The following is a 144,179-nucleotide window of genomic DNA, read 5'->3' as shown; positions in this document are numbered from 1 at the left end:
AACAAAAGCCCACATCTCCTAGTGCTCTTGGTACTCCAAGTGTTGTGGAAGAGTCAACAGATATGCCTACTTCACCAGATTCCAAATCTCATGATGGAAAAGGACCTTCCTTCAGGACCAAATTATATCATCCTCCAGAAGTTATTGTGGGAAACATGAATGAACTCACATTAAGAAAACGTACAGTTGATAAATGCGTTGCTAACTTTGTGTCTTATTCTTGTTATTTGTCACAAGTTGAACCCACTAAAGTTGAGGAAGCCCTTCAGGATGAAAGTTAGGTTGAAGCTATGCATGATGAACTACTTCAGTTTTAGAGGAATGATGTCTGGACTTTAGTTCCTAGATCGGAGGGTGAGCATGTTATTGGCACAAAGTGGATATTCCGCAATAAGACTGATGAGGAGGGCAATGTGATCTGCAACAAGGCTCGACTAGTTGCTCAAGGATATTCTTAAATGGAGGGAATAGACTATGATGAAACGTTTGCCCTGATTGCTTGCATGGAACCCATTAGAATTCTCCTTGCCTTAGCCTGTCACTTAAAGTTCAAGTTTTACCAAATGGATGTGAAGACTGCTTTCTTAAATAGACTTCTCAAAGAAGATGTCTATATGGCTCAACCAAAAGGATTCATTAATCCACACTTTCCCGATCATGTGTTGTACCTCAAAAAGGCACTGTATGGATTGAAGCAAGCACCTAGAGCTTGGTATGATCAATTAACCCAATACTTGGTGTCACATGGGTTCACAAGAGGAAAGGCTGATCAGACTCTCTTCATCAAGAGGGAAGTTGGCGAGCTGATAGTTGCTCAAGTCTATATTGATGACATCATCTTTGGATCAACTAAGGATGAACTTGCTCATGACTTCTCAAAACTCATGTAGGCAGAGTTTGAGATGAGCATGATTGGAGAATTGTCTCACTTCCTTGGATTGTAGATTCGTCAACATGATTCAGGTATATTCATCTCTCAATCTAAATATGCTAAGAATCTTGTGAAAAAGTTTGGTTTAGAATCTGCTAGTTCTGTTAGAACCCCTATGAGCCCAAATGTTAAACTCACTGTTGACATGTTAGGTAAAAGTGTAGACTCATCTCTTTATAGAAGCATGATGGGTAGTCTTCTTTACCTTACTGCTAGTAGACCTGACATCAGTTATAGTGTAGGAGTGTATGCTAGATATCAGGCCAATCCCAAAGAGTCACATATGATTGCTTTGAAAAGAATTATAAAGTATGTCAAAACTAGAATCAACTTTGGTGTGTGGTACAACAAGAACACAAATGATGTCTTAGTTGGATATTCTGACGCTGATTGGGCTGGGAATGCTGATGATAGAAAAAGTACATCGGGGGGTTGTTTTTATATGGGTAATAATCTTGTCTCCTGGATGAGCAAAAAGCAAACCTCCATCTCTTTATCCACTGCTGAAGCTAAGTACATTGCTGCTGGTAGCTGTTGCACCCAACTCCTATGGATGCAAAAAGTCCTTCATAATTATGGTATTTGTCAAGAGCACCTTACCATCTACTGTGATAATACTAGTGCCATCAACATCTCCAAGAATCCGGTTCAACATTCTCGAACTAAACATATAGAGATTCGACATCACTTCATTCAGGAGCTTGTCGAAGATGGTACTATCACCCTTGAGTTTATTCACACTGATGACCAGAAGGTTGACTTGTTTACCAAACCTCTGGATAGTAAACGTTTTGAATTCCTTCGTCAAAACATCGGTGTCATCTCCATGGATTAATATCCTTCTCTCTCCCTTCTCCTCATGCATTTGCATCTAGTTTTATGCATTGTTTGCTTTGACATGTTTTTGTTTGTGTGTTTTCAGTTTTTTTTTTGTTTAAAAAAATTGAAAAATTGGAAAAAAAAATTACAAAAACAGTGTGTGTTTGTGTACATTGGTTCTTGTGAACCTTAAAATGGCCTTTGAAATAGAGTTTTCTAAGCTTTGTATCTCTTGTAGCTTAGATGAGCATCTCTATGAACAACTAAGCTAGTGAGCTTTGTGGCTCTTTATTTGTGATGAGTAAGGTTAAGTGATCTCTTGAACTTAACACTTGTATCACTCTTTTTGACGAGTAGGACTAAAAAATCCTAAGAGAAAGACATAAATAACCATCTCACCACTATTACCCGCTAATCATGATATGACATTTGTATGCCTCGGCATAGCAAAAGTGGAATGTCAATGACATCTGTATGCTTCGGCATAGCAAAAGTGCAATGTCAAAAGCTTAACATAATTGGGTATTTCTTCTCTCTCTTTTATATACCCATGCATGATTTGCTTAATAAAAAGAAAATATGCAAAGAAATTAAAAGCAAAAAGATAAAAAATGCTTTAAATATGATTGCAAGCGTGTTTTCTAGGAGATGTGGGAGTTATAGGATGTACCTCAAAGGTGATAGTCCCTATCAAACAGTTATGATTGTGTGTGAGTTAAAGTGATTTTCTCATATCTCAAATCGTTATAACATAGAGACACTTATGCGATCTTGCGATGTTTTCAAATACAACACGCAATATTCTTTTCTACTTTTGATACATGTGCAAGTACAATGTGATTTGGCCATCACAAGGTTTACATGTGTTGATGTATACTCTCTAAATTGTCTTGACTTGTTTTTGAAATATAAAATCGGTTAGACTTGTTTAGTGTGTGAGTGTTTTTTTTTTTTTTTTTTTTTTTTATCCAAGGGCTTAAGATTGTTGTTGGGAGATGATTTGAGAGTCTAACATGTTGATTGGATCATTGGTTGAGTTGCATACGTGATTGCATTTATGTTTTTGTTTTTCCCTTCTTGAAAAACTGTTTTGAAAAGTTGGCTCGACACCTCCTCGATACCTGGATGTCTGTTGAGCTTCTCAACTTTTTCTTATCGCAATCTCGATAGTTTCTCAACACCTTCTGGATCGATTGAGAAACCTCCTGTCCTCTCGATAGCTTCTCGACACCTGGTGGATCGATCGAGCATCTATTCTCGTGTCCTGTCTTGTTCCTTAACACCTTCTCGATAGCTGTATCTATCGACGTTGTATTCCTTGACACCTACCTCAATAGATGTCTCAACACCTCTCGATACTTGTATCTATCGGGATTTACTGATCTTCTATTTAAAGGTTCTGTGCGATCTGCTTCTCATTTCTCTCAATCTCTCTCTCGACAGATTTGTCTTTTCACCTTCCCAATCTCTCTCTCTCTCACTCCAAATCCTTTTCTCAAGGTTTCCTCAAGCTTCTTCAAGTTTTTCTTCACTTGGTAAGCTTCTTATCCCTCATTCTACATGCATTTCATGTTTTTGAAACCTAGGTTTTGGGGTCTTTGAAAAATTTTGGGGTTTTTCAAAATTGATGAGTTTGTGTTGAAATTTTTGGGACAGGTTTTGTAGTTTTGATCTTAAAAAACTCCATGCATTGCATCACATTAGCATTCTAACTATTTTCTCATGCATTTAGATGTGTGCAAAATGTTTGTGTGCTGGTAGGATTGGATTGGGCTAAGCCCATGATGTTTTTCATATTGCATGTCACATGTTCATGCAATCTCCATGCATACGTTCTATCTTTTCAATATACTTGTTATATTTGAATTGTGTTGGAACTTTTCTGAGTGTTTCTTTCTTCCCCTTATCTTTCTGTTTGAGTTAGTCGTGTCTATGACACCAAAACATAAGTCTATTCCGACCCAGAACCCTTTTCGTTCTAGGGCCTCTTCATCTTCTGATCCTACTTCTCTTTCTATTCGGTTCCGTGATGAGAAAGCCCATGAGGACTACTCGGAGAACTTCTCTGAATGAGGTGTTCATTTGGAACGCCAAGTTGTTTTGGCAGACTCTGCCGACACTGACCTTCTCGACATCTTTCATAAATGGGAATGGGAGTCACTGTGTGATGTCTTGGTCACTTGTCCCTCCGTGCTGATCCAGGAGTTTTACTCCAACATGCATGGATTCGATTATTCAGTACCTCTCTTTCTCACTCGCGTTCGAGGTACGCGTATAGTCGTCACACCGGAGTTGGTATTCGATATGCTCCGTGTTCCAAGGGTTACGCATCCTGACTACCCTGGTTGTGAGCATCTGCGGACTGTGTCCAAAGATGAGATGATCACTGCTTTCTGTGAGCGCCCTTTTGATTGGGGTGAGCACTAGTTTACGTCATGTCAACCTTTTGCTAAAGGTCCTCATTTCTTAAACATGGTGATGACTTTTGTCTTATATCCTCTCTCTCATTATAACTCTATCACAGAGCCTCGTGCTCACTTTCTGTTGTCTCTTATTGAGGATCTTACCATTGACTTTCCTTCACATTTCATCTTTTCTATCATCGATGTGTATAAGGATATGGCTACCCGTGATAAGCTCATCTTTTCTTCTGCTATCATGAGGATTTTACGCCATCTTTCTATCCCTTTTCCTGTCTCCAACCTTTTTTCTGTCATGGTTTCCATAGACGCCGCTACCGTAAAACGTAGTGAGGCACAACTTAGGTTGCGTCAGACAGGTTCAGCATCTCCTTCCTCCTGTTCCGCTCCATCTAGATCTGCTCGTGCTTCATCCGCTCCCTCCTCTTCTACCAGCGATGTGTCACTAGGAAACATCATGGCGCAGCTTCAGCGCATGGATGCTCGCCTAGATACACTCTCTACAGAGTTGTATCAGGTGAATGTTTGTGTTGGTCGCATTGCTAGGTGACAGGCGATCATGGGTGGTTTTGCTCCCAAGGTTTCTCCTCCACCACCTCCTGTGGCTTCTGTGTCTGGGGATGATGATGGTGATGATGATGATGCTTTGAATGATGATGATGGAGATGCTAGCTCTATCGATGAGATGTCTACTTGATACTCTACCCTTTGTCACTCGTGACAAAAAGGGGGAGTAGTTTTGGGTTATGAGAGTAGTCATACTTAGGGGGAGAGCTTGTATAGGACATTTTTGTTAGGGGGAGTGTTGAGTGTTGAGAGATGTAGTGAGGATTACTTGTATCTTTTTCTTTTCTCCACTTTAGATACATATTCTTCTTGTACCTAGGTCTTGTAACCATTATTACATACATTGTGCTCATTTTTGTTATATATGTGATGTTGTATGTTTTTCTTTCACCTATCTTTACATGTGTTGTTTCTTTATACACAAGATGCCTTGATGAGTTTTGTTTAAAGTGTTTCAGAAATATAGGTTGTCAAAGTCTACTTGTCATAAACTCTCTTCTTGCAAAGTTTTTCAAGAGTTTGTGTTAGGATAGATTTTATTATATTCAACAAGTGAATATGAGTTGAGTGATTTATGACTTCTCTCATATGTTCTTTTGTTTGTTGTGGTTTTGTCACGGATTGCCAAAGGGGGAGATTGTTAGGACGTACGTGTTTCACTTGTTTAGAGCATATGTCATTCATTATTTATGTAATTGGTTAATTCTTTGTCAAAACGCACTTTAATTGTAATTGGGTAGATTTAGGATGAGGTTAATGCTTCAAGAAATAAGGTTTCAAGATCGAGTGTTAAAGCCATGCAAGTTTGTTCAAGAAACAAGCTTAGAAGTGCTCTTCATTAAAGCTCGACAGCTGCATCTATCGAGTTTTAAGAAGCTGTTCTAGCCCCGAGGCTCAACAGCTGCTTGACAGCACCTCGACACCTTTAGTTGTCGAGATTTAAGAAAAACATATTCTGAGTTCTGTTTTGATTCCAATCTGTGGATGTGTCTTTTGGCCTTCTTTTCTTCTAACCTTAGACATATAAAATGATTATTTTAAGGGCCATTAAAGGGTGGCAAGTTGCACAAGCATTGAGAAATCCTTGTTCATGCAAATTGTAACTTGAGACAAAGTTCTTGCCCTGATTCATATTTCTTGTGAAAAAGTTGCTGTATCTTTGTACCTATAACCAAGCATCTTCTTGATCTTCATCATGTGGATGAATTGAAAAACTTTGCAGCCAACAATTTTCTCTAGTTGGTGATTGAGGTCGTGTACTGGGATCCGCACAAATTGGTTAGTCACGTACTTGGGAGTCGTGCATCAAAAGGAGAAACTGTCACTACAGAATAGGTCCAATTGGATATTGGGGTAAGGGTTCAACTGTAGGTTGGTAAGGTACTTGGGATTTCTTTACTTGTAACTGCTTGTTGTGATGATAGTGGAGTTTCGGGAATGGTGACCTTAAAATCACCCGGTGGGGTTTTTGCCGTATATGTTTTCTCCATTCGTAAATAAATCACTGTGTCTTTTCTTTTCCGCTGCATACTTTAGTTTATTGGTGATTTGTTTGTGCTACCACACGGTTTGCATGTTAATTTGATTAATTAATAACTTGGCTAATTAATCAACTTAATTCATCACAACGGGTCATTACGTTTTTGGCCTATCAAAAGTAGAGCTAAAATTTCTACAAAATAAATAATAAGAAAAAAAACTTAAAGAAGAAGAGGTAGAGGCAAAGAAACCTTAGAGGGGGAGAGAGAGAGAGAGTACGAAAAATGTTGCTTCAATTTAACAGTCATTTGCTTCAATTGGACTAGTCGGCTGTCTTGTAGAACAAAAAATGTTTCCTTGATAAAGTCAGTTCCAAAAAAGACAAAGTTTTAGAAAGAAATTATGGCCTCTTTTCTTCAGGCCAAAAAAAAAAAAAAAAAAGGAATTTTGGCCAAAACAAAGGGTCTAACTGCAGGGAAAAAATGTTCATAATTAATTGTAGGAAATTATATTTGATTCTCCAATATTTCTTATTTTTCTAAACAATCAAAATATAAAAAGTCAACAAGTAAAACGTGTTGGGTATTTGCAAAGGCAGTATCTAATACCCAATTATCAAAGTGTAACACTAAGTTGTGAATTATATATTGATAGTTGACTTTGTACTTCGGGGACATTTCATATGTTGAAACATAACTGTTAATGTGTGTATATTATTGTGGGCTTGGCCCAACTAGGTTACTTACTTATATAGCACACATTGTACTACACTCTTACTTGTACTGCACTCATATTTACGTGTACTGCACTCATATGCCTCCTATATAAAGGCACTCATGTATATTGTTTCAATGAGAAATATAATACTATTGAATTTAGTATTTCTAACATGGTATCAGAGCCACTGTTTTGACCTTTTTTTTTTTTGGCAATCTTGTCTTTTATTGGTGTTACTCCATTCTCAACATCGCTTCCGTTGTCACAACAACTGCTGCAGTCTTTCGCCGTTGAACCTTCGACGTCTTCCAGACATCATCCTTGGGTTCCGAACCTGTCGCAGTCATCGCTGAGGAGTTTTACACTGCAAAGACCACTACCTCTTTCTGCACCGCCATGACACCTGCTCTGATAAGTTTTCTGAAGGTACCACTGAGATCGTCTTGCACCGATCTACAACTTGGTGGAAGCCGTGAAGCCATCAGAGCCCGCACGCACCCTCACGTGCTGCTCGAAGATCCTGCGTTGCATCCCACGCGCCTCACACGCCGTCTTCAGTTCAAGCTGACGTCATCCCGTGACGTCATCAGTGCCACATCAACCCTAGCTTACGTCAGCATCCAGCCACCTGCTGATGTCAGCGACACATCATCTTGCTAACGTCATCATCTCGGACCGTTGACCGTTGAGCTCTGACCATTGGCTTTTTCGGAGTTAACTTTTTGCTGTCCAGGTTCTCCTTACTCAGTTTTTCGCGTAGATTTCATTTTTACAGTCTGTTTTTGCATATTGTGTCTCTAAATGGATAAAAAGGATGTTTTTCTTCCTCGCCCCATCAATACTGTATTGGAGGGGACTAGGAATTACTTATCTTGGTCTCAAGCTATGCGCAGTTTTCTTAAGGGTCGCATGCTCTGGCATTATTGTACTGGTGCAATCACTATTCCTGTGAAGGGGGCAAGTGAAGAAGATAATGCCTTCCTCAGTCGCATGATTGAATGGGATAGTCACAATCACATGATCCTCACATGGATTCGAAACACTTCCATTCCTTCCATCTCTAATCTGCTGGGCAGCTTTGATGATGCAAAATCAGCATGGGATATGTTGGCCAAAAGATACTCTACTACTCACTTATCCATGAAATATCAATTAGTGGTTGAATTGCATCGACTCAGGCAAGAACTGGGGCAGTCCATCAATGACTACTATGATCAGCTTCGCTTCATTTGGGACCAAATTGACCTTTCTGATCCAACTTGGGCATGCTCAAAAGATGCTCAACAATATGCTGCTATTAGATATGAATTTCGTCTCTATGAGTTTCTGATGTCACTCCATAAGGACTATGAGCCCATTCGAGGTTAGCTTCTTAATCGTAGTCCTTCTCCCTCTCTTGATACTGTTGTGAACAAGTTAGTAAGAGAAGAATCTCGCCTTGCAACTCTTCACGCCTAGGATAAGTTTAATGTTCTGGCCCTTACTCCTTCTGCTCCACCCATAGAGCAACCTTAGCCCTCAGGTAATCCTTCTGGCTCTAGCAATCGTCGCAGACAGACCAACAAAAAGTTTTACAACTATTGCAAGCATCTTGGCCACACTATTGAGACTTGTTACCGTCGCAACAAATCTACTGCTTCAGTTGCTAATACTGAGTCTACTCCGTCAATGCCTCCCATTTCAGCTGAGTCCTAGTCTTCTGGATCCACTATCAACCTCTCACCCACTGACCTACAGGAGATCATAGCTCAGGCTGTTCGTATGGCTGGTAATGCATCTCTTTCCACTGCTCTCTCAGTTTTACCCGGTAAGTCTCAAACTTGGCTTTTTGATTCTACCTGTTGCAATCACATGACACTTAACTCGTCCTTATTCTCCAAACTTGACCCTGCACCACATCCCCTAAATATTCACATAGCTGATGGTTCCACCATGCATGGGAATAGTCTAGGTTCTGTTTCGACATCCAACCTCTCTGTTCCTGGGGTCTTCTATGTCCCTGACCTATCCTATAATTTGTGTTCTGTGGGACAATTAGCTGAACTAGGTTATCGCCTTATTTTTTACTATTCTGGGTGTATTGTGTAGGATTCGAGGACGGGACAAGAGCTTGGAATTGGCCCTAGAGTTGGGCGTATGTTTCCCGTGGACAATCTTCATCTTCCACCTGTTGTTGTGATGTCTGTTGCTGCTGCCGCCGCTGCGGTGTCTTCCTTACCCTCTCTCTCACTTTGGCACTCTCGTCTTGGTTATGCACCCTCTTCTCGGGTACAACAGTTAGCTTCTAAGGGTCTGTTAGGTTCTGTGTCCAAAGACAATTTTGATTGTACTTCATGCCAGTTAGGAAAACACCCGGTTTTACCTTTTAATAATAGTGATTCTATTTCTAATAGTATTTTTGAGTTAATTCATTCTAATGTTTTGGGACCTTCTCCTGTTGCTAGTATTGGTGGATCTCGATATTTTGTTGTTTTTATCGATGATTATTCTCGTTACAGTTGGATCTTTCCTATGAAATCTCGTTCTAAAATTTTGCCAATATACAGTAACTTTGCAAAAATGGTTGAAACCCAATTCTCCAAACGAATCAAATTTTTTCGTTCTGATAATGCTCTTGAATATACTCAATATGCTTTTCAAGCTCTGTTACACTCCTATGGCACTGTACATCATCTAACCTGTCCAGGTACCTCTCAGCAAAATGGTCGAGCTGAACGAAAACTTTGTCATATTCTTGACACTGTTCGTGCTCTTCTTCTTTCTGCCAAAGTTCCTCCCCCATTTTAGGGTGAAACTGCTCTTCATGCTGTTCACACTATTAACTGCATTCCAAGCATTGTCATCCATAATCAAACTCTATATAAGCGCCTCTTTGGGTCACCCTTTGACTATCATCACCTTCGCTCCTTTGGATCTGCTTGTTTCGCTCTTCTTCAGCCTCATGAGCACAACAAACTTGAGCCTCGATCTAGACTTTGTTGTTTCCTTGGTTATGGCGAAACACAAAAGGGTTATCGATGTTATGATCCTGTCTCTCACGTCTTCGTGTTTCTCGTAATGTTGTCTTCTGGGAACACCGCTTGTTTATTGAACTCTCTTATTTTCGTTCTTCCCTAACTACCTCATCTGTACTCGAAGTCTTTCCAAAGGAGTCTCATGTTCCTTCTCCAAATCCTCTTGATCCTCCTTTGGACTTCTCTATTTAACCTCCAGATCTTTTTTATGCTTATTCTGGACAGGTTGAAGATGATCAGGTTGATGATGAGCTACCCCAACTTGAGCCTGGGTCCCCTGCTCTTGCTCCTGCTGAAGATCCTCCACAAGACCTTTCACCTCCACAAGACATTCCACCTCGTCACTCAACCCGGGTAAGATCCATTCCTACACATTTACTTGATTATCATTGTTACACAGCCCTTGCTACACTCCACAAGCCTCAAACCTATCGTGAGGCCTCCACTGACCCTTTATGGCAGATTGCAATGAAAGAAGAACTTGATACATTAACCAAAAACCATACTTGGGACCTGGTTACTCTCCCTCCTGGACAGTCTGTGGTTGGTTGTAAGTGGATCTACAAGATTAAGACTCGCTCTGATGGGTCCATTGAGCGCTACAAGGCTCGTCTTTTTGCAAAAGGTTTTACACAGGAGTATGGGATTGATTATGAAGAGACCTTTGCTCCAGTTGCTTGTATCTCATCTGTTCGTGCCCTCCTAGCTGTTGCTGCTGCTAGAAAATGGGATCTTTGTCAGATGGATGTTAAAAATGCATTCCTTAATGGGGATTTGAGTGAAGAAGTTTATATGCAACCTCCTCTAGGTCTCTCTATTGAATCCAACAGGGTTTTTCGCCTTCGACGTGCATTGTATGGTCTTAAAAAAGCTCCATGAGCTTGGTTTGCAAAATTTAGCTCTACCATCTTTTGCTTGGGTTACACTGCCAGTCCTTATGATGCTGCCTTATTCCTTCGTCGCACTGATAAAGGCATCATTTTACTTCTCCTTTATGTGGATGATATGATCATAACTGGTGATGACCTTAGTGGCATATAAGAACTCAAGGATTTTCTCAGTCAACAGTTTGAGATGAAAGATCTTGGACACCTTAGCTATTTCTTGGGTATTGAAATCACTCATTTCTCTGATGGTCTTTATATTACTCAAGTCAAGTATGCCTCTGACCTTTTGTCTCGTGCTGGACTTACTGACAGCAAGACTGTTGACACCCTAGTTGAGCTTAATGCGCATCTGACTCCCTCAGGGGGAAACCATTGTCTAATCCTTCTCTTTACAGACGATTGGTTGGCAGCCTAGTCTATCTCACAGTTACTCGTCCAGACATTTTCTATGCTGTCCATCAAGTCAGCCAGTATTTGTCTGCTCCACAGTCGACTCACTATGCTGCTGTTCTGCGCATTCTTCGATACTTGAAGGGCACTCTCTTCCATGGCCTTTTCTACTCAGCTCAGTCTCCTCTTGTACTCCGTGCATTCTCTGATGCTGATTGGGCAGGAGATCCCACTAATCGTAGGTCCACCACTGGCTATTTTTTTCTCCTTGGCTCTTCCTTGATTTCCTGGCGAAGTAAGAAACAAACCTTTGTGGCCCACTCCAGTACTGAAGCAGAATATCGTGCTCTTACTGATACCACATCTGAGCTCCTTTGGCTATGATGGCTTCTCAAGGACTTAGGTGTGTCTACGTCCTCTGCTACTCCTCTTTATTGTGATAATCAAAGTGCCATTCACATTGCTCACAATGATGTCTTCCATAAACGGACTAAACATATCGAGATTGATTGTCATTTTATCCATTATCATCTTGTTCATGGTGCTCTCAAGCTCTTCTCCGTCTCCTCCAAAGATCAACTTGTGGACATCTTCACCAAGTCTCATCCTAAGGGACATCTTCACCAAGTCCCATCCTAAGGGACACCTTCATGATTTAGTTGACAACCTCAAGCTGGTCTCACATCCACCTTGAGGTTGAGGGGGGCTGTTAACGTGTGTATAGTATTGTGGGCTTGGCCCAACTAGGTTACTTACTTGTATAGCATACATTGTATTACACTCTTACTTGTACTGGACTCATATTTACTTGTATTGCACTCATATGCTTCCTATATAAAGGCACTCATGTATATTGTTTCAGTGAGAAATACAATACTATTGAATTCAGTATTTCTAACAATAACCAAAGATTATATATAGGGTGGGTTCCAGTTAGCTCAATTAGAAAAATCTCTGATAGTTAAATAAAAGATTTGGGGTTCAATTCCTGCCAACACCAAAAACCGATTGATGTTTTGGTCTGATAATAAAGAGCTATTATTAGGAGCAGACACCATAAGTTGAAACTCTCTAAAAAAATTCATATAGGAATAAAATAAATAAATTATTGTAGTGAGCGTTCTATTAAAGGGGTTTGAGATTATGTGGTATTACACCTGATGCAATAGACAATAGCTCTTAACGATTAAGATTAAGAGTTGAAAAAAACAACTTTTAATTTTAACTATTAATTTTTTTTTAAGTTAAACAATTAAAATTAAAAAATAAAAGTGGTAAAAATATTTTGTAAGTGAGGATAGAGTAATTGCCTTGATCCAAATCCTACTAAGGGAGTACTCCATCAAAATTGATAGAATATCATCTGTTTTACATGCTTTGATAGGTTATTTCAACAATTTAAACTACTCAATTGATTCTTTCAATTATGGAGAACATATGATATAAAAAAAAATATTATTTTCTGTTATTATTTGTTATTTGTAGATCGATCTATTTAAACATTTTAGAGCATTAAGCAAAACAAACAAAAATGTGTGTAAAAATGAGTGATGTTCGACACACTTCATGGAATGTTGTACTGTCATAATTTATTCATACGTATATGTGACACAAATTTTTAGTTTCAAAGGAATTTTTGGTGTTCATAAAAAGACAAAAACAAAATTCTAAGTCATATGTCTCTTTGCACGATCATTGAATACATCAAAGCCAGCTATTTAAATCGGTCTATACCTAATACTACTTATATGCATGCGGTCAAATCGCCGCGAATCATGTTGGGAATCTGTGATACAATCCACACGAAACTGACCAGGAATTTTTTAAAAAGTACTAGCAAGTAGACTTAAAATAGTCCTCTATATATATATATATATATATATATATATATATATATATATGCTGTTGCAACGTATGAAGAACAAAGATTTTCCTATGTATCTTTGTAATTTGTGATAGTACCTCGAAAGTAATTAAGATGGTGATGAATGTTGGGATAATCTCCAAGGAGATAATTAAGCCATCATCTCCAACACCCCATCACCTTAGCAACTTCAAGCTTTCCTTCTTAGACCAAATTGCACCTCCCCTTTATATTCCTATCATTTTGTTCTATAATTCTAAGAAATTTGTGGATGTTGATCCATTCGAAAGATCTCATTTGCTAAAAAAATCTTTAGCCGAAACCTTAACTCCATACTATCCCTTGGCTGGTACACCTATGAATGAAGATTTCTCTATCAATTGTAATGACCAAGGTGTAGACTATATTCAAGCCCGAGTCTCATGCAATCTATCACAAGTGGTAGACAATCCCAAAGGGAAGGAGCTTATGCAATTGCTACCATTTGAGATATATCATAGTAGCACTGAGTTTGGAAAGGACGTTCTCTTAGCTGTCCAATATAACATGTTTGAGTGTGGTGGAGTAGCCATTGCTGTATGTGTGTCACACAAGATTGCTGATGGTACATCAGCGGTCACATTTGTTAATGCATGGGCTGGCATGTCTCGAGGAGAAAGTGAAATTATTAGTCCTAGTTTTGATGCAGCTATCCATTTTCCTCCTAGAGATATCACTGGGTTCATGCCAAGTGTAGCAATTTCAAAAGAAAACATTGTGACTAGAAGATTTGTGTTCAACAAATCAAGCATAGCCATGCTAAGAGAAGAAGCCTCTGCTGCATTTGGTCCAGAAGACAAGGGTCCATCACGCGTGGAGGCCATTTCAGCATTCATATGGAAACGTTTCATGGCAATGGCTAGAGCAAAACAAGGTAAGAAACCAAAACTATTTGCTGCACTTCATGCAGTGAACTTGCGTGAGAGGATGGTTCCACAACTTCCAGTGCATTCCTTTGGGAATCTTTGGAGGATTGTGATTGCAGCATTGCCGGTTGAGATTGAGAAAGATTATCGGTCTCTTGTGAGCCAGCTTCGTAATGCAATCATGGAAATTGACGCTGACTTCCTGAAGAAACTAAAAGATGATGATGGACACTTGGATTTTATAAAGAATACAGTCAAACAGTTTGATCATGGTATTATAGAATTCTGTAACTTCACTAGTTGGTGTAGGTTTCCTGTGTATGAAGTTGATTTTGGTATGGGAAAGCCCACTTGGGTCTGTAGTCCAAGCAGGCCTTATAAGAATGTTGTGGTCATGATGAGTACCAAAGATGGTGATGGAATTGAGACATGGGTGAACATGAAAGAAGAAGACATGGCCTTGTTTGAACATGACCAAGAGCTACTCTCATATGCTTCCTCAACAGATGGGGAATGAAAGAATGTTTGCCTACTACTCTATCAAGTTATTCAATCTGGGTTCTGAAGCTATAGCCTTGCACTTGTTATATTGTTATCATTATCTTTAATCTTCTTTTATGTAATCTCCAATTGTATCCAAGCATACTCTATAATCCAGTCCTATCTGTTTGTTGTTTTTAAGATTGAGCTATTCTACACAATAATAAAATAAAATAAAATAAAGGGACTTTCACGGTTCAGTTCATGTCCCTGCAAGTCAAGTATGGCAGCCACTGCAAGGAGATTTCTTCAAGCTGAATTTTGACAGACCCTGCTTTGATAATGGGGCTACTTCGGGTTATGGTGCTGTTATTCATAATGAGAATGGCGAAGTTATGGCTGCTATATCTACCAAGGGTGGCGTTGTGAGGGATAGTGAAGAGGTGGAGGTGATGGCTTGCCGCAAAGATCTTGAATTTGCTATAGACACTGGTTCTATGGAGGTGATTTTAGAAGGTGATAATGCTATGGTGATGAAGACAGTTTCACAGGCTCAACCAAACTTCTCTCGGCTTGGTTTAATTTATGAGAATATTTGGTGCTTGGCTGCAAGTTTTAGATCCATTTCGGTTAGCTGTGTTAGGCATAGTGCCAATAGTGTTGCTCATGCTTTGGCAAGATTTGCTAGATTATTTGATAATGAAACTGTACGGTTGGAGGAGGATCCTCCACTAGTAGTGGATGCTTTGTATTTGGATTCTAGTCTTATGTATTAGTGAAAGTTATTTGATTCCGGTTTCAAAAAAAAGAAAGTGACCTTGAAAAATTGAGCTTGAACATGTTTTCCTAGTGTTTAGTATGCAATATCATCATTGTTATCAGACTTAAATAAATAAAAGTTATCAATCAAACAACGTTCCAGTAAGAGCAAAAGTATATTACATAAGCCACCTAGCTACTAAAATCGTGAATCATGCAACAAACTTTTAAGTTAAGTAATTAACTTACGTTTTCTATAAATAAAATATGTAGGATGCAATCCGAGGATATGAGGAGTATACAAAACATGACCCTTAAAGAGCCAGCAAGGGCTAACACTTGCAAATAGGAATTTAAGCAACACAAAACCTGGCAAGTAATAACAAAAATCAAGTTTGACAATTAATATACAAATGTCCCTTAAGAACAGTCTATTGATAAGTGTGTGTGTGTGTGTATATATATATAACCCTTAAAATGAATCATAACAAGCTACTCATAAAAATCGGTGTAAATGTTGGACACGCCCAGATTGATTAGGCTGAAGGTTGTTTAGTACAGAAATAAATAAACACAAAAAATAAGAAGCCCAATAAGTAATAAAATCTGTTAGACACATTATGGCGCAAGTGGCCAAATCCAATTGTAGGCCTATGTAATTGTAGAACAAGCATATTAACCTATGGTTAACTTAAGGTTAGTTATATATTCTCTAGTATATAAACCTTACATTAGATTCATTGTAAGTTTGTAACACAAGTAGTGCTAAATATAATATGTAGCTGTCAAGGGCTTTTTTACCGTGGACATAGATCGTTATGCATAACCACGTAAATTTTTGTGTATGCTCTCTTTCATGCTTCGGTTCATCATTCAATTATCACACACAATCACACAACAGCTTTCACACTATAATTGTGAACAAATATAGGAGCAATAATGCCAAAAATATATTTTAACTATTATACTCAAGCAATTGGGTTGGCTACTAATGATAAAACCTCACTGCAGAAACTTTCTACAGCACTGGCCTCTACAACCAACAACACCATAAAAAACTACTTTATAGAAACTATCTGTAACACCAGCCCATGGCCAATATACTGTACAGTTAGAAATCAAATAAACCTCAAAAAATATTGATACAACCTCTGCACACACCATAATAATTTATTGGAAAAAAAGAAAAGAAAATTAAAGAAAAATACACCAAACAAGAACACCAATTATCTAATAATATTGGGCTTTGAAAAAAAAAAAAAAAAAACCTTATCAAAGAACGATTTGAGAGAGAGAGAGCGAGAACAGATGTGAAAGAGTTTAACGCAGATACAAAGAGTACCAAAATAGGCGTGAGAGCTATTCTTGTTTCCCACGGCGAAAAAGAGAGGATATTTATAGGATTTATGTTTTTTTCCTTGCGGAACCTATAAAAAATAGAGAAATACTATGTTCACAATATTTTCACTATATTTTCACAACACTTTCACAACAAATCTTAGGTGAAAGGTTATTACAGGTTGTTACTGGTGGGTAAAAAAGTAATTTCGATGGTGGATTCAAATTAAAAACCTTGTAACAACATTGCTTTATTGGTGTTACTCCATTCTCAACATCGTTTCCGCCGTCATAGCCTTTTACTGTAGAACCTTCGATGCTTCCAGCCGTCGTCCTTGGGTTCTGAACCTACAACTGCCGTCATTGAGAAGTCCCGCACCACATAGACCACTTCACTTACCGTCTTCGTCGTGCATCTTGCTCCGATAAATATTTTGCAGGTACCACAGTGAACGTCTAGCCCCGATCTACCCAATTGTGGAAATCTTGTAAACATCGGAGCTTGAACGTGCCCTCATGCGCCGCCCAAAGGTTCCGCGCCGCAACTCACACGCTACATGAACTGCCACGCACTTACACGCACCAAGATTTGCACCTGCTGACGTCAGCGATTATGCCATCTACACCACGTCAACCTTAGGTGACGTCATCACTGCCACGTCATTAGCTGATGTCATCAACTGACATCATCACTACCACGTCATCACTTATGTCATTTAGAAGTCATCCGCTTACATCATCCACAGGTTAGTTGCTTACGTCATTCTTGACCTACCGCTGTTGACTATGACCAGCGTTGACTTTCCTGTGTGACTATGACCTACGTTGACAGTTGACTTTTTGCCAGAGTTGACTTTTTGCAGTCCATGTGCTCTTTATCCAGGTTTTCACGTAAATTTTATTTTTGCAGTCTATTTTTGCATATTTTGCTTCTAAATGAAGAATAAGGACAAGTATTCTTCTTGTTGAAATAATCGTCCCCGACAATCCAGTAAAGGTTTTTGCAAATGTTTTAGCCACAATATTGAAACTTGCTATCATCACAACAAATCAACTATTTCAATTTCTACTACTGCTACTCTTGCTAACACTGAGAGTGTCCAACCAATGGCTTCCGTCTCTACACAGTCTAAGTCTTCAGGACGCACTTTCACTATGTCCACAGATGACCTTAAAAACATCATCGCTAATGTCATTTGTATGGTTGATAATGTATCTTATTCCTCTTCTTTCTCAGCTTTATCTAGTATGTCTCCTTCCTCTTGGCTTTTGGATTCTACTTGTTGCTATCACATGACACTTCACTCATCTTTATTTTTTGAACTTAAGCCTGCACCACACCCTCTTAATATTCGCACAGCAAATGGGTTCACAATGTCTGATCATAATATAGGGTTCGTTTCGACCTCCAACCTCTCGGTTCCTAGGGTCTTTAATGTTCCTGACCTTTTTTACAATTTATTTTCTATGGGACAATTAGCTGAGTTGGGTTATCGCATTATCTTTGATTATTCTAGGTGTATTGTGCACGATCCAAGGACAGGACAGGATCTTGGTATCGGTCCTAGAGTTGGGCATATGTTTCCCGTGGACAACCTTCGTCTTCCACTTATTGCTCATGTTTCTGTTGCTGCAGCTGCTGCTGTTTCTTCTATTCCTTCCCTTGCACTTTGGCATGCCCAACTTGGCACGCATCTTCCTCTCGGGTACAACACTTGGCTTCTAGAGGTTTGTTAGGTTCAATGTTCACAAAAAATTTTGATTGTGTTTCATGTCAGTTAGGAAAAAAACCAGCTTTGCCTTTCAATACTAGTGAATCAATGTCCATTGATATCTTTGACCTAATTCATTTTGATGTCTGGGGGCCTTCTCTATCTCTAGTATTGGTGCATCTTGTTATTTTGTTGTCTTTGTTGATGATTATTCCCGCTATAGCTGGATTTTTCATATAAAACATCGTTCTGAATTATTGCAAGTATATACTAATTTTGCAAAAATGGTTGGAACTCAATTTTCCAAACGTATCAAAATTTTTTGATCTTATAATGCTCTTGAATACACTTAATATACTTTCCAAGCTATTTTGCATTTCTATGGCACTGTTTATCAACTAACTTGTCTAGGTACCTCTCAGCAAAATGGTAGAACCGAACGAAAACTTCGTCATATTCTTGACACTGCTCGTGCTCTCTTTCTTTCTGCCAAAGTTCTCGCTCCTTTTTGGGGCAAAGTTGCTCTTCGTGTTGTTCATGCTATCAATCTTGTTATCTAAAATCAAACTCCATATAAGCACCTTTTTGGGTCGCCTCCAAACTATCACCACCTTCGCTCCTTCGATTCTACTTGTTTTGTTCTTCTTCAACCACTTGAGCATAATAAACTTGAGCCTCGATCAAGGCTTTGTTATTTTCTTGGCTATGGCGAAACTCAAAAGGGGTATCGATGTTATGATCCTATCTCCCATCATCTTCGTATCTCCTGCAATGTTGTCTTTTGGGAACATCGCTCCTTTGTTGAGCTCTCTCACTTCTGTGCCTCCCTATCTTCCTCCTCTGTCTTAGATCTTTTTTTAGATGAGGCACATATTCCTTCTATAGCTGTTCCTGATCCTCCTGTAGTTGCTCTTGATTCTCCTATAGACTTATCTGCCCAACTACCAGATACCTTTGATCTTTTTCCTAGTTTACCCTTTAATGAACAAGTGGAAGATACATAAGTTGAAAACGAGCTACCCAACCTTGAGCTTGGGTCCCCTGCTCCTACTCTGCCTGAAGATGTTGCACAAGACATTCCACCTCGTCACTCAACTCGGGTAAGATCCATTCCTACACATTTACTTGACTATCATTATTACATTGCCCTTGCTACACTGCATGAGCCTCACACCTATCGTGAGGCTTCCACTGACCCTTTATAGAAAATTGCAATGAAAGAGGAACTTGATGTATTATCTAAAAATCATACTTGGAATTTGGTGACTCTCCCTCCTGGGAAATTTGTGGTTGGTTGTAAGTGGATCTACAAGATTAAGACTCGCTCTGATGGGTCCATTGAGATGAAAGATCTTGGACATCTCAGCTACTTCTTAGGTCTTGAAATCACTCATTCTACAGATGGACTTTATTTTACTCAAGCCAAGTATGCCTCTAAACTCTTGTCTTGAGCTGGACTCACTAATAACAAGACTGTTGACACTCCAGTTGAGCTTATTGCGCATCTGACTCCCTCAAAGGGAAACCATTGTCTAATCCCTCTCTTTACAGACGGTTGGTTGGCATCCTAGTTTATCTCACTATCACTTGTCCAGAGATTTCCTATGCTATTCACCAGGTGAGCTAGTATCTATTTGCTCCACGATCGACTCACTATGTTGCTGTTTTGCGCATTCTTCGATACCTAAAGGGTACTCTCTCCCATGGTCTTTTCTACTCTGCTCAGTCTCCTCTTGCTCTCCGTACATTTTCTGATGCTAATTGGGCAGGAGATCTCATTGATCACAAGTCCACCACTGGTTATTGCTTTCTTCTTGGTTCTTCTCTGATTTCTTAGCAAAGCAAGAAACAAACTCATATGGCTCGTTCTAGTACGGAGCAGAATATCGTGCCCTTGTTGATACCATGTCTAAGCTCCTTTTGCTACGATGGCTTCTTAAAGACTTAGGTGTGTCCACATCCTCTGCTACTCTTTTTTATTGTGACAACCAAAGTGCCATTCATATTTCTCACAATGATGTCTTCCATGAACAAACTAAACACGTCGAGATTGATTGACATTTTATCCGTTATCATCTTGTCCATGGTGCTCTCAAGTTGATCTCAGTCTCCTCTAAAGATCAACTTGCAAATATCTTCACCAAGTCACATCCTAATGGACGTCTTCATACTTTGGTTGACAACCTCAAGTTAGTCTCACATCCACCTTGAGTTTGAGGGGAGCTATTAACGTGTATTAGGGTATGTGGGCTTTAGGCCCACCTTGTTTACTTGTATAGCACACTTACTTGTACTGCATACTTTGCCTCATATATAAAGGCACTCATGTATATTCTATGAGAAATACAATACACTTATTCAATATTTCTAACAATTATAAAATTTTTGTAAAATAAGAAGTCGGGAATAGATTTATAAATTGTTCAATATGTCTACTGCTTTTATTTTATTTTTAGTGAAGAGAATAGATTTAGAAATTTAAACTTTAGAGAAGTTTAAAAATAACAAATTAAATCATATAGTTTAAAAGTAAACATTGAGACTTTTTATTATTAAAAAAAAAAAACAAATTTAAGCCTCCACTCATATAAGTGAATTTTGTATTGGGTTTAATAATCGTTCAGGTTTTAATTGGGTTTAATTTATTACTAAATCTATTGGTTTTTGTGGTGGGAATAGATTTAAAAATTTAAACTTTAGAGAGTGCAACAAATTAAATCATGTAGTCTAAACGGTAATAAATTAACTGAAGAAGTTTTGAAAAATAAAAAATTAAATCATATATATATATATATATAAGGTGAAGCGTAGCATTTATTGTTGCTACGTTTCTGTTGAGACACATCAGCAACCACATCATCCACTTACTTCTAACTCTCTCTCTCTCTCTCTCTCTCTTTTATTAATTTTCTTAGCTTATTGTTATACACTCTCAAACCTTTTCTCCTCCCTTTACCTTTTCATCTTCCCGTTATTAACTACCATAATATCTGTTTTGTTCTATCCCTTTATCTTCCTTTATTTTTTGCTCTTCTTATTCTCATATTCTTATTATAAAATTCCAATTCTCTCTCACCTTTTGTGCATAGTTTTCTCACACACAAAATGTTATTCCTCTCTCCTTCTCTAATTTTTTTTTTTCATTTTTAGGTTGATTTTCTATTATGTGAATCCTATGGATTTGTTGTGCTAGAGAAATCATGGTCCACTCTCAATCCTTTGTGATCATAGTTCAATGTATCAAAAGTTTTTTTTTTTTCATATTTATCATTAATATTTGTTTGCAACTCATTTGCATCAAGCCACATCATAGAATTCATGTTCGTGATTTCAGCCAATCTGATGTAGATATAGGAGTAAGGAATAAGTATACCACTAATGCTTGGGAAGCCTAAGTATACCACTATTAATTGTCAATTACAATTGTTATTTATGTTATCATTGTTATGTGTTGAACTGAAGTAATGAACCTATATACTTGGCCTAAATTGAACATGATCATGCCAAATTTTGAGATGCATATCCTTTTGAGTTCTCACATATGCCTAGACCATATGAGTTTCTAATTTTTCATTTTTTTTCTTTGGTTGAGATTATGAGTTCCTTTCCAAAGTATTATTGATAATTGTGAATTGAGAAGTTTCATAATTATTTTCCTTCTTTTGTGTGTGTGTGTGTGTGTGTGTGTGTGTGTGTGTGTGTGTATTAAATTTTTTACATCCTATAATGTGGTTGATGTGGTATGGCTAGCCTCATATTACACTATAAAGAAATGCAAGTATATTTTCAGATATTGAATAATTAACGTTTTCTTGTAGGTTACTGAATTAATCAGTCTCGTATTATCAACGTAAGCTATTTTCAAAGCTTACTTTAGGTTGATGAATTTTTATGTTTTTTAGAACTTCACTTTAGATTAATGTGATTTAGTTTTGTATTTTTATGATGGTATTTTTTTTTCTTTGATTTCATAGATGTCAACTTATTTCATTATAAAGATAGTATATAAGAATATATCATTATTATATTATATAGCATGATTTGAATAATTTGATGTTTATTACTATATCATATATTTTTACTCTTTTTGTTCCTATCTTATTTTTTATAAATTTGTTTCTCTCTCTCTCTCTCTCTCTCTCTCTCTCTCTCTCTCTCTCTCTCTCTCTCTCAATTTTTTATTCTTTCTTGCAACTCTACTTTAGGCTAACGGATCATTGTATTTTTTAAAACTTTATTTTGGGTTAATATGTTTTAGTGTTATATTTTCGAGTTTTCTATATTATAAGTAATCTCTCTCCCTCTTATAGTTTTGATTTAATTTTTATTTAAGTTACTTAGTTATTTTGTAAGTGAGAATTTGAATTAATAATAAATAAATAAAAAGTCTTGGCTATGCATTTGAATGTGTCTATCAAATATTTGAGTAACATTAAGTGCAATTTTGTTATGATTTTTTATTATCATAATAATCTTCTTTAAGAGAATGAGGAATTTAAATGATTTATTCAAAACTTAAAAATTTTAATTGCACAAAAAACAAAATAGAAAAACATTGTGCACTATAACATAATTTCGAATAATATGGACCACCTCATAAAGGAATACTATCAATCAAATGCAACCCAAAATAATAGAATGATATATTGGTAGTGTTAGAAAAATGAAATAATTTTAGAAATTGTTTAATTTTTAGGGAGAACAAAATTATCTTCAACAAAATTTAGAAAACAAATAATATTTTATACCATAATTATAAAATAACAAATTAAACTTATTCTCACACATCGCGTGGGTCTGCGACTAGTATAGTTTAAAAGTAAATATTGAGATTTGTTTTATTAAAAAACAAATTAAACCTTCCAATCATATAAGTGAATTTTGTGTTGGGTTTAATATTTGTTCAAGTTTTAATTGGGTTTAATGTATTACCAAAACCATAGGACTTAATTACAAGTGAAATTAAAAAAAAAAAGAAAAAAAAAAAGACTAAAACTATAGGTTTTAGTTGGTTTTTTTATACTTCCAGGAAGGAAAAACTTTCGTGCCCCTTTTGAACACCCCTAAACTATATAAGTTTTTCCCACTTCAAGATCGTAGGTCATAAACAAGTTTTGGTTGTCGTCTTATATTCTGCTTTCTTTCTGTTTTAGCACTCTCATTACTGCCTTCCTCGCATTCTCTTTCATTTTTTATAACTCATTTATGTCGAAACTTTTTCTTTTTTGAGAAATAATTACAATATATTACTAACTCCGCAGCTCGAATCATTTCCTCCATAGTTCAGCTACAAGGCCTTTGGCAATGTCAAAACAACTTCGTTGGGGACAATAAGATACCTCCAAACCAACTATTCTCATTCCTTCCTAAAGAGCAAACTCAACATCCAGCAACCCCGATCCGACTCTACCCTATCTTATTATTTTTTACACCCTCTAAACTATAGGATTAATACTAAATAGAGATAACAATGTATTTCATCTTCTATCAAGGTGGGGTTGTTTTCGTAATTTTTTTTTTTGTTGCTTAACCAGTAATTTGAGGTCTACAATATGAGAAACCTTAATAGGTTTGTTGTTTAAAAAAAAAAAAAGATAATAAGCATCTATGATTAGGCTCATTTTTATCTTGCCTACCCGTGATTTGAATGTTCGCATTTTACCCACAAAGGTCACCCCTATTAGAGCCTCCGTAACCCACTCCTATTAAAAATAGTTTAATTATTTTTTTTTTTTTTCATGTCATGTGATGTCTCTCTCCGCTCCAAAAAGAAAATAAATCAAAAGGTTGAGGTTTTGTAAAAATTAAGGACAAACATTTCCATCTTCTTCCCCACTACCCATTTCAGCATTTTATATCCAAACCTTTCAATTAACCTAGCTAACTCCCTCCAGTAAAAAATTTCAGTAAATTTAAGTGCAAAATTAAAAGAGAATGATTTTTTTTTTTTCAGTAAATTGAATGTTTTACAAGAAGCCATTAAGAAAATCAAAATCATCCAAAGAATGCTAGCTTCACGAAATCCAAAAATTTATCATTGCTGCCGCTAGTTCAGGTTAGTTCTATGCAATCTTAAAAACGCATAACTTCATTGTTTAGTTAAAATTGTGTTCAAGGTACTACACTTAGCTTTATTCCTATACAAAGCTTAGTTATTGTTGTTGTTGTTGTTTGCAATTAAGAAATCTAAAGCCCACCCAATTCACCAGGAATATCAAAAACCATTAATCCAAACCACAAAAAAATTAAAAATAATAACAATAAAAATAAAATAAAATAAAATAATAACAATAACAATAACAATAATAATAAGGTTCAAGCAACAAAAATAATATATTAAGACTCTAAAGTACTGTTTCACGTCATTCATTGTGTGTGTGTGTGTATATATATATGTGTGTATGTATGTATATAAAATAAGGTTCAAGCAAACACAACCAAGTTACACTAAACCCACAACTAAATACGAGTATATGATTGCAAATTATAATAGGGTCTTTTGCAAATCGAAAATACAATCGATAGAAGCAATGGAAAACTTTCAAAATTGAACTCATATAATCTAAGGTTTAGGCGTTACATACCAAAATTTGAACCGACTAGGACAAAATTTTCACAATTAAATTGATAATTAAATAGTTGCTTTCATAAAGTCTTTCTCATTGGTTTATTCACTTTTATTAATATCAGAGCTCTTCACTTTTATTTATTCTCAGTTGTCACCAACAATTATTCTTCCAACACAGTCAATTAAATACTAGCACTAACACAAAAAATGAACTCTAGTATCTGCCTGCCGCAATTGATGCCACAACCCATGGAATTAAAAAATAAGTTTCCATTGTCTGCCTGCGAAAACCGGTGCCAAAACCCATGGAATCAAGCAGACCGCAATTATTAAAGCATTCAGTCCAACTCCCTTTTGTTGTAAATTGTCCCGAAAGCATTTTGATCACGAAGTAAAGGATCAAAACATACCCAACCGTTCTTCTTTCTTCCGAGAAAGTATATAGTGTTTCAGGAATTCCACATCAGCACTTAGTTGGTGTTTCTAGGCCCAATAAAAAAGTGACATCTGTCTAAATCTTATACAGCTCAGCATACTACACCCTAATACACCTGAAAAGACAAAAATACCCCTGAAAATTTTGAATCCCCGCCTTTAACACCCTCTTCCCCTTCTTCAGCAAAATCAAAACCCACTCTCCAGTCTCCATTTCTGCTTTTTCTCACCGCACCACCATATTCTCTCTCTCTCAACTCCAAAGCTCCACAGCCACTGCCTAGCGTTGCCGCTGAAATTTTTTTCTAATACTCGCCCTCTCTTGCTTTTCCCCTTTTCGCAAAATCAAAACAATTTCATCTCTTTCTCTATCCGTTTCTCTCGGCACCACTAGAGCACACCAGCACCTCCATGACTCCATCTTCTCTCTCTCAAGTCTCAACTCCAAACCTTGACAACCACTGCCTAGCATCGTCGCTGGAGACCGACCTTTGTCTCATCAGAAAAACGCCCAAAACTGTCTCTCTTTCTCGTTGTTTCCAACCACCGACGCCAGAAGTTTTCTTGCCGCTTCTAACACCTGAATTTGCAAAGAGAACCAGTACAATCAACTTCTTCTTCAAGAACCCAGTTCACTTGAGTTCTCACGGACAACGGTCAAAAGCATGATTCCCATCCAAGCTCTCGACCCTCAAAGAGATGAAGAAACAGAGAAACCAAACATCAATGACAAAACCGGTGCTTTCACATCCCATGTCACTCTCTTTCTCTTGTATAATTTTCCCATACATGTCAAATTTGCCATTTTTCTTTTGTGGGTAACTTTATATTTGGCCAAAATGTCTTTTTTCGCATAGTCCATAATTTTACTAATTTTTTTGTGAATTTTAAGAATAATTCTTGCATAATATTATGCTACTTATAATGGGTTTGTGACATATTTCTACAAATTTGAGGTATTACAGCAGAATGATATGTGTTAAGGTCACCATGTTTGTTCGGGTACATTGTAGCTAATGATTTGGATATCAAGAAACACTTGTATTCCATAGTCAGTTCTACCATTTTTGTTAGCAAATTCCTGAATTAGAGAAGATATGAACTTTAGGTAGATGCATGTCTTTTGAGTTTAAGTCCAGTTAAAGAGCATGTGTAGACATAAAATGTGGCCCAACTTGTGATGCGTTTAGCTTTTATTTGGATATCTATCTTGCTTTTGTAAAGATTATTGATGAAAATTAGCTATAACCTGTTCTACATTGTCCAAATTTTTTTTAAAACACTGGTTATCTATGTTTATTGCTTCCTCTATTGGATGATAGGATAAGTGCTAATCTGATGGAATTGTTGAATACAGTGGTGAGTACCTTTTTCCCCCAATCAGGTTCAACTTCACCCATCATGTCCCTTCACTTGTCTTAACCAGTGTTGATAAAGTTTCTTCATCATCCACAGTCCACATGAATGAGTTATGTCTTGAAGTTGTAACTTATTTGGTGAGGCTGCTTTGAAATTAGGGAAAAGTGATTCCAAAAGGTCTAGCATCATCATTGGTTCTCTTTGTGTATATTTACTGCCTTGGTATACTATATGAGTATAGCATGAGACTGAATAAACTTTGCTGGATCTGATTATTTACTTGTCCAGGTTAGCCATGAATGCAGGGCAATTAGCTACTAGTTTACATTGAAAGGATTCTTTTAAAGTATTGTTTTCTATATTCCTTATGAATAAAAAAAATAGTTTAGATTTTGAGTTTATTTTTAATCAGTCTATCGGTTGGGTGCGTTTGTCTAGCTTTCCTTTTTATATCGTACACTGAGTAGATGTAAACTGGCAATGCCTGTCCGCTATAATATGCCATGTTATTTTTTTTTCAATGTTTTTACAACATAATACAAGATTAACATGTAGATGGATGAATGGGAAATTTTTTTATTGATTAGACATATGCTATTTGTGATTGTAAAATTCCATGTCTGTTTAGATGTGAAATTTTTAGACATATACTTACATTCGTTTCACTTATTCTTTCAGCCATGATTTTCTATAATACCAACATATTTTCTTCTGAAATTCAATTGAGAAGATAAATGTTTAGACCATTTTTCTTAGTTTATTCTATTGTATCTTCTGCACTTGAATAATGGCTCAAACTATTTACAATGTTTTATAAGCAAAAAGTTCAGTTAATGATCCTTGTATCCTAACTCTAACATGATATCCAGGTTTTCCATCGTTGAGTTTTTTTACTTCTGCACTCTTCAAGATATCACACAGTTTGTATTCCCACATATTAGTTTGCTATTTTTTATGTTTCTTAGCACATTGCCTGCTTTGTCTTTTTCTTTGTACTTTTTCATCATAATGGCAGAGGAGTTTTATTTACCTATCCAAAAAAAAAATCTGGTATTGTTGTTGGCTATACTAATTATTAAATTTTTGTTTCTTGTTGGATTATTGTAGGGGGTTGTCAACTATGTAAGATTTTTCACTAAAGCGATGAAGATGTCAAATATGAAGCAATAGGATAAATTGAAGCTCTGAAGTATCAATCAATGATGGATAATTACAAAATAGTTGTGAAGCAGCTGAAGTAGGCATCAATAGGGTCTTGGCTATTTTTTGTAGTTTGTTTTGGTGTGTTTATGTATGCTGGCAAAACAAAAGCACCTATATGTTGTTACCTTGATGTAACTTTTTGAATATTGATGCCAATAATAGTGATGTATTATAAAATTTATCTTTATGTTAGCTTTTGGTTCAATGAAAATTTATTTTTATGTAAGCTTTTGATTCAATGAAAATTCACCTTTATATAATCATTGGGTACCAAAGACAAACAGCACCATTGATTAAGGAAGTTGCATTTTATATAATCTAAATTATAGGTATTACAGCAAACAACAACACAATATATAATCTAAATTCCAGAATTGTGTCCAGGAAAAAAAATCTTGCTCAAGCTTTGATAGAATAAGTATTTCAATTTGCAATGACATATTTTCAAGTTTGACAAAATAGGTATTCCCATAAGAGTTTCCGTGCTATTGATGTAGCAACATAGTAATGTTGCAGGTACAGACTCCAAAGTTGCAGAATTATATTAAAGACCAACAAAAGAAAAAAAAAATCCAGAAATATTTGCAGGTACATACACTATATCACCTAAAGCTCCAAAATTATCACCACTAAATGTATGTGGATTACATAAAACAGCAGCAACTTCAGCACTTGTAGCAGCAACTCCAGCACTTGTAGCAGCAACTCCAGCACTTGTAGCAGCAACCCTTGCTTCTCCATCCCTTGTAGTAGCAGTGGTGTCAACAACCTTCACACACAAAATGAACCTGCCATGCTTCTAAAAGTCTTCTTGTAAACACAACCCTGGAAACATAAAAACAATCCCCTTCTCTCCCCCTGTAAGAAATCTAAAAAAAAAATTGTCTGGTTCCTATGTTTACAAATCCCATATAAATACATCATCTAATCAACATTTTTTAGGTATAACAACATATTGCCATTCACTATATTATCAAAATAACAAAAAAAAAAAAAAGTCTAGCACCAAAATATTGTCATTCACTATATCATTCCCTTAACTGGAATAATATAACACCTGCAACAATCTAGCATTGCAATTCCACCACCATGCACATATAGAAACTAATATATAAGAATAAAAAGTACTCTTGCATTAAAAACTTTGATCATTTGCATATAATTAGTCCTTAACTAGAAGTTACTCAAACATATACAAAATCTATCATGTTTGAGTAATTTCATTCGTTACAAAAGCTTGACAAAATAACAGCTATAATTAGTGTTTGGCTAAGCAATCACTTGTTCAAATTTTCAGCTATGTTATCTATAAAATTTTCAAGTCAAATATCTAAGAGGTTCCTCCACTGTGCAATAATGACCAAAATGCTGTCCAAAAAACTGTCCAAAGATGCTGTCCATGAGCTGTGCAGTATATTGTCCAAAATACCATCCAAAAGAGTTTTTCTTCATACTTCAGAAATTTTTAGTAGGGCCCTAAAAAAAAGAAAACAATATTAGGGTAAAAAAAAATAAACAAAAGCACATATTAAAGCTTCTCCCCCTCTAATAAAAAAAGCTTAAGGTTATAGAATGTACTTGATTCAAGTGTGACATTGAGGTACTTTCTTGAAACATTCTTGTAGAGTTACACATGGGATAAGCAACAAACATTTCCGGGGGAAAGAATGATGTTTGAACATCTTCTATATAAAATAAAAACAGTAACAAATGATTAAGTTCAACAAGCAAAAATAAGAAAAATAAAAATTGAAATATTAGTCTTGTACTTACTATGTACCATACTATCTTGAAGCGTTGTTGTAGAGCTAACCACATGATTAACAATAGACATCTCCGGGGGAAGAAATGATGATTGAACATTTTCTTTTAAAAAAAAATTGAAAAAAAAAAGAAGAGAAAGTAAGAACATACAGTTAAACTTAACAAGCAAAAAATAAGAAAAAGAAAGCTTGAGTGCTAGTTTTGTACTTACCATGTACCATAGAAATAGCTTTTGGAGCTTTTGAAGTGGTTGCATCTTTCACTTTCTTTTTTCTTTGCTTCTTTTCCAGTTGACTTTTTATTCTAAAATTGGTTATCCCTTTCTTTCTCACATGTGGCGGATCAAGGATTGGTCTCTTACCATCTAAGCAAGGTTGCACATCATCATCATGTATGAGATCTTGAGGACATTTTTTACCAATATCTTCCATCTTATTTGTATCTCCTGAACTCTTTTCAAGCTTGCATAATAGCTCACTTAGACTATCCATTGCTATTTTGGTCCCATGATCACTCAATGCAGCCATATCACAACATTTATACCACAAAAGACTTAAGTTGCTCATACGTAATACATGAGTAGATTTCTCATTTGATTTAAATGAATCGATAGAACAACACAACCTTTTCTTGGCATCTTTTGTCCATCTACTTGATATGTATTTGTCGGGTATATTATTCACATTATTCACAAGAAAAACCCTTAAAGCATGGCAACATAACAACCCTAAAGTCTCAAATAATTTGCAATCACAACAAATACTTAATTCAGCCCGGTTAAAATGCACAATATGAATCCTTCTACTCTCCCCACTACTTAGTGAATATGTAAAGTTATCCTCACTATGATCAGTTTCAACACAATTCAATCCCATACCTGAATCAAACTCTTCTTCAAACATTCCAAACAAAGCAAGAGTATAAACTTTAGCAGCATGACTTAAAATGCCCCCATGCTTATGAACTTTCCCAGGTGCACCATTCTTACAACGAAAATCTTCATTTATTTCATCTTGTCGCATTTGTGCTGCCTTTTCCTCATAAAATTTAATAACTTCAATAAGAGACATAGATGTTTTCATAATTTGATGAAAAACACTATTTGTACTCTCACTTCTTTGGGTAGACTTCATCTTTGCAGAAAAGAAATCGAGATTGAAAGTTGGGCACCACTTTTCTCGAATTTGGTATAACCTATTCAGCCATGTATTGTCCTTTAAATTATGCATCTCAATCATTTTGCTCCAAGTTGACTCAAACTCCGTTTCATTTGAACACCCACCATATAAGCAATGATTAAATCTTTGATTGAAATCTGGAACACCATAGATTCCAACAAGATTTTTTTGAGCATTTTTACTAATGTGCCATAAACACAATCGATGACGAGACTCACTGAAAACCATATTAATAGCATTTGCCATTGCTTGGTCTTGATCTGTAAAAATAGATTTTGGTTGTCGCCCTCCCATTGCAGTCAAAAAAGTCTCAAACAACCAAATAAATGACTGAGTTGTCTCATTTGATAAAAAAGCACAACCAAACAAAACATTGTTCCAATGATGATTGATTCCCACAAATGGTGCACAGATTAAGTTGTACTTATTGGTTCGATAAGTGGTGTCAAATATAACAACATCCCCAAAAGAGTCATAATCTAATTTTGATCTACCATCTCTCCAAAAGAAATTTGCAATTCTATTATCTTGGTCTACTTGCACCGAATAAAAAAACATTGGATCTTCACTTTGTTTTTCTTTGAAATGATTAATAATACTTTGCCCATCACCAGCTTCCATAATTTCTTTTCTTTTTGTTTGCACAAAATTATGACAATCTCGCCTAGAGAACCCAACATTATTTGCACCACCAAGTTCTTTTGACAAAAATGAGTAAGACTTTGTTGCTTTTATACCTGAACTAACCATTGTGCTAATTATATTCCCATGAGCAGGTAGCACTTTCCTTCCTGATCTCAAGTTACATCTTTCTTCTGGAGTTGCAAATTCATGATTGTGTGTGTCATTAAAGTGTGAAACACTCCAAATATCATTTTTTACATCAAACCGGATCCTAGCACGACAACCCGTTCTTACATCTAAATTATGATACTTTTTAACATTAGAAGGGTCTTCAAACTCTTTAAAACCTTGTTTTGAACACACAAATTCTCGTTGCCTAATAACACCATTATACTCTCGCTTAACCGCTTTTCGAATGCTAAATCCCCTTTTTAAAGCATACTGATTATAAAGGTTATATGCTTCTTCTTCAGACCTCACTTGCATTCCAATTTTAATTTCATCACATTCACCCAAAGTTACATTTTCAAAACTTTCCCTTTTATCATTGTCCCCAACAGCAACAAAATCATTTTTTGAAAAATCCATGACTAGTCGAACCTAATCATGGAAAAAAAAGATATATTGAATAAACATCATGAAAAGATGACTATAAATATACATAAATCACCGTAAAGTCATAAAAAAGAATTGCTACCAGCCACCCACTAGTCCTCAGCCATAAACACATTGAAATTCCAATTGGCTTTATACCAATTATCAAATATCATAATTTTTCATAATAAATCAACCAAAGACTTAAACTAAAAAAATGACAAAAAGATAGATTAAATACCTCAGAGGAGACTTTTAGGACGAAATTATTTATTAAAATCAATTCTTTCAGCAATAACAACAGAACAAAAGCATTGCATCCATCCCTGCACCATGAAAAAAAAAAACCATTACAAGGAATGAAAAAAATTGTGAAAATTCCAAGTAAGCCAACACATATTGCAAACTTAAATGCATCTAAAAGAAATCATCTTTAACATGAATAGCTGAAAAAGAAAGAAAGAAAATCTAACAAATAAATAATACCTGAAAATTAAGCACAACCATCAAATACATTAAATCAACTAATAAACAAAGAAATAAGCTTTATTTCTCTGCTTATAAAACTACATCATACTAACCACTTTTAATCTAATCCAAAAGAACAATTTTTTGAAAAAAAAAAAAACCTTTTACTGTATTATTAGTGTATCCATCCTCACTAAGCATTTTAGTAAACAGTACGTTTCCTTTTTACAAAAGAATGTATATGTCAATTTTTTTTTTTTTTTAATCAGGACATGTATGTAAACAGAAAATTCAAAAAATAAAATGAAAAAGAGTGAGGAGAAACCTTCTTGCAAAGTCAGATTTGAAAGCGGCAAGAAAACTTTCGGCGTTGTGGTTGGAAACAACGGAAAGACAATTTCAGGCGTTTTCCGATGAGACCGATGATGATCGGCGATGCTAGGTAGCGGCTGTCAAGGTTTGGAGTTGATAGAGGGAAGATGGAGGTGTTGGTGACTGGTGTGCTACGGTGGTGCGAGAGAAACAGAGACAAAGGTCGGTCTCGTCGGAACTGATGATGACCGGCGATACTAGGCAGCGACTGTCAAGGTTTGGAGTTGAGAGAGGGAAGATGGAGGTGATAGTGAGTGGTGACTGAAGTGGTACAGTGCGGCGAGAGAAACAGAGAGAGAGTGAGAGAGAAAGATGAAATTTTATGGTTTTGGAGAAGGGGAAAAGGAAGAGTGGCGGGATGGGGGGAAAATTAGAGGGCATTTCTGCCTTTTTGTTTAATGTAACCTGAGTTGCTGAGCTGTATAAGGTTTAGACAGATGTCACTTTTTTATTGGGCCTAGAAACACCAACTAAGTGCTGATGTGGAATTCCTGAAACACTATATACTTTCTCCTTTCTTCCAACCTAAGAATAGGTGGGATAATATTTTTCTTTAGAGTTAATTCATTTTTGGTTTTTTTTTTTTTTTTTTAATAGAAACACGTCTCTTAAATTTTTTTTTTAGAAGACATATCTCTTACACACACACACACACAAAGTTAAGCAATAGGCAAAAAGCAAATATTGTTTAAGCAAATCCCAAATGCACTAATGTCCCGTTAGTGTTATACAAAAGATATATATTTTAAAATTTTTGACAAAAGACTAAAAGCTGGCTATTTTTCATGAAAGTTAGCTTTGCTAAATTTAAATAAATAAATAAATGAGACAAAAAAGGAAAAAGATTTTTGTTTGGCTATAGCTTTTTGCTTTCTACCTTTTTTTTCAAATAATTTAACTTTTGGGGTTTTTTTTTAGAACTAAACTAGCTTTTAAGTTTTTTTGTTACACATTCACATAAAATTTACCAAAAACTAAATCTTTTTTATGGATAAAAATTGTATATTTTAATAAATAATAAACACTATGAAAATAAGTTATAGGAAATAAACAAAAGCCTAATACATTGCATCCATTTATTGAGTCTTAATATGTTTTTTTTTTTTTTGTTACAGGACATAATTTCCTTTAAATACTAAATAGTCTTAATATGTTTTTTTGTAGCTTAAACGTTATTATTATTGTTATTGTTATTGTTATTGTTATAAAATATATATAATGGCCACAAATTACAACGCCTAGTATTTAGTATTGTCATGTACGTTTGAGAGGGCTTTAGACTTTTAGTAACCTACATTATGTTTATGCATTTCTGTCTACACAAAAAACCGATTGATGTCTTGGTTTGATGATAAAAACTTATTATTAGGAGAGGACACCATAAATTGAAACTCTCTAAAAAAAAGAATACGCATTTATGCAAAAAAATAAATAAATAAAAAATAAAATTACAATTATATTATGGTATAAAATATAAAACCCAACCTCGCACCTTACATATTTAAATCAAAACATACTATTGCAGACTAAATTACAGCGGCTTAAGAGCGTATAGACATTCAAAGAGACACCGGTAAGGTGGAAGTTTTTTATTTTAACAATATAACTCACTATTCTAAGTAGAGAATCCCAAGGATCCACAATAACATTTTACATCTTGTGAAAACTAAATCAAAATCCATCTAAAAAAAGGCACACAATCATACGAACAAGTGCCCATTTTATACAGAAACACAACACCAAGAACAATATTGCCAATGGGAAAACTTATTTACTTAAAAACCCAACAAAATGACAACATTTATGTCACAGTATTAACTTTAAAACCATACCCCCCCCGCTTTTTTTTTAATTTTTTTAATTTTTTTTTTAAGTTACTGAGTTTGAGCATGTAGGCTTAGCAACCTCTAATAATTCTCTTCTCTCAGCCATGGAAAGACCCTTCAATTTCTTTGCCATCTCAGCAGTTGCGGCTTTAGCTTACGCCATTTTGGCTTCTTCATCCATATGTTTCTAATGAATCGCCTTAAAAGCCACTGGGGAGCTTCACTTCCTGTGGATTCTCCATTTCTTTTGGATTTTCCACCATTTGTAAGTAGGAAGAGAAAATGGTTTTTTTTTTAGTTTCTAGTGCATCGAATCAAAAATACCTAGCTCATCGTTTGACACATTGAATTGTTTCTTTGTCTATATATGTTGTTCAGTCATTTCTGTCTTATTCATTCCATTTGATCCATTCATTCTGTTAGGACATATGTGATTTAATGTTAGGAACATAAATCAAATTAGAATTGGCTAATCCTTTGACAAAATGTACTTTACTTGTAATTTGGTAGATCTAGGATGTGTTTAATACTTCAAGGAACAAGGTTTCAAGTTCAAGTGTAAAAGTCATGCAAGTCTGTCCAATAATCAAGTGATGAAGGGTCTGTTTGGATAGAACTTATTGCTAAAAACTGAAAACACTGTAGTAAAATAATTTTTAAATGTGTAAATAGTATTGTAGAACCCATTTTTAATATAAAAAAAAGGCTAAAAATGAAATTTGTGGGTCCGTGAACAGTGCACGAATGCACTGTTCACGAAAGAAAGTGGCTGAAAAGTTAGAAATATATGGCTACTGTTCATGAACAGTAGCCATTTGTCCCCCTGAAACGCGTGCTGCAATAGGAAAAAAAAAAAAAGGTGAAACGCAAGAAAGTCAACAAGTGCGCCTAGGAAAAAAAAACTACAAAATGCGCTTGGGCTAAATGCAGACGCCAAAACGCTCTATTCAAACACATTTGAAGTGCTGATATTTAAAGCTCAACAACTAGTATCTATCGAGGTTTAAAAAGTTGCTAAAGCCCAATGCTCGACATTTTCTTGATAGATAAGCTATTTATCGAGGCTTATGAAGTTTAGTTTTTCAGAGTTGATTTTAATCCAATCCGTGAATACATGTTTGGGCTTTCTTTTCTCACAACCCTAAACATATATAAAGATTGTTTTAAGGACTGTCACAGCTGATGCAGCTGAATGCAAAAGTTTTTCACAAGCATATTGTGAACCGGAGACATATGCCCTAGTTCATCTTTCTATTCAAGAAATTGCTGTGTTTGTATACCGTAGGGTTTTGTGACCAAGCAACTTCGTGATCTTCATCGTGTGATGAACTGAAGAATTTTCCAACCAACATCCTTCTCAAGTTGGTGATCAAGTCACGTACTAGGATCCACGCATCTATTAGTTAGTCACGTACTAGGAGCCGTTCAATAAAAGGAGAGATTATCACTATAGAACAAGTCCAATTGGGTATTAGGGTAAGGGTTTAACTGTAGGTTGGTATAAGGTACTGAGATTCCTTTACTTGTAACCGCTCGTTGTGATAATAGTAAATTCTCGAGGGTGGTGACTTTAAAATCACCCGATGGGGTTTTTTCCTTAGAGGTTTTCCCCATTCATATACAAATCACAGTGTCAACTTTATTTTCCGCTGCATTATATTTTAGTTAGTGATTTGTTTGTGCTACCACATATATTGCATGTTAATTTGATTAATTAATAAACTTGGGTAATTAATCAATTAATTCACCACAAATGGTCAATACTTTTTTGGCCTATCAAGTGATATCAAAGTAGACACACTCTGATTAGGTTTTAATCTTTGCTGTTCGATCCATTGACCCTGTTGTCATAGATAGAGGACAGCCTCTTTTTATACCTCCTCTATTTGATGGTACTAACTATGCATAATGGAAAGCACGCATGAGAGCTTTCTAGCAGTCTCTAGATGAGAAAGTGGGGCAAGCTATGGAGATAGGCTGGACCAAGTCGAAGGAAGCACCAGCCAACTAGGAAGATGCTAAGATTAAGGCGGAAAACTTCAACAGCAGGGCATTAAATGCCTTATTCATTGTGGTCACAAATGAGGAGTTTATGAAGATATCCTCCACTAAAATTGCGAAGGAAGTATGGACCATTCTTTAGACAACCTATGAAGGAACCAAGGCCATTAAGCACTCGTAGCTTCAAAAGCTCACTACTAGCTTCGAAGAGATTAAGATGGAGGAGGATGAGTCTTAGTGAACTCAACTTTTAATCTTGGGAAAACCATTCCCAAACCCAAGATTGTGAGAAGGGTACTCAGATCTCTACTCGAAATATTTCATGCCAAGATCATCGCTATTGAGGAATCAAAGGACATCGACAAAATTCCTTTGACAGAGCTGGTTGGAAATTTGCAAACCTATGAGTTAGGTTTAACAAGGATTGGGAAATCAAGTAAAGGTAAAAGCATGGCACTGAAGGCCAAGAACAGTGACACAAATGAGTCTTCAAACGAAGAAGATTCTAAATTGAAGTCCTACATCACAAGGCAATTCAAGAAGTTTATGAAGAATGCCAATGTGAAGGGCTTTGATAAGGACCATAGGCAATCTAGTTCTTCTCAGTCTAAAAGCTGAGACAAAGGGAAGAAGCATGCCAAGGATGACAGTTAGTACACTGTTCCCTTAGGACCTAAGTGTTTCGGGTGTCAAGGTTTCGGTTATATGAAACAAGAGTGTCCTACTTATCTTAAGTCCATTGGGAAAAGCAAGGCACTTGCTGCAACTTTGAGCGACACTGACCTGAGGATAATTCTGAAAATGAAGATGACGGAATCCTAAATGCCTTCACTGCCACTATCAATCCTACTGAGGGGATTGTAGAAGATGTGGATAAAGAAGAAGACTTGGTGGAGTCAAAGTGTGAGAATATGGATGAACAAGATGACATCCACACTGCCTATGCAAAGTTATACAAGGTCTCCAAAAAGCATGAGAAGTTGTATAGGTTAGCCACCAAGAAGCTCAGTGATGTGGAGCTTGAACGAGAAGAACTCTCCATAAAATTTGATGAAGCCAATTAGACTATAGGAGCACTGAGATTTGAAAATAATTTCTTGGCTGAAAAGACCAAGAAGCTTGAAGCGGAGCTGTTTCAAGTCAGAGCTCAGTTGGAGAGGACTTCAAGTGCAAACTCAATGAGATGCTCAGTCTTCAGAAATCTGCTTCTGATCAAACCGGTTTAGGATATGATTTCTCCTCTCCTAATATTGCTTCTTCTAGTACTACTGTTTTTGTTTCTCTTGCTAATAATGTTGAATCTAAGAACAATAATGTAAAAAATGTGATAGCTAGTGAGAACATAGACAATGGTAAATCTATCTTAAGAGCGCCCCCTAAACTTGCTAAGGAAGAAACCAAAAACCCTAGGGCTAAGAAGAGTAATGCTCAAAAGTCTAAAGAGAAGAAGCAGCATCTTTGTCATCACTGTGGAGCAACTAGACATACTTAACCTAATTGCTATAAGAAGTTAGCCACTCAACAGAGCAACAATGTGATCTCATCGAAAAACCAGAATTAGTTTCCATCATCTCTTGCTCCGCTTGGAGATCTCCTCAAAGTCCTTATATTCCTTTCGAGCTTAAACGGTTTTAACTTTTCCCCCTCACCGTCGACTCAAGGATTCACTAAAAGGAAAGGCATTTCCAAGGTGTGGAAGGAAAAAAGGCTCCAAGTGTGTGTTTGTGTACATTGGTACTTGTTTGTTTGTTTGTTTTCAGTTTTGTTTTATTTTATTTTCCTCCATAAAAATAAAAATCAAAAATTGAAAAATAAAAAAAATACAAAAACAATGTGTGTTTGTGTACATTGGTACTTGTGTACCTTGAATGGCCAATGAAACAAAATTTTTTAAACTTTGTATCTCTCGTAGCTTAGATGAGCATCTGTATGCACAACTAAGCAAGTGAGCTTTATGGCTTTTATTTATGATGAGTAAGATTAAGTTATCTCTTATAGTTAACACTCGTATCACTCTTTTTGACGGGAATGACTAAAAAATCCTAAGAAAAATGCATAAATAACCATCTCATCACAGTTGCCCGCCAATCATGGAATGACATCAGTATGCTTCGACATAGCAAAAGTGCAATATCAAAAGCTTAACATAATTGGTATTTCTTTTCTCTCTTTTATATGCTCATGCATGATATGCTTAAAAGAAAATATGTAAAGAAAAATTAAAGCAAAAAGAATCAAAATGCTCTAAAATATGATTGCAAGCTTGTATTCTAGGAGATGTAGGAGTTATAAGATGTACCTTGAAGGTGATAGTCCTCATCAAACAGTTATGATCGTGTGTGAGTTAAATTGATTTACTCATATCTCAAATCGTCATACATGTAGACACTTATGCAATCTTGCGATGTTTTTCACACACAACACGCAATATTCTTTGCTAGTTTTGATACATATGCAGGTATAATGTGATTTGGCCATCACGAGGTATACTTGTGTTAGTGCATGCTTACTAAACTGTCTTGACTTGTTTTTTAAATATAAAATTAGTTAGACGTGTTTAGTGTGTGTGCGTGTGTTTTGGATCTAAATGCATGACATTTTTCTTAGTTGAGTGATGTTTTTGAGAGCTAAAATTGATTTTTTGAATCTTTGGTTGAGTAGTAAGTTTGATTGCATTCATGTCTATGTTTTTCTCTTCTTTGAAAAACCGTTTTTAAGCAATCTCGATAGCTTCTCAACACCTCTCGATAGCTAGGCTATCTATCGAGCTCTTCAGCTTCTTTTTTATCGCAATCGCGATAGCTTCTCGATAGCTCCTTGATCCATCGAGAAAGTTTCTGTCTCCTCGATAGATGCTTGATAGCTTCTCGATCCATCAAGATCCTTTTGCTATGAACACCTCTCGACAGATCCTGGATAGCTCTTCGACAGCTTCTTCACGCGTTTTAAATCTCGACACCTCTCAACACCTCTCGATCTGTCGAGCTTTATGATCTTTCTATATAAAGGATCTGCGCGATTTCTCTTCACTTCTCCTCGATCTCTCTCGACAGAATCTGCCTCTTCACCTCCTAAACACTCCCTTCTTTCTCAAAACCTTCAACCCACGTGATTTCCGGCCTTATCTTGTCTCAAATCAATTGGTATGCTCTCTCTTTCTCTCATTCTTCATTCATTTCACACATTTAGATCTAGGTTTTGGGTTTTTGAAATTTTTTTGGGGTTTTTCAAAATTGATGAAGTTTTTGTGAAATTTTTAGGATGAGTTTTGTGTAAATGATCCTATATTTTCATAAATTGCATCACATTTGCATTATAACAATGTTTCATGCATTTTAGATGTGAGTTTACCTTGTTGCAAACTTGTGTGCTGGTAGGTTTGGATTGGGTTGAGCCCATGATGTTTTTAAGCTTGCATGTCACATGTTCATGCATTTTTCATGCATATGTACCTTCAATTCTTTATATTCTTATATTAATTTGTGTTGGTACTTTTCTGCGTGTCCCTCTCTCTCTCCTTCTTTCAGTTAGTTGCTCTATGGCACCTAAACGGAACTCTATTCCGTCCTGAAACTCTCTTCGTTCTGAGGCATCTTCTTCTAATTCCACCGCCTTTCACATCAAATTTCGTAATGATAAAGCTCAAAAGGACTTTTTGGAGAACTTTTCTTGACGAGGCATTCATTCAGAACGCCAAGTCATCTTATCGAAATTCTCCAATACTGACCTACCCACTATCATTCACAGTAAGGGTTGGGAGTCATTGTGTGGCATCCCGTCACTTGTCCTTCTGTGATCAAACATGAGTTCTACTCCAACATGCACGGATTCGATTATTCAGTACCTCATTTCTTTACTGGCGTTCAAGGTACGTGCATTGTGGTCACTTCGGATATTGTATCCGAGATGCTCCACGTCCCGAGGGTAGCGCATCCTAACTACCCCGGCTGTGATCATCTTAAGACTGTGTCTAAAGACGAGCTCATGTCCTTGTTTTGTAAGCGACCTTCTAATTGGGGTGATCATCAGAACACCCTTTGCTCGGTCTTTGCTAAAGGTCTGAGGTTCATTATTAACATGGTGATGACTTTTGTTCTACATCCTCTGTCTCACTATAACTCCATCACAGAGCCTCGTGCTCGATTTTTGCTATCCCTCTTGGAGCACATTTCTATTGACTTCCCCTTTCACTTTATTCTATCCCTCATAGATTTCTATAGGGATACGGCGACCCGTGATAAGCTTATTTTTCATCCGGCTATCATGTGGATTATTCGCCATTTTTCCTTCCTATCCCGAGTCGGACCACTTTTCTGTCATGTGTGCCATAAATGCTACTACCATTAAACGGAGCGAGGCGCAACTACGACCGAGGCGGATCGGGACAGCGATTCTCTAGCTTCTACCACTCCATCCACCTCCACTCCTTTGTCTTCTGTGGGTGGAGTGACTCTTGAGGCCATCATGGCATAGTTTGTGCGTGTGGATGCTCGCCTTGACACTTTCAGTGATGAGTTGTGTCAGGTGAACACCCGTGTTGGTTGTATCGCATGACGACAGGCTATAATGAGTGGTTTCACTATTGCTTCCTCTCCATCTCCACCGGCTTCAGAGGATAAGAGTGATAATGGCTCCGACAGTGATGATGCTGATGAGGACAAGGAAGCTAGCTCGCCTAGTGATGATAAGATGTCTACTTGATGAACTTACCCTTTGTCACTTGTGACAAAAAGGGGGAGTAGTTTTGATATGAGAGTAGTCATGTATTTTGGGGGAGAATTTGTACTTAGGATATTTTTGTTAGGGGGAGTGTCTATATTTTGAGGGATGTAATGAGGACTTATGTATCTTTTTCTTTTCTTTCTATTTTAGATACATTGTTCATGTACCTTTGGTCTTGTAACCACTTTGTGATAGCAAACCTTGTACTTTGATGATATATATATATATATATATATATATATATATATATATATATATATATATATATATATATATATATATAATGAGGTTGTTACAGTTTATTCACCTATCTTTTCATGTGTTGTTTCTTTTCTCTCTTTATGCACATACTTCTTATATATTGTATGCAATCTTTTATTTCTGTTTCACACTAAGATGCCTTGATGAGTTTAGTTTAAAGTGTTTTAGAAATACAGGTTATCAAAGTCTTCCTTGCCATGACTCTCTTCTTGCAAAGTTTTTCAAGAGTTTTTGTTAGAATAGATTTTATTGTATTCAACAAGTGAGTATGAGTTGAGTAATTTATGACTTCTCTCATTTATGCATTTGTTTGTTGTGGTTTTGTCACGAATTGCCAAATGGGTAGATTGTTAGGACATATGTGATTCAATGTTAGGAACATATGTCAAATTAGAATTAGTTAATCTTTTGACAAAATGCACTTTACTTGTAATTGGGAAGATCTAAGATGTGTTTAATACTTCAAGGAACAAGGTTTCAAGTTCAAGTGTTAAAGTCATGAAAATCTGTCCAAGAATCAAGTGATGAAGTGCTGATTTTTAAAACTCAACAGCTAGTATCTATCGAGATTTAAAAGGCTGCTGAAGCCCAATGCTCGACAGCTTCTTGGAAGATAAGCTATCTATTGAGGTTTATGAAGTTCAATTTTTTAGAGCTGATTTCAATCCAATCCGTGAATACATGTTTGGGCTTTCTTTTCTCACAAATCTGAACATATATATTTGTTTTAAGGGCCGTCACAGCTGATGCAACTGAATACAAAAGTTTTTCACAAGCATATTGTGAACTGGAGACATATGCTCTAATTCATCTTTCTATTCAAGAAGCTGCTGTGTTTGTACACCGCAGGGTTTTGTGACCAAGCAACTTCGTGATCTTCATCGTATGATGAACTGAAAAACTTTGCAGCCAACATCCTTCTCAAGTTAGTGATCAAGTCACGTACTAGGATCCGCACATCTATTGGTTAGTCACGGTACTGGGAGCCATGCAATAAAAGGAGAGATTGTCACTACAGAACAAGTCCAATTGGGTATTGGGTAAGGGTTTGACTGTAGGTTGGTATAAGGTACTATGATTTTTTTACTTGTAACCACTTGTTGTGATAATAGTGAGTTCTCGGAGTGGTGACCTTAAAATCACCTGGTGGGGTTTTTGCCTCGGAGGTTTTCCCCATTTATAAACAAATCACCGTGTCAACTTTATTTTCCACTACATTATATTTTAGTTGGTGATTTGTTTGTGCTGCCACGTACATCACATGTTAATTTGATTAATTAATAAACTTGGATAATTAATCAATTAATTCATCACAAATGGTCAATACGTTTTTGGCCTATCGCATTCTAATTTGGAACACTTCAGTCTTATTTGATCCAGTTTGGTCTATTATTTCTAATTCAGTCCACTTCAGTCTTATTAGGTCCATTCCTTCCAATTCAGTCTACTTTGGTCCATTACGTTCACTTCGGTCTATTTCGGTCTATTTTTGTTGTTCAGACCATGTCGGTCTATTTATATTGTTTGGTCCACTTTGGTCTGAATCTTATTCGGTCCATTCATTCGAATTAGGTCTACTTTGGTCTTATTCGATCCAATTTAGTCTATTCGGTCCACATTGATCTTATACGATTTAATTCGGTCCATACAGTCCATTCTTTGTGATTCGGTCCATTCAATGCATTTAGGTCCTCTTCAATTCATATCAATCTATTTACGTTGTTCACTATGCTTTGGTCTTGATTCCATAGTTTTGTTTCAAAAGTAATATTGCACACATGCATTTTAATCATTTTCCTGTAAATGCCTAGATGACCTAGATGACTTAGTAAAACAGTTTTATAGCAAATACTTCTCCCTTTATATATGTGTGTGTGTGCACACGCTCCAAAATGAGAAACAAAATCCACGATGACTTCAACACACTTACATTACATACAGTTTTGAAAACCAAACAATCGGTTCAAATAATATCCAACATAAGAATGCCTCTATGTTATCGCGTGTTTTACTAAAATGACAAAATTTAGCAACAAAATTAATTGTAACTTAAGAATACAACCTTATTCAATAAAATAAATATTATAATATATTTTGAAAATCTAACTATTGAACTACATGCTTTTTACACTCCTAATAAACATTTCAAATTTTAAATCAATCAAATATTATTTACTATATAATCTATAAACCTATTTTTATGCATAATTTTAAACTACAAAAACTTGCAATTTAAACAATTTATTGATGACATAGCTACTAATCTCTAATTCTCTAGAAATTTTGCAAGTATAGAGAATATAAGAAGAAGATGTAATTCAATGGTGGATTTGTCAAAATTCTCTCCCATTAAAGGGATATTGAGTAAGGTTAAGTCTATAGTCAATTTTATAGATAAATTTTATCCTAATTTATTACTAAAACTACAGGTTTTTTGGGGAGGGAATAGATTTATAAATTTAAACTTTACAAAGTGCAACAAATTAAATCATGTAATTTAAACGATAATAAATTAAATGAAGAAGTTTTGAAAAATAACAAATTAAATCATATAGTTTAAAAGTAAATATTGAGATTTTTTTCTTATAAAAAAAAACAAATTAAACCTCCACTCATATAAGTGAATTTTGTATTGGGTTTAATATCCGTTCAGGTTTTAATTGGGTTTAATGTATTACTAAAACTATAGGACTTAATTACAAATAAAAATTTAAAAAAAAAAAAAAAACTAAAGGTTTTAATTGGTTTTTTAATACTTCCACGAAGGCAAAACTTTCATGCCCCTTTTGAATAGCTCTACCCTGTATAAGTTTTTCCCACTTCGAGATCATAGGTCATAAACAAGTTTTGGTTGTCATCTTATCACGCTTTCTTTTTGTTTTAGCACTCTCATGATTACCTCCCTCGCATTATCTTTCACTTAGAACTTATTAATGTCAAAACAACAACATTAGGGACAATAAGATACCTCCAAACTAACTATCTTCATTCCAGCCTAAAGAGGAGACTCAACATTCAACAATCCTGATCTGACTCTGCCCTATCTTATTATTTATTACACTCTCTAAACTAAAGGGTTAATACTAAATAGGGATAACAATGTAGCTCATCTTCCATCAAGGTGGGGTTGTTTTCGTAATTTTGTTTTTGTTGCTTAACCAGCAATTTGAGTTCTGCAATATGAGAAACCTTATTGGATTTGTTGTTTAAAAAAACAAAGGATAATAACAAATCTACCTATGGTTAGACCTGTTTTCGTCTAGTCTACTTGTAATTTGAAAGTTGACATTTTACCCGCCAAGGTCACCTCCATTAGGGCCTCCATAACCCACTCCTATTAAAACTAGTTTAAATATGTTTTTTTTTTCTTCTGCCATTTGATGCCTCTCTCCTCACCATAAAAAAAAATATATATATATATATATACAAAAAAAAAAAATCAAAAGATTGGGGTTTTGTAAAATTTAAGAACAAACATTTCCATCTGCTTCTCGTCAACCAATTTCAGCATTTTATATCCAAACTTTTCAATCAACCTAATTAACTCCCTGCAGTAAAAACTTTTAGTAAATTTATGTACAAAATTAAAAGAGAATGAATTTTTTTTTCCAATAAATTGAATGCATCATAACAAGCCATTAAGAAAACCAAAATCATCAAAAGAATGCTAGCTTCATGAAATAAAAAATGTGTCATTGTTGCTGCTAGTTCAGGCGAGCATAGTAAGATTATTTCTATGCAATCTTTTTTTTTGTTTTTGTTTTATTTTTTTTTTATACAAGATACAATTTCTACTCTAACCTAATCTAAGTATATATGTGTATGAAACTCCCTCCTAGAGACTTAAATCTCAGCCCTTACCCCCCACACCCCACAAGCACTTATACCTGTAGAGTGACCATCGCACCAAGAGTGTGCGGTAATATTTCTATGCAACCTTAAAAACGCATAACTTCATTACAAAATTTCGTTAAAAGTATTCAATAATAATAAAAATAAAATCATAATAAAAATCATAACAATAACAACAACAATATCAATAACAATAATAATAAGGATCAATAAAAAAAAAAACATATTAAGACTCTACGGTACTGTTTCACGTCAGTCATTTATATATAGTAAGGTTCAAGCACCTATTGAAATAAATAAATGTATAAGGTTCAAGCAAACACAACCAAGGTACACTAAACCCACAACTAAATGTGGGTTCTAGTTTGTTCAACCTGTAAAATCTTTGATGGTTGAATAAGAAATTTAGAGTTCAATCCCGGTTTGATAATAAAAAGCTATCATCAGGAGCGGACTTCGTCATGAGTTGAATCTCTCTCCAAAAAAAAACTCACAACTAATATAAGTGCAAATTGTAATAGGGCCTTTTGGTTTGCAAATTGAAAATACAATCGACCGAAGCAATGGAAAATTTTCAAAATAGAACTCATATAATCAGAGGTTTAGGCTTTACATACCAAAATTTGAACCAATTGAGACAAATTTTTCATAATTAAATTGATAATTAAACAATTTTTTTCATAAAGTCTTCCTTGTTGGTTTATTCACGTTTATTAATATCAAAACTCTTCTTGGGTGGTGATCAGTTCTTATTGTCTGCATGCTCTCTATAAGCTTCTTTCCTACCAGCACCAAAATAAAAAATAAGTTTCGCCATTAATCCGCTTACAGTAACTACTAGTGCCGCAACTCATGCATCCAAGCATTCTACGATTATTACCATTTAGATTATAAAAACAATACTTGGTGCAAATATCAAAGCACTTAGTCCAACTAATTTTTGTTGTAGATTGTCTCACAAGCATCCAGATCACGAAGTAAAGGATCAAAACATACCTAGTCATTCTTCTTTCTTCCAACCTAAAAGGGGTAAGATAATGTTTCTCTTTAGAAATAACTCCTTTTTGGTTTTTTTTTAGCTTTAGCTCTATGCTTTTCTGCCTTTTTTCAAATAATTTAACTTTTAGGTTTTTTTTTTAGAATTAAACTAGCTTTTAATTTTTTTTCTTACACATTAACATAAAACTTACCAAAAACTATATCTTTTTTAGGGAAATAAATTATATCTTTTAATAAATAATAAATACTATGAAAATATGGTACAGGAAATAAACAAAATCCAAATGCGTATTGAGTCTTTATATATATATATTTTGTTACAAGAATTAATTTACTGGAAATACTAAATAGAGTCTTAATATGCTTTTTTTTTTTTTTTTGTGTTGCTCTAACGTTATTGTTGTTGTTATTGTTATTGTTATTATTATTGTTATGAAATATATATAATGGCCACAAATCACAGCGCCTAGTATTTAGTATTGTCATATACGTTTGAGAGGGGTTTGGAAGTTAAATAACCTTTATTTATGTTTATATATTTCCGCCTATACTAAAAACTGATTAATATCTTGGTCTAATGATGAAGAATCATCATCAAAAGTGAACGCTATAAGTTTAAATTTGAAACTCTATAAAATAAAAATGTATGCATTTATGGAATAAATAAATCAATAATGAATTTGCAATTATATTATGGTATAAAATATAAAGCCCAACCTCAAAAACCTTACATATCTAAATTAAAACAAACTATTGTAGACCAAATTACAGCGGCTTAAGAGCATATAGGCATTGCAAAGAAACACGACAAAGGTGAAAGTTTTTTATTTTAACGTATAACTCACTATTCTAAGTAGAGAAACCTAAGAATCCACAATAACATTTTACATCTTGTGAAAACTAAACCAGAATCCATCTTAAACTTGGCACATAAGCATATGAACAAGTACAATATTTTATACAGAAACACAACGCCAAGAATAGTTACACATTGGTCTTCATAATAATATTGCCATCGGTAAAAACTCAGTTACTTTTAAAACCCCAACAAAATGACAACATTTATATCACAGTATTAACTTCAAAACTGTACTTTTTTCTTTTTCCTTTTTTTCAATTACTGAGTTAAAGTTTGAGCATGTAGGCTTTAGCGACCTCCAACAATTCTTGTTCACAGCTATGGAAAGACCCTGGTTGAGCTCCCCAAAACCCTTAAATTCGTACTCCTCATGGAGCTTTGAGAGTGCCTTAGCTTCCTACATGTTGATAATAGGCAAAACACGCTCAAGCTTCAATGTCTCTGCCATCTCAGCAGCTGCAGCTTTAGCTTGCGCCATTTTGGCTTCTCGACCCATAAGTTTCTGATGAATCGCCCGAAAATCTTTCAAGAACGCACTGTGGAGCTTCAAACTTTTCTACAAACTTTGATAAGTTTCATATATTTTCCTACAAACTTTTCTAAAACCCGATAAACTCTTCTCCATAATCCCATGTTTACATAGCTTTTCCTACTTCATTTGTTCTTGACTTTCTATCTTCTGGGTATTAAATTTTTAAGATTGACCTGAAGAATTGGGATCCTTTTCTGATGTTGGACTATTTTTCATGTATGAAAAATTACAATCTAAACTTTTTCAAATTTCTTTTATTGATATTGCTGACTCGCTGTTGATCAATAGGAATTAGAAAATTTATGTTAGAGCTTTATTATTTGAAACTTATTCCTCTTGGTTTCATAAAAAAGGGAATTTAGGGTTGAATGGGATCTTGAATTGTGCATGATGATCTATAGAACAGATGGGGTTTGATGGAACTGATGTAACAAAGGGTTCTGAGAGGCTAGCAGAAGCTATAGGTGATGATTCTAAAGCTGTGATATGTGCTACTGGGTTTAAGCCTGGATGGGATTTGTTTGCTCCATGGAAGGTCAGTAAATTTTGTGCCTGTGTGATTGATATCTCTGCTCATTTGGCCTTTTGTAGCCTGTTTCATATTTGTATTTGTACATTGTTCATATTCATGCCATATCTGTAGTCATTTTCATGCTGTTGTCTTTGTTAATTGTCATTCAAAATGCCTTAAGAAAATAATGAGATTTATAGTTTAAGTCCTGTGACACTGTAATGTAGTTGTCACTAAACATTGGCTAATGGGGCTTCAGCTATTACTTTGATATATATATTTATGTGTGTGTGTGTGTGTGGAATTCTCCAGCATTGTTGTTTACCGACGTATTTTTGTATCCATCAACATACTTTGATGTCATCCACAAGCATGTTGATGAAGCAATCTTATCTCAGTGTCAAACTAATTGCCTCAATGCGTAGGTAACTTAGAGTTTGATGTTTTTATTTTGAGTAGGAGAGTATCATATTTGTTCAATCAGAGAAGGGTTGTAAATACCCTTTTATTTTATTTTATTATTTTAAGGATGATCTTCTATTGACTGTTCTGCATTTTGTGTTTACGAGTTCACACTCATATTGGTTTGTGTGAAAATCCTCTGGTATTTACAATTTCTTGTCATGTACTTTCTTTTAGCTTTTTTTGGATTCAGCTGTTAATCAATCGTAATTAAAATTTATCATGGAAGGATGTTGGTAGAAAGGGACAACGAGCCTAAAGTACAATATAGAAAGAACTATTAACTCACCACACTATAGGTTGTTAAACAAAATCAAAGTAAATTGATAACCTTTATCTGTTTTGAGAATCATAAATTCTGTTTGGACGAAAAACACTTAGAGGGCATTGATACCAATGAAAAATGTACGAAGTCAAACAATAATTTTTCACTGTTGCTTCCCCTCCATCTCCACCGGCTTCAGAGGATAAGAGTGATGATGGCTCCAATAGTGATGATGCTGATGAGGACGAGAAAGCTAGCTCCCCTAGTAATGATGAGATGTCTACTTGATGTACTTACCTTTTGTCACTTGTGACAAAAAAGGGGAGTAGTTTTGATACGAGAGTAGTCATGCATTTTGGGGGAGAGTTTGTACTTAGGATATTTTTGTTAGGGGGAGTGTCTATATTTTGAGGGATGTAATGAGGACTTATGTATCTTTTTCTTTTCTTTCTATTTTAGATACATTGTTCATGTACCTTTGGTCTTGTAACCACTTTGTGATAGCAAACCTTGTACTTTGATGATATATATATATATATATATATATATATATATATGGTGAGGTCGCTATTACAGTTTATTCACCTGTCTTTTCATGTGTTGTTTCTTTTCTCTCTTTATGCACATGCTTCTTATATATTGTATGCAATCTTTTATTTCTGTTTCACATTAAAATGCCTTGATGAGTTTTGTTTAAAGTGTTTTAGAAATATAGATTATCAAAGTCTTCCTTGCCATGACTCTCTTCTTGCAAAGTTTTTCAAGAGTTTGTCTTAGGATAGATTTTATTGTATTCAACAAGTGAGTATGAGTTGAGTAATTTATGACTTCTCTCATACATGCATTTGTTTGTTGTGGTTTTGTCACGAATTGCCAAATGGGGAGATTGTTAGGACATATGTGATTCAATGTTAGGAACAAATGTCAAATTAGAATTGGCTAATCTTTTGACAAAATACACTTTACTTGTAATTGGAAAGATCTAAGATGTGTTTAATACTTCAAGGAACAAGGTTTCAAGTTCAAGTGTTAAAGTCATGCAAATCTGTCCAAGAATCAAGTGATGAAGTGCTGATTTTTAAAGCTCAACAGCTAGTATCTATCGAGATTTAAAAGGCTGCTGAAGCCCGATACTCGACAGCTTCTCAGAAGATAAGCAATCTATTGAGGTTTATGAAGTTCAATTTTTTAGAGCTAATTTCAATCCAATCTGTGAATACATGTTTGGGCTTTCTTTTCTCACAAATCTAAATATATATATAAGGATTGTTTTAAGGGCCGTCACAGCTGATGCAACTGAATGCAAAAGTTTTTCACAAGCATATTGTGAACTGGAGACATATGCTCTAGTTCATCTTTCTATTCAAGAAGCTGCTATGTTTGTACACTGCAGGGTTTTGTGACCAAGCAACTTCGTGATCTTCATCGTATGATGAACTGAAAAACTTTGCAACCAACATCCTTCTCAAGTTAGTGATCAAGTCAAGTACTGGGATCCGCGCATCTATTGGTTAGTCACGGTACTGGGAGCCGTGCAATAAAAGGAGAGATTGTCACTACAGAACAAGTCCAATTGGGTATTGGGTAAGGGTTCAACTGTAGGTTGGTATAACGTACTGTGATTTTTTTACTTGTAACCACTTGTTCTGATAATAGTGAATTCTCGGAGTGATGACCTTAAAATCACCCGGTGGGGTTTTTGACTTGGAGGTTTTTCCCCATTCATAAACAAATCACCGTGTCAACTTTATTTTCTGCTGCATTATATTTTAGTTGGTGATTTTTTTGTGCTGCCACGTACATTGCATGTTAATTTGATTAATTAATAAACTTGGGTAATTAATCAATTAATTCATTACAATGGGTCAATACGTTTTTGGCCTATCACATTCTAATTTGGAACACTTCAGTCTTATTTGATCCAGTTTGGTCTATTATTTCTAATTCAGTCCACTTCAGTCTTATTAGGTCCATTCCTTCCAATTCAATCTACTTTGGTCCATTACGTTCATTTCTGTCTATTTCGGTCTATTTTTGTTGTTCAAACCATGTCGGTCTATTTATATTGTTTGGTCCACTTTGGTCTGAATCTTATTCAATCCATTCATTCGAATTAGGTCTACTTTGGTCTTATTCGATCCAATTCAGTCTACTCGGTCCACATCGATCTTATACGATTTAATTCGGTCCATACAATCCATTCTTTCTGATTCGGTCCATTCAATGCATTTAGGTCCTCTACAGTTCATATCAATCTATTTACGTTGTTCACTACACTTTGGTCTTGATTCCATAGTTTTGTTTCAAAAATAATATTGCACACATGCATTTTAATCATTTTCCTGTAAATGCCTAGATGACCTAGATGACTTAGTAAAACAGTTTTATAGCAAATACTTTTTCCCTTTATATATATGTGTGTGTACGCGCACGCTCCAAAATGAGAAACAAAATCCATGATGACTTCAACACACTTACATTACATACAGTTTTGAAAACCAAACAATCGGTTCAAATAATATCCAACATAAGGATGCCTCTATGTTGTCGCGTGTTTTGCTAAAATGACAAAGTTTAGCAACAAAATTAATTGTAACTTAAGAATACAACCTTATTCAATAAAATAAATATTATAATATATTTTTAAAATCTAAGTATTGAACTACATGCTTTTTACACTCCTAATACACATTTCAAATTTTAAATCAATCAGATATTATTTACTATATGATCTATAAACTTATATTTTATGCATAATTTTAAACTATAAAAACTTGCAATTTAAACAATTTATTGATGACATAGCTACTAATCTCTAATTTTCTAGAAATTTTGCAAGTATAGAGAATATAAGAAGATGTAATTTAATGGTGGATTTGTCAAAATTCTCTCTCATTAAAGGGATATTGAGTAAGGTTAAGTCTGTAGTTAATTTTATAGCTAAATTTTATCTTAATTTATTACTAAAACTACAGGTTTTTTGGGGAGGGAATAGATTTATAAATTAAAACTTTACAAAGTGCAACAAATTAAATCATGTAATTTAAACGATAATAAATTAAATGAAGAAGTTTTGAAAAATAACAAATTAAATCATATAGTTTAAAAGTAAATATTGAGATTTTTTTCTTATAAAAAAACAAATTAGACCTCCACTCATATAAGTGAATTTTGTATTGGGTTTAATATCCGTTCAGGCTTTAATTGGGTTTAATGTATTACTAAAACTATAGGACTTAATTAATTACAAATAAAAATTTGAAAAAGCAAAAGAAAAACTAAAGGTTTTAATTGGTTTTTTTATACTTCCAGGAAGGCAAAACTTTCATGCCCCTTTTGAATAGCTCTACCCTATATAAGTTTTTCCCACTTCGAGATCATAGGTCATAAACAAGTTTTGGTTGTCATCTTATCATGCTTTCTTTTGTTTTAGCACTCTCATGATTACCTCCCTCGCATTATCTTTCACTTAGAACTTATTAATGTCGAAACAACAACATTAGGGACAATAAGATACCTCCAAACTAACTATCTTCATTCCAGCCTAAAGAGGAGACTCAACATTCAACAATCCTGATCTGACTCTGCCCTGTCTTATTATTTATTACACTCTCTAACCTAAAGGGTTAATACTAAATAGGGATAACAATGTAGCTCATCTTCCATCAAGGTGGGGTTGTTTTCGTAATTTTCTTTTTGTTGCTTAACCAGCAATTTGAGTTCTGCAATATGAGAAACCTTATTGGATTTGTTGTTTAAAAAAACAAAGGATAATAACAAATCTACCTATGGTTAGACCCGTTTTCGTCTAGTCTACTTATAGTTTGAAAGTTGACATTTTACCCACCAAGGTCACCTCCATTAGGGCCTCCATAACCCACTCCTATTAAAACTAGTTTAAATATTTTTTTTTTCTTCTGCCATTTGATGCCTCTCTCCTCACAAAATATATATATATATACACACACAAAAAAATCAAAAGATTGGGGTTTTGTAAAATTTAAGGACAATCATTTCCATCTTCTTCTCGACAACCAATTTCAGCATTTTATATCCAAACTTTTCAATTAACCTAGTTAACTCCCTGCAGTAAAAACTTTTAGTAAGTTTATGTACAAAATTAAAAGAGAATGAATTTTTTTTTCCAGTAAATTGAATGCATCATAACAAGCCATTAAGAAAACCAAAATCATCAAAAGAATGCTAGCTTCATGAAATAAAAAATGTGTCATTGTTGCCGCTAGTTCAGGCGAGCATAGTAAGATTATTTCTATGCAATCTTTTTTTTTTTTTTTTTACAAGATAGAATTTTTACTCTAATCTAATCTAAGTGTATATGTGTATGAAGCTCCTTCCTGGAGACTTGAACCCCAGTCTTTAGCCCCCACACCTCACAAGCATTTATACCTGTGGGGTGATAATCGCATCAAAGGTGTGCGGTGGTATTTCTATGCAATCTTAAAAACGCATAACTTCATTAAAAATTTTCGTTAAAAGTATTCAATAATAATAGAAATAAAATCATAATAAAAATCATAACAATAACAACAACAATAATAATAACAATAATAATAACAACAATAATAATAAGGCTCAAGCAAAAAAAAAACAATATTAAGACTCTACGGTACTGTTTCACGTCAGTCATTCATATATAGTAAGGTTCAAGCACCTATTGAAATAAATAAATATATAAGGTTCAAGCAAACACAACCAAGGTACACTAAACCCACAACTAAATGTGGGTTCTAGTTTGTTCAACCTGTAAAGTTTTTAATGGTTGAATAAGAAATCTAAGGTTCAATCCCTGTCTATACCTAAAACTAATTGGTGTCTTAGTTTTATAATAAAAAACTATCATCAGGAGCGAACTTCGTCATGAGTTGAATCTCTCTCCAAAAAAAAAAAAAACTCACAACTAATATAAGTGCAAATTGTAATAGTGCCTTTTGGTTTGCAAATTGAAAATACAATCGACCCAAGCAATGGAAAATTGTCAAAATAAAACTCATATAATCAGAGGTTTAGGCTTTACATACCAAAATTTGAACCAACTGAGACAAATTTTTCATAATTAAATTGATAATTAAACAATTTTTTTCATAAAGTCTTCCTCATTGGTTTATTCACGTTTGTTAATATCAAAACTCTTCTTGGGTGGTGATCAGTTCTTATTGTCTGTATGCTCTCTATAAGCTTCTTTGCTACCTGCACCAAAATAAAAAACAAGCTTCGCAAGTAATCCGCTTATGGTGATTATCAGTGCCGCAACTCATGCATCCAAGCATTCTACGATTATTACCATTTAGATTATAAAAACAATACTTGGTGCAAATATCAAAGCACCCAGTCCAACTAATTTTTGTTGTAGATTGTCTCACAAGCATCCAGATCACGAAGTAAAGGATCAAAACATACCTAGTCATTCTTCTTTCTTCCAACCTAAAAGGGGTAAGATAATGTTTCTCTTTAGAAATAATTCCTTTTTGGTTTTTTTTTTTTTAGCTTTAGCTTTATGCTTTTCTGCCTTTTTTTTCAAATAATTTAACTTTTAGGTTTTTTTTTTTTTTTTTATAGAATTAAACTAGCTTTTAGTTTTTTTCTTACACATTAACATAAAATTTACCAAAAACTATATCTTTTTTAGGGAAATAAATTATATCTTTTAATAAATAATAAATACTATGAAAATAAGGTACAGGAAATAAACAAAAGCCAAATGCGTTGCACCCATCTATTGAGTCTTTAGATATATATATATATATATATATATATATATATATATATATATATATATATATATATATATATATATATTGTTACAAGAATTAATTTACTGGAAATACTAAATAGAGTCTTAATATTTTTTTTTTTTTGTGTGTTGCTCTAACGTTATTGTTGTTGTTATTGTTATTGTTATTATTATTGTTATTATTATTGTTATGAAATATATATAATGGCCACAAATCACAGCGCCTAGTATTTAGTATTGTCATATACGTTTGAGAGGGGTTTAGAAGTTAAGTAACCTATATTTACGTTTATATATTTTCACCTACACTAAAAACTAATTAATATATTGATCTAATGATGAAGAGTCATCATCAAAAGTGGACGCCAAAAGTCTAAACTCGAAACTCTATAAAAGAAAAATATATGCATTTATGGAAGAAATAAATCAATAATGAATTTGCAATTATATTATGGTATAAAATATAAAGCCCAACCTCAAAAACCTTACATATCTAAATTAAAACAAACTATTGTAGACCAAATTACAGCGGCTTAAGAGCATATAGGCATTGCAAAGAAACACGACTCAGGTGAAAGTTTTTTATTTTAACATATAACTCACTATTCTAAGTAGAGAAACCTAAGGATCCACAACAACATTTTACATCTTGTGAAAACTAAACCAGAATCCATCTTAAGCAAGGCACATAAGCATATGAACAAGTACACCATTTTATACAAAAACACAACGCCAAGAATAGTTACACATTGGTCTTCACTCTTCATAATAATATTGCCATCGGTAAAAACTCAGTTACTTTTAAAACCCCAACAAAATGACAACCATACTTTTTTCTTTTTCCTTTTTTTCAATTACTGAGTTAAAGTTTGAGCATGTAGGCTTTAGCGACCTCCAACAATTCTTGTTCACAGCTATGGAAAGACCCTGGTTGAGCTCCACAAAACCCTTCAATTCGTACTCCTCATGGAGCTTTGAGAGTGCCTTAGCTTCCTACATGTTGATAATAGGCAAAACACGCTCAAGCTTCAATGTCTCTGCCATCTCAGCAGCTGCAGCTTTAGCTTGCGCCATTTTGGCTTCTCGACCCATAAGTTTCTGATGAATCGCCCGAAAATCTTTCAAGAACGCACTGTGGAGCTTCAAACTTTTCTACAAACTTTGATAAGTTTCATATATTTTCCTACAAACTTTTCTAAAACCCGATAAACTCTTCTCCATAATCCCATGTTTACATAGCTTTTCCTACTTCATTTGTTCTTGACTTTCTATCTTCTGGGTATTAAATTTTTAAGATTGACCTGAAGAATTGGGATCCTTTTCTGATGTTGGACTATTTTTCATGTATGAAAAATTACAATCTAAACTTTTTCAAATTTCTTTTATTGATATTGCTGACTCGCTGTTGATCAATAGGAATTAGAAAATTTATGTTAGAGCTTTATTTTTTGAAACTTATTCCTCTTGGTTTCATAAAAAAGGGAATTTAGGGTTGAATGGGATCTTGAATTGTGCATGATGATCTATAGAACAGATGGGGTTTGATGGAACTGATGTAACAAAGGGTTCTGAGAGGCTAGCAGAAGCTATAGGTGATGATTCTAAAGCTGTGATATGTGCTACTTGGTTTAAGCCTGGATGGGATTTGTTTGCTCCATGGAAGGTCAGTAAATTTTGTGCCTGTGTGATTGATATCTCTGCTCATTTGGCCTTTTGTAGCCTGTTTCATATTTGTATTTGTACATTGTTCATATTCATGCCATATCTGTAGTCATTTTCATGCTGTTGTCTTTGTTAATTGTCATTCACAATGCCTTAAGAAAATAATGAGATTTATAGTGTGAGTCCTGTGACACTGTAATGTAGTTGTCACTAAACATTGGCTAATGGGGCTTCAGCTATTACTTTGATATATATATTTATGTGTGTGTGTGGAATTCTCCAGCATTGTTGTTTACCGACGTATTTTTGTATCCATCAACATACTTTGATGTCATCCACAAGCATGTTGATGAAGCAATCTTATCTCAGTGTCAAACTAATTGCCTCAATGCGTAGGTAACTTAGAGTTTGATGTTTTTATTTTGAGTAGGAGAGTATCATATTTGTTCAATCAGAGAAGGGTTGTAAATACCCTTTTATTTTATTTTATTTTATTATTTTAAGGATGATCTTCTATTGACTGTTCTGCATTTTGTGTTTACGAGTTCACACTCATATTGGTTTGTGTGAAAATCCTCTGGTATTTACAACTTCTTGTCATGTACTTTCTTTTAGCTTTTTTTGGATTCAGCTGCTAATCAATCGTAATTAAAATTTATCATGGAAGGATGTTGGTAGAAAGGGACAACGAGCCTAAAGTACAATATAGAAAGAACTATTAACTCACCACACTATAGGTTGTTAAACAAAATCAAAGTAAATTGATAACCTTTATCTGTTTTGAGAATCATAAATTCTGTTTGGACGAAAAACACTTAGAGGGCATTGATACCAATGAAAAATGTACGAAGTCAAACAATAATTTTTCTGTACTAGACATGCTTCCTACCTCCAAGCAGTTAGGGCCTCTCTGATGGGAATATTGCTTTTCTTGCAATTGTTGTGTATTTATCTTGATCTTGAAGAAGCATGAAGTTAGCATTGTTCCTTTGTTACTGTCTTTAACTTTTTTCCATTCTCAGGATTAAGGATTTCTAACTTTCAAGCAGAGTAGCACACTATTTGTGATAATTGATGACTATAGTCCTTTAGTTGAGTAATACAGTAGTCTTCTTGTATTTGAACATAATCTTTGGACACTTTAAGAAGACAATAGGATTCCATGATCTTCTTCCTAAGAAAAGTTAACGCAAGCAGAAATGTCTTCAATTAATGGTTGTAATCTTTTCTCAAATAAGGGCATCTGTGCGTGACATGTATACAGGTTACAGTCTAATAAAAAGAATTGTTATGGGTGTTAAAATACAGTGATAATGACTATAGTGTTGATTATTCTAGTGTTCAATAGGAATTTAGGAATGGCAATTGGGAAAGTCCATATGTATGGTGCCTTTGATATTTGATGGCCCTAAAGTTGCAGATGCACATGTTTCTTTATGATGCTGTTTGGTAATTTAAGTGTTGCTGTCTGAAAAATACAATGTTTTTGCAGGTTGATAATTTTGTAGGTTGATTTTCAAACCACTGCTCATATCTTTTGATTTTCATGATGGAAATGATGGACTGTGTGTAATTTAAAGTCTTAGGTGTTATCTTTAATGCGTGTTACTAAATTCAATTGTGAATTAGTGAAACTAAATAATATGATTCTTATTCTGTTAAGTGGACATTTTCATGTGGTGGGTCTTTGTTATTGCCAAGGATTAATAAGTTATTTTCTTTTTCAAGGCATATAAGCTACACTTTTGGGAGATCTAAGATACCATGGAAAAGAGAGAACACTATCAGGGGCCTGAAAACAACTTTATGCTGCCCTTTGAGACTATGATTTAACTTTTCCTTGAGGTTAAAAATGAGATTACATCATACAAAGATACAATTGTATACAGTAATGAAGATTTTCAACTAAGAGAAGTGGAAGCATATAAGCATAAACAAATTATTTTTGTATTTATTTGTATGTAATTTTTTAGTGTTATATTATTGCAATTTTAATGTGGAAATTGTTACTATAAACCTTCATTTATTTGTTCAAATATACAAATGTTATTTATAAGTGCTTAATAAAGAAAAAAAAAACATATAATATATTAAAATAAATTTTCTAAACTTTCTCGTGCATAGCACGGATTAGCAACTACTAATAAATAATAACTAAAACATGATATTCATAAATTAAATACAATCCACTTAATACCCTTTTTCAAGAAAAAATTAAATTAAATCCTTAATGGCCCCACTTAATAAAGCCACCTTCACGTGGGTTCTACCAAATTCTAGAATAAAAAAAAAAATCTCCAAAATTGTGTCAGCCTTATCCACAAACCTTTAGCCCTTCACGTGGGTTTGAAAATCGTTTTTTTCTTTCCCTTTTTGCCCTTAGTTACTTTTGTTTAGATAAACCTTTTGCCTTCAGTTAGCACACAGAGAGACACAGAGACTTTTTCTTTTCTTCTCCAAGTCTCACCTTCTTTTCTTCTCCAACTTTCTTTCTTCTTCTCCTAATACTTCTATCCTTTTTCCTCTCCATCTTTGCCGACTCAAAAGACAGTCAGTCACAAGTTTTTATCCATTTTTTGTTCAGTTTTCATTTTCTTGTTCGGCGCTGGTACGGTGTGTTTCGGCGATTTCGGCCGATACGGACCAATTCGGCCCGAACCGACGCGAGTTTGGCCGAGTATGAGCTATGTCGGCGCGGGCTGAGTCGTGAAACAAACAAAAAAATTGGACGCAGCACCGACGCGCAGGCAGCGGCATCCCTCACGCGTCGCCACGTCAGACGCAGGTGCGGCATGCATTTTGCCTCTTCTGTGCTTCATAGGTAGGTAGAGAAAATGGTTTTTCTTTTTGGCTTGTTTAAGGAGTTTCTAGTGTGTTAATTGAAAATACCTCATCGTTTGACTCGTTTTACTGCTTCTTTGTCTGTTTATATTTTTCGATCCAATTCGGTCTTATTCAATTGAATTCGGTCCATTCTTTCTGATTCGGTTCCTCATTGGTCTTATTCAGTCCAGTTTGGTCTACTTTGATCCATTCAGTCCGTTTCGATGCATTTGGGTTCTATTTGGCATATTCAGTACATTTGGTCTACTTCAATCCATTTCGGTCTAATTCAGTCCAATGCACTTATTTAAGAGCGGAGAGTCTATGTTTCGATTGAAATTACATATTCTAAATCCAAATTTATTAATATATATATATATATATATATATATATATATAACTTGTTCCAAATTCTATTAGATTTTAGCAATTTAATGAATTCAAACTCATTTGTTTATTCATTTATTTTACTTAAAAAGAGACAACTCAATATTACTTATTGTTTAGTTCTAAGGTACTATTACATCACATTCAAACCTTAGAGCCATTGTATTTAGTACTTAGGCCTGGCAAATATCGAGAGATATTAATCTATGATTATGTTTACCACTTTCTATTACCATTTGCAATATTTAAACTGTCTAATAATAATAAGGTAAAAATGCAAGACTCACTTTCTTAAGTCTTATTAGAATTCATTTTAAGCCTCTAACTTTAATTTTATTCAATCAAATCCTCTAAATTTCAAATATAATCAATTTATGCCTTCCATCAGTTGTCGTTGGACAATTGTCATTAGTGAACTTTATTTTTTGGTTTTTTAATTAAAGAATATGACAAAATAATAAAAATATTTTTCTAAAAAACAAAACACATATAAGGAAAAAAAATTGGCTTTAGCTGTTACACAGATTCAAGAACATTGATCCACAATTTTTCAATTCAATTCATTGGGCTCCAACATCACTGTTTAAGGTTAGTTTGAGTCAAGCCCAACTGTTGAAGGATTAATGCAAGGCTCAAACCCCTACCCCAACACAAATACTTCAAAGCTTAAACATCTGAGCCCAATCCAGTAAGATCTCAATAACCACCACAAACAATTGGGTCAACAAACTAATATCCTAACCTTTTGTTCACCTAGAGACATCCCTAGATCACATCAAGCCCACCATTTAACTTAAAGTCATTTCCTTGTCCACCATATAATCCATACCCATATACATGAGATATCCACTCTTAAAAGTCCACCAAACATGAACCCATGATTGAACTGCCTTGTGGAAAGTGGAAACTCTGGTAGGTTACCATCCAGATCCAACTGAGGAAGACATCCATTTCATATCCAACCTCCCAATAACAAAGACCTACAAATCATAGTTATTGCTCTCATACTATTTCTGAAAATCATGAGGAGGAAGTCAACCCTATTCCTATCAAATCTCACATTGAAAAGAAGCTGATAGAAAGAATGGAGAATATGGAACAAATGGTGAAAAGGCCGAAAGATTTAATAAGGATTAGACCAACAAAGTCCATCCCTATTCTCAAATGCTGGTGTGCTCCAAAGTTCAAAATACATTTTCTGTATAAGTTTGACAGAAGGGATTGTCAAACAACCCATTTGAAGATGTATGTGAGAGCTCTTCAGCCACTAGGGGCCAATGAAGAGTTGCTAGGCAATGTCACCGTAATACTGAGGTTAACATTACTCGAAGGGGCCTAAAGACTACTAAACCACATACAAAGGCGACCTTTTCAGCTTTCATTATTAGATGGAGATCAAAGGCTGCCCAAATGACTATAAGACCTAATGAAGAAGAACAAATCCTGATGATTGTAAATAATCTTCTACCCAATTATCAAGCATATATTTGCCCATTACTTTGCCTCACTTTAAAGCATTACTGGCAGTTAGCACACAAATGGAGGATGCCATCAGTAGTGGTGTACTAAATAATGAAGAAGATCTTAAAGGTTCCAAGCTAGTGGTTCCAACAACATGTGGACTAAAGTGACCTAAGTGGACTGATTTGAACACAGTGGATCAAAATGGACCGAAATAGGCCAAGTTGGACTGTATAGACTGAATTGAATCTAATGAATTGAAATAGACCAAATTGGACTGAAATACTACATTAATGTGGCTCAATAGGAATGTGGCAACACTAAATGTTATATTTCAATTTTTAGATATATATAGATAACTCTCAAAAATCTATCTCTTCGTTGTATGAAATCTAGTATAACAAGCCTTTATATATATGACCCAAATAGTGTTTATTAAAACACAACCAACTTCAAATAAAATTTGTCAGGAAAAAACTAATTTCCCAATTTCTAATTGATCGAGAGTCAATCTTATAAAATCTTATTCAATCTAATTCTTCTGAGATACTATTCTCAATCAATTAAGAGTATATCGAGCCTCAATAAAAGGTCAGTCAAGATTAAGAAACTGCTTTCTCTTAAACTAAATCTTGGATGCTTAATCTTCTACTTGTGATTCGACATTTCAATGCAAAAAAATATTTTCACATCATGAAATTTGCCACGACTTTGGAATATTTGAGGACAAGAAATTAGGAATAGAGACTACCGAACAAGAGACAACACGTGAGACTTTTTTAGCTTTCATAATTTCATTAGTAGATGGAGGACAGGCTACCCAAATGACTGTAAGACCTAATGAAGAAGAACAAATTCAGATGATTATAAAGAATCTTCTGCCCAGTTATCACAGATTCACAATAATCTATTTTCCCATTATTGGCCAGACTTCAAAAAATTAATAGCATTGGGCATGCAAGAGGAGGATTCTATCAACAGTGGTATGTAAATGTTTTCTTTATGTTGTTGGATTATAAACAACCATAATATAAATTCTAAAATCTTGAATTATCATGATTTCATAACTACACAAATTAATTAAAAAGCTTACATTGATCCATTGCTGAACTTTTCTTAAAATTAAGTTTTAGTATAAAAGGCACTTAATTCTTATAGAATTAGTTTCTCTCTCTTGGCCATCTTTTCTCTTTTAACTATTCAGTGTATCTGATGAGGTAGCTCAATGTCTCTTTTATAGGTAGAGAGATGACCAAATTCCTTGTATCTATAACCTTCACTTGGCCATTAAAGTTGGAGTTACTTAGGAAACTTATTTTTCCATTAACCAATATTTTAAAGACATGTAACATCTTATTAAACCATAAAATATATGCAGTTATAAAATAGATACGTTATTAAATGGGACAATTTATTCTTACGGTATGCTTAAAAATAAAGAAGCTCCTAAATCCAAAAGGTTGCAAACTAGTAGTTCCAATAGCTAGTTCCTTTAAGCTTCCAATATCAACGAACCACTGCCATATAAGAGCACTTATAATCTATTTCACCAAGGAGAAATTTCCATGAATTTTTTGTGCCATTCAAGCAAGGTCTATTAGAAACTTACACTACAAGAAAATCAAGCTATTGTGGCAGGTCCAAAAATTGCTACTATATGGCATATATTGCGGCGCCTTTTTGGCCCGCCACTATAGATGAGATATATTGTAGAGTTTCATAGGACCACTGCAATAAACCTGTTAATTGCCCAAATGCCAATTTTTGCCCCTGTTTTATTTCTCTTTCCCTCACATAAACCTATCAATTTAGATCTCAGCCTTTGCATTTCTCATTCGTTTGTCTCCTTCTTAAAAATCACACACACACACACACACACTCTCTCTCTCTCTCTCTCAAATTTAAATCTCACGTCATTGATCTCAAAACCCAACAATCGATCTTCCCACCACCGCCACGCATTCTCACTCTCAAACTCTAAATTGGGTCTGTCTCTATTAGCACTCACCATCGCCACTAGCCAATTGAAGCCCCAAAAACAGCCATGGAGGCTTGACTAGGAATATAAGAGTGACTTTCAACAACACGTCCACAACCCACCCCACGACTTATCACTAGACCCAACTGACCCCCACTTCCACAACCACCAATCACCACAGTCCACCATAGAGGGACGAGGCAGCAAGAGAGAGACCCATCGAGAGAGCGACCCATTAAAAGAGAGACATTGATTTGAGCAAAAGAGAGAGTGAAGCATTGATCTTTGAGAGAGAAACATCGATCTGAGAGAGAGAGAGAGAGAGAGAGAGAGAGAGAGAGAGAGAGTTAGTATGAGAGCGGAGGACTTTGAGACATATTTGGGTCTAATTTTAAGCAAAAGTGAGAGATAAAGAGAGTGGATCGATAAGTGATATGTGCAAAGAGAGAAGAACAAAGAGCAAAGATGGCAATGTTTAGTCATGGAGTTAGAGAAAGTTCTGATAATTTTGGAAAACGGAGAGAGGGAGAGAGAAAAGATTGTGAATGTCTTAGCTAGAAGAGTTGGAGAATCAGTTTAAGATGGAGGTTTTGGGGGCTGAAGTTTTTTTGAGTGTATGATTGTGCGAGAAAATGCTTAATAAAAGGTAAATACCCCCAAAGCCTAAAAAATGACTAGAATACCCTCGAAGCCTAAAAATTACTAAAATACCCTCAAAATCTACAAAATGACCAAAGTACCCTTGAAACCTAAAAAATGGCCAAAATAATGTCGAAGCCTAAAATTGACCAAAATAACTCCGAAGCCTAAAAAATGACTAAAATACCCCCGAAACTTAAAAATGACCAAAATACTTCTGAAACCTAAAAAAGACCAAAATACCCCCCCTAAACCTATAAAATGACCACAATACCCCTAAAACCTAAAAAATGATCAAAATACCCTCAAACCTATGAAATGACGAAAATACCCCTAAACCTTTAAAAAGACCCAACTAAATCCAAAACCTCTAAAATGGCCACAAACAACCTGAAACCTCTAAAATTATAATTGGGTCTAATTGGGTACCCAATTAGAACCCAATAAATATTAATCTTAATTGGGTTTAATTTAGAAGAAAGGTTTTAAAAACTTGTGTGGTAGTATAAGAATAGGTCAATGAAAAGACAACGGTTTTCAAAATACTCAAGTTTTACTAAATAATGAGTTTATCTAGTATATATAGATGGAGAAATATGTGTGTGTGTGTGTGTGTGTATAAATTCAAATTTACTCCCTGAAAAATCATCACCCTTTCCACATTTTCAAAAATAGTATTTAGTATTAAATTTTGAAGAAAAAAATAGCATTAGATACTAACCAAACTCCCAAAATTGATAAGTTATAAGCACGAAAAAAAATATGGTTTTAAAAAAATGCTCACATAATTATCAATTTAACATAGGATAGACCTTTTGATCTCCCCTAATACTTTTGCTTTTTTATTTTTTATTTTTTATCATTGGAGATTTTAGTTAGTTTGGAGAAGAAAAAAATTAGTGATTTTCTTTTAGATTGAATGAACAAGGAAAGATTTTAGCGTATGTGTGACATGTGTAGTGATGAAAGCCTCGTCAACTTATGAATTGACTAAGTTTTTGGTCAATTCATGCCCATCTAATAAAGTGAATTTTCTTTTCTTTTTTTACATTCAGGATTTAAAAAAAAATACAATATTTACCATAAACAAATGAAGGAATGAATTGAAGAAAAAAAAAAAGGTGAAGGAATGAAAGAAAAAGGAAACAAAGAAAAAGAAAAAGAAATTTGTTGCAAGCAACCCAACTTTGCCCTTTCATTTTAGTGGCTTTCATTTTCCCTCCGTTAGCTCTATTCATTTTCCCTCCATTTGGCTCTAAGTAAAAACCCACAGATGATGTGCTTTGTTTTGTTCAAACTCAAATATCAAGACAAAATGAAGGAATTGTTGGCTGACCCTTCGAATCAATTGCAGTCATCTGACACAAGTGGTAGTATTGCATGGTCAACAGATGATGTGTTTGCTAAAGTGATGGGTAAGAAGCGCAAAGGTCACATTCGTGGGGTAAGATTTGGTCCAACCCCAAGTGGTCGAAGTAGCAAGACTGCTCTCATAGACAATGAAATGCAATCAAGTCAAGCAAGGGACAACGAAATTGCACACTTGAAGGCTTCCTTGGCTACTATGGAGGAGAAACTAGCAAGTTTTGACAAAATGAAGGAAAGACCTAGCAAAGAATGACTCACATGCTTCAACAAATGCAACAAATTTCTTCACAATGTAATTAGGTATGATAAATGACTTTTAGAATGTCAATTTTAAAATGGCTTTTAGAGGTTTAAAACATAAGAAACATGTCTTTATTTAACTTGTTCCCATTTTTTTCCTTGGTAATATTTTCTTGTCATTCTATTCCATTTATACGCACTTATTGAGTAATCATACTTTGTATGTAAGATGTTCCTCCGGTCCAACAATCTCCGACTCTCCCTAAATCATCAGCCGCATCTCATCAACCAAGTAGCTCATAAGTTTTATTTTGGTGTACGTGGACTTTTTTGTGTACAAAGAACTATGGAAGAACAACCGCATTTTTTGCAAGTGTTAAAGGATATTTTTAAACACTTTGGAACTTTGATTATAGTATTAGATTAATTTGAGCGGTTGTTTTATTCAAAGGACGACATCTTTTTTTTGTTAATATATTTCTATGTTAATATTACATTAGTTTCGAGACATTTGTGGTGTTGTTAATTAGTTACATTTGTAGTATTATGTTAGTAGAGCTAAAACTATTACAGGTTCTTTGTAATAGATCTGTGAACCATTTATTTATTAGAAAACAGTGGTTTTAAAACCCATTAAAAAAAAAAAAAAGACCTATAGCGGCGGACAAAAAGCGCCACTAAAGGTGCACATTTTATGTTTTAAATGAATCTCTATAGTGACACTTATCACCCGCTGCTAAAGGTTCACACATATAGCAGCGTTTCTACCCACCGCTGAAAGTGCAATTAGTCTATTTTGATTGATTGCCTGTAACGGCGCAGTCTGCCCGCCACTAAAGGTAGACACTAATAGCAGTGGACATGACCCGCTACTAAAAGTGCAACTAGTCCATTTTGATTGATTGACTATAGCGGCATCGTCTGCCCGCCGCTAAAGGTAGACACCAATAAAATATATTAAACTAACCAATAGATACGTTATTAAATGGGACAATTTATTCTTACGGTACGCTTAAAAATGAAGAAGCTCCTAAATCCAAAAGGTTGCAAACGAGTGGTTCCAATAACAAGTTCCTTTAAGTTTCCAATATCAACAAGCCACCGCCATATAAGAGCACTTATAATCTATTTCACCAAGGAGAAATTTCCATGACTTTTTTATGCCATTCAAGCAAGGTCCTTTGGAAACTTAAGGCTGCTTGCTTAATCCCCTCAAACCCAGACCATTCGCTAACCCGACTCTAGTAATTTTAGTATCACATAAAAAAAATATCACAATTATTTTATGCGGTAGACTGTGATGAGTTAGATTATGAATGTTTGTCTATTACTTTCACACTAACTTACAATTTTTTTTCAACTACTCACAATTTATCATGTAGATAGTTGTAATTTTTTATTATATGGTCCTAAAATTTATGCTTGCTCACCCCCACAAATTGTATTGTTGCCTTACGTCAAACTATTCGAGATCTAATTAACCAAGAAATTATTACTCCACTATCTCCACCCAATCGTCCGAACACCAAATATTACAATCAAGCCTCTTCCAAATCATGACTTCTAAAACCTTCGGAATATTATAGCTATGGAGTAGGATTTTATTTTTGGATTTTTCCCTATTTTATTTGTTTATTTTTGTTTCCTTCTTTTATTGATCTTAACAACCTTCTTCCCCCCGCTACCAAACAACAATGGAGCTGGGCTTGGCAACCTTACCTCGAATTTCTTGATTCCATTGTTTTGTTTCAGAAGTGATTCCGCCACACATATCAGACATTTTTGGTTATACGCCTTAATGACTAGGTAAAACAGTTTTGTAGCAAATACTTTCTCTCATATATATATGCACCATAATGAGAAACAAAATCCCCGTTATTTTCAATACACTTACATTACAGGTTTTGAAAACCAAACTTAATTGGTTCAAATACCCAAGTCTCAAGCATATTAATCTTGTTAAATAACAATCACAACTTAAGGATGCCTCTATGTTGTCATTTTGCTAATAAACCTTTGCTACCTACATACATACATACATACATACATACATACATATATATATATATATATATATATATATATATATATATAAAAAATGCTCTCTATGTTATCATTTTGCTAATAAATTAATTAACTTTTGCAACATGTCAAATAGATAATACAGGTTTATATTCTACAATGTTCCTTTGCTCACCATTTCATTCCTTAACTAGTTTTCAAGAAGATTCTCTCTCCAACAACTATGGACAGTTTATGGCTCTATATTATTGGTTAAGAGTTCAGTGGAATACACTATAAGAGAAGTTTAACAGCTAGGGATGGTAAATAGCCCGTAGTCAATCCTGTTTGAGTTTCATTTTGAAAGCAAAAAATGAATATGGTGAAGGTTGATATACAGGCCAGAGAGACCATCAAACCATCCTCACCAACACCACAGAACCTCAAAATCTTCAAGCTTTCCCTCCTAGACCAAATTGCACCTCCAGAGTACGTGCCAAGGACATTTTACTATGCATGCAATGACAAAGCAAAGTTCATCAAACCCCAGGAGCGAATTAATCAGCTAAAGGAATCGCTATCACAAGCCTTAACTCTTATCTATCCACTTCCTAGAAGGGTCAGAGAGAACCTTTTCATTGAGTGTAATGATGAGGGGGTGGACATTTTAGAAGCCAAAGTGAACTGCACACTCTTGGAGATTCTCAATCAGCCTGAAGTTAGTATGCTTGATCAATTCCTTCCTCATGATTATCATTGCAATAAATCATCCATGGAAGCCCAATTGGCCATTCAGGTTAATATTTTTAGCTGTGGAGGAATGGCTATTGGTACATGCGCATTGCACAAGATTGTTGATGGAGGCACATTTTCTTCATTTCTCAACATGTGGGCTGAAATCACTAGGGGTGCTGGTGATTATTTGTCTCCAACCTTTGCAGGGCCAAATCTCTTCCCACCAAGAGATTTATCAGGCTTAGTGCCAAGGTTTGAAGTACCAAAAGCAAAGTGCGTTACAAAAAGTTTTGTGTTCTCGGGCTCAAAGATCGCTTCCCTAAAGGAAATAATAACTTCTAGCATCACTAATAAGAATAAAAATCTTCTGCCTCACTCTAAATGTTCTGCCAATAGCAATCTGTCACACGTCTTTTTTAGTCCAACCCGCATTGAAGTGGTGTCAGCACTAATGTGGAAATGTGCAATGGTAGTGTCTAAAGCAAGATCAGGGTCCTTAAGTCTTTCTATTATGACACATGCTGTAAATTTACGTCCAAGAAATGATCCACCCCTACCAAAATGTGCTGCTGGAATCTTTCTTGGTTGGCAATTGCGCCGGCACCAACAATGGAGAGCCCTAGAGAGTTGCATCATCTGGCAAATGAAATCCGAAATGCAATAAAGAAAATAGACAAGGAATACATAAGGAAGATGCAAGGTGAAAATGGGTTTTCAGTGATGAGTGATTGTCTTAAACAAATTGGAGAACTAGTACCAAAAAATGTAGAAGTATTCCGGTCCATTAGTTGGGCAAATTATCGACTATATGTAGCTGATTTTTGTTGGGGAAAGCCTATTTGAGTAAGTACGGCTGCATTGGCCTTCAAGAACATTATATCTTCATTGAAACGAGAGTGAATTCTGGACTCGAAGCATGGGTGACCATGGAAGAGCAAGACATGGATAATTTTGAGCAAAATCAAGAGCTTCGATCCTTTGTTTCCTCCATTAAGTATATTTATAATTTATTGTTCAAGTGTCAACTGTCAACTATATATATGAGCTTATCTTTTTTAGATTAGGGTTGCGTTTTGTTTATGAGTAAAACGCTTGTCCCAGTTTTTGGAGCATTGAAACTAGTATGTGTTTTTCTAAGCCTATAACATGGATTTGTTATTGTGGATTTGTGTTTATTACCTAGTACTTGATTTCTTAAAAGTAAATTACCACACAAAAAGAAAAATAAAAATAAAAGATAACTCACTTCACTGTCCATACTCTAAATACTAATTACTATCTTAAATATTTACAATCCACTTAATAATATAAAATTTACAAAAGACAAAAAAAGTGAAAAAAAAAATTACCTAGTACTGGATTTCTTAAAAATAAAGTACCATACAAAAAAAAAAGGTAAATCACTCAACAGTCCACAATCTAAATACTAATTACTATCTTAAATATTTATAATCCACTTAATAATATAAAATTTACAACAGAAAAAATAATTGAAAAAAAAAGTACTCAGTACTTGATTTCTTTAAATTAAAGTACTATACAAAAAAAAAGATAAAAATAAATCACTCTACAGTCCACAATCTAAATACTAATTACTATCTTAAATATTTATAATCTACTTAATAACATAAAATTTTCAAAAGAAAAAAAGTAGGAAAAAAAAATTTATCCAATACTTGATTTCTAGAAAGTAAAGTACCATATAAAAAGAAAAAAAAAATGATAAAGATAAATCACTCCACATTTCATACTTTAAATATTAATTACTATCTTAAAAATTTATAATCTATTTAATAATATAAAATTTACCAAAAAAAAATTAAAAAAAAATTTACTCAGTATTTAATTTCTTAAAAGTACAGTACCATATATTATTATAACGGATTTTCAAAAATATTTTACACCCAAATAGACTCATTCTACATAAATGCATGCTTGCCATTAATACTTTGCCTCATTATATTTTTATAAGTTAATCAATATAGAGGTACACTTATTAATTTATTAGGGTAACTTAGATAATGTAATTTGTGATTTAACTTATTTATTAGGCTTTTTAATTTTAATCTCCTTATTTATTAGGGTAGACAAAGTTTAGAAAGAAAAGAAAAACCTATTAGACTAAAATTCATCATGTTGATCATGATTTTTTTTTTTTTTTAAGTTAATAGATGAATCGAAGGAATAGGACTCACGCTGAAAATTTAAAGATAGTTAAAAGAAAAAAATTCCTTTATCTCACTAATAGTGTTTTATTTTATGTTCCACTACTTAAAATGTCATATATTAATATTTTTTCTTTTAAATTTTAGTTTGTTTACAAGAAATTAAAAAAATTATAAGATTTTTATTCCAGCTAGAGATATCATAATTAATTGTTAGGCATCATTATTAAGGAGTAAAATGAACATTCAAAAGAAGCAAAATAATTAAATAACAACCATCAAATGCAAAATTTTTTGGGGCTGATTTTGAAAAATCTAGCTAAACTGTAATTAAATTTTAGGAAACATTTTTGTTTTTGGAGAAGAACTTAGGGTTTCACCTACTACCTATGTACAAGAGCACTAGAGGGAAGCTTCATTTGAGGGACCTATATTTTCTAGAGTAGTTTATAGCACTCTAACCTACTTCTCCATCCAGAACCGTTGACCAAGAAGATGAAGCGGTTTATCTTTCTTTTAAAAATGTTTTTATAGGGAGATTAAAAATGTATTTAGTATTAACTTATAAAAATTTGATGTGGCAAAATATTATTAGAGCTTGTGAATATGTAGTTTTTTTCCCCTTTGTTTTGGCGCCGTTTCCTCCTGGATAGCTAGTCTCTTTCTCCTCCAACTTAATTAAGAGAATGAAATAACATTTTTCTGGTCCTAAGTGCTTGAAATTAATGAACTTTCTTGTGATGTATAGCTGGGTACTCAGTGGCTCATTGACGTAATGATGTTTGGTGGGAATGTATATATAGTAACAAGAATGAAACAAAAATAATTGAGTAAGCATATATTATTTGGAAGCCTTTGATATAAATGCTAGCTGATTCTAGCTTAGTCTTATCGGTTGGACTAATACTACAATAAGTGTGCTTTTTTTAGTATTTGAGAGGTCAGGCTGTAATGAAGTGGATGCAAGAGGGCGTCAGGATTGAACACTTTCTTGTTTGGGAAAGAGATAGAAAACACAAGGAAAAAACAAAAGTGGAAGAGTTAAAATAAAACGAATTAATTAAAAATAATTTACTAAAAAGAAACTTCTTCTGCTAAACAAGTACATTAAAATAATTAAATAAACAACTTGTGTGTTATGACATATGGGGCAGAGTTTTCTCGGCAATTGTGGAAGTGATCTCGATAGGTATTGGTTCTTGTAATAATAATACTGACGGTGGTGATATATGGACAAAATGAGGATATACTCCTTTCGGCGAAAAGTTCCAGTAAAATACTTTATTTTTTAAATTATTTAAAAATGTGTCTTTATTTTAAAACTCGATTTTCTAAAAGTCGAGTTTTACAGAAAATCGAGTTTCAATGTAAAACCCGATTTTTAGAAAATTGAGTTATAGCCAAATTAAACTTTTTAACTAAAACTCGATTTTGATCAAATCGAATTTCAAAATAGGGGCATATTTCTAAATAATTTCAAAAAAGAAATATTTTGCTGGAACTTTTTGCCGAAAGGGGTATATCTCCATTTTGTCCAGTGAGACACACACACACACACACACACACACACATATATATATTGCTTTTCTTTTGAGAATTAAACAGTTTGACATGTTCTGCAGAAAGCCTATTCCTTATGCGAGATGGGCTTCTTCTTCATCTTCTTCTTTTTTTTTTCTTTTTTTTTTCTTTTTTTGATGCAGTGGAAAAATTCCCATCTGTATATTCTCTCCCAAACTGGGGGTTTTGGAAGTTGAGTATGGTTCCTTTGCTTTCTCTTGTTGGTGTGTATGTAATTAAAAAAAAAAAATGGAAACCAAAACTGCGGTACAATAATGGCGTTTGTTGGACATGTAGTGGCATTTCACAAACGCTACTCTAGGTCCAGTTTTTTGTAGTGACTTAAAACTCCTCACATACTTTATAAGAAGAGCGATTCTACTTGAAAAACAAGTCGTCAGTATAATAACCAAGAGAGAGAGTATATTTTAAGTTTTTAACCCCATGATTTAGCTAGGAGTTGTTTCAAATCAAAACTTATACTATTAAAAACTTTCCACTGAATCCAAAAACCATGCATGTGATGTTGTTAATGGAAAATTATTAGGATTAGTATCATGTGATAAGAGTATGATTTAATTGGAATTTTTTTTTAAGTATATTTTTTTTTTCGATACAAGATAGAATTTCTACTATAACTTAATCTAAGTATATACGTGTGTGAAGTTCCCTTCTAAAAACTTGAACCCCAGTCTTTGCTCCCCACACCTCACAAGCACTTATACTTGTAAAGTGACCACCACATTGAGGGTGCACGGTGAAGTATATTACTTTTGAAAGTGTGGTTTAACTTAAAAACACCCTCAACTAAGTAGGGAATTCAAATTATAATTGCCAAAAAAAACCCACACATAAAAAAGGAAAGACAAAACATAGAATAATATGCAAAGAAAGCCCAATAGAACCAGGTTGGGCCATAACTATGTTGGGCCGGACTGAAACTTTTTATGGAAATATCCAAAAGATAATATTAAAAAAAAAAATACTCGGCCTAATGGAGTAATGAGTAATGAATTTCTGGATTTCTATAAATGGCCAGCATATTAATTCATCTACCAACCAAAAACTTTTTTCTTTTCCTTTTTCTTAAAAAAAAAAAAAAAAAAAAAAAAAAAAGTTTGAGAGTCAAAAGTGTTACAGAATTAAAACTGCCTACTTATATGTGATTTTTCTTCTGAAGTGATATTCATTTATTTCATTAGTTGAATATGTTGTAGCTTTTAAATATAAAAAAAAGGGGCCAGCAACGTTTTTGATAAATAGTATAGCATGAAACAAACTATGTTTATGCTTGATTTTTTTTAAGTTATTGTTTTGCATATTAATTTATGTAAAAAAATAAATTTTTATTTCCTCGTGTATAAATAATATTTTTATAAAAAATATATTTCAAATAATTTATAAGTCAACAAAATAATTCATTGTTGGCACGATTTGGAGCATTAGAAGTTAGAATATGCCATATAGATTGGAAGGGTACGTGAACTCCATGGACCCAAATTTAGAATGACCCCTCAGCCCAAAAGCCTACTAAGAACTAAGAACGTTCACAGTAAAGTATCTAAAAAATTTAGTTTTTAACAACTCAAAACAGTACTTTATCTATTTTAACAACCCACGTTATAATACACCCTACTTATATTAACATTTAACACATTAAAATAATATAACTGTGGGGGGTAAAAAGATCCTGATGGGAACATGGGCCTTTTGGGCCGTGTTAAGGAGGGCCGACCTGACCCTTGGTTTTAGAAGTTGTTAATACTATGGATCAGCCCATGCGCCGAGGATCCGAGGACCCAGCCGAGGGTGAACTTACCCTCGGATGAGCACCAAAGAACTCGGGATTTCATAGTAAAGGTTAGGGGATGGCACGGTCAAGACCAATGGTTAAAAGGGGTGAACCCTTGAATGTCCTGGAAGCACCGATGTTAGAGAAATACTAAAGATAAAGGCTGCCACCTCCACATTAAAGACCCTGCACCTACCACCCTGGCCGCATTAATGGGGAAGTGACACCTGAACAGTGGAAGGGAAACTTCTGGTTACTATTCAAAGGCACTGAGAAAAGAAATATCTAGGCTAAGGGAGGAGTTGGGGCAACACGTGTATAAAGTATTAAAAAGAAGAGTATTTAAGGGAGGACTTAGAACAGACAATGGAGAGACTTTCTGTAACCTAAAAAAGAAAAAAGACAAAGAGAGAGATAATATAAGAACAGCTCTCGGCTTACGTCCGAGGAGGCCCAATTACAATATTCCTTGTTGTTTTCAATTACTTGCAATCTTTAGTTTGTCATTTAATCTTCACTCACTTCTAACCTGGGTTTCAAGCCTACTCTCTACAAATTTTTATTGTTTAAGGCTCATTGGGCCTGAGCCCATAACTGTTCTTGGGTCCAGGTGCAATTGTGCACTTACAATAACCAACACAATAAAATAATATATCTAACACAATAATTAACAACCACAACCATCAATACATTAAAATACTTTTTTTACCACTCTATATTAAAATATTATTTTTTGTTTTAAGTTTTGAGCTACAGTGAGCTTTTATCTATAGTAACAGATTACAAGACCATTAACCATTAACCTCACATTAACAATTGACACTCAACAGTAACAGATTACAAGACCATTAATATGCACAACTAATATGAATGATTAGATATCACAAATTATTCTCATATTATGTTGCTGATTACAAACTTTTGAAGTTTATGATACACATTATATATACATATTCATATAGTTTGAAATTAAAATGTTATTAGACTTTCTTCCTTTCTCTCTTTTCTCCATTGCTCTATTTTTTTTTATTTAATATTTTAGCTGTGAATGTGAAAACATGTTCAAGCATTGATTACTAATTTCAATTTGAATATGCCATTGCAGACAAGATTCTATATTTGAATTAATATTAGATTATATCATCGTGGACTGTTTCTCATTGTTTACCTCGCACTTGAATAAACTCCATGGGATCAAGGACTTTCTCAAGCCTTCAATTTGGAATTTATACATACATACATACATACATATATATATATATATATTGGACAGTTTTTTATTAAACAGAGCATATTAGACAGCTAAAGAAACAAAGGTTAATGACCAAGAAAACAGGAGAGGTAACACTCAAACGGGAGAGAAAACAGGAATGCAAGACACACACAAAGCCACCACCATAGAGCCCACAAGCATACCAACATGGCCAAAGCAAACACAAAACCCCAAAATCCTAAACCAAACACACACAGAAAATACCCATTCTGAATAAACCCAGATTCAACGCAAAATACATAGCAAACTTCTAGCAATTTCGGAATAATCCATGAACAAAGAAAAAAGGAAAAGACTTGTACCTTTGAGTGATTGGGTCCCTAAAATTATGAAATACTTCCCCAAATCTGAGACCGCACAGACCTACTACATCATGCACGCACACACGCACACACGCACGCACACGCGCGCGTGCACGCGCACGCACACACACACACGCACACACGCGCGCGTGCACGCGCACACACACACACACACACACACAAAAAGAACATTAAAGGAGAGTGAGATGATGAATAGAAAAGGAATAGAAGAATCTAAGGAAAAACAAGAGGCATTCATGAAGGACAATCTAGTGAAGACCATTCACTTACCTCACAAGTGGTTATCTCAATCAAGGTTTTCTTTGTGAGCAAGAGGGAGGCAGTGGAGGCGCAGAGCAAGATAAACGGTTATCAGATACGTTAGGCACTAAAATATTGAGTGAAAAAAAAAAAAAAAAAAAAAAAAAAAAGAGAAGAAGAAGCGTGGGAAAAACTTTTTGTCATTCTTGTGGGTCGAACCAGTGTGCTGGTTCATTAAATGGCTATTTTTCAGCCATGTTTTAGCGTGTTTTCTTAGGTGAGGGAAAACTGAAAAATAAAAATAGCTTAAGAACAGTTTTTAGTTTCCATCACAATATGAAAATTGAAAATAGTTTTTGATTTTTGCCTAAAATAAGTTACCAAACAAGTTTTTTGCCTTAGAAAACAGAAAATTGTTTTTGAAAACTAAAAACTAAGGAAAAAAACAGTTACCGAACATACCCTAAAGGTTTTAATTGCTTTTTTTATACTTCCAAGAAGGCAAAACATTCATGCCCCTTTTGAATAGCTCTACCCTCTATAAGTTTTTCCCACTTCAAGATCATAGGTCATAAACGAGTTTTGGTTGTCGTCTTATCATGCTTTCTTTCTGTTTTAGCACTCTCATGACTACCTCCCTTGGATTATCTTTCATTTAGAACTCATTAATGTCAAAAAAACCACATTAGGGACAATAAGATACCCCAAACCAACTATTTTCATTCCAACCTAAAGAGGAGACTCAACATTCAGCTACCCCGATCCGACTCTGCTCCATCTTATTATTTATTACACTCTCTAAACTATAGGGTTAATACTAACTAGAGATAACAATGTAGCTCATCATCTATCAAGGTGGGATTGTTTTCGTAATTTTCTTTTTGTGGCTTAACCAGCAATTTGAGGTCTGCAATATGTGAAGCCTTATTGGGTTTGTTGTTTAAAAAACAAAGGATAATAACAAACACACCTATGGTTAGGCCCATTTTCATCTTTCCTATCCGTGGTTTAAAAGTTGACATTTTACCCATCGAGATCACCTCCATTAGAGCTCCATAACCACCCCTATTAAAAATAGATTAAATATGTTTTTTTTTCTGCCATTTGATGTCTCTCTCCTCGCCAAAAAAAAATACAAAAAATAAATAAATCAAAAGATTGGGGTTTTGTAAAAATTAAGAACAAACATTTCCATCTTTCCCACAACCAATTTCAGCATTTTATATCCAAACCTTTCAATCAACCTAGTTAACTCCCTGCAGTAAAAGCTTTCAGTATATTTATGTGCAAAATTAAAAGAGAATGAAAATTTATTTTTCAGTAAATTGAATGTATCATAACAAGCCATTAAGAAAACCACAATCATCAAAAGAATGCTAGCTTCATGAAATCAAAAATGTGTCATTGTTGCCTCTAGTACTAGTTCAGGTGAGCATAGTGGATTATTTTTATGCAATCTTAAAAACGCATAACTTTATTACAAAATTTAGTTAAAATTGTGTTCAAGGTACTACACTTAGCTTTATTCATATATAAAGCTTAGTATTTGTTGTTGTTGGATGCAATTAAGAAATTTAAAACCCACCCAATTCACCAAGAATATCAAAAACCATTAATCCAAACCACAAAAAAAAATAACAACAATAATAATAAAAATAATATTAATAAAAATAACAACAACAATAAAAATAACAATAATAATGAGGTTCAAGCAACAAAACAAAACATATTATGATTCTACGGTACTGTTTCATGTCATTCATTCATAAATAATAAGGTTCAAGCAAACACAACCAAGGTACACTAAACCCACAACTAAATATGAGAATATGATTGCAAATTGTAATAGGGCCTTTTGGTTTGCAAATTGAAAATACAATACACGGAAGCAATGGAAAGTTTTCAAAATAGAACTCATATAATCTGAGGTTTAAACTTTACATGCCAAAATTTGAAGCAATTGAGACAAAATTTTCATAATTAAATTGATAATTAAACAATTAATTTTATGAAGTCTTCCTCATTGGTTTATTCACTTTTATTAATATCAAAACTCTTCTTAGGTGGTGAACAATTCTTATTGCCTGCATGTTTTCTACCATTATTTTCAGCTGTCAACAGCTGAATCACTTCAAATTCTGAATGTTTCACTTCCCCTTGCCAAATTAAAGAACAAGCTGGCCAAAAATCAGTTTGCAGCAAATAGTGCCGCATCTCATGCATTCAAGTACTCCGCGATTATTACCGTATGGATTATAAAAACAATATTTATTGCAAGTATCAAACATCCCGATCACGAAGTAAAGGATCAAAATATATCCAGCCATTCTTCTTTCTTTTAACCTGAAAAGGGATTGGATAATGTTTCTCTTTAAAAATAATTCCTTTTTTGTGTTTTTTTTTTTTTTTTGAATAGAAACACATCTCTTATTTATTTTTATTTTCTTTCAGAAGACATCTCTTTTATGTTAAATGTGTTACAAAATGCTCAAAGTTAGTTTATTTTTTAAAAAAAATTAAAAAGCTAAATTGTTTGCAAAAACAAAAGGCAAAAAGCAAATAATTTTGAAGCAAATCCCAAATTCACTAATGTCCTGTTAATTTTATACAAAAGATGAGACAATAAAATAAGTAAAAGGTAGAATTTTTCTAGTTTGGCTATAGCTTTTTGCTTTCTGCCTTTTTTCAAATAATTTAACTTTTAGGGTTTTTTTTTATTAAACTAACTTTTAGTTTTTTTTGTTACACATTAACATAAAACTAAACAAAAACTATATCTTTTTAATGGAAATAAACTATATCTTTTAATAAATAATAAATACCATGAAAATAAGATACAGGAAATAAACAAAAGCCAAATGCGTTGCATCCATTTATTGAGTCTTAATATGTTTTTTTTTTTTATTACAGTACATAATTTACTAGAAATACTAAATAGAGTTTTAATATTTTTCCTTTTGTTGCTTGAACGTTACTATTATTGTTATTGTTATTGTTATTGTTATTGTTATTGTTATTATTGTTGTTATGAAATATATATATATATATATATATATATATATATATATATATATATATAAATGAACACAAATCACAATGCCTAGTATTTAGTATTGTCATATACGTTTGTCACTAGCTCAGGTTTAGACGTTTAGTAATCTATATTTTTGTTTATGCATTTTTGTCTAAACAAAAAATCGATCGGTATCTTGGTTTGATAATAAAGAATTATCATAAAAGTGAACGTCATAGAATGAAACTTTCTAAAATAAAAATGTGCACATTTATATAATAAATAAATAAATAATAAATTTGAAATTATATTATGGTATAAAATATAAAGCCCAACCTCAAAAACCTTACATATCTAAATTAGAACAAACCATTGCAGACTAAATTATAGCGGCTTAAGAGCATATAGACATTGCAAAGAGACAATGGTAAGGTGAAAGTTTTTTTTATTTTAACATATAACTCACTATTCTACGTAGAGAATCCCAAGGATCCACAATAACATTTTACATCTTGTGAAAACTAAACCAAAATTCATCTTAAACAAGGCACACAAGCATATGAACAAGTACACCAATAACATTTTACATCTTGTGAAAACTAAACCAGAATACAGAAACGCAACACCAAGAATAGTTACACATTGTTCTCCATAATAATATTGCCATTGGGAAAAACTCAGTTACTTTTAAAAACTCAAAAAAAATGACAACATTTATATCACATTATTAACTTCAAAACCATACCTTTTTTTTCAGTTACTAAGTTTGAGCATGTAGGCTTTAGCGACCTCCAATAGTTCTCGTCTCTCAGCGACAGAAAGACACTAGTTGAGCTCCACAAAACCCTTAAATCCATACTCCTCATGGAGCTTTGAGAGTGCCTTAGCTTCTGTAAGGTTGAATTTATTCAATCATGTGTTGGCTTTATTCCGTGCCAAATTTGCTTATAATTTAGCAATTAGTTACCCTGTATTTATGTGGGAATTATGTAAGGGTAGTGTGTGAAAAAGTGTGAAGAAATCTCAGATGTGTGCACTCAAGAAAAGCCTCGCGATTGGATCTCGCAACTAGCGAGTCACCAAAGGTGGCACATGTGTGGAGCATGCAGGGAAGCTGAAGGGTCGTGACAGCTGGAGCACTACATGACAAAACTTCCAGTCTGGCCAGGCAGTTAGCTCACGGCTCAAACTCACAACTCGTTCCAATCGCAAGGTCGAGTTGCCAAAATGCCCTGTTTGGATAAAACCTGACATTTCACATTCCTCATACACTCTACTATAAATACCCTTATAGCCACGAAATTTTGAGAGCTTCCAGAGAGATTTTTGAGAGAAAAACCCTAGAAAAAAACAAGATTGACTCATCCACAATTTTCATCTTTTGATTCTCCAAATCCCTCTATTCTCACCCTTTCCATTGACATATCCTTGAGAGGTACATTTAACCAAATCCTTATCTCAACATACCCATATCAGTGAGGAGGTGTTTTGGTGCTTGGGAAACAATTCAGAAGGGACCAATTCATTTGGTTGATGCAATAGGCTTATTGCAAGATTCGGTAAGCTAGAGAAGACAAGGTTCGGCGTAACCCTGTTGGAGCAAAAAGCTTAGAGGGCTTAGGTGCACTTGGTAGATTAGGCTTGGAGGGTCTTCTGCTATTCATGTATCCCAACTTCATTCTCTAGTGGATTATTGACCGCTTGGAGGCGGCAGAGAGGTTTTTCGCTGAGTTTTTTGATTTCCACTTCGATAACACATCGTTGTGTTATCTTTGTATTTGCATCCTTCTTCCCTTTCTCTTTACCTTTTAATTACTATTGTGTTCGAGATTAGATAAGGTTTAGAGTGTGTTACCAATTTGGTTATAGCTTATACTTCATTTTCCACACATATATTGTTTGATTATAAGCTTGTGTTGGTAATTGTAAATTTGGGGGCCTAAACGTTTATAGGTATTTTACACACTATTTGAACTTTCAGCTTCCTACATGTTGGTAATAGGCAAAAGACGCTCAAGCTTCAATGTCTCTGCCATCTCAACAGCTACGGCTTTAGCTTGTGCCATTTTGGCTTCTTGATCAATGAGTTTCTGATGAATCACTCAAAAATCTTCCAAGAACGCATTGTGGGGCTTCACTTCCTCTAGATTCCCCATTTCCTTTGGATTTTCCGCCATTTGTAAGTAGGCAGAGAAAATGATTTTTTTTTTTTTTTTTTGCTTGTTTGAAGAGTTTCTAGTGTGTCTAATCAAAAATACCTTGTTGTTTGACTCATTTTACGGCTTCTTTGTCTATTTATGTTTTTTGGTCCAATTCGGTCTTATCCGATCGAATTCAGTCCATTCTTTCTAATTCGGTTCCACATCAGTCTTATTCGGTCCAGTTTGGTCTATTCAATCCATTCTTTCTAATTTAGTCTACTTCGTTCTTATTCGGTCCACTTTGATCCATTCGGTCCATTTCTGTGTATTTAGGTCCTATTCGGTCTATTTAGTACATTTGGTCTACTTCAATCTATTTTGGTCTAATTTGGTCCAATGCACTTACTTAAGAACGGAGAGTTTATCTTTCAATTGAAATTACATATTTCAAATCCAAATTTATAATATATATATATATATATCTTAAACTTGTTCGAAATTCTATTAGATTTTAGCAATTTAATGAATTCCAACTCATTTCAAACTCATCTATTTATTTATTTTATTTTACCTAAAAAGAGACAACTAAACATTACTTATTGTTTAGTTCTAAGGTACTATTACATCACATTCAAACGTTAGAGCCACTGTACTTAGCACTTAGGCCTGGCAAATATCGAGAAATATTAATCTATGATTATGTCTACCACTTTCTATTACCATTTGCAATATTTAATCTGTCTAATAATAATAAGGTAAAAATGCAAGGCTCACTCTCTTAAGTCTTATCAAAATTCATTTTAGGCCTCTAACTTTAATTTTATTCAATTAAATCTTCTAAATTTCAAATATATTCAATTTATGTCTTTCATCAGTTGTTGTTGGATAATTGCCGTTAGTGAACATTATTTTTTGGTTTTTTTAATTAAAAAATATGACAAAATAATAAAAATATTTTTCTAAAAAACAAAACACATATGAGAAAAAAAATTGCCTTTAGCTGTTACACAAATTCAAGAATATTGATCCACAATTTTTCAATTCAATTCAGTGGGCTCCAACATCACTGTTTTAAGGTCAGTTTGAATCAAGCTCAACTGTTGAAGCATTAATCCAAGGCTCAAACCCCTACCCCAACACAAATACTTCAAAGCTTACACATCTTAGCCCAATCCGGTTAGATTCAATTACCACCACAAACAATTGAGTCAACAAACCAATATCCTAACCTTTTGTTTACCTAGAGACGTCCCTGGATCACATCAAGCCCACCATTTAACTTAAAGTCATTTCCTAGTTCACCCTATAGTCCATACCCAAATACATGAGATATCCACTCTTAAAGTCCACCAAACATGAACCCATGATTGAACTGCCATGTGGAAAGTGGAAACTATGGTTACCATCCAAATCCAATTAAGGAAGACATCCATTTCATATCCAACCTCCCAAAAACAAAGACCCACAAATCTGTTAGGATTAGTGCCCTTAAATCCTATTGTATGATATTATGTATGTTATTACGTATGACATTATATATGACTTAATGTTGTGTTTAGTAAATTTGTTTTATTATTATCTTAAAATAATGGCAACATGAATATTGGGACATTATCATATAGTCCATGAGATGCATAGTATGTGATTTATGTGAAAAGTCACAGAAGATATAAATCACAAGTTCTTTGTAGACTCAGAATTGTAATTTGTAGTCGGTGATGAAATTGGGTATTTCATCTACGAAGGCTATAACATATCAACTAAAATGATTTGTCTTGATCATGAAAATGGAGATTTCTAGTTGGTATGTTGATATGTTTTAAGAGTTAAGACATATCGAACTGGACCGCTGTGAGATTTATTATTCTCCTAACGACTGTCAAATGAATAATAAACTCACGACTTATATTTGCATGAACTCTTAATCCTGAGAGAATAATGAACTTGATCATGAGGTGTAGGTTGCTTTGATATATTAGGAGTGAGATCTAAAATAACGGTCAAAACCTCAGTATGTTGGGCAACCACATTTAGTGTTGATGGAACATATATTCTCAAGATGGAATTCATAATCTCTTAACGGGAATACAAAATATTCCTTTGAGATAAGTTTAATAGGTTTGTTATTCAGAGAGTTAGGCCTAACCACTTTGGTAAGAAGTTACTAAAGTATATATTTATAAAATTGGATTTCACAAATATATGGTGAATAACTTAAAGGATTAAACCGGGTACTCAAGAATAAGATGTAGTAATTTACAAAGTGGCAGTTTACATTCATGACTTTGTATTACTACGAATATTTTATGAAGGGGTTGCATGTACAATAAAGTCTTGGGATATAATTTATAAATAAGGACTAGAATGCAACTATATTTATATAGTGGTATTAAATATAGTTAATGGTAACTTTGGACTTGTCAAAAGTTGACAGAAAAGCCCAAGACCCATTGGAGTTAGCGTCTTATTAGTCCATTTTGGTCCCACTCCAATCCACACACTTAAGCCCAATTGGAAAGGCCCAAAAGGCCAGCCCAATTAGATAATCAGTTAGATACAAAGGGAGAAACATACAGAATTTTTGTGAGAGAGAAAATTGTAAGAACACTATTGTGAAGTGGTGTATGCGAGTGCTAGAGACTTTGACATTCTCCCTTTGTAAACTGATTGAGAGACCACACATCTTGGGCGTTAGTGGAATTTAAGTGAAGATTGAAAGTATTCTCAAGTGCTTCTGATCTTCGATTTTGAAATCACTGCTCTAAAGTACACTCTCTTGTTCTCAAATTATGAAACTTACATAGTACATGTTAACTTTTATGAATGAAGTAGATCCGTTATTTTTCCGCTACGTATGTTTTGTATGCAACACAAACATGCATTTTTCCATCAAAATCATGGTTATTGCTCTCATACTATTTTTGAAAACCACGAGGAGGAAGTCAACCCTATTCCTAGCCAATCTCACATTGAAAAGAAGCCAATAGAAAGAATGGAGAATGTGTTACAAATGGTGAAAAGGCCCAAAGATTTAATAAGGATTTAGACCAACAAGTCTATCACTATTCTCAAATGCTGGTGTGCTCCAAAGTTCCAAATACATTTTCTGTATAGTTTGACAGAAGGGATTGTCAAACAACCCATTTGAAGATGTATGTGAGGGCTCTTCAGCCACTAGGGGCCAATGAAGAGTTGCGAGGCAATATCACCGTAATACTGAGGTTAACATTACACGAAGGGGCCTAAAGACTACTAAACCACATACAAAGGAGACCTTTTCAGCTTTCATTATTAGATGGAGATCAAAGGCTGCCCAAATGATTATAAGACCTAATGAAGAAGAACAAATCATGATGATTGTAAATAATCTTCTACCCAATTATCAAGCATGTATTTGCCCATTACTTTGCCTCACTTTAAAGCATTACTGGCAGTTAGCACACAAGTGGAGGATGCCATCAGTAGTGGTGTACTAAATAATGAAGAAGCTCTTAAAGGTTCCAAGCTAGTGGTTCCAACAACATGTGGACTAAAGTGACCTAAGTGGACTGATTTGAACGAAATGGATCAAAATGGACCGAAATAGGCCAAATTGGACCTTATAGACCAAATTGAATCTAATGAACTGAAATAGACCAAATTGGACCAAAATGCTACTCTGATGTGACTCAATAAGTGTGTAGTAACAATAAATGTTATACTTCAATGTTTAGATACAATTATGTAGATAGCTCTCAAAAATCTATCTCTTAGTTCTTAGTTGTATGAAATCTAGTATAACAAGCCTTTATATATATGACCCAAATAGTGTTTATTAAAACACAACCAACTTCAAATAAAATTTGTCAGGAAAAAACTAATTTCCCAATTTCTAATCGATTGAGAGTCAATCTTATAAAATCTTATTCAATCTAATTCTTCTAAGATACTATTCTCAATCAATTAAGAGTATATCGAGCCTCAATAAAAGGTCAGTCAAGATTAAGAAACTGCTTTCTCTTAAACTAAATCTTGGACCCTTAATCTTCTACTTGTGACTCGACATTTCAATGCAAAAAATATTTTCACATCATGAAATTTGCCACAACTTTGGAATATTTGAGGACAAGAAATTAGGAATAGAGACTACCGAACAAGAGACACAACACGTGAGACTTTTTTAGCTTTCATAATTTCATTAGTAGATGGAAGACAGGCTACCCAAATGACTGTAAGACCTAATGAAGAAGAACAAATTCAGATGATTATAAAGAATCTTCTTCCCAGTTATCAGAGATTCACAATAATCTATTTTCCCATTATTGGCCAGACTTCAAAAAATTAATAGCATTGGGCATGCAAGAGGAGGATTCCATCAACAATGGTATGCTTAAAAATGAAGAAGCTCCTAAATCCAAAAGGTTGCAAACTAGTGGTTCCAATAGCAAGTTCCTTTAAGTTTCCAATATCAACAAACCACCGCCATATAAGAGCACTTATAATCTATTTCACCAAGGAGAAATTTCCATGAATTTTTTATGCCATTCCAGCAAGGTCCTTTGGAAACTTAAGGCTGCTTGCTTAATCACGTCAAACCCTGACCTTTTGCTAGCCCGATTCTAGTAATTTTAGTATCACATAAAAAAATATTACATCTTATGTGGTAAATTGTGGTGAGTTAGACTATGATTGTCTGTCTATTACTTTCACATTAATCTACAATTTTTTCTCAACCACTCATATTTTATCACGTAAATAGTTGTGATTTTTTATTATATATTGGTCCTGAAAGTTTTGCTTGCTCACCTCCACAAACTGTATTGTTGCCTTACGTCAAACTATTCGAGATCTGATTAACCAAGAAATCAATACTCCACCATCTCCACCCAATCGTCCGAACACCAAATATTACAATCAAGCCTCTTCAAATCATGACTTCTAAAACCTTCGGAATATTATAGCAATGGAGTAGGATTTTATTTTTGGATTTTTCCCTATTTTATTTGTTTATTTTTGTTTCCTTCTTTTATTGATCTTAACAACCTTCTTCCCCCCGCTACCGAACAACAATGGAGCTGGGCTTGGCAACCTTACCTCGAATGTCTTGATTCCATTGTTTTGTTTTAGAAGTGATTCCACACATATCAGACATTTTTCGTTGTACTCCTTGATCACTAGGTATATCAGTTTTATAGCAAATACTTTCTCTCATATATATATGCACAATAATGAGAAACAAAATCCACGTTAACTTCAATACACTTACATTACAGGTTTTGAAAACCAAACTTAATTGGTTCAAATATCGAAGTCTCAAGCATATTAATCTTGTTAAATAACAATCACAACTTAAGGATGCCTCTATGTTATCATTTTGCTAATAAACCTTTGCTACATATACACACACACACACACACTTTCTCTCATATATATATGCACAATAATGAGAAACAAAATCCACGTTAACTTCAATACACTTACATTACAGGTTTTGAAAACCAAACTTAATTGGCTCAAATATCGAAGTCTCAAGCATATTAATCTTGTTAAATAACAATCACAACTTAAGGATGCCTCTATGTTATCATTTTGCTAATAAACCTTTGCTACATACACACACACACACACACACATATATATATATATAATTAATATGCTCTCTATGTTATCATTTTGCTAATAAATTAATTAACTTTTGCAACATGTTAAATAGATAATACAACTTTATATTCTACAATGTTCCTTTGCTCACCATTTCATTCCTTAACTAGCTTTCAAGAAGATTCTCTCCAACAACTACACGGACAGTTTATGGCTCTATATTATTGGTTAAGAGCTCAGTGGAATGCACTATAAGAGAAGTTTAATAGCTAGGGATGTTAATTAGGCCATAGTCAATCCTGTTTGAGTTTCATTTTGAAAGCAAAAAATGAATATGGTGAAGGTTGCTATACAGGCCAGAGTGACCATCAAACCATCCTCACCAACACCACAGAACCTCAAAATCTTCAAGCTTTCCCTCCTAGACCAAATTGCACCTCCAGAGTACGTGCCAAGGATATTTTACTATGCATGCAATGACATAACAAAGTTCATCAAACCCCAGGAGCGAATTAATCAGCTAAAGGAATCGCTATCACAAGCCTTAACTCATATCTATCCACTTTCTGGAAGGGTCAGAGAGAACCTTTTCATTGAGTGTAATGATGAGGGGGTGGACTTTTTAGAAGCCAAAGCGAACTGCACACTCTTGGAGATTCTCAATCTGCCTGAAGTTAGTGTACTTGATCAATTCCTTCCTCATGATTGTCATTGCAATAAATCATCCATGGAAGCCCAATTGGCCATTCAGGTTAATACTTTTAGCTGTGGAGGAATGGCTATTGGTACATGCGCATTGCACAAGATTGTTGATGGAGGCACATTTTCTTCATTTCTCAACATGTGGGCTGAAATCACTACGGGTGCTGGTGATAATTTGTCTCCAATCTTTCCAGGGCCAAATCTCTTCTCACCAAGAGATTTATCAGGCTTAGTGCCAAGGTTTGACGGAGTACCAAAAGCAAAGTGCGTTACAAAAAGATTTGTGTTCCCGGGCTCAAAGATCGCTTCACTAAAGGAAATAATAACTGCTAGTAACACTAATAAGAATAAAAATCTTCTGTCTTACTGGTGCGGACACAAAATATAGGTCCCCAATTATACACACGTATGGGAGGAAGAGCAAAAAGAAGACGGCCCAACCTATGGCCTTATGGATGGAGCCTATTAGTTATTGGGCTTGAGATTTTGCAAGCCCGAACATTTAATAATTAGGGTTTTGTGTTGTGAGTTATTTAATAATTAGGGTTTTGTGTTGTTAGCTATTTAAACACTTTTTCTGATTATTGTAAAACAGCTTTTGACAATTATAAAAAAACGTTTGTTCTTTTTTACACTGGTGCCGACTCCAGTTTGCTTGGTGCTGACTCCAAGCAACCCTTAGGTGTTGACTCCTAGGGTTTATCCTATCATTTTTCTGTTCTATTATACTATTGTGGTTGTCCTACGTCAGTTTTGGTATCAGAGCAGACTTCCGGTCCATTCAACATAACCGTAGATAACCATGCAAAGCCATCAAAAACAAAAGAGTAAGCCAACAATGACAATACCTTTCAAGTTTTTGCCCCATGAGATCTTATACAAGCCCAAGCCAACCCTTGCAATCCGTGTATTCCCCCAAGCCCCACATGAGTTTCTCACTCCCAAACCAACAGAGAAGCCAGCGGTGCCTCCCAAGCTGGTGACCACCATCTGTGCCCGCCTCTGATCTCAGAACCCACAGCCCACAAAAAAAAAAAAGGAGAGAAGAAGAAGCAGAGACCCACGGACCCAGCCGCCAACACCCACCAGCCACCGCGAAGCCCAACAGCCGCCATAGCCACCAACCGCCGCAAAGTCCAACCGTCACCAGCCACCAGCCGTTAGCCGCCGCGAAACCCAGCACTTCACTAACCGCCGCGAAGCCCAAACGTCACCGCTGCTGAGGACTTCGATCACCGCCGATGCCAAGGCCGAGACGAACAGCCTCCAGCTCCGCCGATGACTCCAGCAACTCTAGCTGCTACCTCCGTCGACGGCTCCAGTCGATGACTCCACCATTTCTTTTCTTTCTCTTTTAGTTTTTGTTGTTGTTTCTAATAGCTTCTTTAGTTCAGTGTTATGTTTTGGGAGTTGGGTTAGCAGATTCTTGTTTTAAGCTGTAGTCTTTTATTGTATTTCACCAACAAAAAAAAAAAACAAAAAAAAAGACATTGTTGCTGTGACAGCCCATTTCTTGTATTGGGCTTTAATTGTTTTCACAGGTTCCTCAGTCCAAGTCAATTCACTACTTGAAGAGCAGATCGTGGCTGCCTAATGCAATACGTGGAGCCACTGATTAGGGTACAATTCTGACTCTATATTTTTGGTGGATTCAATTTTATCTCATTAAAAAAAATATTATCTTTATGTTTTTTTTATGTGCATATCCCACCATACTCCATTATCCTATCCAGTTTGTGCTCAAATTAATCATTTTACTATTTGTGTCCTCTTTTAGTACCCACTCTAAAATTCCAAAAAAAAAAACAAAACAAAACAAAACCAATTTCTTTGAAATATCCGATTCTTATTATTAATTGTGGAGCTTCTTGGAATTTGACGTTTATTTGGGCTATCTCTTAATACTGTGAACACTGTCACTATTTATTTGCAATTCCTTCCTTTGATTCATCGATCTAGTCCCTACATGCACTTTTGCTTGACCTTTAATTTTACATTGAGAATTGATTACTTGAATTTTTGGGAATCTCAACTGCATTCATAAATATTGTGTTGCATGCATCTACGTAGTGGTCGCGTCATGTCAAACCATGAACATCAATCCACGTCCGAATCTAGGCCCTCTTTAAAGCAAACCATAGGAGACCTAGCTAAGAGTGTCCGTGATTTGCTGGATAGGGTAGAGCAAATTAAAACATCTCAAAGAGAGACCACTAACCATGAAGGAGATAACATGCATGGGCAAAATAACAATGGTCACTTTAATAGGGCTCCACACTTCGAACATAATCACTATAATCACTATGGTCCTAGGGATTATGATGATAGGATGTCTAAGGAAAGGATAGAAGCACCCACCTTTGATGGCTGCCTAGACCCATGAGTTTTCACTGATTGGTTACGTCAAATGGAGAAATTCTTTGACTATTACCATTGGGCTGAGAATAGGAAAGTGAGGTATGCTAGGATGAAGTTAATTGGGAGAGCTGATCTTTTCTGGGAGGACCTTGAGGAAACCCTTAGGCGACGACGTGAGCCCCCTATTATTGATTGGATGGAGATGAAGGACTCCCTCTCGAGGAATTATCTTCCTCCAACTTATAGGAGCTCCCTCATTGAGGAATGGGATCACCTAAGACAAGGCACTGCTCCTGTGACCGAATACATAGAGAAATTCAAGGAATTCCATAGGCAAATTCGAATAGTTGAGGAAGAGGTTGTCACACTCAATAGGTTTAAGAAAGGTTTAAATGCTAACCTACAAGGTGAGATTATCACCCGAGGAGTCACCACCTTAAGAGAAGCCTATGACCTTGTTAGGAATTGTGAGTTAGCATCCAAATCTATCTTTTGGTGACGTTCTGAGCTTCGAAGCATTCCTCCCAACCCTCAACCTTTTGGTAGCAAACCTAAACTTGCCTTATCCCCTAAGGTCAACCCCAATAGCATCCCGATACAAAAAGAGGACAAGGGAAAAGGTGTGATCAATGAGCCCTCAAGATTAGGCTCTCGCCTCCAATGCTTCAAATGCAATGGGATTGGACATGTCGCAGCTAGATGTCCCTCTAGGACCCTTGTCATTCAAGAGGATGATGAAAATGTAGAAAATGTTGAAGAGCTAGTGTATGACCCAAATGCTGAAGAAGTCCAAGATGTTGAGGCCGAATGGAAAGATGATCCCAGCTAACTCACGTGCATTAGAGCCATCTCCCCTCAAGTTGATGATTCCCAGGCTGTTTTTGGTGTCCCTAGAGTGAATGTGGTAAGGTGTGCTTTGACAGAACAAAGGGAAACTGATGATTGGCGAAGAAGTGCCATCTTCCAGACTTACACTAAGTGTGGAGACAAAACGTGCAAGGTTATTATAGATAGTGGGAGTTGCATTAATGCGGTGTCCTCTAACGTTGTTTCCCGCCTAGGCTTGAAATTGATCCCACAACCTAACCCATATAAAGTTTCTTGGGTGGATACTTCCTCCATAGCCATAAAAGAAAGATGTGTTGTCCCACTTCAATTCCTCACCTACAAGGCAGAAATATGGTGTGACGTAATTCCCATGGATGTAGGGCATATTATCTTAGGTAGACCTTGGCTTTATGATCTAGATGTCACCCTTCATGGGCGATCCAATTCTTGCTCATTTATGTTTGGAGGCAAGAAGATTGTGTTTAATCCTTTGAAACCCAAGCCAATCAACATGAGCAAGAAGCCAGAAGTGCCGAAGGCGAAAGGTCTGAACATCATAAGCCCAAAGGCATTTAAAAGGGTAGCAGTTCAAGAATCCATTGTGTTTGTCTTGGTTGCTAGGGAACTTCGTGGAGAGACCTGTGAGGAGCAACCTAAAGAAGCGAGGTCCGTGCTCCAGGAATTTAAGGATGTTTTCTCTGAGGAACTCCCCGATCATTTACCGCCCATGCGTGATATCCAACACGCCATAGATTTTGTGCCCAGAGCGACCCTACCTAACTTGCCCCATTATAGGATGAACCCTGCAGAACATGCCGAGTTGCAAAGACAAGTAGAAGAACTACTTAGAAAGGGTTTCGCTCGTGTGAGCCCTTGTGCGAGCCCTTGTGCAGTCCCTGCACTCTTAACTCCAAAGAAAGATGGGACTTGGAGGATGTGTGTTGATAGTCGTGCCATCAACAAGATCACTGTGAAGTATCGTTTTCCTATCCCTCGGTTGGATGACATGTTGGATATGATGACTAGAGCAACGATCTTCTCCAAGATAGACTTAAAAAGTGGCTATCATCAAATTAGGGTTCGTCATAGTGATGAGTGGAAAACTGCCTTCAAGACGAAAAATGGTTTATATGAGTGGATGGTTATGCCTTTTGGATTGTCCAATGCTCCTAGTACTTTTATGAGAGTGATGACTCAAGTGCTTAAGCCTTTTATGGGAAAATTCTTGGTTGTGTATTTTGATGATATCCTCATTTATAGTAAGTCTAGGGAGCAACACTTAGACCACCTAACTCAAGTTTGTACAACCCTTAGAAAGGAGAGTTTATATGGTAACCTCAAGAAGTGCTCTTTCTTTACAGATAAAGTTGTCTTCCTAGGTTTCATAGTGTCATCTGAAGGAGTTTCTGCCGACCCCCAGAAGGTTCAAGCCATTATGGATTGACCCGAGCCCAAAACTATACATGAGATTCGAAGCTTTCATGGGATCGCTTCCTTTTATCGCCGATTCATTAAAGGATTTAGTACCATTATGTCCCCCATCACTGACTGCTTGAAACATGGGGAGTTTATTTGGACAAAAATTGCTACTAAGGCCTTCAAAGAGGTGAAACAGAAGATGACTGAGGCACCTGTCATGCGTCTCCCTGATTTCACCGAGCCTTTTGAAGTGGAATGTGATGCCTCAGGTATTGGCCTATGGGGAGTACTTAGTCAAGAGCGCCACCCAATTGCCTATTTCAGTGAGAAGTTGAATGATGCTAAGCAAAAGTATTCCACATATGACAAAGAATTTTATGCCATTGTACGAGCTCTTTGGCATTAGTGCCATTACTTGTTGTCTCGAGAGTTTATTATCTACTATGATCATGAAGCTTTGCACTATCTCAATTCCCAAAAGAAGCTAAATTTTAGGCACGGTAGTTGGGTTGAATTTCTGCAACGTTACTACTTTGTGGTGAAACATAGGGCGAGAGTTGAGAATAAGGCTGCTGATGCACTGAGTCGAAGAGTGTCTTTGCTCCCAGTCATGAGTGTTAAGGTCACTGGGTTTGAACGACTTAAGGATGACTATCAGTCATGCCAAGATTTTGGGGAGCTCTACACTAGCCTAAGTAATGCTTCACACCCCGTCTTGGATGATTATACCCTTCAGGATGGTTACTTGTTCAAAGCCAACAAGTTGTGTATCCCTCGGTCGTCAGTGAGAGATTTTCTAGTTTGAGAGATACATGCAGGAGGCCTTGCAGGTCATTTTGGCCGAGATAAGACAATTGAGGAAGTGGAACGTCAATTCTATTGGCCTGGTCTTAAGAGGGGTGTTGCTAAGATAGTTGGTCAATGTCGTACATGTCAACTAGCCAAACATCGCAAGCAAAACACTGGTCTGTACATGCCTTTACCTGTGCCAGATCGCCCGTGGCAGGACGTGAGTATGGACTTTGTACTAGGTTTGCCCCGCACCTTTAGGAAGCATGATTCTATCCTAGTAGTTGTCGATCGCTTCTCTAAGATGGCTCATTTCCTACCATGTTCTAAGACTTCTGATGCTTCTAAAATTGCAAAGCTTTACTTTGATGAGATTGTCAAGCTTTATGGTCTCCCCAAAATCATAGTGTCTGATAAGGATGTTCGCTTCATGAGTTATTTTTGGAAGACCTTGTGGCATTTAGTAGGCACCAAATTGAAATTTTCCACGGCATTTCATCCTCAAACCGATGGTCAAACTGAGGTGGTTAATCGTAGCCTAGGGAACCTCCTTCGGTGTCTAGTGGGTGAAGCCAATCGAAATTGGGATTCAATTCTTCCTATAGCCCAACTTGCATATAATAGCTCTGTTAACAGGTCTATAGGCGTTAGTCCTTTTGAGGTTGTGCATGGAAGCCCTTAGATCTTTTGCCCATGTCCCTACATGTTAGGATTTCTGAATCTGCTGAGGCATTCGCACGACATGTTCATGATTTGCATACTGAGACTCACAAAAAAATTCAGGTAAGTAATTCTCAATATAAAATTCATGTTGATACTCATCGGCGTCATGCAGAATTTCAGGTAGGAGATTATGTCATGATTCGGATCCGACCTGAACGATTTCCCTTTGGGACCGTTAAGAAATTGCAGGCTCGTAGTGCCGGTCCGTTCAAGGTATTGAAACGAATAGGCCCACATGCATATGTCATTGACCTTCCTCATGATTATGGTATTAACTCCTCTTTTAATATTGAGGATCTAGTTGCTTATAAAAGGCCTACAGCTATTCCTGATACTCATTTTGATGAGCCTTTGCTTAATCCTATTGATGCCCCTATGCCTACCCCTTTACCCTTAAATTTGCCCTATGCACATAAAGAATCTATTGATGCTATTTTAGATGAGCAAATTGTTTCTACCAGGGATGGAGGAGTTCACCGTTTCCTAGTTCGGTGGCGCGGGCGACCAGATTCTGATTGCACATGGATTACTAGAGATGAGCTACAGCGACTAGATCCTGACTTACTGGAGTACTATCAGAGCTCTTCAGCTTTCCACTCGACGGGGTCGAGTTCCTCTCACCCGGGGGGAGTTGGTGCGGACACAAGATATAGGCCCCCAATTATACACACGTATGGGAGGAAGAGCAAAAAGAAGACGGCTCAACCTGTGGCCTTATGGATGAAGCCTATTAGTTATTGGGCTTGAGATTCTGCAAGCCCAAACATTTAATAATTAGGGTTTTGTGTTGTGAGCTATTTAATAATTAGGGTTTTGTGTTGTTAGCTATTTAAACACTTTTTCTGATTATTGTAAGACAGCTTTTGACAATTATAAAAAAACGTTTGTTCTTTTTTACACTGGTACCGACTCCAGTTTGCTTGGTGCTGACTCCAAGCAGCCCTTAGGTGCTGACTCCTAGGGTTTATCCTATCATTTTTCTGCTCTATTATACTATTGTGGTTGTCCTACGTCACTTACTCTAAATGTTCTGCCAATAGCAATCTGTCACATGTCTTTTTTAGTCCAACCCGCATTGAAGTGGTGTCAACACTAATATGGAAATGTGCAATGGTAGTGTCTAAAGCAAGAGCAGGGTCCTTAAGTCCTTCTATTATGACACATGCTGTGGATTTACGTCCAAGAAATGATCCACCCCTTCCAAAATGTGCTGCTGGGAATCTTTCTTGGTTGATGCAAGGTGAAAATGGGTTTTCAGTGATGAGTGATTCTCTTAAACAAATTGGAGAAACAAAAAATTTTGAAGTATTCAGGTCCATTAGTTGGGCCAATTACCGACTATATGAAGCTGATTTTTGTTGGGGAAAGCCTATTTGGGTAAGTACGGCTGCATTGGCGTTCAAGAACATTATAATCTTCATTGAAACGAGAGTGAATTCTGGACTTGAAGCATGGGTGACCATCGAGGAGCAAGACATGGATATTTTTTAGCAAAATCAAGAGCTTCGACCCTTTGTTTCCTCCATTAAGTATGTTTAAAATTTACTGTTCCAAGTGTTAACTGTCAACCATATGAGCTTTTCGTTTTTAGATTAGGGTTGTGTTTTGTTTCTGAGTAAAATGTTTGTCCCAGTTTTTGGAGCATTGAAACTAGTATGTGTTTTTCTAAGCCCTATACCATGGATTTGTTATTGTGGATTTGTTTTTATTAACTAATACTTGATTTCTTAAAAGTAAATTAAGTACCATACAAAAAGAAAAGATAGCTCACATTACTGTCCATATTCTAAATTCTAATTACTATCTTAAATATTTATAATCCATTTAATAATATAAAATTTACAAAAGACAAAAAAAGTGGAAAAAAAAAATTTACCTAGTACTTGATTTCTTGAAAGTAAAGTACCATACAAGAAAAAAAAAAAAAAAAAAAAAAAAGGGTAAATCACTCAATAGCCTACCATCTAAATACTAATTACTATCTTAAATATTTATAATCCACTTAATAATATAAAATTTACAAAAAAAAATTGAAAAAAAAAACTTACTCAATACTTGATTTCTTTAAAGTAAAATACCATACAAAAAAAATTAAGATAAATCACTCTACAGTCCACAATCTAAATACTAATTAAATATTTATAATCCACTTAAAGAAAAAAAGTGGAAAAAAAAATTATCTAGTACTTGATTTCCGGGAAGTAAAGTACCATATAAAAAGAAAAAAAATGATAAAGATAAATCACTCCACATTTCATACTTTGAATACTAATTACTATCTTAAATATTTATAATCCACTTAATAATATAAAATTTACAAAAAAAATTGAAAAAAAAAATTTACTCAATATTTAATTTCTTAAAAGTAAAGTACCGTATATTATTATAACAGATTTTCAAAAATATTTTACACCCAAACAGACTCATTCTACATAAATGCATGCTTGCCATTAATACTTTGCCTCATTATATTTTTATAAGTTAATCAATACAGAGTTACACTTATTAATTTATTAGGGTAACTTAGATAATGTAATTTGTGATTTAACTTATTTATTAGGCTTTTTCATTTTAATCTCCTTATTTATTAGGGTAGCTAGACAAAGTTTAGAAAGAAAAGAAAAACCTATTAGACTAAAATTCATCATGTTGATCATGATTTTTTTTTTTTTTAAGTTAAGAGATGAATCGAAGGAATAGGACTCATGCTGAAAATTTAAAGATAGTTAAAAGAAAAAAAAAAATCCTTTATCTCACTAATAGTGTTTTATTTTATGTTCCACTACTTAAAATGTCATATATTAATTTTTTTTTTCTTTTAAATTTTAGTTTGTTTATAAGAAACTAAAAAATATTATAAGATTTTTATTCCAGCTAGAGATATCATAATTAATTGTTAGGCATCATTATTAAGGAGTAAAATGAACATTCAAAAGAAGCAAAAGAATTAAATAACAACTATCAAATGCAAGACTTTTTGGGGCTGATTTTGAAAAATCTAGATAAATTGTAATTAAATTTTAGGAAACATTTTTGTTTTTGGAGAAAAACTTAGGGTTTCACCTACTACCTATGTACAAGAGCACTAGAGGGAAGCTTCATTTGAGGGACCTATATTTTCTAGAGTAGTTTATAGCACTCTAGCCTACTTCTCCATCAAGAACCGTTGACCAAGAAGATTAAGCGGTTTATCTTTTCTTTTAAAAATGTTTTTATAGGGAGATTAAAAATGTATTTAGTATTAACTTATAAAAATTTTATGTGGCAAAATATTATTAGAGCTTGTGAATATAGAGTTTTTTTCCCCTTTGTTTTGCCCTTTCCTACTGGATAGCTAGTCTCTTTCTCCTCCAACTTAATTAAGAGAATGAAATAATATTTTTCTGGTCCTAAGTGCTTGATTTTAATGAACTTTCTTGTGATGTAGAGCTGGGTACTTAGTGGCTCATTGACGTAATGATGTTTGGTGGGTACTCTGGTCCTAAATATTCTGCCAATAGCAATCTGTCACACGTCTTTTTTAGTCCAACCCGCATTGAAGTGGTGTCAGCACTAATATGGAAATGTGCAATGGAAGTGTCTAAAGCAAGATCAGGGTCCTTAAGTCCTTCTATTATGACACATGCTGTGGATTCACGTCCAAGAAATGATCCACCCCTACCAAAATGTGCTGCTGTGAATCTTTCTTGGTTGGCAATTGCACCGCACCAACAATGGAGAGCCCTAGAGAGTTGCATCATCTGGCAAATGAAATCCGAAATGCAATAAAGAAAATAGACAAGGAATACATATATAAGGAAGATGCAAGGTGAAAATGGGTTTTCAGTGATGAGTGATTCTCTTAAACAAATTGGGGAACTAGTACCAAAAAATGTTGAAGTATTCAGGTTCATCAGTTGGGCCAATTACCGACTATATGAAGCTGATTTTGGTTGGGGAAAGCCTATTTGGGTAAGTACGGCTCCATTGGCATTCAAGAACATTATAATCTTCATTGAAACGAGAGTGAATTCTGGACTTGAAGCATGGGTGACCATGGAAGAGCAAGACATGGATATTTTTGAGCAAAATCAAGAGCTTTGTTCATTTGTTGACTCCATTGAGTATGTTTAAAGTCTAATTGTCAGCTGTATGAGCTTTATAGCCTTTTATTACTTAGATTAAGGTTGCGTTTTATTTCTGAGTAAAATAAATGTCCCAGTTTTTGGGCATTGAAACTAGTCTGTGTTTTTTCTTCTTATTTTTTTTAGAAGAAGTCTGTGTTTTTCTAAGTCCTAAACTATGGATTTGTTGTTATTGCGGATTTGTATTTATTATAGTCTAGATTTTGTGAGATTGTTCTATGTTAAATGTTGGTATAGTGAATTTTTTGTTTATTATGAATAATAAATTTTTATTTTTATTCAATATAAAAATATGAAGAAAATTTTATTTTCCATAAAAACCAAATGCCAAAAATATTTTTTAAGAATAATTTTAAGAATGGAACAAAAAAATTGAAAAACCCATTTTCCCTTAATAATTTTGAAAAATATTTTACACCCAAACAAATGCATTCTACATAAATGCCTTCCATTAATACTTTGCCACATTATATTTTTATTAGTTAATTGATACAGAGTTACACTTTGAATACAATTTTAATCTCCTTATTTATTAGGGAGACAAAGTTTAGAATGAAAAGAAAAACCTAGTAGACTAAATATTCATCATGTTGATCACGACATTTATCTTCTTTTTTTTAAGTTTAGAGATAAATCAAAAGAAGTGGATTCATATTGAAAATTCAAAGACAATTAAAAGAACAAAATCTTTTGTCTCATTAATAGTGTAAGGACACAATTTGAGCTCGAACTCACAATCAAAAGGAAATGGGTCTGAAATGCCTTTTACAATAAAATTTGTAGAGAGTGGGCTTAAAATCTAGGTTCTAATAATGTTAGATAACAACAATGATGGGCTTTGATCACAAAGATATACACAAGGAACTGTTTATATGAAAGAATCTTCTCCTCGAACACAAGCCGAGGATGACTTATATTACTTCTTCCTAATACAGATTACAATTATAGATAATAAGGTCTACAGTGTTTTTTCTCCTTTTCTCCTGATCCCCTCTCCTCAAGATCCCTTCTCCTTTTTATATCCCCTTATTCTCCTCTTCTTCATGCTCTACGTCAGGGTTAAATTGCTGATTTAGATACTCGTCTCATCCACCTCCCTTATAGTCTTTGGAGACAAAAGCCAGGCTAAACTTTGATGCTCAGATCTCACTTCTCCATTAATGCGGCCAAAATAGTAGTTGCAGAGTATTCAATGCGGGAGTGGTGGTAACAGCTTTGTCTTAGATATTCCACCGCCCTTCTTCTTATCTTCCATATTTTTCATGTTTACCCTTACCTATAGGATTTTTCTAGAATTTAGCTTGTGGATGTTAACTAGCCCTTCTCCTACTACATAACCGAGGATATAATCTCTTCTTGGACATACTTGCTCAGACCTCATCTCTTTTTTATTTAGTATTGCTTTAGAAGTTAACATTCATACATCCTCGAACTATTCAATATCCTCGGATTGGGCTTTTAGCCCAAAGAATACCTTTGGGCCACCCCACACATATTCCCGAGCCCAATGACCCTACAAATAATGTTCTATTTTATATTCCACTACTGACAATATGTCATATATTTGATATTTTTCCTTTTAATTTTAGTATCTTTATAAGAAATAGAAAGACAGATTTTTATTCCAACTAGAGATTTCATAACTAATAGTATGTCGTAATTATTAAGGAGTAAAGTGAACATTAATTAAATAACAACCATCAAATGTAAAACTTCTTAGTGTTGATTTTGAAAATTCTTAGCAATAAGATTTTAGGAAACAATTTTTTTGGGGGTGGGGATTAGAGTTTGGCCTACTGCCCATGTACGAGAGCACTAGACAAAAGCTTCACTCGAGGAATCTATGTCCGCTAGAATAATTTATAGCACTCTAGCCTACTTTTCCACCTAGAACCGCTGACCATGAACAAGTTGTGGTTTAACTTTTCTTATAAAAAATTGTTTATAGGAAGATTAAAAACTTATTTATTATTAACGTATAAGAATTTGGTGTTGGCAAAATATTATTAGAGCTTGTGAATATATAGTTCCCCCCACCCCCACTCTTTTTTTGCCCTTTCCTCCTAGCTAGTCTTTCTCCTCCAACTGAATTAAGTGGATGAAATAATATTAATTTTTCTGGTCCTAAGTGCTTGAAATTAATGAACTTTGCTTGTGATGTAGAGCTGGGTACTCAGTGGCTCACTGACGTAATGATGTTTGGTGGGAATGTATAGTAATAAGAATGAAACAAAAATAATTGAGCAAGCATATATTATTTGGTAGCCCTTTGCTAAAAATGCTAGCTGATTCTAGCTTAGTCAAATAATTAAATAAACAACTTGTGTGTTATGATATATATAACATCATGTCAACACCACTGATGAAATTAATGCTTAGTATTGGAATTACGCATATCTAATACAACAAGTTTTGGGGCAGAATTTTCTCGGCGCAGTTGTTGAAGTGATCTCGATAGGTATTGGTTCTTGTAATAATAATACTAATGGTGGTGATATATATATATATATATATTGCTTTTCTTTTGAGAATTAAACTGTTTGACATGTTCTGCAGAAAGCCAATTCTTTAAACGAGATGGGCTTCTTTTTCTTTTTCTTTTTGTGATGCAGTGGAACAATTCCCATCTATATATTCTCTCCCAAACTGGGGGTTTTGGAAGTTGATCATGGTTCCTTTGCTTTCTCCTGTTGATGTGTATGTAATTAAAAAAAATTGGAAACCAAAACTTAAAACTCCTCACACACTTAATAAGAAGAGCGATTCTACTTGAAAAACAAGTCGTCAGTATAAAAACCGAGAGAGAGAGAGAGAGAGAGAGAGAGAGAGTATATATATATATATATATATATATATATATATATATATATATATATTAAGTTTTTAACCCTATGATTTAGCTAGGAGTTGTTTCAAATCAAAACTAATACCATTAAAAACTTTCCAATGAATCCATAAACCATGCATGTGATGTTGTTAATGGAAAACTATTAGGATTAGTATCATGTGACAAATTATGTATCAAAAGGTGTTAGAGTTACATGTTATAAAGTTAGGTAAAAGAAGACATGAAGGTTGTAAATTATAATCTAGTGAAATTAGATTTTTCAAAAGCACTTGAACAAAATAATGGCTTGTAGTGACATAATGTCTTTTGTTTGTATAGAGAAAAACTTTTTTTCTTTTTTGGTAATAAGTAGATAGGGGGAAGGAAGAGGTGGGATTCAAACCACAAACATAGAATTCCACAAATAATGTCATTATCACTATATTATTACTTGAACCCAAAAATAATGTCCAAATATATTAGAAGTATTCCACATGATATCGTTTTATTAAATCATTTCCTTTTAACATAAGTGTATGATTTAAATGGATTTTTTTAAAAAAGTATATTGCTTTAGAAAGTGTGGTTTAACTTAAAACCACCCTCAACTAAGTAGGGAATTCAAATTATAATTGCCAAAAGAAAAAATTACACATAAAAAAGGAAAGACAAAAGATAGGATAATATGCCAAGAAAGCCCAAAAGAACCAGGTTGGGCCATAGCCATGTTGGGCCGGACTGAAACTTTTCATTGAAATATCCAAAAGATAATATTAAAAAAAAATCACACGACTCAATGAGTAAATTAGGCGGGTTGGGTTGAGTCGAGTTGAGTCGGTTCAGTTTTAGCAGATGGGCGGGTTGGCCCTACATTTAACTCTTAGTTGGGTGTCAGCATTGTTTTTACTGTATGAGTCACAAAATGAAGGACAAAATAAGTTAGGGGTACTCAAGTAATTTTGGGTCCTTATAATATGTAAATGCGCTCGTGTTGTTGAAGAGAGAGGGAGAGAAAAGATGGAAGCTCAGGCAGTGTTCGGTAGAGCAAGCCCACCATGCCTCTCATCATCTCTTCTAAGCTCACAAACTCAGAGAACTAGTTGCAGCTTATCCTACACTCACTGCCCTATCCAACGCACCAAACACCATCTCCACTTAGCTGCATTCCACTCAAAGTCCCATCTTTTCTCTTATTCCCCATCTCGTCCCCATGCCAAAACCCTCTCTCACAAAACCCATATCTTCTTGCCCCACTTGGTTGCTTCCATGGTTTGCTTCTCTCCCTCTTTATTCTCAAATTTTTAACTCAATTATCGAAAACCCATTTTAGTTTTCTCTCATTTTATTCGGTATTTGCAAAGTTTGTTTGAACCCCATTTGAAAATTTTGTACTTTTTTTGTTGTTGTTGTCTTTCTTGGTGTCATTGTGTGTGCAGGAACAAGTTGAAGAGACTTATATAATGGTGAAACCTGATGCTGTGCAACGTGGACTTGTAAGCTTTACTTTAATTTGCTTGCAATTCTTAACAAACCTATGTCAAATTTGGTTGCTGAGAAAGCATAGGGGAAAAGTCTTAAGACTTTACATTATTCATTACCTTAGAAGACAAAAATCTCTAATAGATTGAGGCATTGAGCCCAACTGCTTGTCTTGGTTCTGGGAAATTAATAGTTTCCTGGGAATTTTTGGGCTTTCTTTGTTGCCATGTAGGGTTTAAGCAGTTATATTGTATAAAAGAGCTTCCTTTTCTTTTAATTGTTTTCTCCTGGCATAAATTTGTATATTTGGGTTGAGTTGTTATAGGTTGGAGAGATTATTTCAAGGTTTGAGAAGAAGGGATTTAAATTGACTGGCTTGAAGCTCTTCGAGTGCCCAAAAGAATTAGCAGAGGTTTGTGACTTTTGTCATTGTATTTACTTTATTAATTTATATGGAGAAACCCCAATTCAGTATTTCCATATCATTTTTGAGAAATTGAGTTACAATTGTGATGTGAAATTGTTGAAGAGGTTTTGCATATGATAGAAACACTGGATGCTGCTTCATTTAATTGCTAAGGAAATGACCAGCTTTCATATTAATTTTCATGCTTTCGGGAAAATCAACAGGGCAACAATGTAATTTACCAATTTATGACTATGGTTGTAACTAGTGTTAATTTGATGTCTGTTTGATGGTTACTTGAGCATTGATTTTTACATCCTCTTTGAGATGCCTAAATTATTATTATTATTATTATTATTATTATTATTATTATTATTATTATTATTATTATTATGCGTATGATGTTTGTTTTTATGGTTACAGGAGCATTATAAGGATCTCAAGTCTAAATCATTCTTCCCTAAGCTGATTGATTACATTACTTCTGGTCCAGTTGTGTGCATGGTATAATTTTTCTTTCTCCACCAACCCCGCCCCCCTCCCCCCTCTCCCGTTGAATCTGAAATATTTGAAAGTTTCAAGACTGATCATAAGTTATCTCTGCAAGGCTTGGGAGGGTGTTGGTGTTGTTGCATCTGCACGGAAGCTTATAGGGTCTACAGATCCTCTTCAAGCTGACCCTGGCACAATAAGAGGAGACCTTGCTGTTCAAACCGGAAGGTTAGAGGCTTTAGTCTTTGGTGCTTGACTAGTTTACTGTGTAAATTAATAACAAAGAGTTGGAAAAGAATTGTTTTTTTTCATTACATCAAATTACTTTCCTAGAGACAAGGTCTTATGATGAAAAATTTTGGCAGGAATGTGGTTCATGGAAGTGACAGCCCTGAGAATGGCAAGCGTGAAATAGGTAAAATCTCATTTTATGCTTAACGGTCATTTTCACAATTAGTAATCATGTAATGCTTGATAGACATTTATTGTGTACATGAGCTCTTTCCTGTCTCTCTCTCACACACACAATTTGCATCTCTGCAGCTCTTTGGTTCAAAGAAGGTGAACTATGTCAGTGGACACCAGCTCAGGCACCATGGCTTAGGGAGTGAGCTTTCACTTAGTTCTCATTTCTACAACCTGTGCATTTTTTAAGAAACTCTTCTTTGCACCTGTACTTCTAGTGTCAAATGATTCATTTGTGACTTAAAACCATGAATGGAATTTCCATGTTACAGCTGAGACTATGCAAAAAAATTTATCATACTTCATTTTTATGGGTGTTTCTGATATTTGTCACTCGGGAAGTTGACACCAGAAGTTAAGTAACTTTTTTTCTTTGCTCCTACCTTGTAGGAAATATTGCTACTGTGTACAATAAAGGATTTCCTAATGAACGATCATTTTTGTCCATGTTAGTTGCCTTACAAATCCTGTGAATCAATCTGGCACTTAAAACCTATTGATTTCAGTCTACTATGGGGTATTGCACAAAGCTGCATCTTACTGAGTGCCATCAATAAGAACAATGCATTATGCGGCTCGGAATTACTGCATTCTGTTTCTGAACTTCCATATGATGAATTTACTTCAATTTGGCAGCCCAAGTTTATTGAACCAATCAGTTATCTTAGGTACAAATCTCAAGTTTGTTGAAATCAATTGATCATCCACGCGAACAGAGCAACTATACTATTTGTTGACTGAATTTACCATGCCAATCAAATGATTATCCAAATTTGAATAGAGCAACTATAGATTTTTTTTTTGGGGGGGGGGGGTGGGGCGCGCAACTAAGCAACTATGGAATTGACATAAATAGTCACTCAGCAAATATGCTTATATATAACCACATGAGGGTCCATCTTGGTAATCGAATATGGGTCCTTTGGGATAATTTATCATCATTGGTTTATTTTACTTCCATGATTAATTAGGGCTCACAAGTGCAACCACTATCCATACACCACTTAAACCCCTGCATTGCGTAATGGCATGGGACCATGGGCATTTATAGGACTTGCCGGTTGCCACTACTTGAACCCACAATTCTTGAACTGGCAAGCATGATAAGTTACGAGGACTTCCTATTACCAAGCCATCTTTGCAAGTGGTATTCCACCAAAAATAAAACAAAAACATGTATACTTTTTTTTTTAAGTGAGACTTAAAAAATAAATAAATAAAAACTAATATAAGCTGGATTTTTAAGCTTATTCAAATTCACACATCAACACAATCCTTTTTTCAGTCTCCTTATTCCATCCCTTCTAGTAGTTTCATTCATACAGCCTCTAATCCAAAGGTTGAGTTTTGCCTTTAACTGCAAGCATTAAACTCAATTGTGATTGTATTTCAACCTAATTCTTGGAGAAGTGTGTGCTTACTAGAAAACATGGGTTTAGACATCACACATACGGATTACAATATTCTCCCCACACCCCCAGAAAAAGTGAGAGAGAGCCTAATGCTCAAGGCTGAACAGTATGTGGGCAATAACACTGAAACTTTGATAGCTGACTTTCTTTTCCATGCATTACAACATTTCCCCATACATGGGCATTGAGACAACATCAGAAACAATTGACTTCCAAGTAAATGAACTTACAAACAAGCCAAGTGAACCTGAATTAAGCACATCCCAGTTCAGATCTTACATTCTGCAGAGCTAAAGAGGTTACACATTCCTGATCCATCTGCTGTTCCATGCTTTTAAGAGATTGATGACAATCACTTGAATTTGCCCAAGAACGTTCAGAACAACCATCTTCTATTGGCATCGCGTCCTCACAGGATGACCTTACAACTTGTCGACGAGAATCCTTAAATTTAGAAAAGAGGTAAAGAACTGAAACATTCCTGTTCTGTGGCTGTTTCTTGCTGCCCAAACAAGGAGAATCAATTGAACCCAGCGAAACACTCCCAGATGAACATTCTGTATCTATTGCCATTGCCTCCTCATAAGGGGAAACTACAATGTCTTGAGAAATTTTTTCAGAACAATCTGCACTTATCTTCATCACCCCAGCACAAGAGGAGCTTGAAGCAGAATCAGTTTCTATCTGCGGCACTGTCTGCTCGGAGTGTGAACTTAGCTCACGTTGAGAGCCTAATTTAAGCTTCATGAGTGTAACCTCTGCAACAAAAAGGAATCACATTTAATTCAATGCCCTCGAAAAAAAATACCATTCAACCCTTCTGCACAAGCTTCCAACACTATCTTACATTGCTAACACTAAAGCTAAAGTCTGCACTATGTATATCTTTAAATCTCAATTGAAACAAATTTATGTTCATAGAGCACACTTGATCACAAACATCCCCATATTATAAACAAGAACAACCTCTATGTAAGAAACTAATCAATATTTACCTTACAATTCTGAAAATTATTAAGCATGTTACAATTTATACACACATGAACTCAAAGAGGGTATGCATAGGCTGGGTCGAATTGAATTCGAGATAATTTTAATCCCAACTTTACCTCCTTGCGTTGAGAAATCTCTAATCCAACCAACCTAACCCAATCCCATTTCCCATAGAGGCAAATTGAGTTGGGTTTAGTCATTGGATTGAGGCCATTTTATCAAGCTTAATATTCAACTATTTGAAAGTCTATTATTTTAATAAATAATTACAATTTACACAACTGGGTATAATCCTAATACTCCAATTTCATCACAAGTAATTCTCAAAACATCAAAATAACAAATTTAAACAAATAAATCCCAAAACATAAAACAAATCAAACTGTCAAATTTTGGGTCAGTTCTGAAACTTTGGTCTACCCGAATCCTGACCCAACCCGAGCTTTAAACCCAAAAAAAAAAAATTCCAACCCATCAGCTTACCGATAATGTTTTCAACACGGAACTTGAAAACATTATTAGTCGAATGAAAACATCGAACGAGGTCGTCGAAATTTTCTTTTTTAAGACAACATAGAAAAATCTAATGTAAATGGTTGTGAAACATATATTCAATGAACCAATCAATGATCCTAGTATTCCGCTAGAGAGAGAGAGAGAGAGAGTACCATAGATGGAGAGAGGGTCGTCTCTGAAAATCTTGGAAGTTGATCTCTCTAACTCCAAGCTGTCCAGTGACGAAGTCGAAGCTCCTCTGATTTTCCCAAACATTTCTCTCTCTCTCTCTCTAATCTGAGGTTTGAAAATGAGAAATTTTCTGTCTCTTAAATATTAATCTGAGTGACGCGGGAGTTTCATCAAAGAATAGCGGGAATCGTACTCTACACCTTTTGTTTTGACCTTTGTTTTTTTGTTGGAACTGATATTGCGGATGGGCGGGGTTTATGTTCAGTCATGGACTCATGGCCCAATTACTAACTCACTCAAGTAGGCCCTACTCAGGCCCACTTAACAATATTTCTACTTTTTGAAAAATGTACTCAACACTCTTTTCCCATTTAGTTTATTTGAGTTTAAATTCATGGGAGTTTTTTTTATATAAAAAAAGAAAATTTGTTTCAAAGACAATACATTAAATGATATTTCCTCAAAAAAAAAATTTGGGATTTTTAAAGGTAAACAAATAATTTTCTAGTGTGGGAATATTACAATTTTTCAAATTGTAAATTGTTTACACGATAATACAAACTTTTTCGTATATCGTTTTTGGCCACATGAATAATGTACCTTGTAGAGTCCAATAGTTTAGTGACATTGTTTGCTTCTTCTTCTTTTCTTTTCTTTTTTTACAAGGAGAACTGATGTTCAAACCTACCCTCCCTTATTGTTGTGTGTTTGTATATATGTACACATATACAATTCATAGTAAAGATCCATATACATTCAACATTATTCAAACATTTATCCTTGTTCCAACTTCAAAGAAATTATTTGTACAATCATTTTAGTAAGAATGAGCAAGGGTTCTATATATATCCCACATTTATATAGTTATATAAGAGGAGGGTGTAATACATCAGCTACACTGAATAATTTATAATTTCACTACACTTTGACATAGTCGGATGCTCAACTATCAAGTATCAACCGAACTATTGGGCCCAAGCCCATTCTACTAACATTCAGCGTTGTTCTAATTTTTGGGCCTATTGGGTTTCCAGGGCTTGATAATATTTTTATTTAAGAGCTAAAGTCCAAGTGATTGTTTACATACAGATAGATCCAACATTCTGAAAACAAAAAAATAGAAAGGCTGATTGATTGGATGGCCTCAAAAGAGGGCCCTGTAAGTGGGTTTTATTTGGGCCAAGCCCAATAGTGGAAGCTTCTAACCAATCAAGGCCATTAAAGTGGTTACCCTCATCAATTACAAGTTCTTCTCCTACTGCTCAGTGTGGATGCTGAAAATGACTGTTTGATTGCTTTTTTTTTTTTTTTTTTAATACTTTAGCTTATTGGAATTATATACATTCTAGATACAATTATACTTTTGCCCAGGCCAATGAAAATATGTCATACCAAACTAAAACTAAAGAATCCACCAAGATAAAGAATGCTTTACAATGAAAATATGCTGTTGTCAACTTCATTCAATCATATTCAGGTGAGTGTGTTTGGGAAAAGCTTTTTTGCTTTTTTTTTTTCTTTTTTTTTTTTTTGTCATGCATTTAACATAAAAAATTACCAAAAACTATATCTTTTAATAAACACCATGCATAAGCTACTCCAAATAAGTTGTTCCTAACGCACTAGCTACACTGAGTGCATGTTCATTTGTCGCCACGGTATTATATAAACAGAATGGCCCTAAATAAATTATAATTATAATGTTGTAAGGAGCAAAACATATCTGTTAGGTAAAACTTGGAACAAGCTATAGTCTGTTTCATTCGGACTATGGGCAAGTAGGGGAGGTGGCTTTCCAAGCTTGAGTTTGACATGGACTCAATAGCTTCAATCAACTGGTTCACAGTACTTTGTTGGATTACACACATGATGTCAATGGAAAAAAAAAAGTAATAACAATTGTGAAAAGCCAATAGAGAACTTTTACAACTTGAAACTGTATCTGAAGGCTACAAGAGCTTGTGGTGATCATAAATGATGTCAAATAATTGAATATATACAACAAATGGATCAGACTTCCTTCTTCTTCTTTTTTCTCCTTTTTCTAAGTATAAAAATAAAAGAGGTTTGAATGTTTGATTGGTACATTAGCAAACAAGAAACATAAATAGCTCCAAACTGATGTATGCCTACTCTTCAAAAAAATCTTCTTATTAAACCACGTCTACGAACTCTACTCTTCATATCCTTAACTGAAATAATACCAATCAGAAAGTTAGGCATGTAAACAAAAGTTAGATATAGATTTAGGCTAGGTGAAATTAGTCAGTGCACTTGGTGTGCTACACCTTTTTCTCACATATCAGTGGGCCCCACCTGTAGCTCCCACAAATGTAATCCACCCTAATGTGAAAGGGAGGCGCAGTGGGGTTTATAGAATAATTTCTCAAAGACTGGAGGCATTGAGACATCCCTCACAGAAAAATGATTCCACTCAAGGTAAGATAAAATGTGATTTTAAACAGCAGAAGAGATCATTTAGCATGAGAAAGTGGATGCACGCAAGCAATGGCAAGAAAATGCAAAAGACCTCATTTAGCAAGAGAAAGTGAATGCACGTAAAAGCAATCTTAATTATCTCTTTGTTATGCAATATCACAATGTCCCTATTTTCTTAAACTTAAAAGAGTTAAGAAGGGTCACCTTTTAACCTGCCGGCACTATACAAAGCTTCTTCTGCAATGGATCTCCACTGTTCTGCACAAGAGTAGTTGATTCCTAGACCAACACTAAGCCCTCTCAAGAGATGCACCGTCCGAAGTACAGAAAATAGCTCCTCAGGAAAAGCCTAACATAGCCAAGTCCCAATAAGGAAGCAATATGTAATTCAGCAGAAGAAAATGTAACAGCATAAGGTAGGTGCCCACATCAAACTTCCTACTTGTTCCCCTAATGTCCAGAGTCCAAGCCCACTCTTTCAAGTAAATTATTTTGGATGATCATATTATTCTCTCTCCCAGACCCCGTTGACATGGGAATTTTGTGTACCAAGTACGAACATTTTGTATTATTATTTAGAACCAACATATTGCCATCAAAGTTGATATATTCAAATAAAAAGCTATAGGAACTCATGGGAAATGAAAGTAACAGTATCTTCTATATCCTATTTCACATATCCTCAATATTGTAATGAAAATACAGCATTTCATTTGTCTAGTTTCTCAAAGTGAATAGCTTTGAACATATCTATTAATTCATTTATGCATTTTGGCATGCCAAATTAATAATAAAAACTTCCCTATGCATCTTTTAAAATTTGGTACCCTGGGTAGATCAGAAGAACTTCATGTGAAACATGACTAATCCCCTATTCCACATCAGTGGGATTGAATTCCCTGTTAATAAACTTTTGGTTGTGGAGGAAACCCTTCCAAGACTTGTTTCAAATGCTACATATATTACAGTAGAGAGGTTTTACTTCAGTCTGTTTTACAAATGCAACCAAACATTTGAAATAATATGGGAAAACCGGTACATAAACATCTAAGCAAAAATTATATGTATGTGCGTCTAGCGGAATTGTCCACAAAGTAAGCAAATTTAATAGTTGATGATTCTAAAGCATACCCGAACAGCAATCTTTTTAATTGAAGATTCTTCCGAGAAAGGTTGCAGCATCACCACTCCAGGGGGTAGCTTTGTATCAAACATTGTCTGTGCCAACCTCAGCATTTCCTGTTGTTCGTTTTCACATTGGCTTAAGGTATCAATTCCCAGCTCCCTATGAAATAGGAGAAATCAATTTGATACAAAATATTAACAGTCAAAACCAATAAACCTCAAAAAATTCTGGGACATCATCAGAACTTCTTAAACCAAGCAATATTTCACATAAAATTATATCGGATACATATATATGACCTGCATTTTACCAAATCTACTAGTCAGTTAAAATCTAGCAATAAACAAATAGAGCATCAAATATCTTTCTTTTTTTTTTCTTCCATTTGAATCTCCATGATAGTTCTTGGCAAACCAACTAGCAATTCATTAGAAGCGAAGGACCAAATTGACTTATAGGCAATGATTAGTACCTGTAGCTCTCTGCAGCTCTTATAGGGTCGTTATCAGCAATGGCAAGAACAAGATTAGCATAACCAAGCCTCAAATTCTCTGGGAGATCCTTCACTTGCCCATAGTCTAGTAAGGCAACCTGTTGCGGGAAAAAGAAAAGACACAAGTAGAGCTTATAGGTTGGTCTGGCATGCAAATCTAACATTACAAAACCACAGGTTTAATTAGTATTCTGTCTCTTCATATTGTGCAACCTACAATTTAAGCTATTCATTTAAAAGAGAATTGTAAGCAGCATTCAAATAATAATATGCATAAATAAAATCTAAAAATAAAAAAAGAAATAAACCTTAAGGAAGCAGATATTGATTGCCCAATTACCTCTGAACCTTTACAGATAAGTACATTTCCCGGATGGGGATCAGCATGGAAGAAACCACTCTTCAGAATCATTTGCCCATATGCTAGTGTCAAACTTTCAAGGATTTTCCTACAGTTACAGAAAGTTTAATATAAGTATCCTGCACCATTTTTTTTAGAAGATAATATCTACTACATCATTAGAAAGGCAACCAGAAAAAGGGATTCATTACTCTGTGATTGTAAAGAATTACAACAGAGCAAATTTTATCTAAAAATATATATAAATCTAAAGAACAAGAAAACTGATTTCAGGAAAATATTGGTAACAAATTTAGAGAAAAAAATCTAGTAAGAAATATCTAAACAATTAAGGAGTGACTAAAAAGACCAGCCATCAATTTTTTTTTTTTTTTTTTTTTTTTTAAAAAGTATGCCACCAAGGTATAAAGGAACCTAGAAGTAACTTTACAAGAGAAATAAGGGATTTAAAGAGAGTTACACTTTTATTACTTAAAAAAAATGGAATTTAATGTCTCCATGTTTAAATGAAGGACTCAAAAGTAAATAAATATTAGTAAAAACATGATAAAACTTTATGTGCATGTAACAGCTACTTATATAAACAATATATGGTAAAAGTAACCCATACTCTCAGGGATAGTCTAGACGCTTACTGCTTTGCCGCTGCTGCAATCTTACCACCAGGATTTATTCCTCTTTTTGCTATTTCATCACCAAGATTAAGGATTGGAATTCCATCCATATATTCCATCACTAAGACCCTCCTAACCAAACAAAGAAATACTTGATTAACAAAAGGTTTGTCAAATGAAATATAGCACCAGAAATGCAGCAGTAAAAAAATTGACAAAGTGAACTTGCAAAATGCAGCATTGGGACAAAGGTATTGTGATTTTTAGATTGAAACAAGTTTAAGCCTTTTCTATGGCTAAGTAGGTGTTTTTTTACATAAGATGTTTCTCAATTGAAACAACCTTATACTAACTTTCAAAATAAAAATAATAAACAGCCTCATGCTATCAAAATAACCTATTATCATCTTAATCCATTTTTGCAAGTCCTGACCACATAAAAATGGGGTGTAGCATTACGTACCTGCTGACCATATCCCGTATCACTCGTGGCACCAAAACAGGTGTCTTTTTGTTATTCTCATATAGGAAACGTCGAATCTTTTCCATAGCATTAGCCTCCCTGATGAAGTCAAATTCATATCCAATCTGAATGGCATAAACAAAAAAGAATAAGTATCCAGTATGCAGTAATCTGAATGGTCATGCAGGAAGAAGCAATACATCTATTTCATTTTAATCTGAAAAGAATTACAGTTATAGCATAAATTCAAGTATTCAACAAATAGAATTGAAGTCATCCACAACTAAGAACCACACTCAACAACTAACGTCTAATCTTTTCAAGACACTATCATCCTCAGGTGTAGAGCGAAAAATCAAACCAATATCAGAACTAGATACGAGAGAGAGAGAGAGAGAGAGAGAGAGAGAGGAAAAAAGAAAAGGCTCTATGACAAAAAGAAATACAGAAACAAAATGCACCTGTGTCTCCATTTCCTTGGTTATTGAGTACAGATCAAATTTGACATCTGTCTTTTGAATGTACAAAGCAAAAGCTTGTACATTACGAATATCTGTCATCATCAGATCCTGGATTCCTGGATGTTGCACCTATTATATGCCACAAAAAGTTAAATTACTGCAGAAATATGGAGCCGCAAAGTAGTCCACTTTCCCTCACCTTGACAGCAACATCATTCTTATCACCTCTCAATCTTGCTCGATGTACCTAATTTGAGCATAAAATACAAATAAGGTTCAAAGTCATGAGTCTTTACAAGCATCATTCCAATATGATTCACTTCCTGCTGAAGAGCCATCTTGACAGCAAGTGAAATGTGAAAAAAGAGAATAAAATGGATTGCAACAGTGAACGATTGGAAATTCTAGACAAGCCACATTGAATTCAATTTGGAGCCGAATTAAATTCGACATCAGAATGACGAGAAATAATTTATGAAAATATATAAGTTTTGGAGAAAGACTAAAATTAAATAAAAAACATAGGGTGTTTCAAACTCCAACTAGAAGTTACAAAGAGTGCCTTGTCAATGTAATCAAGGCAGCTCAATTCTTTCAGTATTTTATAATAAGATCAGATATATGGCACTAAAGTTGGTTTAGACCATGGAGAAACAGTATCACTTCATTTTTTAATAAAGCCATGTTCGTTTTGACTCACCCGCTCTTCAATTCCAAATTCATTGACCAAAAACTGGCTAGGAATATTAACATTTGAATTCAAAGTGCTTCCCCCTTTACATAAATTATCAGCTGCCATGATTGGAAAATTAAACATTTCCTTTGAAAAGTAATGGTGTGAATAACACATATATATTTCTCTCTATGGGAGTGTCAATTGTCTGAGTAGGTACCTGGGCAATTGAGGCAGAACCAAGAGGATCCATTTCAAATCTTTCAAACATTTCGCCAATACTTTTTCCCAACTCCTTCTCCAGCATAAGTTGAATGTCACCAAAGGGGGTTGCGGGAGCCCGATCACATAGGGTCACAAGCCTTTTCACCCATGCTGCTGGGGCCAAGTCAGGCTTCCCAATAATTTGAGCAATCTGATTTGAACCACATATCCAATATATATAAGTAGAGCCCAGAAAACAAAATCTAAATCCAAACTCATCAATTATCTGTAAAATTCTCCAAAACTCCTATCATAATAGCAACCACAAACCAAAACCCCAATTGGATAATAAATAGAGATGGAAATGCTCATAATCTTAAGGAAAAAACATTATAAAAAAAATACCATAAACCAATGCTTTGTTTGGATTAAGAAAACGAAAGAGAAAGATTTGGATTCCAATCTTTAGTTTAAATGACTTGAATATAGTATGAAATTATAGAATTTTTACTACTAATACCTATCAAGAAAAGAATTTTTTCTATTGATTAAATTTATGGAGGGATTTGAGCTTTGTTTATACGTAAATTTCAAATAACTAGGTGTAGGATATACTTATCAAAAAAATAACTAGGTGCAGGATATCATTTCAAATCTATTAATATCAAACAATTTACATCATAAGTGTTGTAAATTTATATCAAACAACTTATACTAGCATTTGTTCTTCAAATTCCCTTTATTTCAAATCCTCAAATCCAAAAGCAACCGAAATAAATTCAAGCTGTCCACTTTCCCCCTCCATGACTTCAAGCTATAAATTCAATAATGAAATCCCATTAGGCACTTTAAGATATTTCATCAACATAAAAGTAAAATCTTAAGCAGCGCAAAAATTCAGACACTGAATTTGACAAGTACCTAATACATATCGAGCTAGAAATGCAAAAAGGCTAAAACCCCATTTTAATTAGACCATTACTTCAACATAATTCAAAGTAAGAAGCACAAAAACAAATACCCAATTGAAATTAGATGAGAAAGTTTCATATACCTTAAGGAAAAATCCACCAAGGTCAGAGCACATAGAATATATCTTCTCAGCCGCAACTTCATGCTGTCTTTCCCACATTGCCTCTTGCTTTAGCGCATCCTTCACAAAACTCACTCTAACTTGAAACACCTAAGCAATTCCAACCAAAACCAAAATAAACCCAATCGAAATTCTTAAAGAAAGACACCAACTTTACATGAATACAGAAAAAAGACACAAACTTTACATACATACACAGAGAGAGAGAGAGAGAGAGAGAGAGACCTTGTAGCCAGTGTAGATATCAACAGCTCGTACCCAGAACTGAAAGGAGCGATTCCAAGGTCTGAAATGGGTGGACAGCTTTTCTTGAATATCCTTGAAATCCACAGGAGGCAGCATAGCGCTTAATTTCCTTATTGGGCTGTGAAATCTGTGTGTGTGTGTTAGAGAGAGGCTCTTATAACTTTTTTTTTTTTTGAGAAGCGGCTCTTATAACTTTTAAGTTGTCTGTGTCTGAAATTTATGACACAAGTACCAATAGTGTGACACACAGAGAGTAAAAACACCAGTACATGGTTTGGATGAAGCAGTTTGAGAGGGAAGGAGAGAATATCTGTTTTTTTACTTTATGCCATTTGTGAATGAGATGTGTCTGGCTGAGAAACCAAAATGTAGTGCTTTCTCTTTTTTTATATATATTAATTACCAGAAGTAGTGCCATATATATATATTTACATTTTTTTGCCTTCAATTTTTTTTTTAAAGAATTTTTTGCCTTTTATATTCAACAAACTCAGTGTCACTATATTTTTTATTACGTCTTTTTTTTTTTCTTGATGGGTGATGCCATAATGGATCCGAATTAGAGTGATGTTACCATGGTAGGCTAGTAGAATTATGTTACAGACACAATATTTAACATAATTTTGTGTCACAATTCGCTACATGGCGACATATAATTGATAAAAGTATATCAGTGGCCATGTGGGGACACAAAGATTGTGTCAAAGGTTGGGCGCACCGCAACCAAGCATGTTATACTCACATGCACTTTCCCAAGGTCAGGACAGCCTTTGTGGGCACGCAACTAAGGCCTTGGCAGCACACAAGCAAGTTGCTTTAGCCATAATAAATTATATCAATAATTATAAATGAATATTTAAATTACATTAATAATTATAAACAAATCGTTTTATACTTTATATTTGTTTAGAAAAAAAATATTTTTATATTTGAAGGCAAAGAAGTCTGAGCTCACTGAAATGTGAAAAGGGTGAAGAATGAAGAATCTGGGTATATTGCTTGGATTGTAAGGCTTGTGTGCCCAAAAGAAAGCCCCATGTCAGTTGAATCGGACAATTTTTTTTTCTTTAGTCTTTTTCTTTCTTTATCTTTATGCGTTTTACTTTCTTTTGCTTTACACTTTGTTGCTTCTAAGTCCAAGCCATCATTTTTACCGCTCTTTGGTCTTTAGAGTACTTGCAGCAATGGTGCTAAATAACTATATAGTTATTTTAACTCCACCAAAACATAAAAAATCTTCTTGCAGCGGTAGAGATATAGCGGTTGCAGGTAGTTATGATTGTTGTTTATTGTAATAAATATATTATTTTATTGTAATAGATATATTATTTTATTATGATATTTATATTATTTTATTGTATTAAAAGTTAAAATAGATTCACTTTAAAGACACATTAATTGGTTTCAAATAAATATCTCATAGTATTACTATTTAGTATTTACTAACAATAGTGATTGTGGGGAGTGAAACGACCCCAGTGGGTGTATGGGCCTTTGGGTCATGCTAAGGAGGGCCGACCTGCTCTGGGTTAAGATTTTGTTAGTACTACGGGTCGGCCCATACGCCAAGGATCCAAGGATTCAGCCGAGGATCCGAGGATTCATCCGAGGGGTGATTTGCTCCTCGGACGGATATGGGAGAACCAGGGACTTCATTATAAAGGTTAAGGGACGACTTGGTGAAGACCAATGGTTAAAAGGGGTGAATCCTTGAATGTCCTAGAAGCACCGATATTTGAGAAATACCAAAGATAAAGGCTGCCACTTCCACATTAAAGACTCTGCACCTACCTCCCTAGCCGCATTAATGGGGAAGTGACTTCATCTGAACAAAAAAAAACTTCTGGTCACTATCCAGAGGCACTAAGGAGAAAAATATCTAGGGGGAAGGGGGTGAGAACAACACGTGGGAAAAGTATCAGAAAGAGAAGTATTTAAAGGGGAACTTAGAACAATAGAGGGGGATCTTCTTTTGGGAACAGAAAAAAGAAAGAAAAGAGAAATAATAGAAAAGGAATTCTCGGCTTACGTCCGAGGAGGTTTATTTGCAATAATTGTTTGTTGTTAATAAGTGTTTTTAGCTTTGGAATTGTTATCAAATCCTCAATACTTCTAACCTGGGTTTCAAGCCCACACTCTAGAAATTTATATTGTTGAAGGCTCATTGGGCCTGAGCCCATAGCTGTTCTTGGGTTCAGGTGCAATTGTGCACCTACAATTGGCGCCGTCTGTGGGAAACCTAGTCTAGAAGAGGTGGGGATAGGATGGCAGGCTTAGGTTCTCACCATGCAGAATCACAGGGATCACAACCGGAAGATCATTTCGAACGTCTTGAACGTCGAAAGGATCGTGAGGGAAGTGTCCATACAGAATACCCAGGCGCTAGCCATACTCATGGTGGGGGTAGCACCACCCACGAGGAGGGTTCTAAATCCATGCAGAAGAAAATCAATCATTTGAAGAGAAAGTTACGCCGTGCTAAACGTAGGTTTTCACCATCCTCATCTAATCCTTCCTCAGAGGAGGATAGGGGAGGTGGCTACAGCTCAAGGTCGCGCTCCCCCACCAGTGCAACGTCCTCCGGTGAGGAGGACGACCAGCTAACTCGCAGACGTAAGAAGCTTCATTCTAGGGGCTTAGGCAACGATGCTATGAGTAGGGCGTTGCACCAACTCTCCAAATCTCCGTTTACACGGAGGATTGAGAAAGGAAGGCTCCCCAAGAGGTTTACCCAGCCCACTTTTACCATCTACAATGGCCAGACTGATCCGGTGGAGCACGTGAGTCACTTTAACCAGAGGATGGCGGTGCACTCTCACAACGAGACCCTGATGTGTAAAGTTTTCCCCTCTAGCCTAGGACCTGTTGCTATGAGGTGGTTCAACGACCTTAAATCGGGGTCTATAGGTTCGTTTGGGGAGCTTACTAGAGCATTCACTTCGCGATTCATTACGTGTAGTAGAGTACCTCGGCCATTGGACTCGCTGTTATCCATGACCATGAGGGAAGGGGAGACGTTGAAAGCATACTCCGACCGTTATTGGGAGATGTTTAATGAAATAGATGGCGACTTTGATGAGGTGGCGCTTAATACCTTTAAGGTAGGCCTTCCTACTGATCACGACCTGAGAAAGTCTTTGACTAAAAAGCCCGTCCGCAGCAGTACGTCGCCTACGGACCGTATTGACGAGTACAAGAGAGTGGAGGGAAGACTAACAGAAGTGAAAGGGTGGAGAAGGTTATCCCTCATGAGAGAAGGGATTTCAGGTCGGACAGGTACCACAATACTAGGCCGAGGATAGATTACATTGGGTCCGCCTCGGCAGCATCTCAGGCCGTGAACATCGTGTTCCGAGAACCAAGACATCACTGCCGGAGAAAGTTCGTAAGGAACCCTTCTTCAAATGGCCTGGTAGATGGCAGAGACCCGCGAAGAGGAATCAGAACCTTTTCTACCAATACCATCAGGATGTGGGCCACACTACCGAGAATTGTCGGACCCTTTGGAGCCACTTGGAGCAGCTTATCAATGAAGGAAAACTGAAGCAACACTTGTGCCAACCTAGCGGGCCTGGGCAAAAATTACTGGCTCAAACAATCGAGGAATAATTCATCTCGGCCGGCTTTAGGAACAATTAATGTTATTTTTGCCGCACCTGGGCAGACCTGCTCGGCTTCCACTAGGGTGATGGCAAGCTTTTCCATTCTCAAAGCCGAGGAGGCTGCAAGCCAAAGAGGTTGAAGGCCATTTTGCCCGTCTTGGGATTCTCCGAGGAGGATAAGGCTGGTACCATTCAACCTCATGATGATGCTCTTGTGGTCACTCTTAGGATAGGGAATTATGATGTGAAGAAGGTGATGATAGATCGGTGCGCCGGTGCAGATATCATGTACCCCGATCTATTTACAAGGGGTTAAGACTGCCGGAGGATCTTACTCCCTATGACTCGCCACTTATAAGCTTCGAAGGAGAGTCGTCGTGCCGAGGGACAGATTTCGTTGCCCGTTCGGGCCCGGATTAGAAACGGTGGAAGTGGATTTCATTGTCGTCGATGCGTACTCTCCATACACGGCCATCCTCGCTGCCGGACCTTGGCCGCACGCTCTAGGGCCGTCTCCTCTACCTTGCATGTTAAAGTTAATTCCCCTGGGGAATGTGTTCGAGGAAATCCCTCGATCATGGCCGGGGTGCAATATCGGCTCTGATCGCATCGCAGAAGCCGAGTCTTCGCTTTAATCACCAAAGACTTATAGCAGCGAATGTAACTTCGATTCATTTGGGATGGTGACAGGAGAGGAGACACATTGTGAGGAGTTAGAGAAGTTTCCAGTAGCCGATGACCCAGAGAGGTTCTTCCAAGTCGGCGTACTTTTGCCACACCAAGAGAAGATCGAATTGTTAGAATTTCTGAAGGACAATATTGATGTTTTTACGTGGGATCCTTACGAAGCTCCAGGCGTCGATTCGAGCTTCATTTGTCATCATTTAAATGTCAACCCAACTATTGTTCCGAAAAGGCAGCCACCTCGGCGTTCTTCCAGAGAACATTCCGAGGCTGTGAAGGAAGAGGTGCTTAAACTCAAGAGGACTGGGGCTATCAAAGAAGTTTTCTACCCCGAGTGGTTGGCCCATACAGTTGTTGTTAAAAAGAAGAATGGAACGTGGAAGGTATGTGTGGACTTTACTAATCTGAACAAGGCATGTCCCAAAGATTCGTTCCCAATGCCGCGTATTGATCAACTGGTGGATGCCACTGTCGGACATCCTCGGATGAGTTTTTTGGACGCCTTCCAGGGTTACCACCAGATTCCCTTGGCATTGGAGGATCAAGAGAAGACTGCCTTCATTACTCCGACGGGGAATTATCATTATAAGGTCATGCCATTTGGTTTGAAGAATGCTGGGGCTACCTACCAAAGGATGATGACTAGAATGTTCGAATAGCAACTGGGGAAGACCGTTGAAGTATATGTGGATGATATGGTGGTTAAGAGCAAAACAATACCCTCACACGTGAGAGACCTGGCTGACACCTTTCAGGTGTTAAGAAAGTACAAGCTGCGCCTTAATGCCTCAAAATGCTCTTTCGGCGTTGGGTCTGGAAATTTTTGGGGGTACATGATCACTCATAGAGGCATAGAGGTAAACCCAGCACAGGTTAAGGCTATTCGGGACTTGCAGCCTCCTCGGAACCCAAAAGAATCCAGAAATTAACCGAAATGATTGCCGCCTTGAACAGATTTATATCTCGGTCAGCTGACCGATGTTGTCCTTTCTTTCAGTTGTTGAACAGGTGGAAAGGGTTTCAATGGACCGAGGACTGCGAGTTAGCTTTCCAACAGCTTAAGCGATATCTCTCTCGGCCACCCATTCTCTCTCGCCCGGAGGCACATGAGATTTTGTCTGCTTATTTGGCCGTGGCCGTCCACGCGGTCAGCCTTGTCCTCATAAGGGATGATAACGGTGTGCAAAGACCGGTATATTACGTTAGTAAGTCTTTAAATGATGCCGAGGTGCGTTATCTACCCTTGGAGAAAGCGCTTTTGGCTGTAGTTCATGCCACACGAAAGCTTCCTCATTATTTTCAGTCCCATACTGTGGTGGTTCTTACCCAATTGCCTCTCAAGGCAGTGCTACGTAGCGCTGATTACTCGGGCAGGGTAGCAAAGTGGGGGACCATCCTGGGGGCTTTTGACGTTAAATACAAGCCTCGCACCTCTGTGAAGGGCCAGGTTCTCGCTGACTTAGTGGCAGAGTTTACCGAACCATTGCTGGAAGAAACTCTGAAAGAGGCGCATGCTGATGAGAAACAGTTGGTGTGATCACAGCTACAGTTCCTTCGACTTGGAAAGTGTATGTGGACGGGGCAGCTAATCAAAAAGGGTCAGGTGTTGGGCTCGTCTTGATGTCCCCTGAGGAAATTGTCTTCGAAAAATATCTGAGATTGGCATTCTTGGCTACCAATAATGAAGCCGAGTATGAAGCAGTCTTATTAGGCATGAAAATGGTATGCAAGATGGGTGGCAAGGAAATTCATGTGTTCTCGGACTCTCAGTTGGTGGTCGGCCAGGTCACGGGGACCATGGAGGCTAGAGATCCACGGATGCAGGAATATTTGGCCCAGGTCAAGCGTCAGCAAACTGAATTTGACTCCTTCGTCTTAGCTCACATCTCTCGAAGCGGAAATACCCATGCAGACTCCTTAGCCACGCTGGCAACGTCTTTGGCTCAAGGCGTGCCCAGGGTTATCCTCGTCGAGGATTTGCTAGAACCCACTCTTACCGTTGTCAACGCGCCTCACATTCATCTGATAAGGCCTGGGCCTAGTTGGATAGACCCGGTCGTGTCTTTTCTTAAGAATGACATCCTTCCCGAGGACAAATCTGAAGCTGATAAGATACGTCGAAAGGCACCACGCTTCTGGTTGTCCGAGGATCAGAAATTGTATAAACGCTCCTTTTCAGGACCGTACTTGTTATGTGTGCACCCTGACTTAACAGAAGGGCTTCTGGAAGAACTGCATGAAGGGATTTGTGGCAGCCACACTAGGGAAAGATCCTTAGCCCACAGAGTTTTGACTCAGGGTTATTGGTGGCCCAATATGCAAAGGGAGGCTCAAGACTACGCTAGGAAATGTGATCAATGCCAAAGGTTCGCCCCTAACATTCATCAACCTAGAGGAGTTCTTAACCCCCTTTCCAGTCCTTGGCCTTTCGCACAGTGGGGATTGGACATAGTTGGGCCATTTTCGAGGGCAACAGGTAACAAAAGATGGCTGCTTGTAGGAACGGATTACTTTACTAAATGGGTCGAGGCGGAGCCCTTGGCAAACATTAGAGACGTTGATTCCAAGAAGTTTGTGTGGAAGAACATCGTCACTAGATTTGGAATACCACATACACTTATATCAGACAATGGTGTTCAATTTGACAGCAAAGCTTTTAGGAAGTATTGCGGTGATATGGGCATCATAAACAGATATTCCACCCCAGCTTATCCTCAGGAAAATGGACAAGTCGAGGCCGTTAATAAGGTCATAGTCAGTGGGCTGAAGAAAAGGTTAGACGACGCGAAAGGCAGATGGGTGGAAGAACTCCCACATGTCCTGTGGACGTATCGGACCACACCGCGTAGGTCCACTGGAGAAACACCATTCTCTATGACTTATGGAGCCGGGGCGGTGATACCCTTAGAATTTGGCTTTCCCACCCTGAAGACGAGTTCTTTTAACCCCCAGATCAACGATGTACTCCTGGAGAAAGATCTTGACTTACTTGAAGAACGACGCGAGGCAGCTATGGTCCAGATGGCTTATTATCAACAAAAACTTAAACGGGGATATGATGCCCACGTGAAGCTAAGGCCACTAGCGCTTGGGGATCTCGTATTAAGAAAGGTTGTGGGCACTTCAAGGAACCCAGCTTGGGGTAAGCTCGGACCAAACTGGGAAGGCCCCTATCGAATTGTTTCAGTAGCAGGTATAGGGTCGTATCGGCTAGCTGATCTAGATGAAAGAATTGTACCACGCCCATGGAATGTAAATAACCTGCGAAGGTATTATTATTAATAAAGTGTGTTTTTGTTTGTAATCAGTTCAAAGTTGTAAATACCGCAGGAGTTTCCAACTACTATCCATAAGAATCAAACAGAAACTTGGTTAAGTGTTGTCCTCGGACCACAAACCTTGTGGAAATTGATATCTTTTCATTTGTTAAACAGAACCTTAGTTATGCCGGGTCCTCGGACCTCCTACTTTGGGAAAATTAACATTTGAAGTTACAACTCTTAAGAATCAAACAGAAACTTGGTTAAGTGTAGTCATCGGACCACAAACCTTGTGGAAATTGATATCTTTTCATTTGTTAAACAGAACCTTAGTTATGCCGGGTCCTCGGACCTCCTACTATGGGAAAATTAACATTTGAAGTTACTACTCTTAAGAATCAAACAGAAACTTGGTTAAGTGTAGTCTTCGGACCACAAACCTTGTGGAAATTGATATCTTTTCATTTGTCAAACAGAACCTTAGTTATGCCGGGTCCTCGGACCTCCTACTTTGGGAAAATTAACATTTGAAGTTACTACTCTTAAGAATCAAACAGAAACTTGGTTAAGTGTAGTCCTCGGACCACAAACCTTGTGAAAAGTGATATCTTTTCATTTGTTAAACAGAACCTTAGTTATGCCGGGTCCTCGGACCTCCTACTTTGGGAAAATTAACATTTGAAGTTACTACTTTTAAGAATCAAATAGAAACTTGGTTAAGTGTAGTCCTCGGACCACAAACCTTGTGAAAAGTGATATCTTTTCATTTGTTAAACGGAACCTTAGTTATGCCGGGTCCTCGGACCTCCTACTTTGGGAAAATTTACGTTTGAAGTTACAACTGTTAAGAATCAAACAGGAACTTGTCTAAGTACAGTCCTCAGACCGCAAATCTTGTCACTGTTCTTATTCTTATCACATGTTATAGGGAAATTATTATCTCTCCATTCGTTAATTTGGATCTTAAGTTCTTCATTTTTGAGTGACAAATCAATTCTTGTGAGGAATGGTCTTTGGACCTTACGCCCTACTGAAAGTAATACGTCAGGTTACAAAGGTTTAACATCTAAGGTTATGTGAGTTATCTACACTGTGACATTATTTAATATCTAAGGTTATGTGGCAACTTAGAAGTCCTAATGGTTTGCATGGTGGAGTCATATTTATTATGTTTTCCCTGTTAACTATTTGTTATTGTGAACTTTCGTGGCAAACACAAGAAGAATAAAGCAAAACAAAGGCAACAATATTGAAAGCCGAATAAAAATGTTTTTCATTAATTATATACAAGGAAGGGGAGTACAAAAAAATTCCTAGACTAGGCCCTAAACTAGGGAAGGGGGGTTTTGAAGGGAGCTGCTACCAGCCTCGGTACTCTTCAATTCCAATTCAAAGGTCGACAAGGCCTGTTTCCCTTTGTCTGTTGAAGGAATGAAGGGCTCCACGCTGGGGACTTCCTCCTTTTCGGCACCGTCACACTTGTTCTTCTCTTTATGGGAACCTTCAGGTTCTGTAGGAGTAGGAGCAAGCTCTTGCACCACAGGAGGAAGAGCAGGAGAGAGGAACAGGAGGGTCTTCACTTCCGTATGTCTAGGGGAAGCCAAATGTTCTCGGGCTTCCTCAGTTCGGAAACTTGAGGAACCCCTGTTGCATTCATGGCCTCCCCCCAGACCTGTTGACAGTATTCACGGCACAAGGCCGCAAAAGCCTCTGTCAGCTCCTCTTGCGTTTTGATAATCCCCTCCTGATAACTGGCCTTTTTCGCGGCCTCCAGGGCGTGCTTGTGGGCGTGAGCTTCCTTTTTCGCCCGTGTAAGCTCCTTTTCCAAGTCGGAGCGTGCCTGTTGGACTTGGGCAAGCTCGTCATCCTTTTGACGGAGGAGGTTACGCTGCCCCTCCACTTGACTCCCCATCGTCTTCAAGCTGGCCTTGTCGCCGTCTCTCTCTTTTCGAGTCGGCCACCCGTGAAGTGAGCTTCCCTTTCTCTCGCCGGTGGCCTCGGGTCTCGGTAGACCTTCTCGCCTCTTGTCTTAACTCCTGCTCCATCCTAGCGCACTTTCGAGAATCCTCCACGAACTTCTCGACCGCAAAAACCTCTTGGATGGACTGCAAAAATGTTAGGAGGGTCAATGCAGTAAAGTGTTTATAAATAAATACAGAATATAAGTGCGAGGTGGAACTTACCGCAGCTAAACCCCTTTTCGCGAGGAACAACCGCGGGCTGACCCATCTTCTCCAAGGATTCCATATCCTTGGGCAAATGTAAGAGGACGCTTCAACACCTCGGCTAGATGGTGGGCGTGGCCTTGTTGGATCGCCCCGATGCCGGAGTGGCAGTGGAATGGGGCGCCGTCCACCAAGTCGAGGAGACCCGGGTGGCCGGTACTCGTCGCACCTTGGCCACTTCCCACGATCTCCCCACTCTCAACCGAGCGAGCGCGCTTGGACCGCCCGGCGTCGGAGTGGCAGGGGAATAGGGCGCCGTCCAGCCTCAAGTCGTGAGACCGGTGGCTGGTACTCGTCGCACCTTGGCCACTTCCCTGATCTCCCCACTCTCAACTGAGCGAGCGCGCCCTTGCCTTTGTCCGGCTTCGTTGTTGGGCCACGGCGGTTGCCGTTTTTAGTTTCTTTGCTTTCTCCCCACCAAGCCCCCTAGGCGTCCACCTTTCTCTTCTTCTTAGAATCATCTCGTGGGAGGTTTTGTCTCGGGCCGGAGGAGGGGTGGTGGCAGCGGGAGCTTCTCGGGGCCCCGCTCCTTTCTATGCCACTCGGGCCCCTCTATCGGTCATGAGATCCTTGAGCTTGTCCATTTCTTCTTCGATTGAACTGTCGTCTGGACGCGCTATCACTAGACCCGCGATCTCAGAGGCCTCGGCTTCTTCTTCCTCCTCGTTGGAGAGGATAACAAATGGGTTTCCGCGAGGTCGTGGAGAGTCCTCGAGCTGGAAGTGTTCTATCTCCTCGTCCAAAGTGTTTGAAGAGGACACTCGCTCCTCTGGGACAGCAATGCCCTGAGAGTGCACAGTGAGGGGGATCGCCGCTATGGGCTGTGTGTACAAAACGGTATGAGGTGCGTCAGGGAGATCGTGGTCGTCCAAAAAGTGGGGCCGGGCTACGTTCATCCTCTTTCGCCTTCGGTCACCCGCGACTATGGCGTTTTCTATCTCCTGGAAGTCCGAAGAAATGGGATCGTACCCCAAAATCAGATGAGCAGCCCTGAGTTGTAGGGCCTCGCTGACAAACACCTCGGAGCGCAGTACTCGGTTTAGATCTGCAACGTTGCAGTGGCTCAAGCGTGGGCACACGTGTTGCTTATCTGCAAAGAAAGACATCAAAGCAAACGAACATGGTCAGATTCACACAACATATAATAAACTTAAATAAACATGAATACATGTGAATACGCATTTTTGTGAGTGTTAGAGGAAGTTGTGCGGTGGGAGGTTAATCCTAAGGTGTCGCACCCGGATCTCCCCACTAACCGGGCAGCCGCGAGGGCCGTCGTGCCGCTTCCCAGACGATCGTGTAGTCATCCTTCATGCCTTTGTTGGATTTGGGCAGACAGGAGATTAGCCTAACGACGCTGGAGCGGGATTTAATGTAGTAACCTACATTGGTGAGTTTATGGCACTCGTACAGAAAGACGACATCGTGCCAGGTGAGGTTTAGACCCATTTGCTCGTTCAGAGTATCGACGCTACCCAAAACTCTAAAAACGTTTGAGGTGCACTGATCGGGACACAACCGGTGGTTGTGGAGGTACTCCCTAGTTACAGGCTTCATTGGGAGGGTCATCCCACCCTCTACAAAGGCTACCATTGGGATGATAACCTCTCCAGCCTTTCTAGAGCCGACCACGGCTTCCGCCAGGCAATATTTTAAACCTACATCGCCGGGAATGTAATACTTGGCTCTGAAGCCTTCCATTCCAACGGCGGTATCAACTAGACACTTAAATTTTCCCATCAGATAGGGACGAAAGACTAAACTCTAAAAGGGAAAATGTCTACAAGGATAGCCGAGGACAAGATCCGAGGAGAAAAGGTTAAGAAAAGAAGAATAAAAAACTTACGAATCTCAAGTTGTGCAAATTTCCACGGTTTTCTGCGGGTAAAGTATGTTTATTGATGTTTTGATGGGATTAGTCCCTGATGAATTAAATGAAGGCGCAGGTTCCCGAAGCATCATGGTGTGCAGAAAGCGGCCTCGGAATTATATTTGTCCCGCCCAAATTTTCGTGAAATAACGAGGACCGTTGGATGCCCATCTCACCGTTGAACGTGGGGGACAAGGTGTAACTTATAGTAATAAATGCGCGCGTTTTTGAAAATAAAACCGCCAAGTGGCGTCTTCTGGAATGCGAAACGGTTTCCACACGTGCAATCATTCACAAAGTATGCAGAGTTAGTTCTCATCGGATCAAAACCCTATTTTTCTCCTCGGATGTTGAAAATTAGAGTTTTGAGGGGCTATTGTGGGGAGTGAAACGACCCCGGTGGGTGTATGGGCCTTTGGGCCATGCTAAGGAGGGCCGACCTGCTCCTGGGTTAAGATTTTGTTAGTACTACGGGTCGGCCCATACGCTGAGGATCCGAGGATTCATCCGAGGGGTGATTTGCTCCTCGGACGGATATGGGAGAACCAGGGACTTCATTATAAAGGTTAAGGGACGACTCGGTGAAGATCAATGGTTAAAAGGGGTGAATCCTTGAATGTCCTAGAAGCACCGATATTTGAGAAATACCAAAGATAAAGGCTGCCACTTCCACATTAAAGACTCTGCACCTACCTCCCTGGCCGTATTAATGGGGAAGTGACCCCTGAACAGTGAAAAAAAAAACTTCTGGTCACTATCCAGAGGCACTAAGGAGAAAAATATCTAGGGGGAAGGGGGTGAGAACAACACGTGGGAAAAGTATCAAAAAGAGAAGTATTTAAAGGGGAACTTAGAACAATAGAGGGGGATCTTCTTTTGGGAACAGAAAAAAGAAAGAAAATAGAAATAATAGAAAAGGAATTCTCGGCTTACATCCGATGAGGTTTATTTGCAATAATTGTTTGTTGTTAATAAGTGTTTTTAGCTTTGGAATTGTTATCAAATCCTCAATACTTCTAACCTGGGTTTCAAGCCCACACTCTAGAAATTTATATTGTTGAAGGCTCATTGGGCCTGAGCCCGTAGCTGTTCTTGGGTTCAGGTGCAATTGTGCACCTACAATGATTATCCCAAAAAAAAATAATGATTTTAAAAATAAAGAAAAATAAGAAAGAAAAAAAAAAAAACAATAGTGGTGGATTCAGAATTATGTCCCTAGCTAGTGCAAACTTCAACTAAATAAATGAATGAAGTTCATCAAAAAAAAAAAAAACTAAATAAATGAAATTTAGAAGCATGATTGGAGCTCTTTTTTTACAGTAATTTTTTTTATTTGAAATTAATAATTTGTTATATTTATTCTCCTAATGCAAACTTCAACTAAATTAAATAATAATTAATAAGTTTTTATAGTCTAAAAGTATTGCAGGATTGCCTAGTTACCACTTACCATGCTTCTTCTTTCTCAACCAAAAAAAAAAAAAAAAACCGTACCATGCTATCAAAAGTTATAATTTAATTAATGACAATACTTTAAAAATATGTACAATTTCATGTTTTTATTTTCTAAAAAGGAAATATGATATAAATCTTGGTCTAATTTTTAAAGTCCACTAGACTTATCACTACTTAAACCAATATATATCTACTAAATCTACTATTCAAAATTAAATAATATTGCACCGCAATCTTTTCTTATAAACCTTATTTTCCCTCCTATTCTTTGTTTTTTATTTTTCTATTTTTGTCTCTCTTGTTTTAGACTTTTAACATATGATACCTTATTAAGGTTATGCAGAAAACACCCCCAAAAAAAAAAACCTTATCCTATGTTTTGGATGAAAGGAGATAAAGAGAGAAACAAGAAGGGGAAATGATTGGAATGTACTAAATTTTATATGTTTGGCATACCTTCCACTCTACTCTCCCCTCATTTCTCTCTAATCCAATGGAGTTTTTGGGACAATTTTCATAGTGGCAAAAAATAAAAATAGAAATGGTGGCCTTTTATTTATCACATATAAAACGAGAAAAACACTATTTTTCTTTATCTTTTTATTTATTTGTCCATAAATTTTATAAAGGACTAAATTTGCTTATAAACTAGTTTGTAGATAATGGGACAATGGCTATAAGCTCCCACTAAACAAAATAGCATTGTTACATAATTTGTATGTCAAAGTTTGTTCAGATCATATATTTTTACTATTTGATTCATAAACTTATTTTTTATCTATTTTATATTATTTTTTCCATATAAAGTAATAAACATTTTATAAAAAAATAGTGGGTACTTTGCACCTACTCAATAGTCACTACTCACTACCAAGCAGCCCTACCAATAATTAGCATAGATTAAAAAATATGCTAGCAAGGTGGATGATATCATATGGAATTATGGCCGGAAGACACACCAACCCTGATAGAAGCACAGCCACAGCTAGAGAAAGATGTAGCAGCCAAACCTAGACCTAGAAATGAATTCCATGAATTATGTCAGAATTTTTTTAATGAAGAGTGTTCTTTCCATCAATTTTAAAAAGATACAGCTGTGGAGAGGTTGGTGTGAGAAAAAAAATGAATTCCATGAATTAATTATGTTAGAATTTTTTAATTATAATTATTAAAAATATAAACCTTTCTTATTTTTGGGTATATATAATCATGCTTTCATGAGATTATCAAAATAATGAGACTATCAGAGGTAGATAAAAATAGAAAAATGGATCTAGCGCATGAGAGATTTTTCCGATTTGATAACTCTCTCATCAAACAAAAAAAAGTTTGGTTTTTATACAAAGTTTTGACATATATTTGCAGTGTCGGTTTCAAATACCATTTTAAGTTTAGTTTATGGGAATCTTCTTGTGCTTGCCCAAGCTTCTTTTTGAAACAATTTGTCCCCTTGTAAAGCAATCAGATTCAAAGGAAAACATAAGCCGTACCCTCTTCACAATGCCTACTTTTGCGGGACCCTAGTTTGGCTTGTTAGAATTTTTGTTTAATGAATAAAAAGAGATAGAAAAAAAAGTGAAAGACGTAACCATAATAAAATTATACTTTTTTTGGTATACTAATAAGATTGTACTTCATCTCATATAAATGTATATTCTATGTGTGAGATCCATATGGAGGAAATGTATAGAATATATGGTACAACATTGAATAATTGTATCGAGATAGTCAATTATGATGTAACTATACAAAATTGTAAACAATAAATCTAGGAACACAAAAGTTTTTAAAATCATGAACTTTTCTTGTATTTCCAATATTTTCTAGTGACAAAAGAAAAAAAGAAAAAAAAAACCTTTATATTTTAGCTTAAGCAAAATTATGGTGTAGTGGCAAGGCAACGATATTATTGAAAGCATTAGAAGGATGTTTGGATTTTATCTAAGCTTTTTTTCCCAATTTATTCATTTTATTTATATGGAATTGTTTAAAACTTTACATTTTATAAATGGGTCTGGTTAAAAAAAAAAAAAAAACCAATCAAAAAAGTTGTCATTTTTTCATAAAAAAAAATACCTAAAATGCAAAATTAATCTTCTCACTTTCTTCAGATTTCATTTCAATCCTCTAACTTTACTTTCATTCATTTTAGTCCTCTAAGTTTCAAATTTATTCAATTAAAACATTTCCGTTAAAATCTGAAAAATATGTTTCAATCATTAATTGAATTATTTTAATTTAAAAAATTTGAAGAAAAATTTATAAAATTGAAAAGTTAATCACAATATATAATAAAAGTTAATGAAAATACCTTACTTGAATAAACTTGAAAGTTAGAGGACTGAAATGAACAAAAGTAAAATCTGAAAAAACTTTTTTTTTTTTAAAAGAAAAATTTAAAGAAACTTAGAGAATCAAATTGGTTTTCACAATGGTCCTTCCAAGTCAAGCACATCAAAGGTACAGATAACCTTATCACTGACTACCTTTCTAGAAAGCCTCCAGTCCTCCATACCACAATAATCCCTCTACCCTTATGTGTATATCCAATAACAGATCCATCCTCATCTTCAGGCCCTTTGAGAGTTAGTCAGTTTGTATAATATTTTACAGACACCCTTAGCAAAACCTTTTATAAATATATAGTTATAATTTTATTTAATTTATAATTTTAAGATTAATAAAACAATTCTAAATATCTTCACCGAAGAGTCGGTGTACATAACTTTAGGAGTTGATACATCTTCTTCTAAGTAATAGTAAATGGGTCGTACACTGCAAATTTGAAATGTGAACTCGTAATGTCAGTGTAAAGTTTCCATCAGTACTTGTCTCTGAAAGATAGTATTGGGCCCTGAGTACACACCAAGATCAGATCGTATTGATAAGCACTTGGATTCCGAGGTTTGATTTTGATAAGTCATTGTTTTAAAAGAAAAAAAATAAAATAAAATAATATATATATAGATTGCTATATTAAAATAGATAAGAGTAATAACAGCTTCTCAAAAAAAAAGAAAAAAGATAAGAGTAATAACAAATTAATAAATAAATATTGCTTTAATGAAATATACAGTAAAATAAATAATTTTTTCAATGAAAGGCTGAAATTATGGTCTGTTTGGATACTGCTTATTTTGTTGAAAATAAAAATTTATTGCTGAAAGTACTGTAGATAAAGGTAAAAATTAATTGAAATAGTACAGTAGGGTTTATGAATAATACCAAAAGTACAATAGAGCCCATAAATAGTAGCAAAAATAAGTTAAATAGTAGTAAAAATAAGCTAAATAGTAAAATAATTTTAATTTTTTATTAGTATCCAAACACACACTACGTCTTTGGTAAAGAACTTATTTAATGAAATATAGACTCTTTTCAATCCAAGTAGAAATATAGTTTATTAATGAGAACATAGAAATAGTCTATTACTCATGGATAAAAACAACATACCACTACAAAGGAAGGGGTATGGGTTTACTCTACCAACACATGTGAAACAATAAAAGGATTGCCTTCGATGATAAACTCTTGGATTTTCGATGTAGGTGTTTTTTTAAAAATATTTATAAAAAAATATATAAGTTCTTATGTGAGAATTGACAATAATTTTTACACGAGTTAATGCAAATATTCTAAGAATGTTCATTAGCATTTTAGTCTAAACATGTCTAATAAACCTCAAAAACATACACATTACATTATCAATCAATTTTCTAAAATGCCATACAGTAATAGTATTTAATAAAAAATAAAAAATAAAGTAAAATACAATTAACACTCAAGTCGGCATTTATATTACTCCTGTCATTCAAAATTTTGATAATGTGATGTTTTGCAATCTAGATATCTAGAAATGTAACTATTCTTAGGTTTAGTTTAATTGAGAATCTAATAAGATTCTTAAGAATGTGAGATTATAATATTTGGTTTATTCTTAGAAATCTTAACTGGATTATTTATTTTTCCCATTCTATCATTAGATTTGTAAATCTAATAATTCTTTTAAAATAATAATAATAATAATAATAATAATAATAATAATAATAATAATAATAATAATAATAATAATAATAATAATTGTAAGTGCACAATTGCACCTGGACCAAAAAACACACGTGGGCTCAAGCCTAATGAGCCTTAAACAATTAAATTTGTAGAGTGTGGGTTCGCAATCTAGTTTAGTGGTGTTCAAAGCTTGATGAACAGGCTAGAATGTTACAGTATTTACAAACAATGGACAAATAGGGCAAATGAACCTCCTCGGACGTAAGCCGAGGACAATTTATGTATATTATTTCTCTTTTTCCTTTCAAAGATTACAGTTCTTAGTCCTTGTCTAGTTCTTTTTTTCCCAAAAAAAAACCTCCTCCTTCTTTACTCCCTTCCCTCTTTAAATACTTCTTCTCCTTCCCTCTTCATCCACGTGTCACACAAATCTTACCCTTAGATCCTCTCTCATCTTTCCACCACCTTCTCGAAGTCCTTCAGCAATGGCCAGAAGGCCCCTTCTACTGTTCAGGAGTCACTTCCCCATTAATGCGGCCAGGGAAGTAGGTGCAGGATCTTTAATGTGGAGGTAACAGCCTTTTTCTGAGATATTTTCCTCACACCGTTGCGTCTAAAGGGTACTTGAATCCCCCTCTTAACCAACGGTTTTTCCAAAACTCGGCCTTGATCTTTTTGGCAAATCCCAGGGTCTTCGCGGGTTAATCCCAGGGTCTTCGCGGGTCAATCCGATGAGAGATTCGTCCTCGGACGAATCCTTGAACTCTCGACCTATGGGCTGACCTACAGCTCTAGAGGCTTTTAGTCTAAAACGAACTAGCACCCATCAATAAAGCCCAAGGCCCAAATACTTACTTAGGTCCATTTATTCCCCACAATAGCCCCTCAAAACTTTATTTTTCCTCATCCGAGGAGAAAAATAGAGTTTTGATTCGACCAGAGCTCCCTCCACACGTTTCTTACATGACCACGCGTGTGAAGACCGTTTCGTTCCTAAAAAATGCTGTTTGGCGCTTCGAATTCCAAAACGCACGCATTTATGACCGCAAGTTACACCCTGTTCCCCATGTTCAACGGTGAGATGAATATCTAACGGTCCTTGTCGCCTCTTGAAAATTTGGGCGGGACGAATCCAATTTCGAGGCCACCTCCCGCACGTCATGACATTTGGAAATTTGCGCCTTCATTCATTTCTTCAGAATTCAATCACATCAGAGCATCAGTCATCATCTTTTCTATCCAGAAACCCGTGGAACTTCGCATAACTACAAATTTGTAAGTTCTTACTTTCTTTACTCCTTTCTCCTCGGATTCTGTCATCGGCTTCCTCCTTAACCACTTTCCTCTTGAAACTTGCCCTTTCATTTCTCTTAGATGGGTAGATTTAAGTGTTTAGTTGATACCGCCGCTGGGATGGAAGACTTTAGGGCCAAATATCAGATTCCCAATGACATAGGTTTGAAGTACTGTCCAGCGAAAGCCATAGGTGGTTCTAGGAAGATGGGAGAGGTTATCATCCCTATGATTGCCTTCATAGAAGGTGGGATGACCCTTCCTATGAGAAGTGTAACTAGGGAATACCTTCGCAGCCATAGATTATGCCCAGACCAATGCGCACCCAATGTATTTAGGGTCTTAGGGAGTGTCGACGCTCTAAACGAGCAGATGGGCTTGAACCTCACATGGCACGATGTTGCCTTTATGTACGAATGCCATAAACTTAGGGGCGTAGGTTATTACATTAAATCACGTTCTAGTGTAGTTAGGTTAATTTCTTGTCTGCTCAAGTCCAATAAAGGCATGAAGGACGACTACCTCATCGCCTCAGGCAACTGGCACGACGACCCTCACTGCCCAGTCGTATGGGGAGATCCAGGTGTGACTCCTCAAGAGTTAATTTCCCTTCCTCATAACTCAATCTCAACCCCTTTAAATATTTTATTCTTTTTTTGCCCGCTGTTATTTCTGATTTTTCGCGCTTATCACAAATCTAACCATATTTGTCTCCTCGGGTGTTGCTTTCCGCAAATAAACAGCTCGTTCGCCCACGCTTGAGCCACTGTAACGTCGCTGACTTAAACCGCGTCCTCCGTTCAGAAGTCTTTGTGAGCGAAGACTTGCAAGTAAGAGCGGCTCACCTAATATTAGGATACGACCCCATATCCTCGGATTTCCAAGAGATAGAGAACGCGATTATCGCGGGGGACAGGCGACGCCAGAGAATAAACGTAGCAAGGCCACACTTTCTCGCCGACCATGACATTCCTGACGAGCCCAACACCATCCTATACATGCGACCCATCGCGGCGATACCTCTCTCAACGCACTCTCAGACAACCGCTGCCCCGGAGGAGCAAGTGTCCTCGTCGCACTCGTTGGACGAGAAGATAGACCAATTCCGACTCGAGGACGTCGAAAGACCCCGAGGAAGCCAGTTTGTCGTACTCACTGACGAGGAAGACGAGCCCGCCGAAGCCTCCGGAGTTGCAGGTTTAATAGTTGCCCGTCTTGACGATGATTCCGAGAAGGATGAAATGGACGTGCTCAAAGGCCTTCTGACTAAGAGAGGCGAGAGAGTCGCCCAAAAAGGAGCGGGAGGGTCCTAAGTTCCTCCGTCCTTGCCACCACCCCCTCCTCCAGCCGATCCTAAGCCTCTGGTTAAGGAGCCCAAGAAGAAAAGAAATGGGGAGGCCGAGGAGGCTGGTGGTGAAAAATAGAAGAAACTAAAACAGCAGTCACAGCAAGCTCAGCAGCAGAAGCTGGACAAAGGCAAGGGACGTGCTCGTTCAGTTGAAAGAGGGGAGATTAGGGACTTGGCCGAAGTGCGCCGAGCACCGGCTACCTGGTCTCCCGAGTTAAGACTGGACGGAGCACTAATCTCTTGCCAGTCTAGCATTAGGGCAGTCCAACAAGGCCACGCCCACCACCTGGCCGATGCATTGGAATGTCCCCTTCTGCTGCCCAAGGATATGGAAGCCTTGGAAAAAATGAGCCGGCCTCAGCTGTTCCTTTCTTTGAAAAGGGAATTAGCCCTAGTAAGTTTCACTCCTTATGTACATTTCATTTTCTTGATATCTGACTATTAATGAATGTCTTCCTATGTCTAACCCTCTGATACTTTGTCACAGGCTGTTCAAGAGGTCTTTGCTGCCGAGAAGTTCGTGGAGGACCCTCAAAAGAAGGCTAGAATGGAGCTGGAGATCCGGATGGAGACTGAGAAGTCCCTAGGCCAGGCCCTCGCAGAAAATGAGAAACTTTCCTCTCAGCTGGCCAATCTAAAAAGGGAAAGAGACGGCGTCGAGGCCAGCCTGAGAACGATGAGGACTCAAGTGGAGGGGCAGTGCAAGCTTCTTCATCAAAAGGATGATGAGCTCTCCAAAGCACAGAAGGAACGCTCTGACTTGGAGAAGGAGCTTGCGCAGATGAAGAAGGAAGCTCGCACCTTCAAGGATTCACTAGAGGCTGCGAAGAAGGCTAGCTACAAGGAAGGGGTGACGGTGACAGAAGACCGGCTGACAAAGGCGTTCGCGGCCTTGTGCCGAGAATACTGTCAGCAGGTCTGGGGCGAAGCCCTAAACGTAGCAGGGGTTCCTTCAGCTTCCGAGCTGAGGAAGCCCGAGAACGTTTGGCTTCCCCTTGACATACAGGAGATAGAAGAGGCTCCTGTTGTCACACCTGCCCCTGAGACGACTCTTTCTGCTCTCCCTCTTGTGATCCCAGAGCCCATTCTGGATCCTACAAAACCTTCAGGTTCCAATAAAGAGAAGGAAGGGCATGGAGGTGCCGAGAAGGACCCAAGTTAAAGTGTGGAGCCCATCGTCCCTCCAACAACTACAGCAGACAGAGGAAAACAAACTTTGTCTTCCTTTGAGTTGGAGTTAAAAAACACTGAAGCTACCAGTACTTCTCAGCAATACCCCCCTCCAAAAGTTTTGGGCCGAGCCTAGGGCTTCTTTCTCTTTGTAATTAAGATTTTGCCTGTAATGTATGTCAAAACAATTAATGAAAGACATTTTCGTTGATTTTCATTTAACTTGTATTTATTTTATCTTTGCGTTTACCACAAGAATTCTTCTCAAACTACATCTTAGGAGTATATCAAGCATGAAGTAATAACGAACGCCTAAACACTTGAAAACATTTGAAAAGTAAAGTGTTCAAGAACCTGCCCAAAACAAACTTGGTTTAAATGGTAAGTAATGCCACACTTTGCAAACCCATATGATACTTAGAATTTGTAACCTGGAATGCTAATTTTAGTAAAGTGTGGGGTCCGAGGACCCTACCTTACCCAATTTCTGCTTGATACTTAAAGATGCATAACTTAAAACTCTATTTAACCATGGTTCTGTTTAACAAATGATAAGATATCAATTTTCACAGGGTATGTGGTCCGAGGACCATACTTAACCAAATTTCTGTTTGACGTTTAGTAATAGTAACTTAAGATGTTAATTTCCCCAAAGTAGAAGGTCTGTAGACCCAGCATAACTAAGGTTCTGTTTAACAAATGATAAGACATCAATTTCCACAAGGTATGTGGTCCGAGAACTATGCATTACCAAGTTTCTGTCTGACACATAGAAACATATCAATTTTCACAAGGTATGTGGTCCGAGGACCATCCATTACTATGTTTCTATTTGATATTTTAGAACATATCAATTTCCACAAGGTATGTGGTCCGAGGAACATGCATTACCAAATTTCTGTTTGATATTTTAGAACATATCAATTTCCACAAGGCATGTGGTCCGAGGACCATCCATTACCAAGTTTCTGTTTGATATTTTAGAACATATCAATTTTCACAAGGTATGTGGTCCGAGGACCATGCATTACCAAGTTTCTGTTTGATACTTTAGAACATATCAATTTCCACAAGGTATGTGGTCCGAGGACCATGCATTACCAAGTTTCTGTTTGATACTTTAGAACATATCAATTTCCACAAGGTATTTGGTCCGAGGACCATGCATTACCAAGTTTCTGTTTGATACTTTAGAACATATCAATTTCCACAAGGTATGTGGTCCGAGGACCATCCATTACCAAGTTTCTGTTTGACATTTTAAGAGTTGCAATTTATAAGCCCGCATACATTCAGAATTTAGACCACGAACGACAAATGTATCTTACATTAATAATAATACCTTCGTAGGTTGTTTACATTCCACGGGCGTTGTACAATTTTTTCATCTAGATCAGCTAGTCGATATGATCCTATGCCTGCTACAAAAATAATCCGATATGGTCCTTCCCAGTTCGGTCCTAGTTTACCCCAAGCTGGGTTTCTAGCAGTACCCACAACTTTTCTCAGCACCAGATCCCCAGGCGCAAGTGGCCTTAGCTTAATATGGGCATCATACCCTCGTTTAAGCTTCTGCTGATAATAAGCCATTTGGACCATAGTTGTCTCTCGCCGTTCCTCAACTAAATCCAGGCCTTTCTCCAAAAGGCCGTTGATGTTTTCTGGATTAAATGAACTCGTCCTTAATGTGGGGAAACCAGATTCAAAAGGTATCACTGCCTCGGCCCCATAAGTCATAGAGAATGGCGTTTCTCCTGTGGATTTGCGCGGCGTAGTTCGATACGTCCATAGAACATGTGGTAGTTCTTCTACCCATCTGCACTTCGCATCGTCCAGCCTTTTCTTGAGTCCATTAACTATAACCTTGTTAACGGCCTCGGCTTGCTCGTTTCCCTGAGGATAAGCTGGAGTGGAGTATCTATTTATGATGCCCATGTCACCACAATACTTCCTAAAAGCTCTACTATCAAATTGAACGCCATTGTCCGAAATGAGTGTATGTGGTACCCCAAATTTATTGATGATGTTTTTCCAGATGAACTTCTTGGAATCGACGTCCCTAATATTTGCCAAGGGCTCAGCCTCTACCCATTTGGTGAAGTAGTCGATCCCCACAAGCAGCCACTTTTTGTTTCCTACAGCCCTCAGAAATGGTCCTACTATGTTCAATCCCCATTGAGCGAAAGGCCAAGGACTGGAGAGAGGATTAAGGACTCCTCTAGGCTGATGAATGTTAGGAGCGAACCTCTGGCATTGGTCACACTTTCTTGCATAGTCCTGAGCTTCCCTCTGCATATTGGGTCACCAATATCCTTGAGTCAGGGCCCTATGAGCTAGGGACCTTCCCCCAGTATGGCTCCCACAAATTCCCTTATGTAGTTCTTCCAAAAGCGCCTCCGTTGATTCGGGGTGCACGCACAACAAATATGGTCCGGAGAAGGATCGTTTATACAATTTCTGATCCTCTGACAACCGGAAACGCGGTGCCTTTCGACGGATCTTGTCTGCTTCAGATTTGTCGTCGGGAAGAATATCGTTTTTCAGAAAGGATATCACAGGGTCGATCCAACTAGGTTCAAACCTTATTAAATGGACACGGGGTGCACCAACGATGGCAAGAGCTGGCCCTAGCAGATCTTCGACAAGGATAATCCTAGGCAATCCCTAAGCCGAGGATGTCGCTAAGGTAGCCAAAAAATCTGCGTGCGTATTTCCACTTCTTGAAACGTGAGACAGGATGAAGGAATCGAATTTAGATTGTAAACGTTTGACCTGGGTCAAGTATTCTTGCATTCTTGGGTCCCTAGCCTCCATGGTCCCTGTCACCTGGCCGACCACTAACTGAAAATCCGAGCGCATATGAACTCCCTTTCCGCCCATCTTATGCACCATGTTCATACCGACCAAGACTACTTTGTACTCGGCCTCATTATTAGTAGCCGAGAACGCCAACCTTAGAGATTTTTCAAAGACAATTCCCTCGGGGGATACCAGGATAAGTCCGATGCCAGACCCTTTCTGGTTAACTGCCCCATCAACGTACACTTCCCAAGTGGGAGGTCCTATGCCCGTGATCACGCCAACTGATTTTTCGTCCATGTGTGATTCCTTCATAGCTTCCTCCAACAATGGTTCCGCGAACTCCGCCATCAAATCTGCAAGAACCTGGCCCTTTATTGAGGTGCGCAACATGTATTTGATATCAAAAGCTTCCAAAATAGTTTCTCATTTAGCCACCCTTGCAGAGTAGTCAGCGCTGCGCAAAACTGACTTGAGAGGCAGTTGGGTCAAAACTACAACGATGTGAGACTGGAAATAATGAGGAAGCCTCCGCGTGGCATAAACTACGGCTAGAAGTGTTTTCTCCAAAAGTAGGTAACGCACCTCGGCATCATTCAGAGTTTTACTGACGTAGTAGACCGGTCTTTGCACCCCACCGTTGTCTCTTATGAGGACCAGGCTGACCGCATGGACGGCCACTGCCAGATACGCAAACAAAACCTCATCTACTTCAGGCCGAGACATAATGGGTGGCTGGGAAAGATATTCCTTAAGTTGTTGGAAGGGTACAACGCATTCCTCGGACCATTGGAACCCCCTCCACTTATTCAAAAGTTGGAAGAAAGGCTTGCATCGGTCAACTGACCGAGAGATGAACCTGCTGAGAGCAGCGATCATTCTGGTCAATTTTTGAACTTCCTTTGGATTCCGAGGTGGCTGTAAGGTTTGAATAGCTCTAACTTGTACTGGATTCACCTCTATCCCTCTATGAATAACCATATAACCCAAGAACTTCCCAGAACTCACACCAAAAGAACACTTCGAGGCATTAAGACGCAACTTGTACTTTCTAAGTACTTGAAAAGTGTCGTCCAAATCTTTCACGTGTACAGATATCGTCTTACTTTTCACTACCATGTCATCCACGTATATCTCAATGGTCTTTCCAAGCTGCAACTCAAACATTCTGGTCATCATCATTTGGTAAGTAGCCGCAGCATTTTTCAATCCGAACGGCATCACTTTATAGTGATAATTCCTTGTTGGAGTAATAAAGATAGTTTTCTCCTGATATTCTGCCGCCAGTAGAATTTGGTGATAACCCTGGAAGGCATCCAAAAAACTCATCCGAGGATGTCCGACGGTGGCGTCCACTAGCTGGTCGATGTGCGGCATCGAGAACGAGTCCTTTGGGCAGGTTTTGTTTAAATCTGTGAAGTCCACACATACCCGCCATTTTCCATTTTTCTTTTTAACCACAACCGTGTGCGCCAACCACTCCGGATAGAAAACTTCCTTAATAGCCCCAGCCCTTTTGAGCTTGAGCACCTCTTCTTTAACGGTTTCAGAGTGCTCCTTAGAGGAACACCGAGGGGCTGCCTTCTAGGAGGAATAGCAGGATTGACGTTCAAATGATGACAAATAAAGCTTGGGTCAACCCCCGGAGCCTCGTAGGGGTCCTAGGCAAAAACATCGATGTTGTTCTTTAGAAACTCCACCAATTCCATCTTCTCTTGGTGTGGTAAACATACCCCAACTTGGAAGAACCTTTCAGGATCATCCAATATCAGAAACTTCTCCAGGTCTTCGCATATGGCCTTCTCTACTGTCACCACATCGAGCGCATCCAGAGTCATTAATTGCTATAAGTCTTTCACAGCCGAGGTTGAGGACTTTGCTTTGGTCTGATGCAGCACTGCGGCCGATATGCATTGCCTGGCCACCAATTGGCTGCCGAGAATCTCTTCAATGTACTCCCCTGAAGGGAACTTAACCTTAACATGCAAGGTGGAGGAGACAGCCCCCAGAGCGTGCAGCCAGGGCCGAGCAAGGATAACTGTGTATGGGGAATATGCATCGACCACAATAAAATCCACTTCAACCGTCTTCGAGCCAGATTGCACGGCCAACCAGACCTATCCCTTTGGTATAACGGCCCTCCCTTCAAAACTTATTAACGGCGAGTCGTAACGGGTGAGGTCCTCCAATTTCAACTTCAGCCCCTTAAATAAGTCAGGATACATGATATCCGCACCGCTGCCTTAACCAATCATTACCCTTCTCATATCATAATTCCCTATCCTCAGAGTGACCACTAGGGCGTCGTCATGGGGTTGGATAGTCCCAACCTTATCTTCCTCTGAAAATCCCAAGACGGGCATATTCAGCTTTAATCTCTTCAGCTTGGAGCCCCCTCCTCGGCTTGCGAGTGCGAAACTGCCATCACCCTGGTGGGACATGAGCCAGTCCTGCCAGGCGCAGCGAAGATAACGTTGATCATTCCTAAAGGAGGCCGAGATGAATTATTCCTCTAATTATTCGAGCCAGACTGACTTCCCTGTCCGCTAGGTTGGTACAGGTGCTGCTTTAATTTTCCTTCGCTGACAAGTTGCTCCAAGTGGTTCCAGAGGGTTTGATAGTTCTCGGTAGTATGACCCACGTCTTGATGGTACTGACAAAAGAGATTCTGATTCCTCCTGGCAAGATCCCCCGCCATCTTACTGGGCCATCTGAAGTAGGGTTCCTTGCGGACCTTCTCTAGTAGCTGGTGCACCGGTTCTCGGAATACAATATTAACAGTTTGAGGTGCCGCTGAGCCAGACTGCCCGGAGTAATCTCTTATCGGCTTGTTGTTGTGATATCTGTCCGACCTAAAATCCCTTTTCTCCTGCGGGATAACCTTCGCCTTACCCTTCCCCTGCTGTTGGTCTTCCTCGACCCTTTTGTATTCGTCAATACGGTCCATGAGGCGGCGTACACTCCGTACGGGTTTTTTGGTCAACGACTTCCTCAAGTCATGATCAGTTGGAAGGCCCACTTTAAAGGTATTGATCGCCACCTCATCAAAATCACCATCTATCTCGTTAAACATCTCCCAATACCTGTCGGAGTATGCTTTCAACGTCTTGCCCTCCTTCATAGCCATAGACAACAGTGAGTCCAACGGTCGAGGAACTCTGTTGCATGTAATGAACTGTGACGCAAATGCTTTAGTCAGTTTCCCGAACAAACCTACGGACCCTGATTTAAGACTGTTGAACCACCTCATAGCAACAGGTCCCAAGCTAGAAGGGAAGACTTTGCACATCAGGGTCTCATTGTGAGAATGCACCGCCATTCTCTGGTTAAAGTGGCTCACATGTTCCACCGGGTCGGTCCGGCCGTTATAAATGGTGAAGGTGGGCTGGGTGAACCTCCTAGGGAGCCTCTCATTCTCAATCCTGCGTGAGAATGGCGATTTGGAGAGTTGGTGCAACGCCCGGCTCGTGGCATTATTCCCTAAGCCCCTGAAGGGGAGCTTCTTGTTCCTATGACATGGTGGGTCATCCTCTTCGCAAGAGGATGTTTTGTTGGGGGCAACCATGACCTCGAACTGTAACTACTTCCCCAGGATTCCCTTGAAGAGGTATTAGATGAGGATGGCGAGCGCCTCCGTCTGACGCGGCGTAGCTTCCTCTTAAGGTGATTAATCTCCTTATGCATGGCCTTGGCACTATCTTCACGGGTGGTACTGCCTCTACCGTGAGTATGACTTGCTCTAGGATATTCGATGTGAACGCTACCCTCTCGATCCTCCCGGCGTTCAAGACGTTCGAAAGGATCCTCAGGTTGCGATCCCTGAGATTCTGCATGGTACGAGCCTAAGCTTGCCATAGTGTTTGAGTTCTTCCAACGCTAGATTCCCACAGACGGCGCCAATTGTAAGTGCACAATTGCACCTGGACCCAAAAACACACGTGGGCTCAGGCCCAATGAGCCTTAAACAATTAAATTTGTAGAGTGTGGGTTCACAATCTAGTTTAGTGGTGTTCGAAGCTTGATGAACAGGCTAGAATGTTACAGTATTTACAAACAATGGACAAATAGGGCAAATGAACCTCCTCGGACGTAAGCCGAGGACGATTTATGTATATTATTTTTCTTTTTCCTTTCAAAAATTACAGTTCTTAGTCATTGTCTAGTTCTTTTTTTCCCAAAAAAAACCTCCTCCTTCTTTACTCCCTTCCCTCTTTAAATACTTCTTCTCCTTCCCTCTTCATCCACGTGTCACACAAATCTTACCCTTAGATCCTCTCTCCTCTTTCCACCACCTTCTCGAAGTCCTTCAGCAATGGCCAGAAGGCCCCCTCTACTATTCAGGGGTCACTTCCCCATTAATGTGGTCAGGGAAGTAGGTGCAGGATCTTTAATGTGGAGGTAGCAGCCTTTTTCTGAGATATTTCCCTCACACCGTTGCGTCTAGAGGATACTTGAATCCTCCTCTTAACCAACGGTTTTTCCAGAACTCGGCCTTGATCTTTTTGGCGAATCCCAAGGTCTTCGCGGGTCTATCCGAGGAGAGATTCGTCCTCGGACGAATCCTCGGACTCCCGACCTATGGGCCGACCTACAGCTCTAGAGGCTTTTAGTCTAAAACGAACTAGCGCCCATCAATAAAGCCCAAGGCCCAAATACTTACTTAGGTCCTTTTATTCCCCACAATAATAATAATAATCTTTCTCTAAATAAATAATGAAAAACAAAATATAAAATATAAATTATGACAAATTCCTTAAAACTATCGTCTAAAAAAAGAAAAGATGAATATATCAATAAAGTTGGCTATCCTGTTTATGTTGTTTTTGTGGAAAGAGATAATATTATTTTGGCAGAAAGAGATAAAGATAAAGGAAAAGATACTGATGATTTGTTTTATATTTTATCTCAATTGCTCAAATGATAAGGAAAAATTGTTAAAATTGTCAATTTATAAAAAATACAATTTCCTTTAAACTTTTTTTTTGAGAAAATTTCCTTTGAACTTGGGAATGTAAATACCCACCTGTTTTAAAGGGAATCCACATTCCTACTGAAAGGGGGTTAAAAGGGAAATTCAAATTCTCCTAGCATCTGAATCATTAGTCTGATTTGCAACCAAAATATGAGAATCTTTAAACATTTTTAAGGATCCTAAAGTATTATCCCGTACTAAATGCTACATTGAGATTTAGGCTAATGCTAACTAATTTAAAATATTTCAAAACTGGCCAATTTAAGCCGTAAATACCATGACAAAGAAGAAAAAAATGAGTAAAAATTAAAAGTCAAATTGAGTTTAAAAATCAAATTGATAAGTTTTAAAGGGTCCATTTGGTAAAAGAGTTTGAGTAATGTTATTTGTAATTTTTTAAAATACTTGTGAATAAAAAAATGTATAAAAATATATGTAATATTATTTAAAAACTAAAAATATGTATTTAAACCACCAACTAAATGGGCTAAAAATTCTTACCCTAAAAACTCTAGAGGATCTGAATCCTAAACTTGATTATCATGAGCTCGAATCTCAAATACCTTAACAATATTTTACCCTTAAAAATAATGTAGTATAGGTAAGTGATTATCATTTTTTCCTCTTTCTTTGTACCCAATCCTTGTTCACACACTCTCTCCCCCACCACAGTCTCTTTTCTTCCTGTGACTTTTTCTCTCAATGACTCTCTCTTCACCCAATATGTTGACGACGACGTTGGCTCCACAAGAAAACTGATGATGATTTTGATGGCTGTCAAGTTTTTACTTTTTAAGATCAATATTGAGTGGTTGAGTACAGAGTAGAGTACCGATTATTAATGATAATTTTGACAGTGGCAGAGGCAGCGACTTTGGTTTTAACTAAGGCAACGTCATTTTTGAGACAAGTTGGCTTGTGGTTTTTGATTGAGCTGTGGAGTTGATTTGATTGCGGCAATTATAGGGTCGTTTATTGTTGGTATTTAAAAAAAATATGTATGAGTAAAAAATATGTATAAAAAAATGTATAATATTTATTAAAAATTAAAAAATGTTGCTTAAGATGCCATACTAACCTGTCTCTAACTTCTTAAAGTCGATCTGTTTGTTAAGAAAACAAATGAAAACTGAAGAAAATAAAGAAGAGAATCGCATGAAAAATATAATGACCATGGTGGGAAATAATTATAAAAAAAAATGAATGAATAAAAACATATTTAGTAGAATAGGGTTAAGAATAGTAAATTGGATATATGTATTATGCAAAATAGTCAGCTCAAATACAATTTACCTTTCTCAAAAATAAAAAAACAGTTAACTAAAATACAAAAAAAAAGTTATTAT

At 36.3% G+C, this 144,179-nt stretch overlaps 7 protein-coding genes and 1 long non-coding RNA gene across 8 annotated transcripts; 5 read left to right on the top strand and 3 right to left on the bottom strand.

The window, feature by feature from the left end:
- Window positions 1–13,202: 13,202 nt before the first annotated feature.
- Window positions 13,203–14,510, top strand: LOC142631149 (vinorine synthase-like). The gene has a single exon (XM_075805241.1). It carries the CDS (start codon window positions 13,203–13,205, stop codon window positions 14,508–14,510), a length of 1,308 nt encoding a protein of 435 aa, XP_075661356.1.
- Window positions 14,511–25,356: 10,846 nt separating this feature from the next.
- LOC142631018 (uncharacterized) lies at window positions 25,357–28,039 on the top strand. The gene is made up of 2 exons (XR_012843487.1): window positions 25,357–26,023; window positions 27,752–28,039. It is a non-coding gene; the product is annotated as an uncharacterized LOC142631018 (long non-coding RNA).
- A 352-nt stretch (window positions 28,040–28,391) lies between these two features.
- On the bottom strand, window positions 28,392–47,845 carry LOC142633020 (protein FAR1-RELATED SEQUENCE 5-like). The gene is made up of 4 exons (XM_075807309.1): window positions 47,769–47,845; window positions 32,249–32,333; window positions 29,830–32,013; window positions 28,392–28,616 (listed from the first exon to the last, which is right to left on the bottom strand). Exons 1-4 carry the CDS (start codon window positions 47,843–47,845, stop codon window positions 28,392–28,394), a joined length of 2,571 nt encoding a protein of 856 aa, XP_075663424.1.
- A 19,982-nt stretch (window positions 47,846–67,827) lies between these two features.
- Window positions 67,828–68,847, top strand: LOC142633019 (limonoid 21-O-acetyltransferse-like). The gene has a single exon (XM_075807308.1). It carries the CDS (start codon window positions 67,828–67,830, stop codon window positions 68,845–68,847), a length of 1,020 nt encoding a protein of 339 aa, XP_075663423.1.
- Window positions 68,848–86,598: 17,751 nt separating this feature from the next.
- LOC142633018 (akuammiline synthase 2-like) lies at window positions 86,599–97,202 on the top strand. The gene is made up of 5 exons (XM_075807307.1): window positions 86,599–87,313; window positions 88,512–88,521; window positions 94,154–94,466; window positions 96,531–96,778; window positions 96,887–97,202. The coding sequence occupies exons 1-5, from the start codon at window positions 86,599–86,601 to the stop codon at window positions 97,200–97,202; spliced, it is 1,602 nt and encodes a 533-aa protein (XP_075663422.1).
- Window positions 97,203–101,023: 3,821 nt separating this feature from the next.
- On the top strand, window positions 101,024–103,201 carry LOC142630277 (nucleoside diphosphate kinase 2, chloroplastic). The gene is made up of 7 exons (XM_075804264.1): window positions 101,024–101,309; window positions 101,477–101,533; window positions 101,845–101,931; window positions 102,349–102,429; window positions 102,533–102,645; window positions 102,783–102,832; window positions 102,961–103,201. The coding sequence occupies exons 1-7, from the start codon at window positions 101,058–101,060 to the stop codon at window positions 103,026–103,028; spliced, it is 708 nt and encodes a 235-aa protein (XP_075660379.1). The 5' UTR covers window positions 101,024–101,057; the 3' UTR covers window positions 103,029–103,201.
- A 1,204-nt stretch (window positions 103,202–104,405) lies between these two features.
- On the bottom strand, window positions 104,406–106,073 carry LOC142632121 (uncharacterized). The gene is made up of 2 exons (XM_075806537.1): window positions 105,956–106,073; window positions 104,406–105,052 (listed from the first exon to the last, which is right to left on the bottom strand). Exons 1-2 carry the CDS (start codon window positions 106,056–106,058, stop codon window positions 104,547–104,549), a joined length of 609 nt encoding a protein of 202 aa, XP_075662652.1. The 5' UTR covers window positions 106,059–106,073; the 3' UTR covers window positions 104,406–104,546.
- Window positions 106,074–107,873: 1,800 nt separating this feature from the next.
- LOC142632123 (uncharacterized) lies at window positions 107,874–114,510 on the bottom strand. Its single transcript, XM_075806539.1, has 12 exons — window positions 114,127–114,510; window positions 113,863–113,991; window positions 112,825–113,019; window positions 112,131–112,178; window positions 111,932–112,060; window positions 111,471–111,595; window positions 111,029–111,139; window positions 110,373–110,481; window positions 110,012–110,130; window positions 109,545–109,698; window positions 108,618–108,762; window positions 107,874–108,166 (listed from the first exon to the last, which is right to left on the bottom strand). Exons 1-12 carry the CDS (start codon window positions 114,241–114,243, stop codon window positions 108,111–108,113), a joined length of 1,437 nt encoding a protein of 478 aa, XP_075662654.1. The 5' UTR covers window positions 114,244–114,510; the 3' UTR covers window positions 107,874–108,110.
- Window positions 114,511–144,179: the final 29,669 nt, after the last annotated feature.

This window comes from Castanea sativa, chromosome 4, assembly GCF_040712315.1.
Source record: "Castanea sativa cultivar Marrone di Chiusa Pesio chromosome 4, ASM4071231v1".
Lineage (NCBI taxonomy): Eukaryota > Viridiplantae > Streptophyta > Magnoliopsida > Fagales > Fagaceae > Castanea > Castanea sativa.
This window is presented reverse-complemented; position numbering and strand designations above follow the sequence as displayed.

Bases quoted from the DNA above. Each gene is read 5' to 3' on its own strand.
- LOC142631149 (XM_075805241.1), top strand. From the start codon at position 13,203: ATGGTGATGAATGTTGGGATAATCTCCAAGGAGATAATTAAGCCATCA.
- LOC142633020 (XM_075807309.1), bottom strand. From the start codon at position 47,845: ATGGCGCAAGCTAAAGCTGCAGCTGCTGAGATGGCAGAGACATTGAAG. The intron at 32,334-47,768 runs GTAGGAAGCTAA...TTCATGGTGCAG, and splicing joins GTTTTGCCTATTATCAACAT to GGATGGATGCAATGCTTTTG. The intron at 32,014-32,248 runs GTATTTAATCTA...TTCCATGATTAG, and splicing joins TCCTAAAAGTCTCCTCTGAG to GTTCGACTAGTCATGGATTT.
- LOC142633019 (XM_075807308.1), top strand. From the start codon at position 67,828: ATGGTGAAGGTTGATATACAGGCCAGAGAGACCATCAAACCATCCTCA.
- LOC142633018 (XM_075807307.1), top strand. From the start codon at position 86,599: ATGAATATGGTGAAGGTTGCTATACAGGCCAGAGTGACCATCAAACCA. The intron at 94,467-96,530 runs GTAAGTACGGCT...CTGGGTACTTAG, and splicing joins GTTGGGGAAAGCCTATTTGG to TGGCTCATTGACGTAATGAT. The intron at 96,779-96,886 runs GTTGGCAATTGC...TACATATATAAG, and splicing joins GCTGCTGTGAATCTTTCTTG to GAAGATGCAAGGTGAAAATG.
- LOC142630277 (XM_075804264.1), top strand. From the start codon at position 101,058: ATGGAAGCTCAGGCAGTGTTCGGTAGAGCAAGCCCACCATGCCTCTCA. The intron at 101,534-101,844 runs GTAAGCTTTACT...GAGTTGTTATAG, and splicing joins ATGCTGTGCAACGTGGACTT to GTTGGAGAGATTATTTCAAG. The intron at 101,932-102,348 runs GTTTGTGACTTT...TTATGGTTACAG, and splicing joins GCCCAAAAGAATTAGCAGAG to GAGCATTATAAGGATCTCAA.
- LOC142632121 (XM_075806537.1), bottom strand. From the start codon at position 106,058: ATGTTTGGGAAAATCAGAGGAGCTTCGACTTCGTCACTGGACAGCTTG. The intron at 105,053-105,955 runs GTACTCTCTCTC...TTTTTGTTGCAG, and splicing joins CGACCCTCTCTCCATCTATG to AGGTTACACTCATGAAGCTT.
- LOC142632123 (XM_075806539.1), bottom strand. From the start codon at position 114,243: ATGCTGCCTCCTGTGGATTTCAAGGATATTCAAGAAAAGCTGTCCACC. The intron at 110,131-110,372 runs GTAATTGGGCAA...TTCCCGCAACAG, and splicing joins TTATCTGTAAAGGTTCAGAG to GTTGCCTTACTAGACTATGG. The intron at 108,763-109,544 runs GTATGCTTTAGA...TGGCTATGTTAG, and splicing joins TTAAAAAGATTGCTGTTCGG to GCTTTTCCTGAGGAGCTATT.